This window comes from Falco cherrug, chromosome 3, assembly GCF_023634085.1.
Source record: "Falco cherrug isolate bFalChe1 chromosome 3, bFalChe1.pri, whole genome shotgun sequence".
Taxonomy (NCBI): Eukaryota; Metazoa; Chordata; class Aves; order Falconiformes; family Falconidae; genus Falco; species Falco cherrug.
Window position 1 is genome coordinate 75,056,080 of NC_073699.1, and position 144,179 is coordinate 75,200,258.

Genomic DNA, 144,179 nt, shown 5'->3' on the forward strand with positions numbered 1-144,179 from the left:
ACCTTAAGCAAGTACCTAGAGGTCAACTCCCTACCTATGGTAGTATCTACTGCAGCTATCTCATCTTTTTTTAAGGAACCAAATGTAAGGCACAAGGACAGTGTTTCGTTGGGGTGGGTAAGGATTGCTGCTTGCAAAATACATAAAGCTTCTTTTTTCATCACTGATAAGGGCAAGTCATTAAAAATGGCACCTAAAGGGAAGGCTAATGAAGACCTAGAGTACATAGTAGCCTGGGGATATAGGCAGATCTCCCAGAACAGGTTAGACAAATAACTGTGGCAACCACATTGATAGGACTGATTATCTCAGTACAGAGACTGGAATAGAAGGGTCCCTCAAGATCCAGCTTTTATACAGGTCAAGTAAGCACCATAAATTCCACCGCATCTTTTCCAGGGCTTGCTTACTGTCCTGCTGGAAAACAGGGATAATGTTCTGGAACATTCTTACTGCAATATAAACCCATTTTCTTTTGTCTCATCCACCTGGACAGAAATTTGTCCTCTCTACAGCAACCTTTTGCATACCTCACCTTATGATTACATTTCTTCCACCTTCTTTCCTTCAGCTTAAATAACCCTGACTGTTTCAGCCTTCCCTTTTCAGCTTGTTTTCTCATCTCATCATTCTTGTCTCTGTCCTTTCTGCTTACTGTAATTGACCTTCAACTTTTTTTAGTGTAGCATCCAAAGATGATTACAAGGCTCAGGACCTTACATTTTCCCAAATAAGTAAAACAATCACTTCATACATCTTGCGGTTATCATGCTGTTTGCCTTCTCTCGATGCGGTACTAGCAGCCCCATGATACCATTCCCTTATGCTATGGTTTCTGTGTCTCTCACAGCATTTCCTGCAGAAATGCCAACTTCTCTGTGTTATGTGTTTGCACAGCTGATGACAGCTGCCTAGGTATAAAACCTTCCTACTTGAAAACTAGAGAGGTTTCATATTAGATTTTTCAACTTGCTCAGATTTTTCTGAATTTTATGCTTGTCTTTAAACAGCCCCTCAGCTAAATATTTTTTATGTAAGGAGTTTATTCCCTCCAAACTGTTAATTAACATATTGAACAAAACTGGACTCAGCCTAGGTCTGTGGAGAACCCTAATTCTGTGACTGAACCATTAATAACTGCTCTTTAGTACTTTTTTATCACTATTTTACACTTTTTCTTTTAGTGAAAGATCTAAGTATAACTTCTTTGTCAGTATATTGGAATGTAGTTTATTTGACACAGTATCTTTAATACAAACTTCTTCCTAAATCACTTGAAAGAACGCTATGCAAGGCAGAACCTGTATTGCACTTAGCAGGAAAAAAAGGGTGTAAAGATAGTGTTTAAAGAATAAGTGAGAGCACTGACACACCTAGGCAATAAGAAAAGGGTACAGAACATAAAATATTTATCATTTTGCCAAGTTCATTTAATTTCCAAGTTGTAAATAGGCAGAGAATTTTAAGCTGTTCCAAAAGGTACACACAGTGGGAAGAAGTGTGTTAGTGGTATTGTGACAAGAAATAAGGAACAGGAAGGCACTGAAATGAGCAGAGGGCAGAGAAGAAGACAAAGATAAGAGGATTGAATCTCTCCTTTGTGCTAGGTGGAGCACAGGATATGCAAAGAAGCTAATTGCAGTTCTCAGATGATGGAGTTCATTCAGGACCTGCTGAAGTTAAGCAAAGCTTTACTGTAAGAAATACACTTACCAAAGGGTGCTCACCAGTGAAGGACTGTCAGAGGGCAGGGATTTTAGCTGTTTAGATTCTCACTGGTCATTGTAGGAAACTGAAGCTGGGACTGACCAAATGCTAAGGACAGTGCTCAGTGTGCCTCCTACCTCTATAAGGCTAATGAGAAGAGACATTCTGGTTCCCCATCCCAAGACAGGCTAGAACATCTCCTTGGAGATTTAAAGTCCTGTTACACACTAAGAAGCTCAAACACTCCTGGGGTCAATGAAGCACCTCTAATGGATTTTCCCACTTGAGCCTGACTCTACTTTACATAATACTGTGGAACAGCACAGCCAGGAATAATACCCTAGGAGAAGACCACACAAGAGGAGAATTCCTTCATACAAGCACAATGAAAGGTTGCAATACCTATATTAGGCATATTAAGAAAAGGTTGAGAGGTGTGAGAGGAGAAGCAGAAGGCAGAATCAAAGTACAAAACAAACTGGTTTGTTAACATCTGACTAAACCTTCTTCAGCAGCACAACCAATTATAAACAAGCACAATAAAGTTAATGAATGATCAGAGACATCAACCTGGAGTCTAGAAGGTACATTATACATAAAGCAGTCTGAAACAGTGCTTAATATAATTATTAACTGTGAATTAGTTCCCAGACCGCCTACTACCAACGCCATGCATGTTTACCCTGATTAACTCAATGATCACATGGTTACCTGTTGACAAATGCACAACAACGGATCCCTCCTCTCTGCTGTTCTGGTCTCCTTATGCAACTGCTCTCCAAGGAATTCTGATCACTGTTACTCTGAACAGGATGTTTGCAACTCTGTGACAAATGGTCATAGACAGAAACTCTAGATCATTATTTTGTTCTTCACCACTAAATTAATATTTTCCCCTAAATTCAGAGCAGTATTTTCCCTCATGATTCTTTTATGTCTCTAGACAAAGGCTTGTTCTCAAAGTCTATGGGCATTATTTGGCAGGGTTATCCATTCTCTTACTCAAACAGAAGCCTGAGCTCTCCCTTTTAGGCTTTGTCCACACCTTCCCCACTTCTTCACCTTCAGTTCTTCCCTTTCTCCAATTCCATTTTTCCCTCAGAAAACAGAGAAAACTTAAATTATCATTGAGAGCTTCCAAGAAAAAGATACACACCTCAAATACACACACACAAACTGCAAACAGCTCATCAAACACATCTGCCAGAGAACCAGCAGGAGAGAATTACCCACTTTGCTCCAAAGAATCTTTTTCTCTGTTCTGGATAAAGGGTGAGTTTCAATGCACTTTTATCAGCCTTTAAAAAAAAAACACCAACTGGTATGACTCTGAGGCTGCTCTTTGTTTCCACCTTTGGATCACAGTGTTTTAATTTATTAAACACTTAATAAATTAACATTGATATTAATATTATTATTGACCCTTAGGAGGAATGACATGTTACAGAAGGTATGTGAACCACCCCGACCCAATAAGCTGAAGAGAAATCTCATGGTTTGCCTTTATTAGCACAGGACAGGCAGGCAAGAGCAACAGCAAGTTGCAGAGAGACATAGCAGCACGAAGGCAAAACAGCTAGAATTTTTTACAAAAATTTTTCCCACTCTGAACTTATTTGAAATGTGTCCATAGCTGTTCCCCATGTAATAAAAATGAGCTTTTCTGATCATCTCTGCTACTCTTATGAAGCAATACTGGGCAATATTTCAATCCTTCTGATAACAATCTGCAGTCGTCTTCTGCAGTGGGAACATACATTCCCCAATTTCCACGAACTGCATTATTTAACACCTTTAGATTGCTAGATTGAAGTCAAAATCAGATTGCTATTCTGAGGTCTTACTAAAAACATGACTAAAGATCTTTAATTGTTTGTTTTCAGTCAGCTTCAGAAAACTGATGTGTGCTGCCTTGTTACCTGAACTTCTTATTGTCTTCCAGGTGTTGACTTTTTGTCACTGAAAGTACTCTTCTCCTTCACATGGTCCTCCTGAACTGCTGAATCTCTTGAAACAAACTCACAAGATTTTCATTTTCACATATGCATTATTCAGGTACTAACTTCATGCCCCACTAAAGATGTGTTAATTCACACTCTTTTTGTTAACGTTGTACTTAAAATACTTACTTGATGAAGACATCCTATATGAGGAATCTAGTTTTGTTTTCTGTCAGGAAAAAAAAGGGGGGTTCCTTTCTTCCCACCCCAAGGTCGAAGCTTGCAATGGCTCTCTTGTTATGTATTCTTTCATAAATTCTTTTTCCTCATCCTTGAAAACAATTCTAACCTTTTCTGTATTTCCTCCAACTGCATGGCATCTCCACTCAAATCTACAGAACAGACTATAACTCCTAATTTATTTTGTCATCAGCAAAACAGAAGCCAAAGTAGAGCAGCATGGGAAAAGCTAGAATAAATGAATAAAGTAGTTTTTTGATATATAATTTTCTATTCATTACCATTTCCCAAAATGTACCCCAGATAGGGAGAATGCAGTGAGCCTGAATCAAGCTGTAATTTGTCACACTACACATTAAAGCTCTAATAATGTGACACAAAATTTTATAAAGAGCAGAAGAAAAACTTGAAACAGAACGATGAATACAGTAAGAAATCAAAAGTTAATGGAAGAAATAAAATCTTTGAGCCCCAGAGAGTTTATTTGGGGTAGAGGGAGTGAGGTGAAAAAGGAGAATAAAAGATAAATAAAAGATTGCAAGGGGGAAGGAAAATGGTGAGCTGCTTTCATTGGGAATACTTAAATGCCTCACAAGATGAGCAGAGCATTAGGATAAGAAAACCTAAAGGGCAATATAATCCCAAAGGGGAGGACTAGTTTCAAAAGAAGGTTTATTAAAACTTAGCTTGCTTTGCATAATGTCAGGAAAAGAAATACAGTGAAACTCTAACCTTTTTTCCTTTTCAACTTCCAATTCTTTCCACTCTTTTTTTTTCTCTATGATGGCTTTCCCTACCCTGTAGCTTTACTCCTGCTTTCTGTTTATAACCTTTAGAATACTTTCATGAGCATATGCTATAATTCTCTTCCCTTTTCTTTATCTCCTTGTTCCTACAAGCTGGCTTGAATAAAGAAGTCATTATCAGCTAGCCTACAATGGGTCCAGACATCCACATTCAAGATGTTGTATAGATGATATATTGATCAGTCCTCAATGAGTAATAGCGTTCTAATGAAAAGAGCTTACAGAAGTTAATGTATCTGCTCATGCAAACCACAAATGAAGCATTCTGTGGCACAAAGGGTCTGGCCCTGTGAATTATAATTACTCCCTACAACAATAAAAGTCAGGAGTGGTTTTATTTATTTACCACAATCAATGATAGTCTGTGGGCTACACACTGAAAATTCGTTTTACAAACCAGCACCCAGACTGTTTGCTTTTTCTGTGTCCATTGGGAATTAACCCTTCAGCTGCCACTGCCGGTCCTGAGGTAGGTATCCCAACAGAAATGAAAAGACTGCATTTTGTTCCAGTGTTGTTCAGGTTAAGAAAAGCAACTACAAGCATTCAGAGAGGAGTCAACACATGTGACTGCTTCCAGTAGAGACAGCATATATTGAAGCAGGGTGAGTATGTAAAGACAAAGGCTTTCTGTCCTACATAAACTACTTGGACAGTCCCTGGTTGAAAAATTGCACCACAACACTGTGTCATACAACTTTCCACAGTCTGATGAGAGTGATTTTAATGCTTTAGAACCTCCTTTTCTGTCCTCAAAGCACTGTACAGTAGAATAAATTCAATCTATGCTAACACATACGGTATATAGCCAAGGAAAACGTAAGAAGCACCATTCCATTTGTTAATTAAATTGCAGGAAAAATAAAATTAAAATTCTGTTGACATCTGTGCTAAAGCAGAATAAACCTGTCACTGTACTTCAGTAGGAGAGCAAAGATTTTTTTTTAAAAAAACACAAGACAAAATAAAAAAACCTTAATTATGCTACTTTGTAAATAAAGTTCTACATATTATAGTACTGGTCTGTCACCCTCTCAAACGATATCTAAAGCCAGACACTAGGAAACTCAGAGAGAAAGCCAATGAAAGTGATTAAAGGTGAGGAATAGTTTCCTTTTAAAGAACAACTAAAAGTAAGGGCTGGTAAATCTGGAAAAGAGACGCTGGGGTGGAATGAGGGAATAATAGAGGTCCATAAAATCCATGTGTGCCTCAGAAGATATAAACAGAATAACTATTAACTGTTTCTCTCAATGCAACATCTAGGGGCCATCAAATATGACTAACAAATTGAAAACAAACAAATGGAGATAATTTACCACAGGAAGAACAGTGTTGATTATTGACTCAGGATGCTACAGATGTCAGATGTTCAGGTGATTTCAAGAGATGACTAATCAAATTTCATGGAAAAGAACTCCCTGAAGATCTCTTTCTCAAGAAACCCTAAACCACAAATCACTAGAAGCAGGAAAACATTCTGCAGGAAGCATCATTAAATGGTAGGTTTACATTTTGAACCTGGTTTCTGAGACTGGCCACTGTCAGCTGAGGTTGCCTATAGCCTTGGCAAGTGAGCTAGGTATACTGATTATGTTAAAATCAATCACTGAGCCATAAAATAAACAGCATTATTTTATACAACCAACCAACTCATCAAAAAGTAAATTAAAAGTTGTTCTTTTTCAATGTTTTCATTGTAACTCAGATCAACAACTGACCATGTGATTGGAACATTGTCTGATGTAAAGCCTCATTTTCTGACAGAGGGGTGTAACATTGCATTTGCTCACATGTACTCATCTGTTTTCTTTGTCCCTCCTATTTCTTACTTTCCTTAATGTTAAACTGCACGGACTCATAGTTTCGTTGGCTTGCAGCATCTACCATGCCAAAAAGACAAAGAGCTTTGTTCATGTAGCCCCAGCATGATACGCATCTAGCTTTTAATTGGTATGGGAGGCCTTTGAAGAGAAGTGAAGGCTCCAGAATTTCTGTCAAAAAAACCAAATTGCCTTCCATGAGTCCAGGGCTAAAATCTGCACTGATAGGAAAAGAAAGCTACCATCCCTTGAATCCTGAATAATCTGGGTTCTGAATTAATTATATCTTTCCAAAGCTTTACCATAAATAGGAGATGTCATCTTTTTTTTTCCTTTCTTGTCTGTTCCCTGCTGTGTGCGTACATGTGTCCTTCTTAAGTCTTGGTAAATCTCTCTTATTAAGAGTAGGATTAATATAGAAGAATTAAACTTTTAAGATCAAAAAGAAAAGACATTTAACTTTTACCAACAAGAAATTGTTACTAACAAGCATTCTTTGAGTGAAAGAAAGGCTCCCTGGGTACAAAGAACTGTTTAACTGAAAATATGAGGTTTTTTTCCTTAAATGAGTAATCTTCAAAAGGAAACATTTTATTTTTACATTTATTTCCTCTATAATCCTATTCCTTTCTGGCCTCAGTTGCTGCCTTCTTATACACAATAAAATTGTAAATGGTTGTTCTGTATTATTTCCATTTGTTATGTAGGCACTATATGAAAAGTGATCAATACGAAATTATACTTAAAAAAACAAAGACACTATTTTCCCTGTACTCTTTTTCATTATTTGGGACCATACAACATACTTTTAAACAGTTTCAGTAGTATTAGAGTGAAAAGTAATATTATTCTTCTTTGATACTTACCATCAAAAAAAAAAAAAAAGGAAAAAAAGGCTAGTTAATCCACTAATGGCATTTTCATGTTTTTAATTATTATTGGTTTTATAGATCACTTAACTGACACTGGAGACCATTTTTCATAGTCATTCAGTAAGAAATTATATATTTTATATTTAATGATAAGTAGGTGCAAAGGAATTCAACATGTAAATGCAATATAGAGAGTAGATGCAAGCTGACTTATCTTGGGTTTCTAGATATTTTCAGGATTACAAGCAAAAAAATTGTCTTTCCTCTACCTCCACAAGAATCATATAGCTGAACTGCAAACTGCCAACAGGGTCATGTTTGCAAAGAGGCACAATTTTTTTTCCCAGGTTTTTCCATAAATCCAGACAAATTTCATTGACTTCAGTGGCATTACCCTGAATTTCCTACGCAATAGTGAGGAACAAAATGAAAATTATCGCAAACAAAAATGTATCTACTTATATTTAAACATTTTAGTATAAAGTTTTAGTATTTTCAAAATTTACAATATAATTCTAAAAAAAATTCCCTTTTTTTTTATTTTTTGCATCTTTACAGCTCCATATGGCAGTAAGTTTTTCTATTTCTTCCTGTAATTCAGAAGATAATGTATATGTTACAAGGTAGGCAAAGGTGGAGGAAGCACCGCCTAGATTTCCGAAGATACGTGGTTCACTTCTTAGATACTGCTGTGAAAACAATGCCAAAATCTGGAGGAACGTTTTGTATTTTTTCTATATTTTCAAATGCAAATTTCCCTTCTGAATATAGTGTCACATAATCAGCATCATCACTGATACCAGCAAGTCAATTTAAGGGTTTAATTAGTTTTGAGAAAGAATCACATTCAAAAGGAATTGTAAAATAGGTGTAAAGTCTATGCAAGGTCTTCCATAAGAGCCTAGGTTTAATTTGAATATGGAAAGGGAGCAGAGAGTCGTTGAAAGTCAGCCTGACTTCTAGGCTTCAGGTCTAAGGTCTGCAACTGAATTACGTTAGATTTTAATCAGGAAATTAAACAAACAGCAGGAGATACTTCACCCATACCAATAATATGAGAACAGAAAAGAGATAGGACCAGTATATGGGAAGGAGGGGACTAAGATTAAAAAGACTGTAGGAAAACTATATAAATATGTTCACAATGGAGGAAATGTGAGCATAAGATTAACTTTGTTTCAGAACACCCCAGGGATGATTAATGGACAAAAGTCTAGCAGAAAGGTGAGTTTAACATTCCTCTGGTTTCTGAATACCCAATGGATGGTTAAAAAGAAGATTACACAGTTTATTTAGAATATAGAATACATTTGCTATCCAAGATTTTGCAGATGTGATATTGACAGAGGACAGAAAATATGTAGAACAAAAATTTACTTCCTATTCTAGGAAATATTTTCATTTTTCTACATTCCTTGGCCCTTCTCAAAGATCAGAAATGAAAGGTTAGAATCTTGTAGTATGACGGTTCTGCAACCTACGATTCACTAGCACTCCTAAGAACATAACAATAGCCTAAGTCATCATAGTTCCCTACTATTCCAGACAACTACTTTTTTATAATTCCATTTTTAAAATTCCCTACATCCGACTTAAAGGCAGTTTGGTCTTCCTCTTTTCTTTGTGATAGTAAGTCTGTTCCAAAACTTCACTCCTCAGATTATCTATAGGCCTACTTCTTAGGTTAAATGTCTAAATTACACCCATTTTTTCTTCATCCAGGTTTGTCCTTCAGTTTCCCTACCTCTCTGGTGTTTATTCCTACAAAGTATTTATAAAGAGCAATTTTGTTTCTTCTTATCTTAAATTTTTGATGCTACGCAAAACAGGCTCTTTTATACTCCCATTGTAAAACAAATCTTCAAATTGCTGATCATTCCAAAATATCTTCTTTACACCCATTCATTTGAATTAATCTTTCTCCCTAAATTACCAAAATTTGCTGTGTACTCTACAGGAAGTCACAACAGATGTAGATATCAGAGCTCAAATGTAGATATCTACATTCAAATGAGATGAATTCATCCCCTTATTTCTGGGGAGATGAGTCTTTTTGAGGACAGGCAAGCTGTCCCATCCCATTGCAATTCAGTAATTGTAATGACAGCAGTATATCACTGAACTTGTGCAGAGGAAGAACATCCCCTTCAAAAAGGACAGCTGAGGAATGACCCATTTAAATGCCCTCTAAGGATCTCAACTTGAGGTTGATCCCACAACTATTCAACTACATTTCTCCATTTTTTTTGTAAGAGATCTTTTGTTTCAAGACCTTCACAAGGGTGAAAATGGAGAACAATGGAAAGGGCTTTCCAGAAAATTTATTTTGGTTTTGTTTTGAGGGTTGTTGTTTTTTTCAGTAAGATGTTTAAGGGCTCAGGGATAACAGCTGAAAAAAGTAGCGGCCAAACTGGGGGCAATAAGGATCTCTGGGTGAAGAGTAAGGAATAAAGATCCAGAATGAGGGGCTACAGTAGAAATGACATTGGGAGAGTACCTTAATGCTTAATGTCTTTATCTCTTTCTCTTCATCTCCTTCCTCATCAGGGCCTTGAAACAAAACACCTGCATCCGATATTCAGCAAGGCACACCAACTCCTGGACAAGACATCTCAGGAGCTTTTAGGGAGAGCTCTTTTAGATGCTGTGCAGCCCCAGAAACATGCCTTCTGGGAAGGCTATGGAGAGATAGCTGGAAAAGTGCAGATGTTCCTGTGGTCCCAGGTGACCACGCAGGGCTGAACAGCCATATATCTGCAATCAAGAACATTGTAAAAGCATTAGTAAGAGAGTCTGGGAGTTGTGGTGGAGTGGAATAAATTCAGAGAGTATATCAAATGGGGAATCCCATGGAACAAGAGGAATTTTATATGGATGACTGGAAAGAGATATTAATTCATGAACTTCCTCTCATCTTCCCAGATCTAGGACTTCTGAGATTATGAGCGAAGGACTCCCTAGGCACAAAAGGGAAGGCAGACAGAATGAGACCTATGATGCACAGTGTGGGAGTCAGGTGTACACATCAGCATGCAGAATCACTGGGAAGGGCTGCACAGGAAAAGAGATATGCAAAGAGAAGCAGTGTGTTGCCACTGTTCTAGATGTCGGCCTTAAGATGAGATTAATTATACTTCCTAACTCCAAAGAGGAAAACTCTTCAGGAATTCGAGAGTGTTTATGACATGCTGGGATAGCAGGAAACTGGGAATTTTTCCTAGAAGATCATAAATCTAATGGCAAGGTTTTATAATCTGCGTACCAAACTTTATCTGCCACATTCCCACTCAGAAAACATCACTGACATCAATCCCTTAGCATTGGGAAGCCTTCCTTGCCTGTACTGTATTTTGTCATGTTCACTTTAATTCTATTATTCCACTTTTCAGGTTTCTCCCTTCTAGTATTTCAGTCTTTCTCTGTGCTGGGTATATCTCCTCTGTGTGTGTTTTCAAGCGGATTTCATTAACACATGCCATCAAAGGCATTAATAACAATACTATATAGCCTGGGTCCATAAACCATTCTTTCTGAGAAAGCATGAGTAATTTTGCTCTGTATTCTTCTGTCTGATAGCTTCCCTACAGTACATTTGTGGTAGTTTCCTATCTCATGGACTCCTTATTCATCTAACAGTTCTTGTACTAATGCTTTCTTTTTTATTTTACCAGTTTTTCCTTACAGCACCACACCCAGCGATTTACTTAAGACATGCGTCTACTGCATTAACATCAATTATCAAATCAGTCATCTTCTAAAGAGAGGCATCAGGTAAATCTGAAATACATTTTGGGGTTTATCTCATTTTATATTAACTTCTGGTCTTTTTTTTTTTGTCTTCCAAATGCGTTCACAAAACCTGTATGGTACTACATTCTGAGTTCCTAGTTGCACATATCACTTGCCGCTTCTTAAGCATAAGTAGTTCATTTTCTCCAATCACACTGCTCTTAAGAAGTGATAACAAATTGTAATAAGTTTCATTATTTCCTGGTCACAGCCACAACAACAAGAATACAGTGACAAGCATTACTGTTGCACTTTTTTTGTCCTGAATTTCCTTTGGGAATTTTGGAAGGCCATAAGTCTTTAGAGATGTGCTGTTTGGAGATATCTTTGACACATGAACTGGTTCAGATCTGGTGGAGTTAGATGATCCCAGAAGTCTTGGGAGACCTAGGCAAGCCATGGATTCCAAGTTATAAGCCTTCAAGGAGCCACAGACATACGACTCTGAAACACTTGAAATGCTTTCCTTCTTCTCAGTCTCAGCAGATTAATAGGAAGGTTGGAGCCAAAACTCCCAGGACCTGTAACCATTCCAGCAATATTAGTAACAAAATGTTTGGACTTTTAAAATGTTTTTTTCACATTTTCTATTTTTCACTGGAATGGTCAACTTTCATATTTTTTCTACACCAAGGTGGAAAAATAGCTGTATCACTTTAGTGTGAAAATATCTGTTGTTGCTACTATAAGCACAATAACTTTGTTCTTTGCTATACAGCAATGAATCAATGTATGGGTGATAAACCTTTCTCCACCCCTCAGGCTGATCCAGGGAGCTTAAAAAATTCATAAGGGGAAGGACCTCATGCATGGGAAGAAAAGGAATTTGACAGTTCTCTGCGGCTACCGCTTAGAACATGTAACTATGGTGAGCTTGTCTTACTAGGGGAAACCTGGGTCTTATAGGTTGCTTTCAGTGCACTTGTTAACTACCCACTTGGATTTCCCTTTGTTCTCTGAGTGCTAGAAGCTGAGCACATGAGTATGTAAGGTTTCAAGGAAGCTAGCACATCCTTTTTTTAATGGAGTCCATATGTGTAAACAAGTCACTGTGAACAAATCACTCAATTCACTGTGAGCAAATCACTCGTCTCTTCCTCTCAGGAATTTTCCTCAGGTTGCTCATTTCTATATAGCTCCTGAAAAAAACCAAAAGATAAAAATTATTCATTATAACTTAGTGACCTACAGAGCAGAAAGCATAGTGAACACCCACTGAATGTTTGAAACTTGGAATGTGGACAGCATCAGCTGGGGAAAATTTTCAGAGCATGGTAGACATCAATGAGACTAGGACAACTTACTCAAGCTAAGGATCTACCTTTTTATATGGTCTAAATAAAAGATCCTACTCCACTAGATGGCTTTTATAGAAAAGCAGCATAGCCTGGAAAAGTCAATACGAGTGTGATTTCTTCAGGAGACAAGTGAAGAACAATTTAAAGTGAGGAAAAGAGGAGAGAAAAATACATAGAAATTTTAATGAATTTTCTTATCCTCCAAGGGAAAGATAGTTGACTTTGAACATTAAATACAGCTCTGTAGTTTCCCATTTTAAATTGTTATGCCCTCTCCTTGAAATGCATTGCCAGCTAAGTAAAATGTATGTTCAAATGTTTATTTTAGTACTCCTTGTGCATAATTTTGTGCATAAATATGGTGGTTAGGCAACCACATCAGAAACAAGTACTGTGTATTTTCACATGAACACATTCAACAGTGATAAATAGCATTTTTAACAGCTACATATCTGTGCTTCCTGAATACAGTTCCATTATTATTTCATACAAATTACATTCATATAATTTCCTCTGAAAAATGAACCTAAATGTTTTTGTTTGGTTGGTTCTTTGCTTCTTTTACTACTAAGTTACTGCTGGTAAATTATAATTGCAAATTACATATCTAGTTCAGATACACTTCAGAAAATATTAGTGAAAGCAGCATCAAGTTCTTGCCTGACAATACTTAAAAAAATTGCTCTGCAAGCTTGTCTTTCACTAAAGAGGATAAGAGTGAATTAAAACCAAATAGTTCCAATGAACAAGGAAATGTCGGGGGGTGGGGCGGGGAATAAGGCTGTAACAAAATAGGAGTGAAAAAAAATGTTAAGGACAGAAAGCAAATGCGATGGGAAGTTCACAGTGTAGAGACAGCAACAGTACTTTGTTCTGATATAATACTTACTCGAAGTATAACACACATTTGTTCTCCTGTAACAAGACAAAGCAAATGCTTTCTTTGTACTCCCCTCTGGATTTTTGTCCAGACTTTAATTGTTCAGCCCTTTAACATAAGAAAATCTAGTTTGCCAAAAACATTGTTTACAAAGGACTGCCTTTTTCCACTGAAACTGAATTAAATATAGCGGATATACCCTTTTAATCACATTTACTCTCCAGACTCATGTCTCTTACTCTTTGTGCTTGCTATGCGTACACCATAAGCTACATTACCTCTACTGCCTGACCCTCTTACATGCAGAGGATGTAACTAGTAATAATCAAAGTTCAATCCTAAAATCAGGTTATCCAGAATGCCAAAATGTCCCCTGAAAAACGTTGCAGCAAATAATAGCATTGAGACAATATGTATTTTCATCTGATACTTCAGATTGTTGGTTAAGAATATGGTCTCTCTCATGTCTGCTTGAATATTTGTCCTCTTTGAGCCCATGATCATCTTTTATATCTTGAGAGTTCAAATTACCTGGGAATATCAGATCAAATTATCTTACATGCAGTGTTTCCAGCTTACATTTATGTATATAGAGATAACTGAGCTTTATTCCCTCCCACTGGCCTGGAAAGGTTCTGCGTGCCACAAGACTTGTAGCCGGTAAGAAATTCAGACTAACATCAAAACTGAGCTAAATAAGGTATCAGAGATACTCATCTTCCCTTAAGTAAGGTAAAATCCGTGTAAAATATTGGTAATATCTTACTGCAATATTTGTGAGCAACTTCAGTACTTTTCTTGTTTGAGTTATAAGTAACTGACTCCCGATCATCTGTCACACATCATCTTCTCGCCAGTCATCCTCTGCAAGGGTGGTCTTTTATGATCCTTTTCATATGCACTAACTCTTTCAAGGTCTTTTCCATCCCTATGCCTGGTATGATCAAAGTACATGTGTTTGTGCTGTGCTCCCATCTTGGCAACATAGAAATTGTCTTCTTTTGGATACAGGGAATATGCAGGTCTTCACCAGCACCATTTTTAAAAGTCCTCCATGTGTTGGTGTTTTGTTTTTTTTTGTGAGCAGCACCTATTTTTCATGATTTTTACTTACAAGAGAACAAGCTATGGAAGCACTACATTTTGCAACATACTTTTGCATGTTTTAGACTCCATCTTTTTCCAAACCTTTTGTGAATGGATGAGTGTTTGAGCGAGTGAGGCATTTCTAACGTTATTGCAATTTCTTTAGAATATCCCTGTTGTTGAACACACTCAATTTGAATTCATCTGCTGCTTCTGCAATATGAATATAAATTTGGGGCATTATCTTGTTTCTGTCATGTGAAAGAGCTTTCATACCTTTTAGATTTGCTCCATTTTCAGATGATCTCATTTCCTCACCTGATTTAAAACTACAGTGTTCAGTACGTTGCATTGGAAACTGTAGCAAAAAAATTGTTCAGTCATCAGCTTATCTGATACCACTTACGGTGTATCTACCTGTTTCTTCTGCTTTTTGAATCCTCACAGGACTTGTTTCATAGTACCTTCTGCATACACACTGAAAAGCCTAACATGTAAGTGTACACCCTGACGTGAAAATCTATTTACTGTCACAAACTGCTGACTACTATGCAGGTGGTTATTAGGGCAGGAACTCCATGAGATGCTTTGGAATTTAGGTTATCTGCCAGCATCTTTCAAATGAAAAGTATCAAATGTTGTAAATGATCAGCGAAACAGGTGGTCAACAGGTGGTCCCATTTTTGCAATTTTGAGTGATATATAGTTTGCTTTCATATGCATTGGTTCTCTCTGGGAAAGCACCAGACTTCTCCCAGAAACTGTATCACCCTTCCTTTTGCAGAGCTGATGGCTATGCTCCACCTCATCCTTTCTGCTCTCTTGGTCTCCAATGCAAGGTGCTCTGGTGAGCACTCAAACTAGCACAATGATCAGAATTTACTATAAAGAAATGCAAAGAAATGATAAATCTGTCACTGCGATATTTTTATTATATTCCACTACAGGGAAAGCTTTCTGTAAGGCTAAGACCACTGCTATCATGCATTGCTCTAAGAAATTGCTCTCAGAATGTTTTAGCATAAACAAACTCTTTTTGTTTTTTATTCCTCCGGAGGTGTCAGGTAAACTAGCACAGAAAAAGTTTTTCAAAAAATTTGGCATTGGATAAAGTTATAAGTAGCTATTTATTAAAAGAACTGCCTGTCATTGCTAATAATGAATCTTGTTCATATTTATATTTAGTAAACTTATTAATGTGTACAAATAAACAAGTAAACAGCCTTTCAGAGGGGTAGAGGACTTCCACCTGCTTGTTGATATGCTAAATCAGTCTTTCACTGCTCTTCCACACACACACAATTTTCTGTGGAATACAGTCAGAATTGTCAACTTCTTATTGACAGAAAATAAGGAAGTGGCACAGTTCAATGAAAACAATGTCTCTTAAATAATCCTCAGCTTGGGACCAGCATTCATTTGGCCCATATAAATGTGCATAGCTAGTTGTCAGGCTGGAACTGGCAGTAGATATACTTAGAAGCTTATGTCTACTCAGGTGTATTTGAGATCCCAAATTCACTAGAGTCGTGAGGTAGGACAGTCCCATCTCTGTTATAATGCAAGAACATCAATACCCCAAGAGAGCTAGGTTTTATCAAAACAGAAACTAGAACAAGGTAACTAAAAATACACAATTCAAGCTGAGGCAAAGGACAGGGCAAAGGCAAAAAGATACTTGAAGAAGAAATCTGCCTCTCACCCACAGCTCCCTTTTTCTCTATTTAGCACCTGTCAGTAATATCCTGAGTAGTACAAACCACACACACTCCCTCTGTGAGGATAACCCACCTGTGACTACTCCTGCCTGGAGTATGGCTGTAGGTCGATGTCATGTGGCAAGGTGCCCTCCCCACTTCTTTCCTCCCTCCTCCTTGTCTCATCTTCTCTCTGCAGGCACCCTGCCTCCTGCATCTCTCCTTCCCTACCCGTAAGCTGAGCATCCCAAACCTCTCCCAGCTGCAAACAGTAATTTGCAGTCACAGAGGACATGGTGCCAACACAGACATGTAAGAAGCCCTCCTGCTGTCCGTCACACTAGGACTCGGCTGGGTGTATGGCATTTTTACAATTGTCGGCCTCATCCTGAGGAGACATGAATGAAAACTGGCACCTGGGTGCAGGGGAAGAACCAGCTTCTTTTTGGTGTATCTCCCCTGGAGACCTGGTGCCTTGGAGCAGCAGGATATAAGGTGTTTTCCCTGCAAGCTACGAAACTGGTTTGGATACTTCTGGTTACAGGCCTATTCTCTGGGGGACAGGCAACTCCAATCACGTAGCCACACAACACAACAGTCTCCTGGCGACAGAAGTATTTTTCTCTTGAGCCCACCTTCTTACATTTTTTACCACAGGAGGGAGTGATTTTTCACATTTTATATTGAAGCATCTATCAAATTATACGGTTTTTAGAGTAATTTCTGTGGAAACCTATTAATCTCTATAGCAGGTTTTTATCCCTATTAAGTTCCATATGATTTTTTTTTTCTATAAGCATAGTCTTGTAGCTAGAGGTAAAATCTTCAGTTGTACTGTGCAAGATGGAAGAAGAGCAGAGATTTCAAAACATGGATAACAGAAATAGTAAGAACAACAGGAAAAAATACTATATTTAGTATTTATTTTAGTGTTACAAGAATGATTTTTTTCAAAAGCTTGGGTTCTCCCAGTTCTACAGGAGATTACAAAGACCAAGCCATTTTTTTAAATTAATTTTTAATAATGTGTAATAATCTGAGTGGCACTGGTCTGTGTGTGGAATTAGAATTCCTCTGATAGAAAAAGAAATATTTGTGCAGAGTTTTATGAGCAAAGTTGACCTGAGGCTTCCTGAGGCTGATTGAGAAATTGCAGTCAACGAAGATCCTTAACCCCTTCCCAGCTCCATTTTCAATCTACTAAAGAATAAAGTCTCTGTGGTTTAATATACAAAGAAACTGACAAAGACTTGAAAAGAGCAATAAACTTGTATATGATTATAAGAAGCTCATACTGCTTTTAAATTTAACTTAATTACTAAACTGGCTTTTCAGCACAGAAAGGTGTGAACCTTCAGTTCAGCATTTCAGAGCTTTATTTAATAGAGCACTACATTTCAAACAAAATGTTCTGAAGTCAGTTCTCTACAACCCAGGAATCTGCTGTTCATTTCCCTTTCTTGAGTTAAGAGACATGAAGCAGCAATCAGCAAGTCACAACGTTTGATACAGGCTCAAAATAAGTGTCAAAAAAGCTGGCCATTTCTGAACTGATAGTAAGGAAGGGGGAAACCTTGAAATTAACATGCCTAATACTAACAATAACCATGGAGCTAGCTGTCCTAATTCTTTCTAGAAAAGCCTGAAACAGAGGTGTTAGCAGGGGTTAAGGAGAATATTTATAAGACCTAAAGATAAAGACCCTGCTAACGTTGCTACCTGTTGCCACACATTTCCATTAACCTGCAACGACTTACCAGTAGGCCAGCTCTGTGGGTGTTAATCTCCGTAAACTTTTTCATCCAGTCAAACATGTTTTGCCAGGGCATTGTACTAACCTCAAAGCTTCCCCTGTTCCAGCACTGCTAGTGATAATTGTATTTATTAATGATTTCAGGTTACTCAAGGATACTGATTCTGCAGTGCAAAGAATGCACCTCTTCAAACAGAGCTGAAAAGGAAAGTGCAACCATCATTAGCAAGGAAAACTCCTAGCCTCTAAATGTTGCCACATATTAAAATTAAAATGCCAGAGGGAAATATGATCAGGAAGTCATAACCTATTGTACATTTAGTGACATGTTTTGCATACATTGTCATTAAAGAAAAATATTTTCAGTGCAGGGGTTTGTGAAGTCAGTAAGGTTTATCACAAAATTACTTTCTTTTTAAAATTTTATTGCAAAGTTTGCTCAAAAATTGAAAATGTGGAAATTCATTAGGAGGGTGTAAGTAGAAACGAACTCCCCCTGGTATATGCTGATGTACGTTCATTATTTAAGGGAAACAATTATGATGTTGTCCAATTTAACTTTCAGTTTTCTAAATTTCTCTTCTGTGCTTTAAATCACATTTCTCGAGGATAAGGACACTAAATATCTTCAACAGTAGAGGACTTGTAGCCTTTAGACTGGAAAATTCATGCCGTTGCAAAATTTTTAAAAATCCAACAAATTCTGTGCTTCTATAGTGCTTAACTCTGTACTAGCTGATTTAGTAATTAGAAAAATGGTGAAGTGGCAGGAAGACCAAACTGCTAGGTTCACTCTCTGCCTTTCCTAGGAAGCCTAATGAAATTGTGAGTGCCCTGGGGTAAATGGGATTTCTGTTGCTGAACTGCTGTTGGTTCAGGATATTACTGGAGATGAGGCTTTACGGGTCTGTCAGGATTAGGAAAATAAGTGATGCTTTATAATATGTTAGCCATCATGTTTTAATTAGTATGCTTTAAAGCATTACTCAGCATCTGCTGGTGTTTGCTGGTGGCAGTCCAAACTCACTGGCAGTAGCCTCTACTCAGCCATCTGTATTCATCAGTATGAATACAAGATACTAACACATCTATTTGAGAGCAAAGGTAGCAGGATCACTCAACAAATGTAAGCTTATAATTAACTCAATTCTTTCCTGTAGTTAGGGCTTAACTAAACTAGCATATGGGTGAATATGTTAAAAATACATGTCAGCATAAGGGAAAGAAATATTTCTTACTCATGAAAGAAGACAGAAGGGACATCATGACTGGCAGGAGCAATATGCATGGAAGAAGCCTGCAGTTACCACAGGCTAGTCTACCAGCAGAAGTCATTCCTGCCCTGATGGTACAGTGCAAGCTGCAAGAGGAATTGGGCTGAGTTACACCAGCAGGAGGCCCGAGTCAGGAGTGAGGTTTGAAGGGCTGGTAAGTTGCTGGTTGCTGGAAGGTTGCATGCACATGACGGTGAATCAGGATAGAAGAATTAATTTGCTGTGCAAGACTCAAAGTGGGACCAAGATGAAACAAAGGCAGACACAACAAACTTGGAAGAAGGTGTCTTTATTATTTTTCTCAGATTTTCTGTATCTTTCTGTTACTTGCCTTCCTAGCTATTTGCTGTGGTGATGCACTTCTCTCCCTCTCCAGGCTGCCCTATGACCTTGGGAGCTGCTCATTGGACCTCAATGCCCTGAGTGATGAGTCGGGATGTTAGGCGCCCCTTGACTGCACCGGTAACTCCTACTCAGATGAGGCAGAGTGGCACTGGCTGTTCTGGAGCTCCCATTGACTGGTCAAAACAGGGAAGAAGAATGGAAATAATCATTTGTTCACTGACAATCCTGGAATGTTCTTACCAATATATTGTTCCTGGAATTTTTGAGAAAGTTTCCGCCTGAGGTTGTGGTCAGGACGGAACCTTGCTGGTGACTAAAGCCAATCCTCTCACAGCCTTATATACAGCGGTCCTGAAGTGAGACCATTCGAGCTCTCCTGGACCACAGTGGGCTGCGACCAGCATCTGCCTCTGAGTGGGACGCTGCTCAGGGCTCACAAACCACTCAGTCTGCAATACTAAGGGGACCGTTGTGGAAAGTTGATGACAAAGCCTAGGCTGATAGCCCTGCTCCTCGAGGCTCAACCCTGAGATCTGTTGAGGAATGCAAAGGCATTAGACATGAGTATTTTACTGAACTCAAGGGCAAACTTTTAGTAGGTATACCTGTGCTGTAATGTATTGTAAGCTTGAAGTATTTAGGTTGATTATGTAATTTTGTAATTTAAAACAATTTATTTATTGCTGAAATCGTATGGGTTGTGAATAAATGTCTCTCTTTGTCTCTCTCCACCCTTTGGATCTAATCCATTGTCCAAGTCCAAGACTAGGAGTAGATCCAGATGCACCTAAACTCTGTAAGAGTTTAGAAAGCAAGGGGGTCTGTTCTGAACCTCGTGACTCAATCGTAGAATCCCCTTACCCTTTAGATTTCCCTAGAGCTAATCTGCCTCCCCAGTCTGAGACTAGGAATAGACCCAGCCACACCTAAACTCTGTGAGAGTTAAGAAGGCAAGGGGGTCTGTTCTGAACCTTGTGACTCAGTGGAAGGGTCTTCCTCATTCTTTACCCCGCTTTCTGTCTCTCTCCCTTTTAGACGTTGATCAGGCCTGAGACTAAGACTGGATCTGACTGCACCTAAACTCTGTGAGAGTTCAGCAAGCAAGTGGGTCTGCTCTAAACCTCATGACTCAGTGAGAGAATCTCCTTTACCTTTGATCTTTATAAACAGTTTCTGCCTCCATTTTGATTTGATTTCAACATGATTTACCTCTGTGCATTTACTCCATGTAATAAATCATAGAGTTAATCTTGCCATCAAATCTTGTGTAATCACGTCTGCACATATTCATATTAAATCTATTTCACCTAATCTCTTTGGTGGTAATTCTTAAATGACCTGACCTACCACTCCTTTCACAACACTTGCCAACACTTCTTATGTGGTCTATTATACAAATCTGTTGTACGGTAATAAAACAGTTTTTCAGCTAGTACAGAAACTGTGTAGTTTGCCTTCCTATTCATGTTTTTATTAAAATCTTGCCTGTCTTGGAAAAAGTATAAATAATGCCACTGTACTGAAGGACCCAAAATGGCAATTATTCTCTCCTTTAGTAAAGAAGCTAGAAAAAAGATGCCGGCAAAAATGAAAAGGCTTTTGTTTGGGTGGAATGACAACAGTTATAGCTGTTAATTACAACTGTTAAATATGCATCTTTGCAACGTTCAAAAACTTCCTCTCTTGAACTGGAGTTACACCACTGCATTAAGCTCATCTAACTAAAATATGCAATAAAATCTGGAAATCCCACCTCCATCCCACCCCCAGTCAGGTGTTCCTGTCACCTCCTCTGTGCTGACATTAGACAGGGGGAGAAGCAGGTGAGGGAAATGATCTAGCTCACCATGGGCATGCACCCAAGTTAGTGGTAGTGCTGACACAAGAGAAGTGGCAGAAAAGCATGGTCAGACAAAGGACAGGGTAGACTGGTATTACCTACTTTGACAGCAGAACACACTTTGGTTAGCTTAAAGCAGTTATGAATCCTCAACCTCAGGCTTTACCTAAATTGAAATTATTCATTTGATGAGGAAAAGGCATATGCTTTGTTTATATCAAGAATAGGGGTGTTAACTTTTCAACTTATAATGATTTTAATAAATGAAAAGAATAATTTTACTCAAAATTCACTAAAAGTGAGAAAGAAAAGCAATCAATATTCATTCAGAGAGGGTAAAGTGAATATTTTTTCTTAAGCAAGCAGGAAGGATGTTCTGAAATCCACATAAAGATCAACAATACCTGTGTTCACAAAACCAGAAATCACTGTTGTCATCTTTCATGCTCTCTTCTTTTATGTTGCTCTTCTCATAGACATGCAATTTCCCCACTGGATTTAAAGGACTGCTGGAAAACATTTTTAACTCATTGGCAGAGCTCTAAGCAGGAGAAACAGGCAGTACTGCAATTTCTTGCTCCTCCCTGGGAGAGAAAGGGGCCAGTGGAAAGTGCATCTGCTCCATGCTGCACAGAGCAGGGTGTTCTGCAGAAGGCACTGCAGTTTGGTAGCAGCTCAAGGGCATGAAGAAACTGCAGGGTTATGTCATCACACACAATCTTCCTTCCGTCTTCTCCTTCTCCCATGGACACCTCTCTGTCCAGCTTCTTTTTGCACAGGTTTTCTTTTTGGGGCACCCAAGTCCCTAAGACTGAAGAAGGAAAACTGCTCTCCTCCAGCAGAGGGCTGGAGCTCCCCTTGCTTCATGCTGTGTCACAGGATTGGAGTCAAAAGAGTTCAGAGGAGCCAATGAGTGTGTAAGGCATCAAGGAGAAGCCATACTAGCCAGAGTGCAGATAACAAGATGGAGGGGAAAAAACAAGAAGCTTAAGCTTGACCAGGCTATGGTGGCATCCCTATCTATTGCTATATATAAACACCATACATCCTTGTTGTGCTCTGTTGATGAAAAGGGCAGATGACCATAACACCAAGACCCTGTCATGTAATGCAAAGCAGTCAGATTATGCTGTCAGTTATTAGAGAGTGTCCAACTCACTAGCTGCCTCAATCTCTACTGCTTATTATGTGCACATCCAAATTTCAAACATCTTGAGAATTCAGACAACTTTATACAGATTTCAAAACACCTCCTTCCTCACATCATCTTGCCATTTTGATGTAAAGTAAATTTATATTAATAAGAAGGATGCAGAAGATGTAACTGGGAGGATATGGCAGCTCATACCATGACAGAGTTTGTGAAACAGAGACATCTACTGGTTAGGCTTTGGGGAAAATATTTTGTTTTGCAACTTCACAGTGCAGTGCTCTACTCCTTTTCTTTGATCTGAATCATTAATCTGTTATGATAGGCCTGTCACTAATCCATGGCCTCAGAAAATATGCACACGTGTTAAAATGAGTTTTGCCTTAAATTATTTAATGATTTACAAAGCAACGCTCAACACGTGCCACCAGGTGATTTTAAAATTCTGTATGCTTACAGTGTTTTTCAAAATCCTTAGTGAAAATTAATCATTCATCACAACACAGAATCACCAAAGCTTGTGGGAGTGCTACAAGGTTTTAGGGAAGAAGTCTGTAAAGTGGGAAAGGTGGAAATACTGTATCTGGCCACTGAATCTCATAATTTTCAGCTCAGCCCCATTACCACTGAAGTTACACAGACAAGGACTGTATCTTGCTTACCTATTAGACCTAAAGTATGATATAAGTGAGTTAAGGATCCTAAAACAGCAATGAATATTATATTCCGTGTTTACATAACAGCTACATTTTCCTGTTGGGTGAGAAGTAACGTGATGATAGGAGGAGTGGGAGGACTAGAGGTCTGAGTAAATGAAGCAAACTAGCAAAGTCTGATCACTTATTTGAACTTTCTTTGGCTTATCCATGCTCCATTTGTCTGCAGAAACAAACTGGACATTCTCATACATACATTTTTTTGAGGATTTCCCAGTATCTCTTTACTCCAATCAAGCTAGAAATATTGTCAGACATGCCTCATTAACAAGAATCTTTTGTATAAATAACCTTTTCTGCATTTTACCCAACTAGATTTAGCACACAAAAGAAAAAAAATTATTTTTAGAAGGAAAAAAAAATGCGCATGAGCCATGCATGGAGTGAAAAAAGTCAGCCAGATTCTTCAATTTAAGTAGTTCATTTCAATAAAAAAGGAACAACGTACTTCAAAAAGTTTGAAAGGCCTGATAAAAACTATGCAGTTAACAAAATGCCACCTCCATTAAACTTATGATTTTCAGTAAGCCAGTCCTGGATACATTTGAGGAAGCAATGCTCATGTGTGATAATAAAGACCATGTAAAATGATTAGAGAGGTTGTAAGACAGGTAAGTAGACAGATAGACAGACAGGTATGGAGGTAGGTTTCTACCTACCTACAGAAAATCCTTTCAGCTTTTGGATTACATTTCATTTCAGAGCCTCTTAATCCATGATGTCCCCATGTGAAAAAAATAGCTTATGCTAAAATACAGCACTACTTCAATGAATTGTATTTGTTCACCATATTATTGTGCCTGCTAGAAGGTTTCCCAGAGGATAGAAATATCATTTAGAGACTTAAGTGGGAAGAGGTTCCCTACAAAACTTTCTTCTCTCTCCAGTAATTCCACTGCTAAAAGTGAGCACCAGCTGTGGCTCACCTCTCAAACTATATGTTGTATCATGACTGATGTCACTCTTTGGGGTTAAGCTAGGGTGGTAGGAGCCAGTTCAGGTCTAATTGTTGGAATGTATGCTTAGTTCAAGTTAAACAATAGATCTCTAGGAAAAAAAAATAAGCACAGAGATGCTGAGTTGTGAAAAGAGTGTTGTTTTGGGCCCAGTCGCCTGAATAGACTTGTTAAAGCCCATGGCTGATGTATGCTAAGCAGAGCCAGGCAGTATGTGGAGAGAAAGGGAGGGCAGGCCAGTTGAGCGGGCACATCACTCTCTGAGCCAGGGCACACACTTTGATGGCTCCTTTGGAGGTATGAGTGAAAGCCAAACCTCTGTTCCTTCCTTTTTTCCATTTCTGCCATGCAAAGATAATCAGGTTTATGTAAAGTATGTGTGCTCTTTTGACAGTCTGCGATATCTCATTAATTCAATCACACCAAACACCATTGTTCCCAAAGTGTTTGAAATGCGGATAGGCATGGAGGCTTTCTTAATCCTGTCAATCAATGTTAACATTTTTCTTGCAGTTGCCATGGCCAGGGCCAGAGTTCATGAAAACACAGAATAAGAGCCAACAAAACAAGAATAAAGACTTATTTGAGATACTCTTTTTAAAGGACATCTACCATGCACAAAACATGGGAAGTAAATGTAGACAAGTTTGGACACTATGGCTCACTGAGAGGAAAAAGGGGGAAAAAGAATTTGAAAATCAAATAGGCCTATAAAAACTTGACCCAAGAGTCTCTGGGAAAAACCCGATGAATTGCTCCCTGGTAGAACAATGTTCTTTCTTTCGTGCGTTCTTCAGGAGTACAATGCTCAATATATTATAACACATGCCACTGATGTCTTTACACTGTTGTAAGCCAGCTCAGACCATCGGAATGCTGATCGCCGACAACAAGAGATTGTGCGGCGGTAATTCTCTCTTTCTCCCGCTCAGCTACAAACAAGCACTGGGAAAATTATTCATGCATATAGGCCAACAAAGCAGAGATGGGAGATTTGCGATGTCATGCAGCGAGATCATGTGACAAACATTAAAATAAAACCCCCAAGCCTTCACCCTTTGAGACTTTGTAAAATAACAAATTTATCCCTATGAATGTAGTAGCCAGCATGTCTTATCACGCTGGTGGAAATCACAGCCATTTTAGTATCGCTGTACTGATTAATGAGACCGCAGTGCACATGCTAAACAAAGAAACATAACAATTACATAATTATGCAATTGCTAAAGCTATGAGACAAACCTCTTCGCTGGGATTTTCTGCAGCTCTGCTGATTCCTAACAGGCCTCAAGTACGTTTATATATACTTCTTAATTAACTTGAAAAAAAGGTATGCCATTAAGCCCTACAGGTGTATCCAAAGACAGATTTTTGCCTAGGTACATACAGAACTTTTGGACATGCATATAGGTGTTCTGTTTTGCACTTCAAATAAAATTTTACTTGCAGTTTAAAAACCCCAACAAAAAACAGCAACTTGTGTGAGGCTGGAGTTGTACCTAGAACAGCTGGTGTCTTAGCTGTGCAAATGAAATAAATGGCAACTCCTTGGAAGTTTTCATACATATCGCTTCAAGGTTTGTTCTTCAGGATCTCTGCAGGGAAGAAAGCAAGTCCTTTTGGCACTGGCAATTAAAGAGTGCTCTGCTACCATTGTGGCAGATGTCCACTGATCTAGAAACGTACAACCATACAGATCAATAAAGTCTGACATGATACACAGCGCTTTGGTGGGATGGCACAGCAAAACAGCCTGTTCGCCGAGAACAGACCCAGTACACTAGAGTGAGTCTGACACTGGTACATGTAAGCAGGTAAGGAGAAAAATGAAATTTGTACTTTAGTGTTAGTGAAATGGGACTGGAATACTGTGTACACATCTAATGACTGTGCTTTTTAAAGGATGTTGAAAACTTTTGGGCTGTGTTGGTGTCCTGTCTCGTAAGAAGGTAATGCCTGCTTCTACCACCCATTCCACATTGGTCACTCCTTAACTATTCAGCTGCTTGGTATTTGTAACAACTCTTCCACCTTAACAAGCCAAGGTAAGGCATCTGACCCCAGAGGTCATACCTATTAGGCTTCCCAAAAGTACCCTGGGTACTGAACCTAGAGGAGATAAACTCAATTCTCTATGCTTTTCATTCCCGCAATCTGTTCTTCCTTCTCTCCCCCATGAGGTACCATTTTCTCCCTCCTCACACATGGTCAATGTCCTCCAGGTGAGGCTGTTATAACCATAGTACTCCCTGAACTGGGCTATCAGCACCATGGAGTTGCAGAAGTTAACTGAAGAGAGGAAGGAGTGGTAAGAGAACAGACAACAGAAAGGAAGGCAAAAAGAAATTCTCTGTGTCTCTTTCCATTCTTGTTCCAATCAGGACAAAATTAAGGTCTGTACCGCACATTTTCCAGAGATGTTTCAGACAAACTAATGGTCACATGGCTCACAGGTATATATATAGTATATAGTTTGAGAAAACCTTTCCAATGAAACATCAGGTTTTGCATAAGGCTAGATCTTACAGAATCAGCTAATTTATTTAATAAAGGAGAATAAAGTTATATTGGGCCAAAGGTTATTTGGAGCTAGTGTTATCCTATAACATCTGCAAGATCAAACTAACCCACTTAATGGACGGGAGGTCTTCTACTGTGATAACTGCTGCATAAAAATATTTTTTTTAGGCAGAAGAAAACAGAAAACAAGTTAGTGAAATTCATGACTACATATCTACTCAGGACGTGTAGCTATGGTTCAGCTGATGAAAACATTTTCAGCTGCAGTGTATTCAGTACCTTTTCTCTCCTAGCTGAAGCTCCCTGGTGCTTTACTTATTATCAAACATTGTCAGGATAAGCTGGTACTTAATATGTACCAACACCTGAAATCAACAGCTAAGAAATTAAATGTACAAAAGATGTACTAGATAGAAATGGATAAGTAAAGGTGTTCTGCAGAATGGATGATTATATATTGATGAAATTTTTATGGTTTACCTTATACTCAATTCCAGCAGATAGATCTCATTTCTGGAAATATCTTCAGCTGAAGAAAACCATGAATCTGCTATGCTATATTCTACATTGCCAGCCTCCTTTTTTTTTCCTCCCCTGCTCCCCTGCCCTGCATCAGCATCACTTACTCCCCGTTTTCTGTTTGATACCTATTGCTTTCCTCAGTGCCTTGTGTACAATATGAGGGTAGGAAGCCTTGGTCACTCCACTGTTCTTTCCCTGCTGCCTCTAGCTGCAATCCAGCTCCATTTTAGAGTAATCATTTACAAGGCAAATGGTAAAGAGGAGGACTGGAATTAACTCTAACAGCCTTCTAATGTCGTTGATACTCCTATTTAACTATTTGACAATTCACCTGGAATTACAATTGATCCATCTTGGTCACGTCCCAGGGATGACTCTCACCTCTTGAGAACTTTGTCGGACCATGAGCCTACATAAATTTGCTATCATGCTTTCAGTGATAAAGCTTCACAACTAATTTACTAAAAAGGTGAGGAAATCAATATTTAGAATGCCAGACTGGTGAGATTATTACACTTCCCACGTGTCACAATAATCCTTTTAACAGCATTCCCAGTATTTATTGACATTCATAGACACTAGGCCCCATCACTGTGTATTTCCCAGTTGTTATGTGGGATGGGAGGGACAAAGAATACTAGCTAAGTATTTCTCTTTAAGGAGGGAAGAGCTACCTTATTTCATGAGGAAGACCTGCAAACATCAGTAGCCTCCTTGAAGTGACTGCACCCATTGCTGCCCTGTTTAGGACACAGCAGCCTCCTCCTCTTAGAAAGCCTGTGTTGTTCCACTATGTGCTGCAGACAGAGCTATGGGAGCTGTGGAGCTCTGGGAGCTCAGCAAGAGTCGAGTACTGTCACATTTGCCTGTCAACAGTCATCTACTAATCCAGGTGTAGCACCTTTAAACAAATATTAACTCTAGATGAGTAGTAACTCTTATGAAACCACAGGCAAATTCAGGCTGGAAGGACATATCAGCTATGAGATCAGATGAAAGTTGCTCAGGGCTTTATCCAGTCTTGAAAAACTTGACTTCACAACCTCTCTAGGCAACTTCGTCCACTACTGGGCTGTCCTCATAGTGAAAGAGTTCCTTGTTTCTAATCAGACCCACTCTTGTTTAATCTTATGGCTTTGTCTATTTTTGTCCTGCCATGCACCACTGAGAAGAGTTTGGGTTTGTCTTCTCAATAAGCTTCTCATGGGTAGTAGAAGGTTTCTGTTATGTCTCTCAAAACCATCTCTTCTCCAGTCTGAAGACACCCTACTCAATCAGCTTGTCCTCACAGGGCAAGTGCTGCAGACCCTGACCATCTTGGTACTCCTCTGCTGAAACTGATCCAGCAGACAGATATCCTTTTTCCAATGGGAGCCCCAAAAGTAGTATGGTATTCTAGACATCATCTAATGAGTGCTGAGTTTTGAGGGATAAGCACTTCCCTCCATCTATTGGCTATTGACGTGTTGACAATAGCTGATGATGCTGTTGGTTATCAGTGCCATCAGGGCATGGCTGGCTCCTGTCCAGCCTGCTGTCCACCAGGACCCCAGGCACTTCTCCATAGAGCTGCTCCCCCACCATTCAGGCCCCAGCCTGTACTGTTGCAAGGGGCTCCTCCTTCCCCAGCACAGGGCCTAATATTTGTCCCTGTTGTATTTCACAAGGTTCTTTTTTGCCCCTTCCTCCAGTCTGCCTGGATATCTCTGAATGGCAGTCCTGTCCTTGAGCATAGGGAGTGGTCCTCACAATTTGGTGTCACTTGCAAATTTGGTAAGACTTCCATCCATCATCTCCTCCAAGTCATTGCTAAAGATGTTCAGGTGCTGGTAGAGACCCTGGCAGTACCCCGGTGGTTACCAGCCTGAAGGCAAAGCCTGACCCATTAACCACTGTCTTCTTAGTCTGGACATTCTACCCTTATTTTCATTCATCCACTTTTTCCAGCCATCATGGTTAAGTCTGGGTGATAATTTGCAGATCTTTATAATGCAAAGCAATTACAGACAGACCTCAAAATTATGGAAACACTAAGCTTTTTTCCCTCATGATTTTTCTCATCTTTTTCAGAGAGTGAGAACACACATAAAGGAATTTGCTTGTGCACTTCTATGAAACTATAAATTCCCCTGAAAAAGTGTCCTTGCACCTGCCTCTATGTTCCTCTAAGTTCAGCCAAAAAAGAAAAAAAGAGAAAAAAAAAAAGAAAAAAGTAAAGAGATAAAAACTTTAGAGAGGCTTAATTACACTTTGTTATAACATATTCATGGTTTCCAGATGAGCACTCTCAGAACTAATTTTAACACCTTATTAGAATATATATTTCAACCCAAATTAACCAAAAGCATTAATCTTAAACACATATACATAAATCCAGACCATAATTCTTTTAAATTTTTCCCTTTTTTAAATTTTAAATTTTAAATTTAACACCGGTTTTAATACAAATACGGTTTAATACAAAATGCAGTAAGACATGGTACACTTTTCCATTTGCAAAGCAAAAATATTCCATAATTCAGAAGTATTTGAAATATTTTACCTGTATTTTTTTATTACAAGATGCAAACATACCTTAGAATACAACCCTGCCTTCAAATGGGGATGAAATGCACACATTCACATCTCTAAATGTGAACATAAGAAAGTATGAGCACTTGAAGGGGGGGGCGGGGGGGGCAGGCGAAGCTTCATGGATCTTTTCCTGAAAGCCTAAATAGACCAAAAGACACCAAATACTTTCTCTAATCCCTTCTTTTCCTCTTCTCTCCAACTCAAAGCAGTTTCTCTCTCCACTCCAGCCTAAGCCTGCAGGACAGGCACACATCAATCTTTTTCTCCTTCATCACTCCTCCCAAATCTCACAAATCTTGCCACTAAACTACCAGCTCTAGATGAATTTTTTTAGAACCAAAGCACACTATCCCTTCAGCTAATCACACCTTCTCCACTTGAGTCTTCCTTATTTCTGCTTTTCTGAGAAGTAGATTAGATAACAATTTAATTCCAAGTCATTGTCATATATGCAAAACAGCTGTGGCAGTTTAAAGTATTGCCATCACACATCAGTGACTCTAGTCCCAGTCACTGCAAATTGAGATGAGCTAGGTAAAAATCCTGGTGCTGAACCGTACTTGTTCTGTGAGTTGTGATGTCTCAGCTGGGGACAATAGAAAGCGGGAAGATATGGTAACTTTCTCAAATGCGACCACAGCTTTATAATGATCCGAAGTTCATGGATATGGCAGACAAGTTCTGGTAAGTATGGCTGGAGCAACTTAAGATGCTGTAGAAGTAACTACAGGGCAAAAGGATACAAACAGGCAGTGAGGTCAGTAATAGTTTAAGATATTATCCCAATTGATGAGTTTTAATCAGCTGAGGACTGTAATGCATTTACCACCATGCAAGGAAAAGACAGGCAGCTGGGCATGGACATCCCTGATCCACTTTTAAATACCTCACAGCACAGCGTTATTTTCATAAACAGCTGGCAAAAAAAAAAATAAAATTTGGAAATTTATTGTGATCCTGGAGTTTTTCTGGTATTAAAATCACATTCATATAAACACATTGGCTTTGTGTTCTGCTGTTTGTGTGTTAGGACTCTTTTTTCTGTAAGGCCGTGTATGTTTTCTCCACACTGGTATTGTCTCCTCTCTGTCAGGAGTACTTTGACAAATAAACTGTTCCCCTGAAAAAACAGAGAGCCAAAGACCACTATGCAGAACTAGGTAGGTCATCCTGGGGATGCTCACTGGAAAGAAATGTATATGTATCTTTGAATGTCTTGTATTGGATTTTTTAATACTTAGAGGTACTTAAAACCACAGATGTTTTTACAGCACACAGAAGTCTCTCTTCTAAAGACACTTCAGGGTTTGGAGAATAGCTATATTGAAAGATGGCAACTGAGACATATCTGTCTGATTTTCATAAGATTTAGAAAACAAGCTTGGCAAGGCTCTGTAAATGCCACAAACGGTACAGCACCTACTGGAGTAGTTCTCTCTCCCTGTGACATAAGAAGCTCCCCACACTCCTGATAACAACTAATGGGAAATTGCACTCTGAAGGGCAATAAATCCATCCATTAAAAGGGTAAAGAGAGCTCAGACTTTGAAAACTAGGAATACTGCAGAATGCTCTGTCAGTCTTGTGTTGGACAGGATTTGGTTTGCTTTTATGGCACCACATAAAAAAGTAATAGGTTATAAAGCTTTCAGGGCCCTAGCATAGGTGACAGAGTCTTTATACCCCCTGTGCACAATTGGATGAGAAACAGATGTCATAGCGCTTTCCTACACACTCTCTATGTCAAAGGCTGTAAGAGGAGCAGAGGGACAAGCTATGTGCCCTCTGCTCTATAAAGTTAATGTGTTTGTTGAGGCCACAGCCTGTTTACAGGTGTAAGACCACAACTGGACACAGTTCTGATTTCCAACAGCACATTCTAGCCCTTCGCAAGCATTGAAATTATAGGCACATTTTTTTTTCTAGCTGAAAACTGTTTATTGGGAAAGTGTGACTTCATATGCAGTTAATGTGCTTGCAGTCTGACAGAGGTTTCAATCTTCATCTAGTAACTCTTTCACCGGAGAGCAGACTGAAGATTTTACTAACTTCTATTCTTCGGCTATTGCCAGGAAACATAAATTCATGCTGGAAGAGATGTGTTAAATAGCTGCAGGCAGTCACAAAAATGTATGAATAAAAATATTTTCAAGCTTGGATTCTATAAGCAAACAACTGACCAGGACCTTTTCTCTATTTTTAGAAGGAATACATGGAGGAAAATAAAAGCTTTGTCCACCATGGTATGACCCTTCAGTTGTCAAAAGGTGTTTACCTGCTCCATATAAAACTTGTGCAGCACCTAGAATGCAATGCTTCCGCAGCCCTCACTGTGCTTCTTTCCATGTGCAGTACAAGGAAACATGAACATGTGCAAAATGTTAAATAAGTAAAAATGCCCCAGAAAATTAATGGGAATCAGAGGGAACAGAGTTCTTGATCCACATGAATGTGCAGGGTGAAAGTGTAGATAAAATTGGAGTAGCAAGCAAAACTGAGCCCTGTTGTTAAATAGCACTTGATTCCATTAGACTGTGTCGGATTGTTAAAAATGCTAACATTATGTGTGACTATTCATTTTCATCACCTGCTCTTGATTAATCCAGTTCTAAATGGCATCTGTGGACCCTGCCATCTCATACTACTTAATTAAATTAGCAACACATTTGTCTCCCCCGTTTTCCTATCAAAGGGTTGTGCTCAGGAGAAATAAAACCTTTGTTCACCGCAACTCCGTATAATTTACACTCCTTTTTCCCTTTTTCCTCCAGCTCCTGGCTCAGATGCTAAATTGTAACTGGTAATAGGGAGCTATTAGGTTTAGTGAAGCATGTCAAAGAAGTCAGTAGAAAACCAGACCTGAAAGGAGGCCTCAGATCTCATAAAACAACAGGGTCAAGATTCTAGATTCAGGATTATGTTGTACGAAGATTCATCCATTTTGCAGTAAAAAAGCATATGACCTTTAATACATATTTGGGCAGAAATATAGGAGAAAGTCTGAAAGACAAGAGAAGGAGAGGGAAGGATGCTGAAACAGGTAGAAAGCTTTTTTTTTAGATTATTTTCTCAAGAAGGTAAAGAATATAATTGTCAATAATAAACACACATATATGAATAATGAGGCACAGTGCATTGTGTCTCCAGGGTAAGGGATTAATATCACTGATGCTGCTAGAAAACAGTACTAAAAAGTACTATCATACTGGCAATATATGGTCATTAAATGTATTCTGTGAAAACAAAGCATCCACTGTACAACTAACCACAGTCTCCACTTGTGAACTAATATGTTCCTATATGTAGCTTCCTCCAAACTTTGTTCTTCAACCCAAAGATGTTAAACCCTTTCATCCCCTTAAGTCCCCAGGACAACCTGTGGTATGTGTTACATTTCAATCAAACCAGGATAACCTAAATACCAGCAGCTGGCTCTTAGGTTCTTCTTTTCTTTCCAGTTTTACAGTGATGGAAGAGTTTGAGATACAGAGGACCTGTTCTGGGTTGTAACTGAACTGTAGAGGGCAGGCTGACAGAAGTGTGCTGCAGGTTTTCTGCCTTGCTTTTCAAGTAGTCATCTCTTCAGTATAAGTCCCTTCCAGTTCTGAGATGGGAACCTAAGGATTTGCAGATCTTTCTTCACCCTTCCTTGCCCTCCTGTGAGTAACCCTCTGCAGCAGAGGATGGGGAACCTGACACTGCTGAGAACAGGTTACCTTCCTCTCTCTGTGCCATGGTTCCCCATTTGGAAATTATTCCTCCAAGAAGTGTAGTGATGAATTCACTCATTGATGAAGCACCCACAATAGTGAAAATGCAGGATAGCCTGTGAAAATAATGATACGCTGAGAAATATGAGACAGGAATATCCAGTCCTGCAAGACATGATATCCTCAGCCCTGCATTTAGTATCAGGTCTCCCCATATACACACAGGTCAGTGAGAGGCCTGATAAAGACATATCCAGAAAGCATTTACTTAGGGAAGTATCAGTGCCAGCCACTTGTGAGACACCGAAGACAGACATCTGCTTCAGCAGCTCAGGCTTCTTCCATCTGCAATTATACTGTAGAGAGATGGCACAAAGCCAGAATACCCAATAATCATGATTGAGGTACTCAGGTGGGATGCAGGATCTGCATTTTCAAAGTCTCTGTGCTTTTATCAATTTGGGACAGGGGTGTGAACTTGCCTCCTTTGAGTATCCCTCAGCTCTGGCTTCTTTAGTCTCTTCTGCACATCTTTGTATAAAGGAAATATTTGCCGGGCCAGAAGAGGAACAAGCGGCTTCCATAGCATGCTGTCTTAGAAAATGAGGCTCACACCCTTCCTGAAGCAGGCACTCATTTTAGCCCTTGACATCACGTCAGTGGTCAGTTTGTTCTTCTCCATATGCCTTGAGCACACCCGATGGGTGGCACAGTCAAAGAGCTGTTCCCCTAAATAGTTGGAGAATCCTATTTCAGGCTTGAACGAGGGTCTTGGCAGAACCAAAACCTGGATAGTTCTGCACGTGCCAGCCTGTGAAAATACCAGTGCTGAGCAGAGAGCTAAAGTGTCTCAGTGAAAACTGAGTGCCTAAAGTGTTAGGCACAAATGCATCAGAAACAGGTAGGGATATTCCTCATCAGAGAATGGCTTCTTTTGGAGGAGACTTTGGAAAAAACCTGAAAAACAGTTTTAAGTTCCCTAACCATCATCTGCTCTACCCACTGAATAAAGCAAAAGCCTACAGTATTCAAGTAATTCAAGCTATTCATTTAATCTTATAGTAATCTTACAGTGATCATCTAATTAACTGTATCATAATTTAAAGGCACAGATTATTTAATTATTTCAGTGCAACTTTGGTCTTGGCACTTCCTATTTTCTGAGTGCTTGATTTTTAACATTAATAATTTTGTGTGTGTGTGTGATGTTTGCTGTGTGCATAGTTACAAGTATTACAATTATGTCAATAAAAATACTGAAGAAAAATTTAGAGCCTTTGTCTGAACAGAGATGTGAAGCATCTTAAAACTTCTATTTTTAAAAATGTAGTTGAGTTACTCTTTTTTGCAAAAGTGAATTTGGTGGTGTTGCAAGTATGTTTTCCATTTAAATCTTCTCATATCAAGGTGACATGCACAATCAATCTTCCTGGTGACATTGTAGCAAAGCAGAAATTATTGACGCTGAGTAGCCACAGGATCATAAATAAGGAAATAGAAAATGATACTTAACTGATAAAGTACTTTATTTTCCATTTTGGAAGCTTTATAATTGCTTCATAAAAAGACAAATAAAGTTTATGAATGCATATGAATGGATTCATAGAAATACAGGATAAAAAAAAAACCCAAAACATTAGCCGACTTTTCATGTGGTCTTTGTTTTTCACAGAAATCCCAAAAGGCCTTTCATGTATACTTTCTCTCCCCTGCATATTAAGGATAGATTTCAATTATTTGGCTAACCCATTTTTTATTTAAGTCACTTCTTTGTCAGTTTATCCTTTATTATGCAAATTTTTGATGCAAAATAAAAGTGCCACATGTTCATCCTGTTTTGAGCTCTACCAAACACTTGGTAGAGATTAAAGCTCCCACTCAGGAAATCATTCCTATTGGGACATTTTTATATTAATGTTAAAAATGTGTATATGTGTTGTTTTCAATAGGGTTGAATATAAACACATGCTCAAGTGCTTTCTTTAAATGGGACCTAGTGTGTTAATACAATCCTAACTCTATCACTTTGATTTGATCTTGAAAATGAAGAACATTAAAAATGAGGAGAGCATCTTTATAACCAAAACTAATATTTATAAGGAACAATCTTGGCCAGGTAAGCTATAAAAGGGTGTCCTCTGACATTATCAGGCATTATTTCCATCAAGTCAATGAACACATCAGCTGGGGCAGTTTGAACAACCCTGTCCCTCAGCAAGCTGCTAGTGCCTCTCGGCTGAAAGAGGTAGCTGAGCATATGAACAGTGCTGGTCTTTTTCAGAGTAATTTTTATCAGTGCAGTGCTGCCTGATGTATGCATCTTACCTCCTATCCTGAATTGTCACCATCTATTCAAACCTAGCTTAATAGGAAAACAACATAAGCTTATAGACCAGACTGATTTCTAGTTAAGACAGAAATTCAAATACATGTGTGTGTATCTCCTATAGAACACAGTATCCTGAGCAGTAAAATCTGAAATAATTACATGTAAAAGGCTCTGTGAAGTCTTCCCCCTCTGTTTCAACTTAAAAGATGATAGGAAACAAGTGGTCAGTTTTGCTGCTCCCTTGTGGATACGCTGTGGCAGAAGTTATTTCCATTTTTATATCTTCCGTCCAAAGAGCATTTCTTCATTAGATCAACAGAAGGAATTTTTTAAAATTAATAAGTTTATCAGTCCAAATCTAGCATTATAGGTTGGTAGAGTACAGACTGAAATATGAAATTTTATGAGTTCAGGAATAACCTTAATTAGAAAGATTTCATAGGCTCATAAACCATCAGGAAGCTGTATCACGTAGATCTTATCTGTTGTATAATAAATCAAATAGCTTCCCATCAGTTTATATCTTCTATGTAAGTGCCTTTTGTGATGTTTCATTTCATATATTCTTGCATTGATTTGAAAATTAAGAGACAGTGATTGATTTTTAGCTTGTATTCATCAGGCAGAGTTAAAATCTTACAAAATCAAAATTAATTAAAATGTATCATTACTTTTTTTCTGAAAATAGCAGGCCTGAGGAATTTGAACACCAACACAGGCAAGCAATTGCAAAACCCTAATGCAAAATACTCTGGTCATGACAGAGACAGTTATAAAATGAAGCTGTAAATCAGAGACAAGGAAAAGGTACAGAAGAGTAAAAGCTAAAAACTGTTTTAATAAGTCATGATTTGTTAGAAAAAATAGAGTATACTGTGCACTATTGTCAACTGCACTATTGATTATTTTATTTTAATTTTGTGATGGAGAAAGAATTATTTTAGTGAAAGATCTATTTTAGGAAGCAGAAATACAGTAGCTTAATAAAAATGTATATTTAGTAGATGTGCATAACTGTAAGCAGGTTGTGGGGCAGATATATACAGGTAACTGAAAAGAATATTTTCCTGTGGAAGGTTATTTGAAGTATCCAAAGATTCTCTAAAGCAAAGGGTATTTGCCAGCCATTTGTCTGCTGGAAAATATGGAGAACTGTCATGTTTAGCTTTAACAAGCTATTTCTGGGTAATACAACTTTACTAGCAAAGATAACTCAGCAAATGCTATTAAATGCAGTTCCTGTGCCATGTTCTTAGATGGTATAAATCATTATAGTTCTACTACTACAATAAGACAGTACCTCAATGAACAGCTAGGGCTAGTGGTATGCACAGAATGCAGTTTTATTGGTTATTACTGGTCTTGTGAGCCTGTGCTGCCTCACATAAACAAGAAAACTATTAGCTACTTCTTGGCAGGAGGTTCATGAAAAGCAGGGATGTAGCTGTGCGCAGCCCTACCCCTGACTGTCTGAGATGATGCAGTGCATGAAGCAGCACTGGTATTGCATCCACAGCCACATTGGCCTCCCCAAGAAATCAACAACTGCATGAGATTAAAATACTGCATGCTGTGATGTGATATTGTATGTATGTAGTATTTTCCAGCATTGAACTTCCCAGTTTTTAATGTATTCTGTATTTTCCATCAAATGTAGTTTTATCATCTATTCTCTTGCAACTTGTAAAGATCTTCAAGATTTTCTTAGGGTGTAGTTTGTTGATTGTTGCTTTGCTGTGTGGCACATTTTAATTGCTGTTATGCACTATTCAAATATTCACAGCTGGTCTCAAGTAGGCTTAAGAAAGGGCTCAGAAAACGGCTTCCTCCTTAACGGTCTTCACAGGCTGAGTCCCACAGTTATCACTGATTTTCTGCTCTTCAGCATACTCTAAAGAATACTTGTGAGATGCTACATATTTTCCATGCCTTAAGCATGCTTAGCTCTCCCTCTCTCAGCAGATGTGATCTCAGTCACACACTCAAAAGTCATAATAACCAATCTGCAGGAGCAGTAGTCCCCCATGTCTCCTTCTCATCCAGATCAGAGCCTGGTTTCCTGAGCACCCATAACAGAGATCTGCCCATCATATGCACCCTTTCCAACTGCCCGCACAAGTATCTTCTCACATACTGTGGGGGAAGGAGAGAAGGGAGGAGAGAAAGGGAAGGGAGAGAGGGAAGTGGACTGCCCCCAGCTTTCATCTCAAAATGGAGATAGGACATGGCCTTGGAGTGCACCTTGGGTTTGCAGGTAAGACACAGTCAGTATGTAACAGTGTCTATGAAGACCTGACCTTGAACAAAGAATCATTAAATACATTGATTTGGACAGGAACCCTGGACTTGTCCAACCTCCTGGCCAAAGCACAAGCAGATAACCTAAACTGCGTTCAAGGGAGAATGTAATACATTAAGCTACTTCTGTGTCATTGGATGCTTCAGGTCTTGTCACTGTTTCTGGGTATTCAAGCAGCAATTTCTTTTACCTTTAGATTATAGCGGATATTTTTCTCCCAGGTGTAGGGGAGGTCTGTTCACAGCTGCAGCAATACATGCTTTTCAAAATTTTGGTTTAGAATGACCTTATTTTCTCTGAGGATGGAGACAGAAAAAACATTTCATTTTGCTCAAATCTAGGCAGCTCATTGCATTATCAGAAAAAGGAAAAAGTATGCATCAGACTGATGCTGATCCCATTCTTGATTCCACATTTTTAGAGAGCAAACTCAACACATAGGGCTTTGATCTCGACAGTTATTGATGATGATATCCTAATCAACTTCTGAAGCAACCATTTTCCAAACAGGCTGAATCATTTAAATACCTCAATTACACTTTCACAAACAGGATTCATATCCTGTAATGCTATCCAAATCATCTTGAACAGGCTATGATCTTCTTGCTTTTGATAGGTGAAGCAAAATTTCCTGAAAATTTGTTTTGTTTCTGTTCATGAAAATACCTTTATTTGCAATATAACATGAAAATGCTCAAATTGCATGAATCTGAAAAAAATAATTTCAAGATTTCATACATAGGATTTGTGGGTGAACTTTTGTTTGGGATCCGTTTGTGCTAGGCACAATAAACATAAAGAGTAGCAAAGCACCCTTGTTCTGAGAAGTTTATCCTCTAAATAAGCAAGAAAGTAGAAACAGCAGAAAATACCATGTATATTCCATTATATCTTTGGGGCATGGAAGGAGGGAGGTCAAAGAAAAAACTAGGTGGTTACCTGGGGATACATGAAACAAATAAAGAAGAAGAAATATTGAATTTGAGGGAGCTGAAACAGAGGAGAAGGGCAAAAGAAACAGGTAAGAATAAACAATGGCTGCAGAGGCTATGAAGGAAGAAAAAAGTCAGACAAAGTAGAGACCCAAGAATATGTTGAGACTGTAAATAGTCTCTGAATACAGAAAGGCTCAGGCTTTGGCTGTATCTGCAGCTGGTCCCATTGACTATTGCTTCTGACTCTGTTTTTTACCTGAAGGCCAAATGGTGAGGGGTGGAGAACACAGAAGGAAAATATTAGTCTCAATGTGTTCGCCCTAACCTAACACCATGGTGATGAAATACTGGAACGAACGAGAAAAGGAAAAAATACCTAGGATCCAAAACCAGACGAAGAGCAATCAACCCCCCACAGTTCCTACTTGGATAAATAGAGCTAAATTTTCAGAAGTAGCTGTAAGTATTCATGTGTGGTTCTTTTCTGTCCTCTATGTAAAAAATCCACTGTTAATCCTCAGACTATATTTGCATAAATGAGTTAGGAAGATCATGGTCTACATACATCTTGAATAAAAATGCAGTTTGTATATAGGTTACATAGCTTTCTGAATATGCACCAATTTGGATAAGATAAATTGCACACACACAGTTTTAGATACTGCTTAGAGGCACCCTTGAAAGGCACCCTTGATTCAAAAGCTATTAGCTACTCATCTTAAATCTCACAAGTCATGCAGGATTAGTCCTAGTATTATTAATGCAGAGAACAAAGTGATTGGAGATTCAAAAGTCATTTTAGATGAATTTAGTAAATTTTATAGCAATCTTTTCACATCAAAGGGTTAAGAGGATAATGGTTATGAATATACTCCTTGATGTTTAAAGGATCCTTCAATTCCACCTGAGGACAGTATAGGTCTGGAATAATCTATTACCCATAATCAGATGGAACATGCAATTTATTTTGGGTGAAATTCTCCTCATCTGCATAATTGGTCTTTATATACAGTAACTTTAGGGGAGGGAAATTCATCTTTCCAACTTGGAGTCAAGATGCATCATATAGCCCTTTACAAAAATTCCAATTCCTCAGCTAAATTCAACAAACTACTAATTGTGAGGGGAGGGAAGGGAAGCAAAGGGAAGAGAAGGGAAGGCAAGGCAAGGGGAATGAATATGGGGAAGGGGAATAGATGAGAAAAGGGATGGGGAAGGGGGAGGAAGGAGAGAGGAGGGGAGAAAAAAAGGGTTTCTGTCATGACTCATGTGCATCCATCAACATCTAAGACATCTCACACAATACCAGTGCATTTGCCCTTAAATGTTACCTATAAAGGTAGTGTAGATGTTAAAAAAATGTTAGTACATGACCTTTGTTCTATTTGTTCTTGCTGGAATACTGAGAAACCTCTAGATTCTTTGCTTTTAAATCATTATGATTTTAAAAGATACATTTATGTATTTATATAATGTGTGTTTGCATGTAACTGTCTCCAAGTTTTTAAACTAATAGAGCACTTGCACATTTCATAATGCCTATTTTAGCCATGTAAGTATAAGACATTTGTATTGATGTATTGAGTTTTGTGATACATCTGCATAACTACAGTGTAATTATACTGTAATTACACTGTAGCTCAAGTTCTGGACTAATCATTAATATATCTATGTATATAATTTCCACTCATGAGTAGAACTGGAAAAATCTCCCTTCCTCTGTCTTACTTAATCTTGGATAATCACATTAAAATTGTAATTTTTTTATTGGTTTTGACACAAGAATTTCTCACAAAATCCTAAAATCAGAGTTTTAGGTACCAGGCTGAGTAATGCATATTTTGAGTTTCCTTCCACTACTTTGTTATGCTTCTGTCTTGCAGTTTCCATACTTACCTGTGCTTCCTTGTGTAACCAATGTATACTTCATTTCCAAGCTAACTTCTGCCTCTGTTAATTGACATTGAAAGTAGGCAACCTATATGTTTCTTCAGTAGGAAAAAGTGTAATTTGTTTTCTTTCTCTCCTTTTATCTTGGTACTTTGGAGATTGACACTATGTTTTTATACCTTGCTCACTTATATGTGTGCCATGACATATGAAAGTGAGTAATTCTAGTATAAAAGTCTAAAACTTATGCAGCTCCAGATAGCTTCCTCAGGACTGAGCAGTGAGTGATGACTTCTGGGAACATTATCTGAAAATAATTATCCACCCTTATCTAGAAATAAGTTTATAAATAACAAAATAAAAGAACTCAAAGGCATTTGTATCCTGGCTTTCAAGGATAAAGGATATGCCCGTAATGGAGAGAAGTGACAATGCCGGAACTCTGCATTTTTGTTCTCCAGCCAGCACAGCAAGCAAGCACATGTGGCCATGTGGATTGTGTTCAGGACTCCAAAGCAGCCTCTTTTTGAACCACTTTTGTGGTAAATATATATATGATTAATTTCCAAATCAGGTATTTTAATTGCAAGGGAAGAAACAGGATGCTGAATTGTAATATCTAAATGGACATGCACACTACAAGTTTTTCAGGAATTCCTGATGTGTTTCATCTGTGATGGTTTAAGCCAATCTCAGCACTGCCGTGGTCCTGACATGGTCAAGCATGAAAAAGCACATCTGCTTCACTCATTTTTGTAACTTTATTGTGGTTTCTTTGTGTTTTGTTTTGTTTTGTTTGCTACAACATACTGATATTAATTTTCTTACGTGGGTTTCCATAATTTTTAGCAATACATATGTTTATTAAATTAATAGTATTTGTCCTAGAATTTATTGTAAAAAGACATATGCATATGGAAAATACCAATCTATACTTTCCACTATCCAATCTTTCAATTTTTAGATCTGTTGAAATGTTATAGTATTCAAAAAATATTTTCAAAGGTCTTGTGTCCCAAAAGGAAGCCTAAAAACTGCAGAAACTTTCTATTTGTGTTACTTTTCAACATTTTTTTCCATTAGAATTGGGATGATGAGGCAACAATGTCAGTAGCTCCTTACACAAACTATGCTAGAAGTGACACTTCTTAGTTGGTGTTCCACCACTTCTCCAAATATTCACTGCAGCTGGTTAGAGAACAAGAAATTAATTCCTTTGAAGCATAAGAATATTTCACATCTAGTTAAAAAAAAAAAAAATCCATCTGCTGGGAGCTTCTGCTATAGCCCAAATCTCAACAAATTACCTCATTATGTTTGTGTCTAACAGGAGTAAAACTATGACTACTTATGCAGCTGTTGGGAATTAGTGACCATGCTACGTGGCAAAAATGAGACTTGCAATGCAACAACATTGTAACTACGGTGTAGCTGGGCTCTAATTAATGAATCCAGAGTCTCCAACTGGAAAGCGTACAGGAGGATACAGAATACAGTCAGTTTATTAAAAATCCACAGAAGTCACTGTCACTACCAGCCCAGCAGCCCATTTTGCTTTCTGTTTAAAAGGGGGGTTATTTTTCAGCTTTATGAAATGTCTTCCCAGGATTTTGTTGTGCTTTGGGCTGTGGTGATTAGAGAAATAATCATCTTGTAAAGTGCTGGAGATATGGAGGATATTTAAATAATGTTTTCCTTCTTTGTGTACCTCTGCAGAAGGCTGAGGGACCAAACAGCTGAGGGAAACATTTTACAATCTTTTCAAATTTACAGAGTAAATTCAACAGTGTTGCTGTGAATGTTATCACTGAGGTTTTTATTCATGTCTGATTCTTTATCAAATTAGCTCTTCTGTAAGTAAATATATCTTTCTCAGTGGCACTCCTACAAAATCAGCCTGTGTCCTGAAAGTAACAAAACTGATGGAGTATGTTCTAGCTATGCAAACCGATTAGCCTACACGGCTGCTACACAATCTCATAAAATAAGTGGTCTCCAGTTTAAAACAACCACATATAGAATCTAGGCTATATAATTTTCTTTGCAACATTTTGGATCACGTACTCCAACTATACACTCTTACATAATTTTGTGGAAATTTGCATCATCAATCTTGTATGCTGCAGTGGAAATTTGTGGAGTAGCTGAAAGCATATTTGAAGACAAAACAATGCAGTTAAAAGAATATTCTTACTGTTAAAAGAGTTAAAAGTATTCTTACTGACACTATCTAATTTATTCTTTGCATTCTTTCTACAGCTAGTTTATGTAGAAACTGAATTAAGATGTGAAGAAAATAAACCCAGCACTTATATAATTTAATAGTAATAATATATATTTTTTCAAATTAATGAGTACATAACCCATACATAATCCATGCATTGTGACAATACCATCAAACACAGAACAGTTATATGTAGATTATATATAGATACACATAAATATATATATAGACACACATATTTTATTAATAGCTAGGTATACTGATGTGTATTATATATGTATATTTTTGTTTTGGGGTAGAAAAGAAAGCAACAAAATCCAAAATTTAATCCATTATGGCTTTAGTTTTTACAGATCCCTACTGTATTATGCACATATGCACAGAGCTTTTTGGCAACAACACAAGCTTAGATTTTCCTTCTAAATTCTGAACAGTGCTTTTAACTGGAAATGTTCTCTTACAACAGAGTACAGCCTCTCTATTCAAACTAAACATTTTGATTGGTTTGTTGATACTACAAATAACTACTGTGACATTTGTATATTATGCTATTACTTGAGATTTTCCAATTTCAGTGTTGCTTTTACAATTACAATGTATTATGAAAACCATATGAAGCCAGCTTTTTTTTAAAAAAAAAAATAAACAGTCATCATGGCATGCACATGATATTACCTCTACAGATAAAATAAATAATTTCATGCACTGTACTTTCATGACATGGGTCTTCTAACTTCATTGACTTTAGGACCCAAGGGAAGCCCAGGCACAATTGTCAATAGACCTCCTTGAAATAAAAACATCATTTTTCCTTCCGCCCATTGCAAGGAAGACTGAAACTGCCACTGATAATTAATCCACTGAGAGAAATCAATATTGCAACTGGTTGGAGATGAAACAACCCATAGCAAAATAAACTTTTGCCATGACAGTGCAGCGGTTCTTCTAAGCATATTCTGTCTGTGGGCAGATGTGGAATCTTAATAAACGGTTGCAAAAAACTAGAAGTCAGTTGTATCAAACAGTTGGGTTTTGTGCCATAAAATACAGCTATTGTTCTTGTATGTGCTGACTCGTTTTTCAAGATATAGTAATGGCCCTGTATTTATAAACACTGAAAATGCTGTGAAAGAAAGAGAAAGGAGACAGGACAGCTTGCAAACAGCCAATAGTGGGAATTGGTTATATTAAAAGAAATCAGTGTTGTACTGCATTCTGCTTATGCTGTTTCTGGAATTACACTCCAACACAGGAAGTTAGATTTTGGCATGAAACTCAAGAATTGGAATGAACAGGTCAACATTTACAGACTTACATTCATTTTAACACCAATGTCAAGGCTGAAATATTTACTAAAGAAAAGAGTTTAGGAATGGATGAGAATTTAAAAGAATGGAAGAGTGGCTGTTTTAATACAGACCCTTGACTGATTTCAAGCCACTTAGATAAAATCCATTAAAACAATAACAACCTCTATGGCACTAGAGGTGGAAATCAAACCTATAGCTGCTTTGGGAGTCGCATTTAGCAGGAAATACCAAGACAATCAATGACAAGAGTTCACTGACACTTGGTTGTCTCCCAGCAGCCATCCTCCAGAAGCCCCCCCAGTGGGCCTTCAGAAGTGCACACCCTTTAGGGCCCAGTGGCTATCGTTTGATCCTGTGGTCTCAGCACAGATGGCCAGTGAACACAGAATGATTCATATTCCTTTATACAAAAAGTTCTTGCATTTTATCCCCTGTATTAACCTAACAGGTTGATTTAGTTAATGTATAACTTCTACAAAGGCGGTCAGAGAAGGTTTATCTGCTACTTTTTTTGACAACTTTTATCAACAGTAAAAGATACATACCTTATTTCAATTTATAAACATGGTTTGGGAAATTTAGGATGTTCCACAAGTCTTTAACTTCCTTTACCAGCCGCCTTCTCTTCATCGTGTCTGGTCTACATTGTTTGCAGTAATAATTTTATCTGTTTAACCATTTGTTAAATAAAGGAATTGGGGTACTTCTAACTGGATTGCAAATTAATTTGGGAGAACTAAATAAGGCACATACCTTGGACTAAAAATATTATTTTAACAGCTTTTTACTCTTATTTGCAACTTGTGAATATAATGCTAATGCACCCAAATATCATTCATTATTTTATCCTCTCTGAAACACTTTGGACTTTTGTTTTGTTTCAGTTTGGGTTTGGGTTTGGGTTTTTTTGTTTATTTGTTCTGCTTGGCATTTTTTGTCTTTTTTTTGACCACCACTTATTGCTGGCTTGGACAATCTACTTGTCTGTGTTGAACCTAGACAGGTCTTTTATATCCTTTGATATAAGAGGTCATCCTCTTCCAGCTCAATGATTATGTTGCCATAAAATTTCAAAACAGTTATCTCCCACTGTCTGCAGGTTGTTTGATGAAGAAAAACATTATTTATAACCTCTAAAAATTCAACCAACAGCATTCTGTCAGACTTAACATATGTCTTCATACCTACATACACATAAATATGCAGCATGCAAACATATATGTGCACACGTATATGTTGTAATTTCATTTAAGTCTGTCAATCTAACATTTCCAGTAGGAGAAAAATGTTGCTTTCCCCTTTTCTCAAGCAACTGTTAAAGAAAGAATTGACCATGATTATCCATATATTTAATGCCAATAAACAATCTGTATAAAATTTCTCCTTCCTCATAAATTCCATAAGAAAACTGTAGGAAGAGTACAACATCATTGCACTCCTCAGCAGCTGGACAGCAAATGCCCCCTAAAGATCACGGAATCAGAGAATCATTTAGGTTGGAAAAGATCTTTAAGATCATTGAGTCCAACCATTAACATAGCACTGCCAAGTCCACCGCTAAATCATGTCCCTAAGCACAAAATGTACACATCTTTCAAATACCTTCAGGGATGGTGATTCCACCATGTCCCTGGGCAGCCTGTTCCAATGCTTGATAACACTTTCAGTGAAGAAATTTTTCCTAAAACCCAATCTAAACTTCCCCTGGTGCAACTTGAGGCCATTTCCTCTCATCCTATTGCTTGTTACATGTGGGAAGAAACTGACACCCACCATGCTACAACCTCCTTTCAGGAAATACTTATTTACACCAGCATATTAAAGAGTGGCATATAGACAGGTGGGGTTTTTTTCTGTGCATTTTACTGTGATTTGTATCAAAGTAAGGATTTATTCCACCCTGTAGATATTTAATTATCTTTGATGAGGGCTCCATAATGTCATTCTGTAGCATAGTAAAGATAATGACTTATTCTGCAATTGGTTTACACAGAGATGATGTACCTGCTCAGGGCAATGCCTGCTTCTCATGACTGAAGAGACGCTAAACATAAAACAGGCATAAACTAGACATAACTGGTTTGCAGTAACTTCAGCTCCCCACAAAAAGTTGTGCCTGAAGAAGGCCGAAGAGATCAGGATAGCACTGAACTGGTGGCACCCTGTCTCTGCAGACACACTCCAAGCACAAGAAATTCACTTTAAAGCCTCTGCTATCCTCATCCTAAATGTTTCTTGGCTGCCTTGCACAAGGAGCTGCACAGGTTGCCCAAGACAGCCACACGCTCAGGGTACCCAGCTCCATATCTCCTTTCAGCAGCAGAGAGAGATTCCCGTCTCCATGCTGCAGCAGGTTCTAAGAAAATGAGAATGGAGTCAAAAATGACTGGCCAAAATAAGGCAAGAGTGTTACAAAAAGTGGAATATTTTTTTTCCCCCAAGAAGGATCAGGTAATATGAGTTCACTTCCCAATGAGACCTGTACTACAAGCACTGCCCAGCTAGCATTAGTGGTCAGAAAGTACTTTCATGAGCTATTTGGAGGTCAGAATTATCCCTTTTCTTTGTACAAGCCTCTTGCCATAGGGTGTTCCATTCTCTTATCAGTTCAGGAAGAGATTTTTCTCCAGTCAGTATCATGTAAGAACAGTCCTTAAAACAGGCTGTGCAACAGGCTGGAAAACAAAGTATCAGTGATGAAGGCTTCTCTCATTTGATTGTCACTGAAGTTTTAGTTTCATGTCAACATCACATTCTGATATGGGCTAAAACTAACTTTTCAATCTTCCCCATGTTTATTGTTGCAAGATTTTTGATCTCTGGGGAGAATACAGATGAGGTTTTCATGTGTGGAAGAGTGAAATAACTTCTTTGCATATAGAAGTTACTATTTCTGCAAACTGCTCCAATCGAGTCCTGAAACTTGAGGCTGTTATGGAAGTTTCTTCTGGCAGATATGACCCCCACATGGAGCGATTAGTCAATGACTGACAGAACAATCGTCTTCAAGCTCCACACCAACATATACTCCAACACACACAGATGCATGCTCTAATTTTATTTTAAGATATAGTTCAATGCACTGAAACAGGATGCTTGTATTAGAATTTTATGCAAAGCTTTGGTACCAATTGCCTATGAGAATTGCATATGAGTTGGCTACTGTTTTTTACAAACAAACTTTGAAACCGGCTGGTTACATGAAAGTACAATAATTTCAAGAGTAAAAAGAGCCTGAACAGACAAATAAGTACAAATCAACACATTAATGACATCAAAAATTTATCTGCTTGGCACACAGAGTTGGCTGTGCCACAGGATACAAAACATTAATAGGATGTTATTAGCAGAAATCTCCTCAAGGAGTTTTCCAGATTCCATTTCTTTTTTTAAAAAAATACTTATGCCTAAAACAGAATATATTGATGTGAAGGCTACAGAACAAAACCAACCCTGAATGAATGCATCTCTAATAATTTTTATTCTGTCCATCAGAAACTGCTATTTCCATTTATAGCAGAATAGGCATCACAGAAAGGACCAATGAGACACAGGAGGTTCCATTGCACAAGATCTCTGCACTGAATTATCTTTCACATTCCATTCTCCCCTTACAGTCTTAAAATAATGACAGTAACAATAATAATATATCAATTTTTTTATAAAGTTGACATTAAAAATAATGCCTATACCACTAGTTTCAATGCAATTGCTGTCAGAAGAACAAGCTGAAGTATGTCAGAGGAGAAACCTGGAGCATCTAAGAACCTCTGTGTGTGTGTGTATATGTGTACATGTATATTTGCCTATATACTCCTGTGCTCTTGCATTTCATAGTCACCAAATATTTAAACTTGTTTTCACAATACCTCTGTGAGTCAGATATTGTTCTACACAGTTTTTACAGGAACAAACCAAAATGCAGCAAAGCAGGGAAGTCACCTTCAAGGAGATAACAGGGTGCAGAACTGTGAGTCTTGCAATTCCCATACTTCTATTAAAAGCAACATTTTAGTAATGGCAAGACAGACAGAAAAGTTCCTCTAGAGATGATTTTGTTGTATGTTTTTTAACCTCTCCTGTCCCCTCGTGAGAAACTGCAGTTTGGGGTTAGGTTCTATAGCAGCTCACAGCCACAGCACTCATGGAAACAGAATAATGATGTTTGTTATCCATAGATAGCCTGAGTCTGGGGATAATTCATTACTTTAGTTTTAACTTCTCTGCTTGAGAAAGGCTAGTGGTAAAGATATTACCAACCTCACAGCAAATGGTTCTGTCTGTTATAACTGAGTTTCAGAAATTAGGCTTGTGATTCCCCCCTGCTCCCCTGTCTCAGGTAGAGGGCAGTTTTCCCCAGAGGGGACACCAGATTGAAACCAGTATGGAATCTCCCTCAGGAGAAGAGCGTGTGCTCCTTTCTGAACACAAGTTACCTTTCTGCTATTGATCCTGCTGCCACATACCACTCGATTGTTCCAGCTGCCCCCTTTATTTACCACTTGTCAGCTTTTCTGATTCCAGGTATAATTTCCTTGATAAATATTCATTATGCCCCATGAGTTCTGTTCTCCATCTTACAAGCATGGTATGAAAAGACTTTTGTCTTGAGCTGCAGACACTACTGGGGCTTTCAAGATTACTAGTCCCTTAAAGGGAGATCACTTGTCTACAGGGCTGGCCCTAAGGATGGCCAAACTGAATACTTGCCTGAGGGGTCAGATTTTGGAGGAAAGGGATGGCTCGCACAAGCTGCTGCACGCAGAGCACTTGCTGTCAGTGTTTCTGTCTGTTTAAATTAATCACCATTGGGCATCCAAGAGGAGCAGAGGCTCCCAGGTTTTGAGCCTTGGTTAAAACATTTTGAGCTCATTGTCCCCTAGGAAGTAGGAAGCCTGACTTGGCCCTGAAGCACAGCAGATATGGCCACAAGTCAATGAAGGAGGTACACGCTGACAGGCAGTTAGTCACAGGCAGCCCAGGCAAAGGTTGTAGTGAGACAGCTATGGGACGAGTATGAAAGAGACAGGAATCAAGCCTCTAACCCACAGGGCAGGCCCCATTTGTCCAACACGGAGGCACAGACAAAGGTGGGATCATGCTCAGCGCTGATGCTGAGAAGCTGCAGTGGGATGCCTGGGTGGGACTCTTTTCCCTCTCTGAGCACAGGGGCTGCTCGATCTGCCTTGTTTCTGACCTGAAGTACATCTGCTTACCCACCACATTCCCAATTCCACATGCTGACCTGTGGAGGTCTGATGAGAAGGACTGATTTCAAAATAGATGGCCTGTGTGGTTGATTTATTTCTGTTAAAGCAGACTACCAGATCCTGTGAAGCTGTCTCAATTACCTTTATGGAAAGGCTGTTATTCTTCTCCTACAAGTAGTAGTCATGTTTGAGTGGCCCGATTTGTGCAGATTTGGCCTGCCTTGTCCACTTAAAAGATCATTAATCACCGCTCCAGTTTATAAATCAAGGAGGCCAAGTTGCTGAGAGCAATTGAGAGGCTGAGGCTCCACAGAAGTACTTAGCCAATTCCCAGACCCAGGCTTAGCATTTCTTTCCCTCCACCTCTAGTAGTCAGACAATTTATCATCCTTCTCCCATTGAGGCAGAATGAGCCTGACAGAGCAATGCCTGAAAGGTAATCAATATGATCAAGTTGAGAGGGAGAGAGCATCATAATATTTTTTTTCCCTAAGTCTTTTAAATAAACACAATCCATACACTTTAAGATATGGTAGTGTGAATTTCTATAAGAGTGCAAAACAAAACCAAGATGCAGCAACAAGGGAAAAACGATACTGCAGATACCCTTTTTGCAGTAGCGATCTGTGAAGAAGAATAAAAGTGTCAGGCAAGGAATAGGACTATTATGACTGTGGATTATCAGTTTTGGGTACTACAGTCACACAAGATCACTTTTCTTTTACACCAGTGTCAACTGCAATTGGCAGGCCAGAAGTCAGAAGGAGGTCTGCTCCTACTAAATAAACATCAGCCTGTACTGTGCTTGCATGAGGACTAATGAGGTTACAATAGAAAATGGATCTGCTCTGTAATAAGGCAGAGTAAGGGAACTCGAACAGGAGGTTTATTTCCCTATTCTATGATAAGTTGCTTTTACATATTTTGAGCACAGCCCTATTTTGGAGAGAGAAAACATAAATTGTTCATTGTACAGAAGAAAGCATGAGTGACAGCTGTAAGTGGAATAGACAGTTTCCATTACCCCCTCACATTTGCTGAAGAATAATTTGCAAAGGCTGGGTAAATTGTGTTTTAAGAAGTGTAATGACGTGTAATAATTTCCTGTCAGCATGTCAGTTACAAGCAGAGTGAGTTTGATAATTTTTGGATAGGAGATGGAAAGAATTGAGGACGGTGGGGGAGGGAAGATAGAGAGAAGAAATAGGAAGGTCTTTTAGGATCGCTGGCTTCGGAAACTAATGAAAGCATAATTGTAAAAAAAAAAACAGGTGGAGTGCTAGATAAAAGCAAGAGCTGTGCAGCAACCCGCCCAGATACTAATTCCCATTTGCTTTCCCATTAATCTTGCATAAAGATTCCAGGTCACAGGTCCAGCTACAGGGAGTATTAAGCAATTTAGTAGGATGGGAAATGGCTCAGAAATCAGAAAATGGATGATCAGGAAAATTTCCTTTTCTTCTCCTGTGAAAGGCATCTGTATCATAATGCAGACAAAACATTTCTACTCTCATGTCTCTGAGCAGGGGAAAAAAAAAGAAACAAATCTGGAAAGAAAAAAAAAAAGAAAGAGCTGGAATGTATTTAACTGCCTACTTTTGTCTTTGAGAATGCACAGTGTGGTAGAGATCAGTAAATGCCATGGCTTATAGATCAACCTAAGATGAATGAGCCAGTTATTTTCACACACTGTTTCACTCCTTCTTCTCATTTTTATCTTAAAGAGAATATTGTCTGAGATTTATTATTTATTAATTTTGTTATTTTATCATGCTGGCAATTCTGTCAGGAGGATAATATTTACTTTAATCCAGCCATGGCTGAATCAAAATTCCACTCTCTATTATACACATATGCACCTACAGTTAAGTCTACTGACCTCACAGGGTTTATTACTGATTTGCATTGCTGGAAAAGTAAAGAGAATTTGACCCTCAACATGTAAATGTTACATTATCCAGCCCACCTACTTGATAGACCAGGATTTCCCTCCTTCAGTACATATTGTTTTCCAGACCAATTTCTAAGTCTTTAGCAGGATTGATGTTTGTTTTGTTTTTTTCATTTTTGGTGAAGGAAGGGATGTAAAAGATATCTTTTTCCTTAGAGTAACTACTTAAGTATTGAATACAAGTGACAATGTTTTCCTAACAATCTATTTCTCTTCTTACTGCTGTCTTAATGGTGGTCTTGAACAACTTCCACTGCTCACTGAAATGTGAGCTTTTAGAGGATAGAGTACATTTAGCTTAAATATGCCTTAGAAAGAAGTCCTCTGTAGATCGGATGTTGAATTCACTGGTTGAAATAGGACATCTACCTCTGGATATGCAGCAAGGTAAGCAAGTATTTGGTTTTAAGATATGCCACTTTGTAAAACAGATGTTAAAAAGCTCTGGGTTTGATGGGTTTGGTTTGGGCTTTTTCCTCCTTAAAACATTAACACCTTTTATTTCCACATAGGTTTGAATGGAGATTTCACATTAATTCCTTTTTTTTTTTTTAAGTTTAAGAACATGCAGGGGTTCATATCTTGGGACTGAGTGTGGAACCACTCAGCACATTGCTATATGCTGACTGAAAGGAAGGAACTGACATATCTTAATTGCATGACAGTGCATTTGTCACCACTAATTTTGAAACTGATTGCATTGGAATAGCTATGTTATGGATGCACACACATGCCAGACAGCTGGAAGAGTGTGATAAGTCTTGTTTGTCTTCAAGGTGCACCACTGAAGAAGTCTTCTCAGACTGTGGCTTCCCTTTCCCTTCCCCATATTCAACAAGTATCGTCTTGAAAAACTAAAAAGAACTTTTTAAAGTTTGGAGACAGCACAGACACAAAATAATTCACATTGTCCTATTATTACACAACATAGCAAATAAAAACATTACAAATGTGACAGCATAAGTGTTATCTCTTGAGGTAATTTCAATGAGGAACAGCTTTTACATGAGGGCTGTTCTGGGAAGTTCTTTAGGAATCAGCATTTCATACCCAATCTTACAGATTTCTATCAATAACCATTTGGTTATTCAACCCAAATTTCCTTTAAAGTGACACAATACAAAGCTACATGTACTGTTGTTAGGAGTAAGACATAGAATTAAACCTTCAGAATGGTGTATCACATTCTACTGAGGAACGATTCTTAGAAGCATCTTGGGAGTCTGGATTGAGAAACAACCAAATATGAACTACCAATAAAATGCAATGGTAAACAACATATAAATGGGGCAGTGTGGGTGGGGGGGGGGGTGGTGGGGGTGGGGGTGGGTAGGGTGGGGTGCACACAGAGAGGGCACCTAAAGAAGCCAGGAGGCTACTTCTGTAAACAGCTTCACCAAAGCTCAATCACCACACACTGTTTTCCTTTTTGAGAGGATGTTGAAAAATGGAGAGGGTACAGAAAGCAGCCATAGAAATGATCCACATGCTGTAGAAATTGCATATGGTGAGACGTTAAAGGAAATCAGGCTGTTTAGGTAATCAAAAGAAGAGCAGAGCAAAAAGGAGAGGGGAGGGGAGGGGAGGGGAGGGGAGGGGAGGGGAGGGGAGGGGAGGGGAGGGGAGGGGAGGGGAGGGGAGGCTCAAGGTGACTTAATTATATTTGTCTAAGTATGCTTCCAGAGAAACAGTACTGTGCACTAAAGTGCTGTCTCATCCGGTAAAGAAAGCATAAAAAGAATCAATGACTAGAAGCTGAAAAAGACAGAAAAAATCATATTAGTACTAAAGTATTAATACTAAGGTACATGCTTTCACAGCAACACTAACTACCAAGGGATGTGGTGGGTTCTTTGTTACTTAATATAGCCAAAGCATTGTCTGGGAGTCTGCCTGGAAGATATGCTTTCATCAAACATAAATCATTGAACTCAGGAAATAAAGATATATGATCTAATGGCTCTTTCTAGTCCTTAGATCCCATGTATTTATAAAATATGGTATAGATTAAAATTTAACTAATAGCTTTGAGAGTTTCTTTGGTTTCTGTTAATTTATTGGCTGTTTTTAAATACTTAGTAGGTATCACAACCTGTCTTTTTTTTCCCTAAGACACTGGCGTCAATTCAGAATTATTTCTCTCGACTTCCAAGAATAATTTTACAGGCAGCTATAGACATACTATTCACATATGCTCATACTGGACTGAGAAGCCGTACAGTAAATGAGCTGATAAAGTACATATTTCTTGTTAGGATTTATCCCTAAGTTGCATTTAAAAAGAGTTTGAAGAAATTGTATGTGTTTTGTAGTTTATGCCCTTTCAGAGATTATAGAATTACTTCCAAACAAGGATAAGAAAAGCTCCAAACATTATTTATAAGCCATGATCTTCTTTACTTAGGACTTGGTGGAGAATAGTTCTTCAAGAGTCTTTTTTTCTTTTCCAAAGAGAGATGAATGGGCCTTCCTTTAATCAATATGAAGATAAGCATATCATCAAGCATTGGAACAGGCTGCCCAGGGAAGTGGTGGAATCGCCATCCCTGGAGGTACTTGAAAAACACATAGATGCTGTGCTTAAGGACATGGTTTAGTGGTGGACTTGGCAGTGCTGGCTTAATGGTTGGACTTGATGGTCTTAAAGGTCTTTTCCAACCTAAATGATTCTACGATTCTATAAACAAACAACCTGATATTTAAATGTGTAAAGTCTCCACTGCTGTAGTATGTAATCATTATTTAATTCAGCAAACTACACCTTCATGGCTCCAAAGTAGCCATCATTGCCAATTAGGTCAATAAAACTACATTGTTAAGTATTCTTGAAGGAAAACTAATATAAATGTGATCCATAAAAAAACCCAAATAATCGCTATTTCCATTTAAAAGGTAAAAAGGAATCAAAATACAAATCCAAACCACAGATACACAAAACAGCTAGCAAGCTGCTAGTGTTTTCTGTCATTCCTCAATTTCCCTGCTTTGAATTTTGGTATTATTATTGTTGTAGCTCTCATTAAGTTTGTGGCTATAATTAGAATTTAACATGTGACAGGCACTCCTCAGATACAAAGGGAGGTGGAGACTCTGTCTGGAAATGCATATTAATGACTATTGTGTTTCATATTGTTTTCATTTTTAAGAATATCTAAACAATTAAACTTTAAAATGTTTTCACTTAAATGTGGTGGAAGTAATCACTGTTTGCAGAAGAGAGATCAAACACAGACCAGGCTTACAAATCTCTCTTCCCCATCAAGAACAGTTCTGCCACACATGGAAATAAGGAGCGTGCAGTCTTGACAGATAAACTGATCCTTGCCTTTGTTATGGAGTGAGCTAGGACACATGGTGTGCACTGGTCTGTGAATTGCTCTAGACTGACAGGAAACTGAGCAGATGCTCATCAGGACTTTTACCAGTACTTTCAGCCCCTCATGGGGGCTTGAGGCATGACCACAGTCCAAGCAAGGGTCTTTCCTGATGCAAAGAGGTTATGAGTGAGGGAGGTTAAACCCTCTGCAGGCATTGCCTTGTCCCATAGACATGAGGCTACCAGCAGTGGAGCTGGAGTTTTAGAACTCCAGGCCCTCTGCTTTGAGGGTTTATACCTTCCCTCCAGCACCAGCATAATGCCTTCTACAGCCACGCCAATCTGGAAATTGCCATTTCTCTTTTGACACATGCAACCTCAACTTGGACAACCAGTCTGGGGTAGATAAGTCTACCAGAAATATGGAGTGGTTGAAGTCTGCTGTGCCTCTCTGGAGACACTTTGCTTCTGTACAGTCCTCAGCAACTGTGTGTCTCAGTGTCATATGGACCTTCACTCAGCATGAATTTTCCAGCTGTGGAAACACAACTGACAGGAATCACATGCCCCTCACATTGATCTTATAACTGTTGGAAGGGTGATATATCCCAGGAGAATGGTTGACATCACGACTAGCTGCCCTGCTGATTTTGTGGCACCGATTTTTTCTACATCTACCTTTCTCCCTCTCTAATATCTGTGAGATTACCACAGAACTAGGAGGTTTCTTTGTGGAGGGTAACGTTCAAAGGTCAGGCACAAGAGGACACAAGAAGGTACCTCATAAACTTAACAGTAAAATCCCCAGTATCTGTGTGACACCTCTTGTATTTCCACACTCCTTCTTCTGCCATCTCCCCTTCAAACTGGAGTCCCTGATATGCCCTCCATTCCTCTGCCATGCCTTTCAGCACCTGATAACCTAGATGAATCTTCAGTTATGCAACAGGCCATTGTCATAAAATAAAACGCAGACCATTTTGGCCATATCAGCCAGTGGAGGTCGCTATGGGAGGAGTAGGGTGGGATGCTATGGGAAAATAGCACAACTAGAACCAGACAACTAGAACTCCCTAGAAGTGCCTGTGACAGAAGGGAAGTGTGACAATCAGATCTTGACAGCATTTAGCTTCACACAGTACCCCTGCATCCCTGCTCAGCTTTCCAAAGGAACTGCACCCCAACAGCAAAGCATGCAGCTGTGGGTGAAAGCCTAGGTTAAACTCACTGCTGGATATGTTCATGTAGATAGTGAGACCTCTGAAAACCATGTTTTCCTCCTCTGCTGTGCAGTTGCTGCACGCTGTGCTGTTCCCTGGGAATTTCCAGCTGAGTGCCAGCATGGCGGGGTAGTGAGATTGCTTTGACCGTTGCAGGATGCCTCTCGTGACGTGCAGTTACCTGCACCCAAGTTCACTCCTTGGATGACTGCAAATGCAGAAATTGCTGGCCTCAGCTGCCCACAGCTGCACTACTTCTGTTTTAAAGACTTCATGTAAAGCTAGATTTTTCCTCTGAATTTGAGAGACTATACCAAAAGTACTATGAAGTCCTGAGCTGCAGGCACTTTGGCCACGTTATGAGTATGGACGTGGTCTCTAAATGCAGTGAAAATTATGAAAGCTCTATTATTCATGATGACACTGATTATCTGCCCCCATACCTCACTGACAAATTCAGGCACTGCTTTCAGATGAGATATCATACTTTGTCCACAGACAGCCCTAGAGGTAGAAATTAATTATTAAATACTAGTTGATGATAATTACATGATAACTTTATTGACCAAAATCAGAAAGGAATGTGTGATGTGTTCTAAATCTGCTCTATAAAATGACTCCTCTAAAAAAATAGAAAGTCTATTCTGAAACAAAAAATTAGTTCTTATATAAACCATCTTTAGAAACTTCTTTGTCAAAAACACTAGCACCATGCTCTAAAAGCATAAAATAGAAGCACACTTTTTAATACAAGTATTTTCCTTGTCTGGATTAAAGGACATCTAGATCATAAAGCAGAACAGTAATTCAAATTCAGTACTGAAGATTCATTCAAACTGAGTGTCCCTGCATAAATTCATATTTAGATTTAGTTTTGTATATTCTTGTGTTATTAATATCTTTTCAGAAAGGGTGCCTGACTTCTAGTCTTCACACTGAGTGGTCTTAAATGAAGCTCCCAAAAATCAGATAGCATTTACCAAAAAAGTCAAGCTTCTTCCATTATATTACATTATTATTTATGTTGATTACTTTCCTGTAGCTTTAGAAGATAAAATATTTAATGAAGTACTACTACTACTTCTTTTATTACTACTTCTTTTATATTTTTACTTCTTTTTGGATATCATTGCATTAACAGAATTTCCAGCTCCAAGGGGAACCAAGAGAGAATTTAGGGGAAAAACAACAAGTTTGACAGCTGCATATTGTCTTTCTCAGAGTGTTTTCATTTATATCAGTGGGCTACTACCTGCACTTAAATAAACAGACTGGAGGTATGGCAGGAAAAAAACCCACCATAAACATAGAGGAGGGTTAGTGACAGATGTATGAGAACATTTTTAACATATATGTCAGAAATCAGACTTATAACAGAGAAACAAGGTGTTTCAGAATCCAAGCAAAATGCTGCCCTAGCATTTTAACAAAGCTTTAATCTTATCATCATCCAAAAAAGTAAATTCTCCTGAAGAATAGGCTTAAAGACTGAAATTAGAATCACAGATAGATCCAGATGCTCTACATCTTTACGAAAGTAGATGCAAGTGACAATTAGAGGTATGGCTAAACAGTTTAGTCCGGTGTTTTCCCAAATCTTGGGATGTATTGTTTCTGCACGGTCAGTGTGGATCAGTCCCTGTTCAGCTACAGGATCCCAGTTGTCCTTGCTGCATAACTCTTACTCTGTGCCCAGATTCGAGCTGAGCACTAGACATTTCCTTCCAGAGGAAACTCAGCAGTGTTGAAAGGACAATTTGCTATGGGATCCACTCCTTTCAGACAGACTTAGGGCACACAATATCAGCCATGACACCTATTGAATCAACTCAAACTAGTATCACTTTCAGAAAAGGGCATGATTCTGGTGTGAGATCAAGGACTCATGCTCATGGCATAATATGATACTGTATTCATGAATTTTCCACTGCCAAGGCCTCAGAATTAGAGTGGTGGCCCTTGTGTCTGTTACAAGTACAAAAGCCACAGTGAAGGATGGAAGCATGATACAATAATGTGAATCTCATCAGTCATCTTTCTTCCCCTGCAGTTCTACAATCCACAAAGACTGAAGCACCTCATGACCTGTAAGACTTACAGACATACAATCACTGCAAAGGCTTTGGAGAATTCTACATGATCATAACTGTGCCAGGCTTCCTTATCCCAAACTGGCTGCCCACCAGCTGGTGGATTTTCAGGCTCAAGTGGCTGGTGGTAACAGAAGAGGGCCTCAAATGTTGCTCTCTCATCCCCCAGTTCTGGGTCTCCTACTGGTCATCTCAGAATACAAACTGGCCGCACTAACACATGGTCACCCCTGTACTCCTCTCAACAAAGGGATGATTACTCAAAGTCCTAGCCTGGACGACATCCCTGGCTAATACCACAGACCTTTAATATGGGCTCATACCTTTTACAATTTCCCCTTATATGCTGAAGACCAGCTCCCCCAGGATGGTGAAATCTCTGCACGCAGTGGACTTACATAGCACTGCGGCTATGCCTGCTCTGTGTAAACAGCAGAGGCAGGGACAGCAGAAATGGCAAGCAACTGGTAGACTCGGAAGACAGCACATTGCCTCAAACAAGGCTGCCAGCATGTTTTACCCATGGTTTCCTAATCTGAAGCCTCTCCATATGGTCATACGTGATGTACAAAGTAGGACACACTAGAGAGACTTGTGCGTGAATAAAGGCAATGGCATAGAGGACAGACAGAGAGACAGGCCATGGTGACAACTGATACATTTTGAGGACATAACCAGTCCACCTCTAGCCAGTGTCTGCCCTGAACAACAATGACGTGAACAGCATCCCAATCCAGCTGGCCTAGAAGTCAGAAGTTACCCCCGTGACCTGTGTCACATGCTTGTATAGATATATCTTCATCTTACCTTTGAACTGATAGCCCCAAGCACAAATGAAAGAGCCTCAGTACCTCTTTCACTAGTTCTTTAAGAGGACATGAAAAGAAATCACATGCCTTAACATGAGAGATATTGGAAGAAGGTTGAGGGGGATGCAGAATAAGAACTGTCTATTTTTATTCTGGAAGTGGGCCATCCATCCATTTCTCCAGGAAAGTAATGCTTGCTACAAGTGTAATCACTGTAACTGAATCATTATGTTGTCTGGGTTTTTCTTTTCTCTCTTACTGCCTTGTTCAATACTCTGCCTTTGACAGTATATCTTTTCAAAGTCTGTTTCACTGAATAGCCTTTAGACAGTTCTGGTACTTTTTAAATACCAGATTGAAAACCGGCTCAGATAACAGATAGAAATCATATATAATGGCAAGAGAACAGAATTAGTGGAAGCTTTATAACAAAAAAGGTATTTAGAAGAGAAACGATTAATCAGTATTGGTTGAAATCTCCTGTAATGATGAATAATTCAATATATAACTGGTAAGAGTATCACTATGCTGTATTGCTCTACATTTGGTTCAACTGAGAAAATCACTATGTAAATAGGAAGAGCACAGAAGCACTCCAAGGCCCCTGTAACAATTGGAAATTCTTTATTTAAATGATGGAATTAACATCAGCCTGAGGCTTTCCTGTGAATTTCTGATGTAAAGCTTCAATTTGCATATCTGTGAGTATGTATGATATAGATTATCACATATAAATAATGATCTGCATAGTTCTCTGAATTTTTCCTATATGGATCTATGAGTAAGTAGTAATGTACTGCCTATTTGGGTTTTCTCTCTGTGTAAAGAAGTATTAACTGCCTAGCATACAAGAGTAATTAAAATGAGTGGTGTGTAATAAATGGGTGGGAGGCAGTCTCTGCACAGTGCTACTGGAGCACAGCTGTGAGGGAGGAGCAATGCTCCTGTCCATATTGGGAGTGTTTGCCCCACAGATCTCCCTTCCCTGATTTCCCCTATCCCTGTAATTGCCTATTAGTACATTGTGGGGTGAGGAAGAGAACAGCTGTGGCTGTTGCATTGCCTCTCTGAAGCCATAAGCAACAGCAAGTAGGAACTCAGCAAAGCTCAACTGCACGTATGGCAGCACAGGAAACATCAAGAAAAGCCTGTGAACTAACCAACAAGCAGTAGTCCACCCCTCCCAGCAACTAACAGCAAATGTCACTGTCACCTGCAGCCTGCCTGAGATGAGAAGAAAGCCATCACAGCTGGGTAACTAGCTCTACTGCTGACTAGGGATCCTCCAAAGATAGGGGCTAGGTACCATCTTGCTCCTTTGGCATCATCTGACACATGTAACGGGAGTGGGACAAGGCAGAAAACTGCCTCAAAATACAGACTACATAATCCTTGACCATGCACTAGCAATCTGCTTTGATCCTTTGGCTGGAGTGGCAACATTACACTAGTGAGGAATTAACATTGAGATGGAAGATAGTGATTTCCCAACATATGAGAGACAGACTTGATCTTTACCCCACTCTCATCTAGGGTTTGAACTGGTGGCAACATCTGCCGTCTCCCAGCTATCCATGTTCCCCTTTAGTTATGTGGTACCTCAATTTATTTGTGTAATCCTGCACTGATAGGGGGAGTCATATATAAATGAGAAGATATAGCATAGAAGACAACAGAATCTATCATTTCTTCCTGTAATTATGATGTTGTATGACATTATATCAGGCAGACCTGGAAAGAGAACATTGATATCTAAACTGGCAGCAGCACACTCACTTTGCCCATCTTGGAAAAGAAACACCAGGAGCGTGATAATTGCAAAAAATTATGCTGCAGCTTGGTGTCACTTTTCATAAACTGGACTGATGTTTCTCGTCCTTTGCTCTATGAACTGCCACCACTCTAAAGGAAAACAACCTATGAAGCAACTGTCAAGAAGATAATTAATAATAGTCCCTCAATTGACACACATTTGGTTTTAAGTGAAAAACAGAAGCAGCATGACACAAGGTGGGGTTTTTTCCCAAATACCAACAGATTGAGTTGCTGCATTAAAAATGGTTGTGTGAATCAGCCCCCTGAGCTGGAAGCCAGGGATGAGGAGGAGCAGAATGAAGTCCCCACAGTCCAGGAGGAAATGGTTACTCATCTGCTTCTCCACTTAGATGTGCACAAGTCTATGTGGTCAGATGGGATCCACCTGAGGGTACTGATGGAGCTGGCAGAGCTGGCAAAGGAGCTTGCCAAGCTGCTTTTCATCCTTTCTCAGTCCTGGAAAACTGAAAAGGTCCCAAAAGACTGGAGGTTAGCCAGTGTGATGCCCATCTACATGAAGGGCAGGAAGGAGGATCTGGGAAGCTACAGGTCTGTCAGCCTGACCTTGGTGCTGGGGAAAGTTATGGAGTAAATCATCCTGAGCACCATCACTCAGCATGTGTAGGATGACTGGGGGATCAGGCCCAGCCCGCATGGGTTTATGAAAGTTAAGTCCTGCTTGACAAACATGATCTCCTTCTATGACATGGTGACACGCTTAGTGGATGAGGGAAAGGCTGTGGATGTTGTCTACCTGGACCTTACTAAAGTGTTTGACACCATCTCCCACAGCATTCTCTTGGAGACACTGGCTGTTCATGTCTTGGATGGGTGTACTCTACACTGGGTAAAGAGCTGGCTGGGCAGCCAAGCCCAACACATGTAAATGGAGTTACATCCACCAAGGGCAACCAGTGACAAGTGGTGTTCCCTAGGGCACAGTACTGAGGACAGTTCTGTTTAATACCTTTATCAATGATCTGGACAAGGGGATCAAGTGCACCCTCAGTAAGATTGCTGATGACACCAAGTTGATGGGGGAGTGTTGATCTTCTTGAGAGCAGGAAGGCTCTGCACAGGGATCTGGACAGGCTGGACTGATGGGCCAATGCCAGTTGTATGAGGTTCCACAAGGAGAAGTGCTGGATCCTGCGCTTGGGTCACAACAACCCCACGCAACACTACAGGCCTGGGGAAGAGCGGCTGCAAAGCTGCCTGGTGGGAAAGGACCTGGGGATGCTGGCTGACAGCCAGCTGAACATGGGCCAGCAGTGTGCCCAGGTGTCCAGGAAGGCCAATAGTATCCTGGCTTGTATCCAAAACAGTGTGGCCAGCAGGACTAGGGAAGTGATTGTCCCTCTATACTCAGCACTGGTGGGGCCACGCTTCAAATACTGTGTTCAGTTTTGGGCCCCTCACTACAAGGGGGACACTGAGGTGCTGGAGAGCGTCCAGAGAAGGGAAACAAGGCTGGTGAAGGGTCTAGAGAGCAAGTATTATGAGGAGCAGCTGAAGGAACTTGGGTTGTTTAGCCTGGAGAGGAGGAGACTCAGGTGGGACCTTATTGTTCTCTACAGCTACCTGAAAGGAGGTTGTAGGCTGGTGAGGGTAGGTCTCTTCTCCAGATAACTAGCAACAGGACATGAGGAAATGGCCACAAGTTGCACCAGGGCAGGTTTAGATTGAATATTAGGAAAAAATTTCTTCACTGAAAGGGTGCTGAAGCATTGGAACAGGCTGCCCAGGGAAGTGGTGGAATCACCATCCCTGGAGGTACTTAAAAAAACAGATGCAGTGCTTAGGGACATGGTTTAGTGATGGACTTGGCAGTCCTGGGTTAAGAGTTGAACTTGATGATCTCAAAGGTATTTTCCAACCTAAATGATTCTGTGATTCTAAGAAGATACTGAAGAAGGCTGGAATGAGTATCTGTAAAATAACGAATGTCCCGGATAAGGTAACTAGGGAACCATGATTCATTATTACTCCTGACAAAATAACTAGGAATATCAAAAGCAATAATCTTGTTGAAAGCCTGAAACAAACAGAATTATTTTTTTTTTACAATGTACAACTAAATCCTGGAAGTTAATGGAAGATGTATTTATTAAACCCAAGATCTATAACACATGATTCTCTCGATGTGACACCTGGATCATAAACAAGTTAAACAGTGAATGGTAGAAGATCATAGGTTAAGTCAAGGGGAGTATCGCTATATATTTTTCTTCTCCTCAGTACAAGTTCCAGTTTTTTGCCACTGCACAAGTGAGGTTGGACAGACCTTTGACTTGACCCAGACATTATGGATCACCAACCATGACTGGCACCTTTTACTGGTAACCATAGCACCCCCACCCCAGTTTAGAAGCCAGATGAGTGCTTTTGCCTTTAACTTGGTTCTGGAGTCCAAGCTGTACTATTTAAAATACTGCTGTTACCTGTACAAGACAGCTTGAAGCTTGTCAAAAGTACATCGTAAAGGGTTTGCAGCTATGTCTTTGATGGCAATATAGAAACGCTATGGGCAAAAAGTGGGTATGTGTTAGGGGATTTCATCCCCTTTGCAGGATGCTAGGAAACTTTCTGTCCCCTTCTCATGTGCCATTCCCCCAAATCAGCAGCTTGTAATAAGATCTACTAATTAGAGAGCTCTGTGCATCTCACCTCAGCATAAGTAAAACAAACTTCTGATGAAACAAAGTGCTGATAAGGGGTAATGGGGATGATGGGTTGTGCTCAAGAGAGGGACAGAGACTATGAACAGCACACCAAAAACAACACTGGGAACTGTGAATACATTTTTAAGAAAATAGTTCGGCTCTGCATTAAAATGACAGTAAATGATGTTCACTGGAAAAATGGCATTGTTTCCCCTCCTTTCCCCAAAAATCTTAAAAGAACATTCAGACAATATGATATATACATCTAAATGATATTAAGGCTGGAGCTTATCAAATGTTTTTTCATACATATTGGCAATTATTAATTCAGTTGTTTTATTACTGACACAGTTTTCTTCAGAAGTATAAATAATTACTAAGTTTTCACAAAAATTTCCATGGTATTGTCTGTCCCCTTTTTGCTGTGTATCTGGGTGACAGCCACACCCAAAGAGCTTCCAAGATGACAGCAAAAATATTTCAAGGATGAATATTTATACCTTTACCTATTTATAGAAGGTAGGGACTCATAGAAATTTTCATTATACTTTTTTCTTTCCACAAATACTTTTGCACACATTGCTATGTACCTGCAAAATAAAACACTTAACTGCCTCAGTTTTCACCTGAATACTAAAGTCCATTTTGAAATATTAAAAAAATTTGCAAACACATTCAAACAAGAATAAGCAAGGAAATCAATGCAGGTTCACAGTGAGTTAAGGGGTTGTGGTCCCCTATATTAGCACTACCCAAATGCACAGCTTTGCAGTACCTCACCCAGACTGCCAGGCTGTGAATGTGACCATGGAGGATGGAGATGCAGGAAGGAGTCCTGGAATGAGAAACAGATGAAAAACAGAAGTTAAATGCTTAGTTGCAAGGCTTTGTTCTTGACAAAGTGGCTGGGAGGTCAGCCAAAAGAAATGAAGGGAAAGAAACAAGCAGCATGCTGGAGGAGGTTTGTATTTGGTAAAGAGGAAATGTGTCAATACAAGGGTTTGGAGGTGACTGGGCAGAAGAAGTGTAAGTGAAATAGCTTATTTTGAAGTGACAGCATTTTTGGTAGATTTAAGGCAATAAGGTAAGTGTTGCTAGAAGGTTTCTAATAAGCAATTTAAAAAGTCCCAAGTGCCTGCACAAAAGTTGTGTAACAAAGGGTATCAAGGGGATTCAAAGATGTTAAACAGGGAGGAAAACAAGCAGCACTATATATTGGAAGAAGTCATAAGAAGGGAGAAGTAGAGGAAGCATTTGAACACAGCAGTTTTAGGTTTTCTCTTCCTAGGTTATTCAGTTTACTGAGTCACACCTATGGCAGCGAACACAGATCAGAGCAGAACAGGTAATTCCAGAGTCACCAAGAGAAAATTAAGACAGAGATAAAAAAGGAAGTATAGTTAGAAGAAAAGAGGGGTTAGGTATAGTAATTTTTTTATTTTTAAGTTTTGGGCATTTTTCTTAAGACAAAAAGGTTACGGAAGTAGCCACAACTTAGCTTTACCAAGGCTTGATGTTGTGACTAAAAGTTGTCAGAACTAGGAAGCTGAAGAAAGTTAAGGATGTGAAAGTCAGGGTAGTAGCTGCTAAACAACTGTACGATGAGGTAAAAAGGCATAATCATGAAAAACTATCAGGAATTTCTAGAGGGCAGAGAGATATATCATTCCATGATAGAGGAGAGAAATAGCCAGAATACTAAATAATGCAGCACATAATGTGATTAATGGGGCAAATATTTTTAACAGGTTTGAGTTAGTAATTGAAACCTTGCAAAAGGCTGCACACAAGAAACAAGATTATTTGAAGTCACCCTTGTTTCATGTTCTAATTTCATGCAAGGACCAGAAATGATACAGTTGTGCAACATCCAATAAAGTTTTTTATTACATAAGAGATAAAAAATGAAGCGGTTTTTCTGCCTGAAGTTTGTGAAGCAGCTGTTTACAATGCATTCTGAGGTTGTGAGAGGTTTCCTGGGATAAATCAAAGCTAGTCACATGCTATGTGGTATTTCCACTGTGTCCTTGATTATCTAAGAGCACAGCAAGTAATCAAGAGTATCTTTCCGGCTCAGCAGAAGCTATTTCCACTCACTTTCTCAGAAAAAGAGGCTCCACTTCAGCTGAAGTCTCTGTTGTAGCTGTAAAAATTGAAGGCTTTCTATTTTCCCCCAGGGGCTATGTGTCTTGTGTCCATCAGTAACCTAGCACATTATTATCTACAGAAGTTTTTACAGGTTATGGAAACCTGTTTTTCTTTTTTCCCTTCACTTGTAAAACACAGGATTTTATATTACTGTACACAGATTGAGTATTTTCCGCTGCTAAAATCCCTTTATAAACATACACTACTGTACACTACTGTCAACTGGCTGTGGGTGCAGCTATCAGTGCTGGAGGTGGCAGCTCTGCAGTGAGTTGGGAGGCACCTGAGGAAAAGCAGCTCTTTACTGGTGGAGTAGTACCGTGCTTCTGGTGCCTTTCCTGCCCAGGCAGCTGTTCCCCAGTTCAGATGGAGTGAGGGACCTCCTTGCCAACGCTGCACACCGGCTCCACTGCAGGAGATGGAAGAAATGCAGCTCCCACTCTCAGGCAGCTTTATTCCTTAGTCCTGAACTTCTGCAGCATCAGATTTGTATCACTTGAAGTTGTTCTTCTTCTTCCTCCTCAGTCTTCCCTGTTCCATTATACCCAGGATACCTGTGAGTTTATCTCTTCTGTTGGAACTGGAAAAGGCATCCAATGCCAGACTGCAAACATCCAGAATTAACTAGCTAGAAACACAGAGTAACTGCAAAATATTCCCAGAAACCTGCTCCTTCACCTTGATTTTCCAATGATCAGCAGTGCTAACTCTCCAGCCATATTGAATTTCCTCTCCTATTTTTTCCCATGTATTGAGAAAGACATGTATTCAAAATATCAGTTTATATACACCATCATAAATGTAGTTATTTGAAATTTTATGTAGATCAAGTTAACATTTCAGGAAGAAGCATTACATGAGATAGTACCTCCTAATATTTAATAAACAAAGAAAAAAAAAGAAACAAATTAAGTTTTCCCATGAAAGCTACTTAATATAAACAGTGCCATCTACTGGCACTATTTAAATGAGGCAATGTTCATAGGCATAGAGGTTCAATAAAGTTTTATTATGCCCTGTTAAAGGCACATTTTAACTGTAAGCTGTTTCACACCTTCAGTTTTATTTATTCATGGTGTTTCCTTTACAGAATAAAAAGGCAGTCAAGCACAATGGTGTAGACAGATTTTGTTGTGTGAACATGGGGGAAAATGCAGTCTTATTAATTCACATTTTTATATTCAAAGTGTGTCTTTGTTGTTTGGGGATTTCTGTGTCTTTTTTTTTAACATTAATACATTTTTGAAAAAATAGTTTTGGAGAAACTAAATTAGAAATATATTTTCTAAAATACTGTGGGTGAGACTTTTTAAAATACCTGTTTGCCACTTCACCTTGTGCCAAATGTATTTGTATAGCCGTCAAGCAGCTTCAAAAATCCAACCATCACATCTCAGGTTTAGAAGCATATTACTAATAAAATATTAGTGTATACCTGCTTGGTCCTGCAAATTTTCTACAAAAGCATGTGAATCAAGCTTTCCTGACTCCTAAAATGCTACTTAAATACCTTTCAAAAATACCACCTCTTCCATAAGCAGGATAAAAAGAAAGTTGTTGGCAATTGCAGTGAGATGTTGCCAGAGTGTCCTAGGTCCTAGGGCTGTGCCAAAAATGAGAAGAACAGTGAGAAGAACTAGCAGGGATGAGGATGCAGGAAAGCAGGAGATAGTGTGCTACCTGGCTAAACACTTTTCTGTCTAAAACCAAAGTTAAAAGTAACATTGTCCTTTAGTAGCTCAATGACTACTTACTGAAGTAGTCTACTTTACCATTATTAGCAATATTTGCACTTCAGGCTGTGTTGGAGAAGTAACAAAAAAATAAAAAAAAATCTTAGAAAGACCTCATTCACTGCAGGGACAACAGAGATTTTTATTATTCTAAGACACTGGAGTTCAATTTCTGATTTCCAACATATTCACAGCAAAAGATACTTTACTGTCTTCACCAAAGAAATTACCATTCAGATTATGGCTCAATCACAGTGGCTCTTTTTACTTCTTTAGTAAGTGGCCTTCTTTAGAGGCCACTACATGACAAAATGTACCAGACCAGTTCCTGCAAGCTCTTTTCTAGTGACAACAGCTACTCCGTTTTGCTTTTCTTATAATGTTGTTTCCTGTCTGACTCTGTTTGACTTCCTGAACTTTGCTGCGCAGTGCCTATGAACTGAGGCAGTTTCCAGCTGAACCTCACAATCCAAATTAAGCCCTCCTTTTTTAATTACCCACTTCACTATTATCCTCATAGTATTTACTTCCTCTTTACTGTCCATTCTCTTACCAGTCAGGTTAGCAAAAATTCAAGGCTACTTCTCCAGGTACCTAGCAGGCAAACATCTCAAACTTTGCATTTGTGCTTTCACCAATCCTGATGATACTCATTATCTTCCCAAACGTTTGCCCTTTAGGTCTAGGAAATAGAATTCCAACAAAGGTCTTTGAACATCTTCCTCCATCTAACACAACCTTCTCTGAGCCACTCAAGAAGGACTCTTATTCTTATAGTGAAATAACAGAAAAAGGATTCTTCCCCATCCTCTTCAGAATGACTTTCACACCCATGCCAACCCCTCACAGCATTATGCTTGGACAAACTTTGCACGAGACTGTTTTCTAGAGCCACTCTGATGGCCAGTCTCTTCATATTTCCTATGAAAAAACCCCATCTTTCAGAGTAAACTGAGGTTCCTGCGAAACTCTGGCCTTCTTGCTTCCTTTTTGCTTTCCACCTCTCTTATTCTTCAGCTGCTAGCCCCTGCTGTTACCATTTATTCAATCTCTTCTTTCTTGCTGCTCAGTATCCTGTCTCTAGCTGTTGCACCTCATCACTCGTTCCACAGAACAAACTCCTTCCACAGAATTCCTTCACAGACTGGTATTTTCCTCTGCCTTGTCATCATTTTCATATACGTCTAGAGGTCTCCTTTTCATATGGGGATCTGCCAATCATCCCATCTGCAAGTCCAGTTATATTCATGCTCTTTCCTTTCATCTCATCTGTCATTCTCAAACACATTTCTGTATTCTACCTTCATTTCTAGCTGCATTTCAGGCTCTCACACATTTTTTCCCTCTGAACATTATGAGATGACCCTTCATGCATATGTAAATTCTGTCAGAAAGTCACTGAAGGGTAACATACACCTTACAGCTTCTGCATCCAGTCATCCTCATGGTTTCTGCCATATTTTGGTCTTCTCCACTGGTGCCCAAGCTGCTACTGTTTTTCTTCCTTACCCTAGGTTTAAAATCAAACCATCTGCACACGAGGGTCCTCTCCAAAATCCTTCTTGTACTGGGCTCTTACTAGCCTCTAGTTGCTTTGATTCTGACACCTTTTTACCTACATTAGTCTACCACTTCATTTAGGGCTAACTGTGATCAAAGGCCATGATCAAATACTTCCTCTTTGTGCTGTTTGAACTAAGCCATATGGCTTTGCAACACAGCTTATCTAGTCTTGTTTGAACTGGTTGTGTACTTCCACACACAGCAATCACTTCCACTTATAGTAAGAAATACATGTGGATTTTCTGATGCACTTATGCCAAAGCTCACATTACAGTTACCTCAGGCAGAGAAGCTATCTTGTGTTTTGGAAGTCTGATCCAGCATTTCACATTTCCCCTCTCATTCAACAGTAAATGCCTGGCAGGAGGTGGGCATGCCTTGTTTTTGGGGTGTTGGTCTGGTGGGGTTTTTTCTTTTTAAAATTTAAAACATCAAAGCAGAGCTCAAGCAGGAGCAAAAGTACAGGTTGATGATGCTGATAATTTGAAAAAAATATACTGACAGTCTAAAATCTTCCTAATGCAGCTGCTAGTAATGATAAATACAGGAGAGGACTTAAAACCATACAATGGCCCTCTCAGCCCAGCCAGAATGAACTACTGACTGCAGACCTCCTCTGACATGGCCAATAATTTTCACTAAATATAGTTCACTACTGTCTGGACATTACTGATTCCCTCATCACCTCTTTTTATTCTCAAAATAAAAATGTGAACCAAAATCTAAATTTGAACTTAACTCTCCAGAGGTATAAGGTAAAAAAAGTGTCTTTTGCTCTACTTTAAAATGCCTACAAGCACTTCAGTTGCAATATGAAAACCCTTTCAGGAAAAAACAACCCATATTATGTTACCCAACACCATAATGTATGATAATAATTTGTAGGAAGGTCATATCTGCAAAAAATCAAAAGTGAGAAACAGAAATGAAACTACATCCCTTGATGAACTTCAAGTGTTTTTACATCTGGAACTAAGACTCTTAAATCACTGAATCAGAAATCATTGCCAAGCTACCTGCAGACCCCATGGTCTTTTCTTAGTTTTGGTTCTATAATATTATTTTCTATCTGAATACCAAAGTGTTATATGTTATACTTCACTTCTCCTGGAGTTTCATTTTACAATAACATACATATTATTCGGCTAATCTTTACCATTTCTATAATGAAAACATAATATTCAGAAACACTAATGTGCTGATGCAGCTTCCAGAACTCTAATAGCATGAACACTAATATATTGTATTGCTACAGCTAAAACTTGGACTAAAGAATCAAAATAAAATGTTTATAAATGCCATATATTAGACTGCCTGGTTTGTTATAAGGTAATAAACAGAAAAGCTTGCATCTAGTCATTCGTGGTTGTTAAATAAGATTCTTTGTGACTTGCAAAAAACTAGAACACAATGAAGAATTATCAGTGCATTCTCCACGGAAGTCATCTACATGTGTTTATTTAATAAACAGAAGATGGCTTTATTATACACATTTGATTTCCATATGCAATCGTCTCCTTATCTGTCACTTGTATCTAAGTAGGGTGCTTTATACAAATCTGAAAATGAAAAATTCAGAGCAGGGCACAGGAAACTCATTTAATGTCGAGTGCAGTCAAAATCAAGATTTCTTTATTTGTAGTAACAACGCTGTTAAATCAGAAAATTACTCTCCTTTTCTGCATGTCCTTCTTCTTTTACAATTCAGTTGTTTGATCATAAATTGTCGAGTGCAATGACTTGTCTCCTCCACTTTCCACACTGGTCGAGACAGATTAAAAACTCCGGCATACCACCAACCAGTCTCAGCATACCATTAGCATATATATGAGATTTGAGACATTTTCTAATATTCTCCAGCAGAACTCATCTGTCAGCCAGGTGATGAATTATAAAAACTCTTAGCTTGTTTAGAAAAGAGGGGGAGAGTGAGAGAGAGAGAGAGAGAGAGAGAAGAGGAAAACACAATCCCACCTTCCTTTTTCATTTTACCCATCCATCCTTGCAGTTAGTCATATAAATAAACACTAACCTCAATAAAAGAGATATAACGTGAAAGATTTTAATACACGAACAACAAAGCACAATTAAAAGCTAATGGAAGTGGACAGAATTACGGAGTGGTCCCTGATTTACATATATAATTTTAAAATACATTTTTCCCCACCTGATATTAACAAAGAATCATAAGGTGCATTACGACATCCACAGAAATATCATGAGCTGGTAAACCAGCACAAAGACTGTTTAGAAAATACTGGAATAATAAAAATGTCGAATTCATGCAGTTCACAGAGGGCTGGTTCTTCTGTAATCATTCATGAGTTCAACTAGTTTTCACGCACATTCTAAAAATTTCATAGATTCCACTAAAAAAATACTCTTTATTTGCATTTCATTAACCTGTTTGGGGTTTTTTCTGACTAGAAGGTGGAAAGTGAAAAATGGTATCCTGTGACTTAAATGAACAAACCTATGTGAACTATGAGTAGGAAACAGCAAATAATTACTATCCTTTCAAATATGTCAGTATGTAATAACAGTTTATGAATATATTTGAAAACTATTAAATCACTACATGAATGTTGTAAGGGTTAATATTATCATAATAATTTACACAATCATTAACTCCCAACACCATTTGTAGTATCTGATAATAAATAAAAAAATATATTTCCCATGGACTCCTAGAATTAAAGCTGGGGAAATATTGAAAAATATATACATACATTTTTTCATAGGAAAGAATTCTCAGGAACAAAGCTTATCACAAGGTCTAAGAAAATCTGGCAAATTTAATTACAGTTAAAAAATGGAGAAAGGAAATTTTTTTAAATGTCATTTTATTTCATGCTAAAATTTTTAACACATTAATTTCAGAGTGTGCCAAAAGGGTTTGTTTCTATTTTTTGGGGGGAGGGGTGGGCAGGGGGTGGGGCAGATCTTATTCAACTTTAGTTTTTAAAATGGTATTTTTGTTTAAAAATTAACCTACCTGGGGAAAAAGGGGAGAAAAGCATTCAGAATAAACCAAAGCAACTGAAAATTAAATAAACCACTTATTTTTCATGTGAGTTGTACTAAAAACATAATATGATCATAGTATCTAACAGTGCAAGTATGACAAAGGCCACTTAAAGGTCTACTTAATTAGAAGTTTTGTTAATAAATGTTTAAGTGAACCAATGCATATACTAACTTGCTTTTTACCCTTAAGTACCTTTAAGTTTTTAGGGCACTACACATCCAGCTGGTATCCACCCTGGAATAAAGGCATAATTATATTTTAGGTTGGAATGTGTATATAAAAAGTGACAAATTTATTTTGGTAGGTAATTTGATAGAAGGTTGGGATACAACAACATCAACAATAGTATGGTATTTGTATTAATATACAAGATGTTTATCAGAGGATAAAGTTTAGGCCAAAGACAGAAGACATCTGAGCATACACGGACTAATAAAATAATGTATATAAATTATCTGAAGTATAATTTAGCATGTTCAAAAAATAGCTATTTGGAACTGATATTGAGCACCAAGTAATCTTTTTTCTTTTTTGCTAAGCTAAGAAGCTTGTAAGAACACAAGCCAGCAGTTCGTGAGCTGTTTATCCCATTGGAGCATTTGTTCCAATTTTTAGTGGTAACTAGAGTTAATTCATACCTGGTTTGTTTCCATTGTGTAGATGTACACGATAGCATTAATAACACTTGTGTTTAGAAAGATGAATCAATTTAAGGAACAGATGTTTAACTAGTCCTTTCTCTACCTAATACATCAGCTTTTCTCAGTGCTTCACTTTGGAAATTACAAAATTATTTCTTTAAATTTAGATTCATATGAATACTTCCTCCACCAAATACTTCCACTTGCCATGAAAGAAAAGCAATAGGATGCTACTAGGCGCATTAATATTAATTAATTAATTAATTAATACTTTAAAACATAAAGGTATATATACAAACTATGCCCCAATAACAGCACAATAAGAGGTGCAGTGCATGATGTTACTGAATTGCCACAGTTCATTGAAGTCACAGAAAAGTAACTGTGATGTCGACATCCAGCTGTTTCAATTTTCACTGAACATATTCAGTGAATACTACCACAAGAAACATTACACAGAGGTACCTCCTTCTGATATTCATTTAGTTTTGGGGTTAAATCTAAGGCCTTTTAAGATTCTGAAAAAATTTCCTAAAACACTAAAGAAGAGTGTTCTAGGCCTAAAAAAGATGGCACTGGAAATAAAAACAGATGTTCTTGCAAGACTGCAAAGCCAATGTTGTAGATTTAACTGATCCGGATAAGTTGCAAGCTGAAATTTTCAGAGATTTGCAAGCAAAATTTAGCAGTAAAAATCTGGTTAATATTAAAAGCAGAGATGCTCTTTCAACATAATCCTAAATGGATTTGTTGTATCTCATTTTCTTAAGCAGCTTCAGTGAAGAAATGGAATGAGAAAAAGCAGCATGCCTTTACTGTTTTCACTAAGAAAAAGATGTAGGAAAAAAAACAACACCAAGCAAGCCTGTAGGTCTAAATCAAGTCCTAGAATGCTCATATTTATACTTGACTATAATTAGCAATAGAATATTCAGTATGATGAAACCAAATAAGAATCTAAACTGACTTAAATTTTTAAACTCAGGCCCATCTGCTGGTCAAAGTTGAAACAAACATCTCACGTTTACTTTTAAGGAAGTTTGACTCTGGCTGTGAATCAGGAGTTAGAGCTGAGGACTTTCTTCTCCTAAGACATCACATAAAAGTCTATACAAAACAGAAACTACATTCTGCTTTCAATGTATATAATATGTACTTAGTAGCTTATCCTTTAACAGAGAAGTTTAACTGAGTCAAGAAAATGGTGAATTTGTCATTGATTTGTTCTGCTATTCCCAGCTGTACAAAGCAAGAAGTGGACAATAAAGCAGAGGCAGTTTTATTCTGTGATATAACATTAAGCAAGATTATTGGCTGAAGAAACCTTTTATCAATGCAAAATTCTGGGAGGAAAAAATATCACAGAAACGATGTTATTGGCACATTGATAAATGACATGCCTACTTAACTGGGATCACTGCCAAGGGACAGATCTAGTTTCATGCAGGGTTTCAGTCCCCTTTAACAGCACCAGCAGATAAAGCAGCCAGCAGTTTATTTTGTGGTGCTTGCAGGTCTCTCTCTATGTGGAACGGTAGGATAAATGTCCTTTAGTCATGCCATTATTGATCATTCTGGCATTAGTCTTTCCAAGTCAAAGTCATCTTAATATAGATTTTATACATATTGCAATTGATTTTAAGATTTTAAGTATTTACCTGGACACTGTTTAAAATAATTTAAATAAGATCAATGTACTGGAAATTAATATGTCATAATAAAGATATTTGTTAAATATGGATAGATGTGTTTCAAATATGCCTACATCAACGCAAAAACAATACCAGATACTTCCATTTCTACAACACTGTTTTTTCCGCATGTTAACAATAACTCACACTTTTATCTGAGCTTCTCATTAATGCCCTGAACCCAAGACCATGTTCTAAAACTGGCCAGATTCAATGACACAGAGGAAACCTTACAAAACGTGGTTCTCTGCCTAGGTATTTTTCTATTTAGGAAGATCATTGATCCAGCTCCTCTCTAAACTATGCCATTTCCCATCTGGAACAGCTTAGAGAAGGAAGAATGCATATTTAAGACCAGTTGTCTTTATAAGAAATTTACGATGTTAGTGGAAAACAGGGAGAGACTGCATTCACAGTCAAAGTCTCTTTAAAGCTGCTTTTTCATAGTGAATTATCAAAAAATAACCAATTCAGCAGAATTTGCTGAATCAAATTCTCCTTTCATTGTAAGCTCTTTTGCTGTTTGTTATGATCTCTTCCATTTTTCCATTTTATCTCCTCTTTCCTTCTTTGTTTTTTTGTTTTCTTTGGCCACTTAATAAACAGTCCTTTACACAACAAATGGATCCCCCAGCTTCCCCTCCCAGGTGAATACTGTAACCGCTAGGCTGTAAAATTTCTCTCTCTCAAACTACTCTATGCACAGCGGTGCAGTTTTAATAGGAAGGGAGAAAAGTGATTCCAGCTCAGCCCCTCAGCAGACAACGTAGGAGATACTGATTTGAAGTCTTTAAGGCAGTCAGAGCTGGCTCAGACTTCTCAGTAATGCCAGCAAAATTGAATTTTGCCTTCTGAACACTACTGTGGGAGTAGGACACTCCTGCCATGGGTAAGGAAAGTGCAGGGAGGAGGAGTGGTGCCAGAACTGAGGAGCAGCGAGAAGCAAAAAGCTCCTCTCCTATCTGCACTGATGAGAGACATAGCAGCACTGACCAATGTCCTGGTTTTTGGGGGACAGAGTTAATTTTCTTCTTAGTAGCTGGTACAGTGCTGTGTTTTGGATTTAGTATGAGAATAATGTTGATAACACACTGAAGTTTTAGTTGTTGTGAAATAGTGCTTACTCTAAATCAAGGACTTTTCAGTTTCCCGTGCTCTGCCAGTGAGGAGGTGCACAAGAAGCTGGGAGGCAGCAGAGCCAGGACAGCTGACCTGAACTAGCCAAAGCAATATCCCATATCCCATATCCCATAGAATGTCATGGTCAGTATATAAACCGGGGGGAGTTGGCCAGGAGCCACTGATTGCTGCTTGGAGACTGGCTGGGCATCAGTCAGCAGGTGGTGAGCAATTGTATTGTGCATCACTTGTTTGGTTTTTTTTTTTTTCCCTTGGGTTTTATTCCTCTCTCTCTCTCTCTCTCTCTCCTTTTCATTACAAATATTATCGGTTTTGGTATTATTGTTATATTTTAATTTATTTCAGTTATTAAACTGTTCTTACCTCAACCCATGACTTTTACATCTTCTCTTTTTTTGATTCTCCTCCCCGCCTGAACCAGGAGAGGGTGGGGGGAGTGAGTGAGCAGCTGCATGGTACTTAGTTGCTGGCTGGAGTTAAGCCATGACACTGGGTATGGATCCCCTCCAGAAGCAGTGGCGGCCACACATGTGCTAACCCTTTCTGTAGCAGCAGCAACAGCAGCCAACCAAGTTACAGTCATATTGCTGCTCTAGACAGCTGCTTGCTTTGCCTCTTTCTAGAGATAGCCCCATCAGCAATGAAGGCCTTTCAATCTGACCTGCTGATGACTTGAGCATGTTTAGAAATTACTTTGCGAGCTATGCACTTCTCCAGCCAAATTGCCAAAGAAGTTATTAGCTGCCCCTGTGTCTGCAGAAGAGCCACATCCCAGCAGTCACTATCCAGTACAGTCTCCAAACATCTCCTGGACTCTGATTTTTAAAGGATGTGGATTTTGATGGAACACCTATTTTCTGGCTTTCAGATGGTCTAAACTGCTCTGATTGATCAAGCCTGGGAAAATCCTGGATGAGTAAAAGAAGCCAAGATGCTTGTAAGCCAAGAAGCCAAGACATTATGCAGCACATGAGCCACAGTTCGCAATCTCAGGTTTGGATCACAGGCTTAAATTCATTTCAGGTCTCTTTAGGTGTATAAGTCCATTCATGTATGGACAGCAGAATGTTTTATGTAAACCTCATCAGTCACAGTGTTCGCATTAAACAGCAGACCAATAGGAACTTTTCATGTACAGGCCTAATATGTACACTTTATATAGCAGGAACAGCATGTCAGAAGATGCTTGCAAAACAAAGTACATTCCTGTATAAACTTTCTCTGATAAATCTTTCTGACCACACACACCAAACATGTGTGTTCAACAAACCATGACTTAGGTTAAGATAATGGGGAGACTGGAGGGGAAACAATTGGAACTATATAACCTCCAAAACCATAACGTGACCCACCCTAATTTACGTGCAGATTAAATGTGCAGTGTGAAAGCTGTAAGAAAAACCAAATCCTGCTCTTGCCTGCTCCCTGCTTAACATAAAATTAACACTTTGTAAAATATTTCCAAATGTAAAATATTTCCAAAAGTCAAATTTTGAGAAAAGGCTGCTGCATTTTGTACATACCATTGTACCCAAAAGACTGCACATCATCCTGCACTAAAAGTTACAGGAATACCAATACTTCTAAACAAGCTATAAATTGAGTTGATTTGATACTCAGCTTGCCTTTAGTAACAGGCAGTTTGCTATTTTGGCACAGTTCTCTGTTACAACAAGAAAAAAAAGGTACAAAGATACAAAGGTAACAGTTAATTATCCAAATTTCTTTATATTTTGTTCCATCAGATGTGTTTAATCAGAACTATGGAAATGCTTCAGACTTATTAAGAATCTTCTTAGATTAAAATCTTTTTAGATAAAAATAGGATTTTTTACAATATGTTTAATCTTTTAAAGTTATATGAACTACTTCAGTATTTTCAAAACATACTGATAACTAGTCATGGAAAAGTAATCGCTATTAAAAAAAATAATTTGTCATTTCTGGCTAGACCTTGAAGCAACCTCCAGCTAGGACAGGACTCTGTAACCTTCCGATTTCAGGAAAGAGTATCCCTGTATTTCAAATGGAGCAGAGCCTGGGGAGTGAAGAAATTGCTGGAGAACAAAAACATCAGGCTAAAAGCAGTAAATCAAGAGCTGACCCCAGGAAGAGGTAAACCAAGTAGGACTGGAAACTGGGGCTAAAACTCTTAGAGTTGGGCAGACGTGCGCAGTGGAAAGCAGAGTAGTACAGCAGGAGAACAGAGAGGAGCATCCAGCAGAGAAGGTAACCTCTGTATTTCTTGGTTCTACTAGACTGGAGAATTCTAGGAAAAAAAGTTTTCCATTATAAACTGAGGATTCATGGATGTCCACTAAAGACATGTTTGTAAAAGACCTACATTGCTCAACTCTAATAGCGTATGAGACTTCTTTAATCCAGAAGGGACTGTATCCTCAGAATTCACAACAATATTTTACAGTAAGCTGGTTCTGGATTTCAGTTGCTAAATTCTGCCATTTGCTATCCTTGCTGGCTTATTTTCCTGTGAAGAAAGATGAGTTTAAATGGTCTCAACTACCTATGTTTAATTGAGGACTTTAGTCAGGATAGCTATGGAGTTCTCACACTAAGAGTTTTCATGCCTACATATGGTCAAAAAAGCAATTCTGGCTGAATATGGAAAATATTCTAGGAAAAGTTCTAATTCTAACTCATGGAATTTGACATATGTGCATTTTTTAGGTTAAAACTGTGCTTTAAGATGCAGATCATACGAATTCCATCTGAACTGAGATGAAGACTCGGTGACCCTCTGCCAAAAAAGTCTGCTCTCCAGCACTGTGTCCAGGGATGCTTACAATCAATTCTTATCTCCATTTCAGATGACAGAGTTTCCTAAGCACTGAGACAGTCATGCAAATGTATTACCCTTCTCTAAGCTGACACATCTTAATCTGCGATGGAACTGAGAGATGGTTGAAGACACATGTAACTGGCTCTGTTCCATCATGCACATATAGACCTTTCCTAATACACTCGGACAATGACAAATTCAGCCCAGCCCAGTGCTCAAAAGCACAGTCATAGACATGGTAAAATACCCTTCTTTTCCAGCAACAGCCTACCAGGCAGCTTACTCAGCTAAAAGCTAACAGACCAAACTGCTGGATACTCCTGCAGCCTGTAGGAGTTGAAAACCATAGCTTTTGCCTTCCTGGAAAAGACCCTTAGCTTTGAAATACTGATAAGGCTTAGGAATGGTCCAGCTTTCATCCTGCCTGAGGAGGTGGGACAACTGTCAGGAAGGAAAAGATGATCTGAACAACTTACTATACAACTTCAGCTCAGGCACCCAAATTACAGGGGCAGCAATACTCCATATGCCGTTGCCCTGTGTAGCACAACATCCAGGTTTGAGTATCCTTCACCCTTTGAGTTCTTATCTAGTTTACATGTCTTTAAATATCCTTGTTAGGACTGCTGCCTGTGTTTATTCAGGTGCTGTGTGTCCAACATGGGTCATCTGATCCAGATCAGGATTCCAGCCTGCTATGGTCTAAGCGCACTGTAACAGCAGAAAAATGCTGGTAAGCACCATAGAAACCCTAAAAAACCCCAGATGGTATATTTCAAATATGAATTTGAAAAACTATAAAACACACCTGACAGTTGTGAAAGGGGGGATTAACATTATTTAGTGATTACAGTTGTTGCTAGTTCATTCCCAACATAGTAGTTGATTACTTCATTCTTATATGTAACCTTTTCAGAAATCATCAGAAAAAGCTTACCACATGCTTGGAATATTAATGCCATTCAGAAGGGTAGAAATTTCTTTCTTAGCTAGAGAATATATAAAGCGAACGTCTCTCAAGGCTACCAAAGACCTCAGATTCCTTCAGGTCTATTTGCTACTAGTAAATGCAAAAGAGGAAGAAATAATTGCATTAGTAAAGAAAATTTTGATAAACATAAATTAAGGAGTTACATTTCCTTGGACAACATCTGAAGTTAGCCATTTCACTCAATCTGCTTCTTCATAATGCACTCGAAAATGGTGAGCATAGTGGGAAGAGTGCTTCAGTGACCACTGTAGTAGTCATTGTTTGCCCTTGGCAAGACCCTGTTCATTACCCAATATCACAATTTAGCTGTAGAAGTTATTACTAAATAAAGTTACTAAGACCTTTACAAACCTAATAGCAGTGAACTTGAATTATATATGTAATTAGTCATGAAAATAAATTAAATATATTCTCTCCAAAGGTACATTAGTGTTCTACCCTTTATATCAGCTTTCTAATATATTATATATAAACAAATGTAGAAGTCAGTGAAACTACACCTCATTGGAATCAGGTCTACTAGTTTTACTCCCAGTAAAATTTAAGAAAATTGTGTAGGATGGCCAGATTGATGATATTTGCAAAGTCCTGTCCTACGCTGTCACAGACAATCTTATAGGATCAGGGATATGGCCTGAAGAAAGAATATGTTTCTTTGCACCATGCATCTATCAAATCGATATGTATCAACTTATCTTTTTTCTATCATAATAAATTAAGTAACAAAAGCAAATTTCTGCTGGCAAGTGAAACAGAAGACTGGCACTAGACTATACATGGTTACAATCTGACCCTCCCTCACTCCTCAAATGTGAAACTTTCTTACAAAAAATGTTCTGTGACTATGGAAATGTATCTGCATTCTACCCTCTCCTAACCCATTAAGGTGACTGATAGACTTTAGATTACAGTGACTTGAAAAAAATTACTTTTTTAGTATTAAAAAAAAAAAAAAGACTTTCAGAGAAAAGAAAAGAAAAAGACCCACCTTTTCAGTAAAAATGGAAGGCAACAGAAGCTTTGGAACAAGTGCTTGCCAATAGAAGGATTTCATGCTTTTGTTAATTAAAGGAACAAAGAAAAAACAGTGCAGTAGGCTGTATCCCACATAACAGCTTCTACTAATAAAAAGTAATAGACAATTTCCTGCATTCAATTCTTTTGAATACTATTATACAAGGTAATAGAGTTTTGGAAATAGAAGTCCTAGCAGCCTGTCAGAAAGAGCTTTCTTCCACTTTTTTTTATTAAATGACTAAGTGCAGCAGTCTGTGTCCTATCTCTCCCTCTTGCATCTATTGGATTGTATTATTTTACATTTTGATTGAAATGATGTCACCAGCAGATAAAAGCCTGGCCCAGGCATTGTAATTGAATCAGCCTGAGTTGTTTATTCTAGTGATCTACAGCAATGCTTTCCTTGTCCTAACACAGAATATATAAAAGATCCCCTCTTGTTTAACATACTGCTGATTAGATCTATTTTTTTAGAAGAAGGAGGAATCGAACTGGGGGGTCGAGAGTAAGAACTGGAGTTTGGGGGGGAAATTGGAAAAAACAGATGAGAAGAGACACCATCTGCGAAACTTTCCATGTGTGACTGAAAGTTTAAATAAATAAATTTCACATGGCATCAGAGCCAGATGCAAACAGATTTGATTGACAACATTTAAATGACAGTTAATGGGAACTTGTACAATTTTTGGAAGGTTTTGCATGCTCATTTCCTAAATCAGAGACTTAATCAAGTTTTTATTTAAAACTAATGCTTATTGTGGAAGAAAAAATATTTAAAATGGCAATTATTTTTTTAACTGCTATTAAAAATACAGTATGTTGGATAATTAAATAATTGTTAGTGACATGTTCCATTTTCAGCCATAACATTTTACATTTAATAGACTAAAACAACATTCAATTTGAATGCATTAAATATATCTTGTAATTGGTATTACTGAGAGTTACCTTTTAAAAAATATAACACTAAGAGGCAAAAAAAGAGGTAGAAGAACCTTTCATTTGGTAAGTTCTGACTAAATTTACCTTCTTTTGTAATTATTTTGGAAGAAAGTTTGTCTTTTATGCTAAATACTGTTTCTTTTTTTTGTCCTTCCCCCAGAAGCCCCAGTGAAATGAAGGGGAAAAAAATGCACTAATTTACATGATGTGGACACTTTAACACAAAACTTGTTCAACAGCATTTGGGAGGGGGGACACTGGTTGTGGTGGGTTTTTTGTTTGTTGGGGTTTTTGTGCTTCTGGGTCTTTTTTCAAAATCAAGTACAGTCATACAACATTTAGTACTAGTACCAACATGAAAATAAGCCAAGCCTATCAGGCAATTTGCTGAGATGTATTTTACTAGAAACCTACACTTTGAATTGTTGGCCTCAAATTTGGAGCTGGGAGCTCCAGTTTGTTATCTGGGATTTCTGTATGAGGAGTAAACAAAGATGTAATTTGAGATTTTTTTTAATGCATAAATAAATTATTTGAGCAAAAATAAAAAATTACTTTACAAACAACTATAATTAAAATATTGTCAGGGAACTGGCTATTAAATAAAATAATGAAAACCTTAATTTTGGAAAAAAAATTAATCCACATTTTTAAAATAAATTTTAAATAAAAACTGTAACAGGACTATTTTCCACAAATGAAATTTAAAGCCAGGAAAAAGGTTTTTTTAAAGTAGAATAGAAATATAACATCTACCAGTCTCTCTATATATACCTTAATTTTACTGTTATTCCCTGAGTATTCACTACGACGTATAAATAAAAAATACATTTCCCATACCGCTTACAGTCTATTTAGTACTCCTAATAGCTGCATTAAAAAATTCACTCATAATTGCTGATATCTAACAAACAGCCCTTTGAGACCCTCATATTTTTGTAATTCGTTTATTGTCCTGGAGATATCATTTGAAAGCATTTATAAAATATACTTTTTAATATTTCTAGTCAATGATGAACTCATAGCTGGCAAGCTATAAGATGCATTATCAACATTTATAAATGTGTGTGTTTGGAGTGTATTTTAATGAATGTATTTTGACTGAAGTTAACCCTTCAATATGCATTTATTAGTTCAAGTTGGATAATACACTTTTAGGTTATCTTAGTTTTCAACACTGTTATCCACTTTGAAAGTAATTATTTCATAAAACTAAACTGAAATAAAGAAAAAATTCATTCAGATCTGTCATTAAGAATTATAAACCAAACTCACTACTTTATTTATATAGCAATAACGTGCATCACAGTTGGCCTTGTAACATAGGGACAAACTGTTCTGTGGCCATGCGGAGAGACCCAGGCTCATGACACCACCAACCCATATTCAGTCCTCAGAGCCGCTTAAATATAATTTGCATCACAGAGGTTACACATTTAGTCTCTGGGGGGGGGGGGGGGGGGGGGGGGGAAGAAAAAAAAAGAAGGCAATGTTGATTTAGCCTCCAATACTCTCCAGCAGCTGCCTCAGGGAATAGCACTTGCAGGAACATCCCAATATGCCATGCTTTTTCTCACCATCACATTATTTCTTGTTAAAGCATAAGTAGCCAGTACAGGCAAATTGATTTCAATGAAGGAAAACCATTGTGAACATGAACGCTAGTATCCAATCACCCTCAACACAGACAGGTTTATTTATAATACAAAGATGCAGAATTAACTTTTTAACAGCAATTTTCATGATTTTGGGAGTTTTCACTGTGAATTCCTGTGATGCTTGGATGTCTGGAGTACATCCTAATACCATCAATAGGATTCCCTATTTTAATTGGAGTTGGTTCAGACACTGCCAGCAGAAAGGTGTGAAGAAAAAGAAAGAAAAGCTTATATTTCCATTTATTATTTGTAGACAGTCTCTTATGAGAGTCTTTTCCTGTGAGATTTGCAGCCGCAAGCATATTTGATATGCCCATTTTGGACTTTTGCAAGCTTATCAAAAACAAACTAAACTTTTAAACTATATTAAAGTTTGCACAAAGAAACATAAGCTGGCAAAACTTAATGCCAACAGGTGAAAACAGTGACAAGAAAACAGGCACATGGAAACAGGTAACAACAGCCAAATAGCAGTGCATGTGTCAAAAATGCAGCAAAACCAAGCCTTTAAACATGAGATGGATGATGCATGGGTGCTTGCTTGATTTAAATGACACTTGAAAAGACACTCAGATGTTAGTACTAATGATGTTTAAGATGGAAAAGGCCTGATGGACCCTAGACCCTGCGTTCCGCCAGTGTTTCAAGCATGTGAAAATCATCTATATAATCAACAAGATCTCGTAAAAGAGTAATCTGTTGGGGTTTATGGGTAGGAATGACAATACTGAGGTTCAGAACAGCAAGGGTTTCAGATTAAGTAGTGTGCTTTTAAATCCTGAAAAAATGCTTTAATTCCTTTCTGAAACTCACTCATTCAGGAACTTGAAACCAGTGTGCAGCCTGTATTGGTGGACATGTTACTAGTATTTCAAGTCTGTCTTTAATCACAGAACCAGGCTTGAATAAAAAGAGCAGCAAGATGCTGAAATTTCCAGTATATCCTATCTCTAACCAAGGTATGGAATACAGAAAACTGGGTTTTGATGATAAGAAATGGCAGTTTCCTTGATCAATTCTCTTGTTTTGGATATAAACAATATCTCACAACCTAAATCCAACTCCTAAAGCAACTCAAAAAAGACACCAGATTTTTTAAAATGTTGTGTCCCAGCAGACTCCTTTGAAGTCAATTATTTAGAAAGCTAATTGAGGAATCCAGTATACTATCCTTCCTATGAAAATTCTGATGCAGACAATTTAAATAACTGCCAAGATATCCAAGTACTTATAGATCCTACTGCTTTTTCTCAGAACTGATACTTTAGCTGTTTTTTGTCTTTTCTTTTATAAATAATTAGTCCTAGCAGCTATGCAGCTCCTTCATAATATCAAAACAACCCCCAAAAAATTTGCTACAATCTTACCATTAAGGAACGGTAAGAATGTCAGTAAAAATATAGATGCTTGTGTCAGTCTTTAAGGAGTTATTATACACTAAAACAAATGTAGAGATATGAATAATTCTTTGGCCATCTATATATGGATATACACACATATATGCACATACATATCAGAAAAGCATAGGGTGCAGTTTCCTTCTATATTATTTATGAAAAAAGCTAAAGATTAATTAATTGCTCTGTATAAAATGTGACTGCTTAATAAAATATATTGCAGCTGAGAGAAAAGATCTTTGTGTAGCATATTTTTTTATCCAAAGTGTGAATATAAAAACAAAAGTTTACATGTCATCCTATTCCATCTTTGCATGTACTTGCTCTTTATCTCTAAAGCAGCATACGTTCCATATGAGAGAGGGGGTTGCCATGGTATCTGCACTTTAAAAAATTGAATAGCAGATCTAAAAGAAGCATAAAATCGATTTAACAAGTTGTCATGTAAGTTACCCTGGCCCATAAGGATGAAGTCTATGCACATTTTTGTATATAAAAACATTTATTAAAAAATAATAATAATTGCAGTTTTTTAGTCACAGAGCTAAACATGCTGCTTGTCATTAGGTTTGTCTCATCAACTTACAAATCATTTGGGTGTGCAGATAGAAAATATACATATTTTTAAACATTTTTTTCCTTTTTTCTCAAAAAATACAACAAAACACAGTCGTAAATAAATAACTCTAAACAGTGATCCTAATACAGAAGATAAAATGCTGACATATAATAGGAGACAAAAATGAACCTTACTTAAAAATTCATTGCTTTATGAAGTTCTTATTCTAAAGAAAAGAGGTTTCAATAATCACCTTGAAAATGGGAATATTTCTTTTTTTTACTCCTCTGAAGAGAAGGCTTGATGACTATAATTTGGGACTTCTTACAGTCATAGGCACAAAATAGTAATTCACATTTCTAGTGCCCAGTCTGCAGGGGAGGACAGATAGTTCTTGCAACTATAGTGATGTGGTTTCACAGGCAAATTAAACAAACTGTGGTTTTCCTCTTTTTTTTTTTTTTTTTTTTTCTTTTCCTTAAAGAAGAGAGAGAAATATGAATAGAAGAGCAGGATGGGTGGAAGATGACAGTTCGTTTCAAAACTATATCCTCTCAACTTCCCTGCAGGATAGGTTACCAACAACTCATTGAGTAAACCCCAGACAGAATCATTACCCCTTCAGAAACACCCTCCTTGGCAGAGTATAGCCTTTGGGAAAAGGTCAATGTTACCTAGCAACTACTAAGAGCCAGTGCCTTTTTATAAATTAACCCCTTCATATGAGGTTTCGGTAGCATCTCACATCAAAAAAGGACTTCTGATTTTCTGCACAAAACACACTAAAAATTGAATAGTGAGTTTTCGTGGGTTCAGCTGTTGAAAGTTGCCTGATGAAATCACAGCTGAACCTAGAAATTCTTTTAAGGATTGGATTTGTTCAGTGGAATACATAATCCTAACTGTGTTCAAACAGATTTATGCTGATCTCCTGTAAAACCATACAAAATCAAAGGTTGCTTCATGAAGAGTTTCCAGAAGTTTGTATGCCAAGTTTCCACCTCCATGTCTTGGCTGCAGTTAGGTTGCAGAATAGGAGAGTCATAAAACAAAGATGAGGTGGATGCACAAGGCGAAGTCCACAAAGAAGCCACAGACACTGCTCCCTCTTTGCGGATTGAGTGTGCAGTCTTGCTCTCCACCATTTTGCAAGTCTATATTGAAATAGGAGGTGAACATGACTGGATGTGACTAAGGGAAGATCTTTGGCTCAAGAATCCTGAATAGCTGACAATCGGGGTATCATGGCACACAGGAAAAATGCCAGAGCTGTCAAGCAGGGGAAAAGTGAGTCTGTGTTAGGGAATGAAGGCAGAGACTGTATTAAGAGCCACTAAGGAGATGATAAACTCTCCACCTGATATTTTATCACATCCTAGGACTCAGTCATGGCCCTTGTTTGTTTAGGTTTGCTCTATCTCAATGAAACATCTCGATGTTAACAAACTACCCCACCCCACCCCACCCCCCTTTATACACAGTTTACCTAACAACTGGCACATGTAACCTGAGGAACTGGGAGTCTTTCAGACACGTCCCTCTATGCCATGACACACTTGAAGAAGCATCAAAAAGCTCCAAGAGATCCAATGGCTGGACCACAGAACCACCATTACTGCAGGCTGTATCGCAAAGCACAAATATGCTGCTTTTTAGACACAGCAGCTATCTGCATACCTCCTCTGCTATTTTGAGAGAGATTAAGATGAGACAGAAACATTTTGTTGAAGTTGGGGGAGAAGCTGAGTTACCATTTTTGCTTCTTACCACTTGATGAGTAGCAAACGTTTACTTAGTCATAGTCTTGTAACAACAAGTTCATGCCTTCCATACTTGAATGTGGAAAATGAGGAAAGTATAATTAACATCCACCCTTCAGAATACCGCCATACTTACACAACATCTAAACTGTTCTATTGGATTTAAATCCAATGTCTTAAACCAAAAGCTACCAGCCTCTCTCTGCCTGCAGTCTGTAACCTTATGGTACAAAAATAAAATATTGTCCAGCTGTTCTCTAGACATCAGTAAAACTCACTTGACTTTTAAACATAGTTCTACCTCAGTGAGAAAAATGTCTAGTTGGCTAAATAAAAAGATCTTTTAATGACATGAGTTCAGGACAACAAGTTCATCTCTACATTTCAGAGTGTTCTGCAAAAGTACATATGTAAGATTAAAATATATTTCAGACAGAAAAGCCAATTGTATCAATTATGCACACTCTACTTTACACTCAATGCCCTTTCCCAGGAAAAGGCAGCTGAACAGCAGTGTCCATACCCATTTTGCAAGGTTGTAAATAGGTGGCTTGACAGCAGATGCACACTTGCCATCCATTCAGCAAATACACTGCTGCAGACTAGACATTGTGCATTCTGCTACTTGCCCACCAAATGGGTAAGCAGGTCAAACAGATGGGGGCATACACAGACAAGGAGGGTCTCTGAAGTGCAGGAAAGAAAAAATTGCAAGACACCAAACTTTAGGAAGCCACATTCCACCAGAGCTACAGTTTATGGAACAAATTAATAGAATTATATTTCTTTTCTTTTCTTTTTTTTTAAGGAAATCTAGAAACATTACCGAAAACCATGACTTCAAGAATACATCCTAAACCCAACCACTCCCCCTAAAACATGGCAAACTCATGATAAAATTTGTAAAAGATGACAACCCCTACTGACATGGCATGAAAGGAATGCAATATTCTAGAAAAGGAAGTGTCTTTGACTTAAATGGCTTTTCATATTTAATTTTCCATATTATTATTAATATAACATTTTCTTTGCATTTTGTATTACTTTGGAATCAGCTATCCATAATACCCTCATCTTTCGACCAAGTCAGAACAATTTATTTTGTATCCAGTAAGTCATTAAGTATTTCAAATTACTCCATCCAACACACTTTACACACAAAAGGTTTGTCAGCAAAGAACTGCCCATTTGACTAGTGCATTATGTCCCTCTTCCAGTCCCTTAGTCTTTACTACTTCTTAATAAATTAATTAATTTTAGGTCATCTGCATTCCTCATCACCATCCTGCTTCTTTTGCAGGAAGAAAACGTATGGAGTACCAGTGGAACAGCCATAACTAATGTCAGGATTTTCTTCTTAAGAGGTTTGATAAATTGTCTAAATATATATGTGTACTTTGAGTTACAGGACTCATTAAAAAATAATCCTTTTTTAAGGCTGAGAACCATAATTAGATCAGGATTCGTGTCTGTCAAGTTGCCTTTTTTATATCACTAGATTAGGAGTTTAATACATTATACATGATAGACCCCAGGCCTTCTCCAGAGCCACTTTGGTTTGGATCCACAAAAGAGGTAAGGGTAGAATTTATTTCTACTAATCTTTGAGACCTACAGAGTAGTCACCAACATCTGAATTACTAATTTTTTTATAGCCAGTGGATGAAAAGGCACTTCTGGGATACAGCTCACCTTGTCAGAATGTAGATACCTCAGTTGGGTAGGAGGAGGGCAGCCCTGGTGCACTCACTGGCTGTAAAGGGGCTCCAGATGACTCACCCATGTATGGAAGGCCAAATCTGAAGTTAGGTGGAACCAGCCACATCCCAAGAGCTCAGAAGATACGCCTACCTGCAGGTCACTCTATGGACGTTATCTGTAACTGCTTTTGTCTTGAGACAAAAGCTCCATGTCTACCTTGTAAGCCTAGCAGGCCCCAAATATGATGTTATCTTTTACATACTTCATATACTAGTTGGGTTCCAGTTTGGTAAGCCTCCGAACATACCAGATCAAGCCTACACAAAAGGCATCAACTGAAGTACAGCACAGGTCCTAATCCTACTGCTTTTTCAAAAGGAAGCATAAAGATATTTCCTGAAGATAAAATTCAGTTAACCTTTTTAAAATGCCTGTCTTAGAGAAACAGAGCATATATACATTGAAATATTTACATAAATATACATACATACACACACACACATACTTATATATGTATGTGATGTAAGCCAGTAAATGAACATTACGGGCACAGAACCAAAAATCAGAAACAGCAGAGTGACGCTGACAAATCTAAGTGATTTGGGGAGTGTTTAAATACTATTTGGATACATGTCTTCCAGTCTTCAGTAGAAATACGAGCACAAAAGAATTTGACATTTTCGTTAACTTTAATTTTTTTGAGGTAATTTATCCTTAAATATCTTAGTTGCTCTAAATTTGCAATATGCTTTGGGTTTTGCCCTCCTACCTACTCCCCTATAGTTTTGGTTTGCACTGCTCTTTATTTTCTCACTCTCCCACCTCAATGTTGTGACTTCTCTCCTATTCTGTGTCCTTCCCCTTTGCAGACCGGACAAACAGAAATGACAAGAAAATTTTGAGAATAGAAAATAACAATTAAAAATATGTATCACATGTGATTCCTTTAAATGACTTCTTGTGAAAATGCTGATTACGCATAATAAGCTCTTTGTGTAGAGGTATAACATGTCATGAATGTCTCCTACAGTGGAAAGGAACAAAAGATTACTGAGCTGCTAAAATACCATTGTGAACATTGTGAACCTGCTGTTTTGTTCTGAGAGCTTACATCCTAATTATAGCATTTTTCTCTTTTCTTTATTTAAGAGTCTTTTTTTATCACAGTGTGGACTGGACATAAACATTCCTTTGGATCCTATGTGTAAATAATGAAAACATAAAAACTATGGATTTTTCCCCTATCAAGCAGGTTAATAGTTTAATTGTATACAGTTATTCTTACGTTAAAAGCTGCATACCTGGCAAGCTTTATCGGGTAACAGGGACTTTTAAATGTGCCAATGTTTCTACAGAAGTAACGTGGGTCAATTGCAAAAGGGATAACCATAATGATTAAATCATTAAAATTTTGCCTATGCTTCACAGAGCATAGAGAAAATTAACTTCCCACCAACCTCATTTTTCTGCTGAACATGAAATAATGATTTTCTGCCAGTATAATTACAAAGCTAACATCTGATAGAGTCAGCATCCAGGGGGGATTATCACATGCATGAGTATTAGACCTCATTACCAGCTTGACTGCAAAATTATTACATCTTGTAATTGGATGGTGAGATTTATATACAGATTGGCTGGGTTCTCTGTAAGATTGTAATTACAAGCTTCGTTGGTTCGCTACTTATCACACGGTGCAGGAGGAGGCAAAAACAAGCAGAGGAAAGACCATTTCATTAAGCCATAACCCTATCAAGGGAGGAGCACTGTAACATCCCTGTATTTATTAGGCCAAACAGAGCTGTTTGCAGAAGGGGAGGCCATTTATTACCGCCTGACAAATGGGATTTCATTTATTTAACCTCGGTGATCTATTTCAGTAAAATGTACAAACGAGCCATCCATTTTATGATTCCGGAGTCAACGCCTCAATTATCTAAAGGCTAACTGACTGTTAAAGCACCCATCTGCTAGGATGAATTCATTGATTTAATTTGCTTCATGTTACTGAATGATTCTTAGCAGACAGGGAGGGGAAGGAAGGGGAAGGAAGGGAAGGGGCGGCGGGCGGTTTAGGAGAATGCATCAGAGTGATTCAGCACGCTGGTGTCTGTCTGCATGTGTGTGTGCGCGCGCGCGCCTGTTTTTTTAATCCTTCAGCACAATAGAAGAAGGCGATCAATAGCAGCTTAAATTTTATGAGACAAGGAGTTAAGTTGTTCAGCTCAAGCCAAAACACCTTTGTTCTACCATAACAAGTAATCTCTGTGGTGGAATTAATATTGACAAGCTGGCTTCTTTGTAGCTAATTTTGTGGGTGCCTGAGCCAATCAGGAGCCTTGCAGTAATAGAGTTGTTATTAGAGTTCATTATAAAAGCTGTGGATCAATGGCTACACTGGGAGGGAGAGGACAAGCTGCAGCAGAATGCATATGTATGCTCAAGGAAATTGAATCCTTTTAATGTCCTTGTAATAATTTATTCTATAGTTCTCTTTGACTTAAAAAAAAATCTTTCAAAAATAAAATTAAAAATGTTCCCTTGTGAGGCTTTTTAATTTTATCATAACACTGAAACTGATAGGAAGAGAAGCAGGATTTTAGGCATGGGGAAATTCAGGGGGACCTTGTTACCCAGCTCTGAGTTTTATCAGAGTTGGATTTTGTCTGGAAAATGCCACCACTCCCATTTTATCCAAATCACACAGGCTGGTTTGTTGAAAGCTTAAACTACTGTGAACATAGCATTGATGTCTTTTAAGCCACCCCTTTTCTCCTGCCTCCCTAAACCATCTGTCTCATTAAATCTGATTTTTATTTTTTTTTCTTTGATGGGGTGTCATTTCGTAGAAAGCATCTTTACGTTCAAGACAAAGTCACAAATAGCGTGCTAAAGCTCTTCTCCCATGTTTCTAGGGAGGAATGACCTGTATGCTGTAAGTGAGTTAGCACTTTCAGCAAGCTGACAAGGAGTTCACAGAACACAGCTCTTTGTAAAAGGTTGCCACTTTCAGCTGTAAAAGGGCCCTCCTTGATGTAAGTGTTCCCAGAGTAATAATCCATTTCTCTTGTGGCAGGCTCTAGCTCATGCTATAATCTTTTCCACAAGCTCCAAATCAGTACAAGAAAGCTGTTTACTGGACAATTTTCCCTGCATCTCAAAGTCAAATGATACTGCATTAAAATGTGAGAACATCACACTCTAAGAAAGGCAGGAGGATCAAAGGGAACCCTCACAGGGAGCGAGTTGAGACAAATTAGCGTCTTTTGGTCATGGTTTCCTAGATATAAAAATATGGCATTTCAGGGCCATAAGTTGTTTGCTTTGCTGCTTTGCTTCCTCCCCTTTATTTCACTATAAAACCCCAGCCATTTATTTTTTCCATCTCCCTATGTTTGTCTCTGCCAAAAAAATTGAATCACTTCCAATTGATGCAATTAAACAGGGTAAGTCCCTTGTGTAGACACTGTTGTTTCAATTCCAAAGGATATCATTAAGTCAATATAAGAGACTTTTCCACAAAAATAAGACCATCAAATATGAGCACTGTTCTGTCTGGTTTATTTTCTTTTAATTACCACATTTTTCCCAAGGATTGACAAAACAAGAATTTCAATTTTCTCATTTCTTTTCCCTTTTTTCTCCAGACATCTGTCTTAAAACTTAGATTCCTGCTATTTAGTGCAGTAACAGAAAACATTCTGGGAGAGAAAACCTGGGAATCAAAGAAAACTTGCCCTCACTATTTCCATCCTCTTTTTCTCCCACTCTCCCCTTCCAGCTGGAAGAAAGTAGCTGCATGATATCTGGAACCAGCCACAGGAGATGTTGAAAGTAAGGAAAAAGGTCAAAATACCGACAATGTAGCAAGCCAAAGAACTTAGGGAAAATAATTTTGTGTTATTCAGAAAGTTTTGAATCTGACAATTTATTTCTTTTTCGATAACAAGCTTAAATTTCAGAGTTTGAACTGAATACCTTGATTGGAAATTTGTTTTGAAAAAGACCTAAGGGGGAAGTCTCACATATCTCTTTTTTCCCCAGTTCAATTAAATAACTTTTCCAGCCACCCTCTGTTGGCTTTCCCTTTTCTTCATGACACTTTATTTCTAATAGTGGAAGAATGTCAACAGAAACGTATCTGTTTTTTATGTCTTTTCATGCTGTTCTCTGGCATTCATGTCCCTCCCAAGATCCTTCTGAGGGGTGAGCCTTAGCCTTGATGATTTTATTGTTCTTAGGTGTTCCTTATTTGTCCAGTATGGAAAGCCTTTGAGGAAAGGGAAAAAGAGGGCAATGAAAAATGCTGTGTCTCAGAGGCCAAAAGGAGTTTCCATAGAATTAAAATTATCGCCAAATGAGCAAGATCCTGCAACAATGATGAGAACAAATAGCAAAAGACTTTTCAGCCACATAAAGTCAAGTCAACTCACAATGACATTGACACAGAGATTAAGGGCAATCTGGATATGGCGCCAAAATTAAAATATTACCATCCTTACCAAAAATGGAGATAAAATACCATTGTTAAAGGTAAAGGGAAAGACAGCTACTGGAAAGGCAAAGCAGAAATTCCCCTACCAAATTATTACTTATTTGATATACATTACTTCTGGTAAACCATCCTTGAATATTTTTAGGGTAAGTGCTCTGTGGTCAGGCCAGCCATGAACTACACAGAGCTGACCTATGGGAAGCCCAGTACAGCAATTATAAAATTAGTATTATGATTTCTCCCATGCATCTGCCCTCACCAACTTTTCAGGCCCCCAGCCAGACCTTCACAGTGTTGGCCTGAAGTTCCTTAGGACACTAAATTTCTTCTTGCAACAACTTTTGGGCCACTCCATGCCAGTGTAATACAAACACAGAAATAATAACAAATTATCTTTAGTTTTACATTCTTCTTCCACCAGATTTCACTCCTTTGACCAGTTATTAGTCACTGGTTTTTATTCTCCTACTTTACACCATTTAAAGTTTGGAAATCATTATGTTCTTTTTCTGCTTGATGAAGCACACAAGATCTCTTTTGCCATGAATCCCTGATCACTCACTTTGAAAGTTACTTGTATATCTCATTGCAATCCATTGTCATTTCTAGTAACATATCCACAGGTGAAATCCCTCCAGCACTGAAGATCAGCCTCTAATTATCCTTGGTTTCAATGGAGAGAGTTTCACATCACAGATCTGACGCTCTGTCACAGCACTTGATTTTCCTGATGTCATTCCAATAATATCACTGGGTCACCCCAGATTTATACTACCCTAAAAGCAAAGAACAATCAGACCACCATGTTAAGCTGCTCATTCATAGAAGAGGTGTTTTCTTTGCCACAGGTTTATCCTTATGCTGATAGAATGTTGTATCTGGTAAGCTCTACTGTCATGAGAAGAAAGGCAGTAACAATTAAGCTGCTGTTCTGACTGAATATCCCATAATACTACTGCAACTTTAGAACAACATACATTTGTGTCCCCAAATGCAAATTCAATTTCTTTCGTTAGAGTTTATGTCTGTTTTCTGAAAATATTTTGAACAGCATTAGCTGGGGGGGAGGGGTGGGGGGAAGCTATTCATTAGAACACACATTTTTGAGCCTTATTGCTCACAATTAACCCACTTAATAAACCATTGAATATAACTGGATGCTACATATGCAGCTACAGTAAAAGGCTTCTACTTTTCAAGTTTTAAAGCTACTTGTCCTTTCTCCTTATACTTTAAAACAGGCCTGAGGCAGGAATGTACTGCAGTATAAATACATGCCTCAAAGCATGCTATTCTTTAGTAAAATGTGTGTTGTAATGAGATAACACTGCACTTCTAGTAGTTCACCATATCCTGAAGGTCTACAGTTATCTCATTATGAAGTCTGTTCAGTCATGTCTTATTGACTAATTCAGTGGAGTTTTTTTATTTACAAATTCACTATGACTCAACTGTCCATAGACAAACCAATAGAAGAGATGTTCAGTGCCAGTAGGTTGGTGTTGAAAGGCTGACTACAAATTTCACTACAAGTACCAACATTTCCACTAACTTTCATGAGAATAGCATATATGCCAACATATTTTTGAAAGAACTGTTTTTCTCTTTTATAAACGAATACTCTATCTAATCTACATGCATTAAGATCTAAAGCATTTCACAAAGTGAATATGTCTACAACTCACAAAAGACATTCGTGAGAAAAAAAAGAATCAAACAATGCAGTCATGGTAACCTGTAATTAAAGATCAGATTCAAAAGGTGTTGACAAAACTGGTATCTATCATACACACGTTCCTCTCATATTTTTAGAAATAAATTCTGAAGTTGTATCTAAAACCAGAGTTGTCTTTTCAGTAAGTGTGGGTGGAAGGCTTATTTAAAGCAGAACAGAGAACAGCAAGAGCTGGGCCCAAGAGGCACCAAATGGAGATATGTGTTGATAGCTCTAAGGAAACTTACCGAAAAGGCATGTTTATTGAATGGAATTAGGAAGGCATCAAACTGCGAAAGCGTGCAGGGTACAAGATTGTCTCTCTACAACTCTGTAAAAGCATAGATAGCAAAAAAAAACATGACTGTGTGAGAGTCATAGAACAGCCCAGGTTGGAAGGGACTTCGAAAGATCACCTGGTCCAACCTTTCGTGGAAAAGGAAACTTAGATGACTGACTTGCTAGCACCCTGCCCAGCTGCATCTTGAAAACATCCAGTGATCCCTGGAGAAGTTGTTCCAGTGATTGACTGTTCTCTGAAAAAGTTCTTTCTTATATGAAGATGAAACCTCTCCTGGTACAACTTGTACCTGTGCCCCTTGTCCTCTCCATGAGGCTACTTGTGAAAAGAGAGCCTCCATCCTCTTTGTAGCCACCCTTTAAGAACTGGAATAATGTGATGAGGACCCCTGTGAGCCCTTCCTTCTCCAGGGTCAGAAGGCCTCACCCCTTCAGTTTTTCCTCATAGGACAGGCTCTCTAGCCCTTTGGTCATCTTCATGGCCCTCCTTTGGTGATGAGATTAAATATTTTTCTTATCACTTACTATGCCTCATAACTACAGAAAACAGATACAATGTTTGGGAAGGACAGTGGTAGTTCAAGAGCCACTACTGTCCTAGCTGGTAACTCCACACCTGCATGGTAATGACTTTGCTAATGGACAGGAAAATCTCCCTAAATAGGACAAGAAAGCAATCAGGTCAGGATTAGATTTGCTCTGATAACCAAGTGATTTAAGAGCCCAGCTCCATTTTCACCAAAAGAACTAGAATTTCGGTTCGGCATTCAAGCACTACCACGTCTTGTCAGTCATCAGCCCCCCCCTACCCACCCATATGCATGCTTCAGGCTTTTCTTTAATTATTCTGGGTGAGGAAAAGACTTTGTAGATGTGGTCTGGCACACTCACAAAACTACCTGGCTGTTGAACAAGAAAAGTACTGCTCTGGATCTAGCTATTATTAAGAATGTGTTTTCTATACGCTAGTAAAACATAAGGATTATTTAATTTATTAAGGATGCTTTCCTTCACCTGATTATGAGGACATGATCAACACACTGATTTTAATATAAAAGTGATATTAAACATCTACTAGCACTTTGGTAGAAAACTTATATTCTTGGTTGTGCATGTAAAAATAGTATTTGAAATAAAGCCTGTAAGACTGGTAATGAATACTGAAGAGTTCTTAGAAGTGACTTCATATGAAGACCTCATATCACAAGATTAATAAGAGACTAGAATATTTTGTATAACATATAAAGGCCTCTTTTTCTTATTTGCACAAAACCAAAATAAGCAAATGTCAGGAAAACACAAGGACATAAGGGAAGTTTTTGAGTAAAAACTGGTAAACTCAGGTTTCTGCTGCTTTTGCCATCAACTACAGTTCTGTACGTTTTTTGAAACAATAGGGGGTCATTAAGGATGATGAAAACAGCACAGAACTAACAAAGGGCTTGCTCATCAGGAGTATCTTCCTTCATTTTCCTTGCTTTATTTTGTTCAGTGCAATTTTTTGTCAATATCCTTTCTCTGCTGACAGTAAATGCCAAAATTAAAATAGAGTCATCATGCTAACAGTCTTTGAGATCAAGAAAAAGATAAATCCAAACTACCATTGTTTCTCATTTTGACAAAAACATATCCAACACACTTTTTTTTAAGTCGGATGTTTCTAAACAGTAAGTTCCTCAAAGGCATTTTCTACTATTTCTTGTTTGCATACTAGCCCTGACAACTGTGATCTCAAAGAAACTATCGCGGTTCATCCACAGTCAGAAGCCCTTAGGACTTCTGAAATGCCATGTTTTCCTGAAGATTAACACGCTCTCAAAAAAAAAAAAGGGGGGGGGGGGAGGGGGGAAGGTGAGGAGAAGGATAATGTTAGTGAGAAATTCTGCCAAAAAAAATTATTTGGAAGGCATGCTTAGAATCAAGGTTAGTACTTGAGCAACACCTGTCTCCTCCCCAGCTTTCCACAAACCATAGTGGAGTGTCAAAACTTAGTATATCTACTTGTTCAGCTTCTTTGATCTAAGATTCACCAAGAAACAAAGCAGTATTCTTTGGTTTGTTCCTCTGCTGTCTATGATTTCCTGGGTCTCATTCAAGCACTGGGCTGGCCCAGGACTATTTAACTTCCAAAAGTCAGACAGGCAAAAAAAAAAGGAGCGTATTTTGGCCATCTGGCCTCTGTAGTACCATGGATCACTGATGGGAACCAAACCGAGTATTCTGTCACTGATACCTGCTTTAAGTATGAGAGCCTATCTCCTCCTGGAAGTACGATTTGTATCCTGTTAACAAAACCACCAGTTTCAGCCAAACAAAATTAAATTACAATATTGGAAAGAACCTAGTCCTGGCTGAATAAAGTAATTGCTATAATTTTATTACTTAATTATAGTAGTTATTTGGGGGGAAGTGCACGGGAACCTATTGTTTCTAGCTCTCAGATAAACACTTAAGCCAGCAGCCAACAGTGCTGTGCTCCCCTGTAGAATAACAATGATGAAACCTATTGAGCATAGCAGAGCAGCTTCAACAAGAGACCCGGGAGCACTCACCTTGGAATATCCTGCATCTCACCAGTGAAGGTGCTCTCCTAGTACATGCAATTTATACCTCTTTTCCACTCCTTTACCAGTTCCTATGCAGAAGGAATATATAAGCCCAGCTATGCAGGGTCCAAAACCCATGGGCTGCAAAGAAAGAAGGTTTTTCACCCCTCAACCTTGGTAGAAGAGCACCTTCCTTCCACTAAAAGTATCTACCAAACCCTTTGCTTTGCATTTCCTGTCTGTGAGTCACTTCTGTGATGGACTGAACATTTCTAGGAAAATAAATAAATAAAAAATAAAATTATATCATACAATTTGTTCTCTCCCACATCTACAATGAATGAGGCCAATCCGTAGAGACAGGAGCCTTGCTCACTAAAGACAGACCTCATGAGGTTTTGCTTCTTTTCAAAGCCATTCTTACCCACTTCATTTTGTGAGAACATGACAGTGAAAAAAAACCAAGTAACAAAGCATGCCAAATGGATGTCTAGGAAGAAGGGTGCATAATAGTATGACCCTGCACTCCTGTGAGGCCAGGACCGAGGCCAGCTGAACTTGAGGACTCTCATGGTGTTAGCTCCCCATCCTTAGCATGCAAACCGAGCATCTGCTCCAGCAAAAATAGCTGCCAGGCCTGGAGGGGAAAATGCATATCTGCCCTAACTCCCTACCTTGCTCCTTTACAGGAAAGCTCCCTGTTCCCTCTGCACCACATACACCCAGCTCCCCTCAGGGCTGGCTCAACCCACATCTGAAAAGAAGGCATCTCCCTAGGGAGTCTTCACGTGGCTCTGGTCTTGAGGAGGCCCCAGATGCTTCCCACCTGGGAAGGAGTGGTCCCACACTACACCAGGCACCAGAATGTTTCACTACAGCTCTGAAAATAACATTTGATATATAACACACATATGGTATGACTTTCCCTCTTATGCTGCAGAACATTGTCAAATAAAGCCAGTGGAATTACAGTGGTGTAAAGCCTGCATAAGTCAGGTAAGAATAAGACCCCTTTCTGTCCTCTACAGCCTGATCATATGAGAAACTAAATATTTCCCACTAGGTGCTTAGTGCCTTCTGCTCACATCTATTTGATTTCAGTGACAAGTCAGCTAGCAGAGGTAATCTCTTACAACCTACTACTCTGATGCAATATGCTGCTTTCATTCAGGAAATCTGAACTGAGTTTAGAAATTCCCAGGTCCCTCTGACAGTCAATAACTTACCATTTTAGTGCAATGAGCACATTAGCCTTGAACAGCTTGAGACTGCATTCTCCATTGATCAGATAAACAATTTGTGAGATATTTTATTACAAAATGATGCACCAATTTAGCCATCTTTTCATCAATGATGTGCTTAAATTGGATGTGAAATGCCAAGAAAGTTGCCTCCCCAGGGTGCCATCAGTGAGAAATGTAAAACAGAGGCTTTCAGTTAATATGGTTCATGTAGCAGAGTTTTATCTTTCAGTCAAATCAAATTTAAGTCAGCTGGTAATACACGTTTGACCTCCCATTATCTAAAGCTATAAATTGCATTGTAGTGATTTGTTAATCTGGCCTTAAATCATCTAGCAACCTTTATACCTTTTTTTATGAATCATGGGGGTTTCCTTCTTCATTTTCTTATAAGTCCATAAAGTACAGTTGATTACATCTCTGGCTTCTTGTACCTACTTCACTCATTCAAGAACCCTTATTTCTGTTGAATATAAAATGCAGTATTATTTCTAAATTCATTTAAGTATAGAAAGCTATACTCTTGATATAACTGCTTTATTCCAGAGGATATAGGGTATCACAGATCTCTTCACAGCCCACTTTAAGACTGCATGTCTGAATCACAAAAGAAATGGAAAATTAATCAAAAAGCATTTGTGATATTTTATCAAAAAGTATCTAAGCCTGTCTTGTCATATTTACCAAGAAAAACTTAATTAACAGAACAGAGGTCCTAATTTAATTCACAACCACCTCACGTTGAACTTCTACCATAGTGTGGCTACAAAATTTCAGGAATGAAACGAACTATCATTATTTGATATATGATCTACAGTAAACAGGTAACATTGTTCACTTCCCTTGCCACCACTTTTGAAAAAAGAAAGATACGGAAAACTATGCAATATAAAGTATATGTGTAACTATGGAAAATAAAGTATCTTCATGATAATTCCAGAAGAAAAAGTTCAGAAGTCAAAAGTCATGAGACCATGAGAAACATCTTGTTTTACATGAAAAGCTAAGTCTCAATTATTTACTATCACTAGATTTTTTAAAAATTCCTTTGGCTTAACATCCCTGTGACAGTGAGTTTTTCCAGCTTTAAAAAAACTGTTGCCAGGACTGTTGAATGCAGCCCACGGTGTCAGCACAGGAGGCCCTGGCAGAAGACCCAGAAAAGTCACGGTCCTGTGTGTTGGGCATTGTGAACAGGCCTAGGGAGAGATGCACCGTAATGACTGACATGGGAGTAAGAGCAGAGACTCATCAAACTCATTTAATGGTGTGGCTACAAAGCATGCATTAGATGGGTCCACCTTCAGTCCTTGCTGAACTAAACAGATGCAAGCTGCTCATATGTAAGAAGTTAATTAGCAATAACTTGAGACGTTTAGTCCCTTTGCTTGCAAAAGGAAAAAAATAATCTTTGCTTACTAGCAATGCAGTTTTTCCAGACTTCTGAGATTTCTCAGATAGACTTTTCTCTTTTCTTGACTCACAGGCAAAAGACCCCCCCTTCCTCAGGTCACACTCTCTCTGCTGCGTAAGTTTTAAAGGGATAGCTACTGTTAACCAAAGCACAGATGGTAAAGCAAATACAAGAATAGCGTTCAAACTTCATGATATTTCAGCTCTTAGGGTAATTTTTATTAAGTCAAGCTTTATTCTTTACCCTTGTGGGATGTCTCCAAAGGTTTAAAATCAATTTCTCATACATTACCACCGTCTTCTGCTTTAGCTATCATCTCTGTTACTGCCTGTGTGGATCCCTCTTGCAAAGGAGCTCATGACACCAATATCAAATGAACACACTGACACCACAAGAGACCTTGTACTCACGCTTAAGCTTGCGTTCACACTTCTGGACCATTCAAGTAACTAACCCACTACTCAAGTCTAGTTCATCTTCCCTTTCACTTCTCCCACTGCATGCAGAAGCCTTTAGGATGGAATGCCAGAGAAAAGCCCTTTCACAAAATCTACCTCTAAAAACCAGGGCTGTCAGTTGAACAGACAGAAACTCAAGCAACTGATCTTGCAATTGAAGATCAAGAATCAATAGTGATAGTTACTCCAAAGAGTTATATTTCAAAGCGTTATTCCCAGTAATAACTCATATTAACAATCCTTTGTCTTGTATCTTTAACTATAGTTCTCAATGTTTAGCACAAAAATCAAACACATAAAAAAAAAAATCAAACTAGGAAAATATGTTCTGTCTTGCCTTTGCTTTTTGATACAGCTCTATTGTGTTCTCTTTTCAATGCATCTCCCCTCTCTGTGTCATCAAGACTACCCAAGAACTAGCTGTAAAGGTGGCAATACATGATATCATATATAGAATAATTTTCTGGGTTATAACCCATTCATAGCTTATCAACAGTTTTGCTGAAACATATGTGCAACACTTATAAGTATCTAATTTGGAATTTTAATTACTCACAGATGAACAATTAGCAGAAAACAGTTGTTACACATTATTTGTAAATAGATCTGGGCGGGATGGAATCCAGGTGTTGTGTTTAGCATTCATAATAGTTTGACATTTGTTGAGTGGCTGTGCAGTGGGGCTAACATCAAGCACTAAATAAGAAATTATTTCTGTGAATGAAATGAAAGCATCATGAATTTGTTTTAAAAAGCCCATAAGAATAAAGAAAACATGGAAATATTGAGGTCTTTTAATTTGTCTTTTTGGATTACCACATTCACTGTTTTAAAATTCTTCCTAGTGCTAAGAAGAATGAAAACGTTCTTACATTTCTAAATGAAAGCTGAGAGGATAAGATAATCACTTGTCTCGTGGAATTAAGGCTTTAAATAAGGTCATTGCTAAACTGCTACTAAATAATATTCCAGTGGTATTATCAATTAATGATCAGTCATGCCTCAGTATAAGCTACAAAACTCAGATCAGGTAAATACTGAAAGCTCAGTTCTCAAACATGTGCAGCTGCTGGGTCCCAATTTATTGTGTGAATGTTCTTTTTGACCTCAGTCACACTCAGTCTAGAGCCAAACACCCTATTTCAGGAGAAAGGGACATGCCACCAACATGCACCCATAGGTCCTAACACAACAGCACTACTCATTTTAAAACTTCTCCACCAAAGCACTTGAAAGATATGGTCCTGGAAAGCAGCCTATAACACCGGTATTTATTTAAAAATTAAAATAACTTTTATAGCAAAGATACTGCTCTTTTACATTTGAGAAATTAAACTCAACTTTTTTAAAGTATAAACCTTCTACCTAACATCACTCTTTCACAAGATGGTAAGTTATCTCAACTCCCAGATATACTTAGAAAACTGAAGATCCATTGCCAGGAAATGCACACATAGCCAAACTAAAAGTGAAGCCATAATCATGACTTTATTTTCACAAATGAGACAGAAAATAACTCTATAGAAGACAGTGGAAGTATTTAACAATAAAAAAAAAAAAAGAAAAGAGCTTCTCACTCTCAGGTTGACACCAGTAATTAACATCTTTGCCTTTTTATTTGAAAATATTTTTGTATTTGTGTGTATGGAGAAACATTCAGTAAGAGTAAAGAGATCTTTTAAAGTTATCTGTAGTTTAGGTTTCAAATGCAGCAGAAGCAATCTGGCAGATTTATTATAGGTCAGTAGTTAGAACAGATTTTTTTTAAAAACTCTAGAAGTGTTATAAAACTATTATATTTTCTGTGATGTTCTCAAAATTCAGAACAGCCTATTTATGAAAGCCTTGCAGGTTTGGGATGTGGTTTTTTTCCTTATTAGATTTAGCATTTATTATAACCAAAATTGATCGTATTTTTATCTACATAGTCTGGTTTTGCTGTGTGCTTGCAAATTTCATGACTCTCAACTAAACGATTTGAATTCTCTATTCATACACCCAAGACTACAATCACTAGAGCTATTTGAAAAATTATATCACAGGCAAGAGCGGACAAGAATTCATTCTTTTGTAGGCTATGAAAGAGGAAGACATTTATTGTCATTCTTGTAAGAGAGGGAGGTTGTGACAATAAAAGGTAAATGACACCCACAGATTTCAACTGCATTGTCAAAAGCTGGGTTTCTTTTTATAAAAACACAAAAAGTGTCACACATTCTTACCATTCCACAGCTGCTGCTTATATTCACAAATTAAGCCACACATTTAGAATTTGTTTGGCACCAAATCAAATTAGAAAAATTACACCTACTTGTAAACAAACTAAAACATGGGTATTTAAAACTGCAAAGACTAAGTGTTCACATGATCTTAATTATGTTAAGTCATATACATGGACATGCAGAATCAGACTGAGTAGCATCTTTCCAAATAATTCAACTAATATCAGTGATCTAACGTATCAGGCAATGTAGCTCCTAATGTCACTCAAGGCATCAGTATCTCACCCATAGCTCTTTCTGTTTAGATAGATAAAACCCAAACAAGCATTATCCCTGCCCAGCACATAGAGACATGACCATATATTAAGTGACACCTATAGGAAGGTTCTCTATAATCATCTCCTGGAAAAGGTAATTGCGACCTTTGCTTTGGTGTGGCCTCTCACCTCCAACACCTGTAGCAGCCTTCTATACCCAGCAGGGATGAAGCTCACTGGTTACAGACTTACTTTCTGCTTGTGCCATGCAACTCTGCCTGCCTCCCAAACAATCAGACACACCTAAAAATCACCATCTTTTACTTCCACCCATCAGGAGAATGCTGCCAAGAAATGACATGAATGTTCACAGTCCCTTCCAATGTCTCCAAAATATCTATCTCGGCCACAGCTGCAGATAATAGACAGAGAGGACGGGCTGATGAGAGAATGTAACAGAGCTGGCATGGGTTATCATCCTTGCCACCCACCCCAGCCCAGATTTCAAGCATGGAACATGGCCTCCAGTTGTCCCCATTCTCAATGAAGCATCTCAGAAGGAACTGGAAAACACCGTCTTCCATTGGAGACAAGGAGGGGTCTCCCTCTTGATACACAGTCATGCAATACTTTTTCCCACATCATAATCACTTTAAAAGATCTGAGGTGTAAAACTATCAGAGAGACTTTTTTGATCATTTTCCCTGGAAAATGTGCGTTCATCGACATCCTTTTTCAGATAAATATATCAATACAGATTATTTTCATCAGCAAGGATTTCTCCTGCACTAAATGAAAGCATGATTCAATGACAGCCAAAGAGTCCGTCCCAGCACTGCTTGCAAGGGAGGAGCTCACCCATAATGTGGGATTACTTACAAAGGATATACGTGTTCTCACTTTGGAACTGATCTGTACTAACCATGATAAAAACAGAAAAACAAAAAAAAATCGTAAATTTAATTCCCCAGTGAAAGGGAAATGATGTGGCTTTAAATGTCTGCTGCCTGAAAATTCAGACAGCTTTCTGAGCAGAAAGAAATTTAGAAATACTATTGGATGTTATTTTAAAATTTTGTCTTTTTGTTGTTAAAAAATCGATGTTGCATAGCTCTGTTAACCAAAATGCATGCCATTCTACTTCATAGTACTATGCCAGACATAAATATTAATCACTTTAGAAGTCAGTAATTTTAAGACTACTTGAACACTGCTTATGTATATGGGTAGGCAGGGAACAATAAAAGAATTTGGAGAACAAAAATTCACAAGCAGCTACACCATTGTCTACCTTCTAATACCACTGTACCCCAAACCCTCCCACCACCCAAACAGCTCAGCTATCATATTAACATATGACCAAATCCATTAGGAAAACAATTTTAGCAGAAAAATTGAATGATAACTGGGAACTGTGTAAAAGCATTTCAGTACAAGTCTGAAAAGCTTCTGCCTGAAGCAATTAAGATGCCTTTACCAGTTAAAACTACCCTAACAGGTACGACAGCAGCTATGAAAGTATTGCTTGCTGATTAAAGAAACAAGAAGCTGATGATAAATATAAATCACAGTGTAGGAATTGTAGGAAATTGATAAGGGAAGGGAAGCAAAACAACTCAATCTATCATTATGCCAGAGCTAAGGACAATTTAAAGGCTTATTTCTCCATAATTAAAACAGAAAGGAGTCATACAATGGTGCCTGCAGAAAATTATAGCTCAATATCTGGAAAAAGGACAGATGATATCACTGTATAATGGTAAATAAATGCTCTCTATAACAGCATACTTAAGCAAGATATTAAGAAAACAACTGATAAAACTATACGTTATGTGTGTTGAATTGTTGGGGAAGCTCCAAAGGATGGGGAAAAAAAACCAGCAAAGAACCAAGTTCTGATGATACCTTAAAAAAGTCAATAGAAACCAGAAAATATATAACCATTGTTGGCTGGACTCTTAAGAAAGGAATAGAACTGGAGTTATAAAATGAATGTTAGTGAGTATGGGTCTATAGAAAATAAAACATTTTAATAACTCCATGTGTCTTTTTAAAAAAAAATATATATTGATTGATAAAAATAATAAGGTTAATGAAATACATGTTGCCAAGATGATATACTTTGACACTGGTGTGATTGCTTCCAGGTTAACTGGGGCCTGGTTGTGTGTCCAACTGGATAAGCTGGTTCTTCCGAGAAAGAGCACCAAAATATATGAAGGCCTGGTAGACACATCTTGCAAGTAAATTAATCCAGACCCACTGCAGCTCCACAGTAATCTTTTGCTTTGCTTTGAAACTAAATGTGAAGCTCCAGAGGTGCTTGTCATCTCATCCCCAGATCTTTTAACTGCCTGCAGCTGCTGCAAACCTACAGCTGACAAGAGCAGAAGATGGGGGAGCAATTTTTTCTCTCTCTCAAGAAGAAAACAGGAGAAATTACCAAGGCTACTAAGCTCTGCCTTCTTCCTCCTTTTCTCCCTCTGACACACGTCTGGAAGTGAGAGAAACAGAAGAAAAGAAGAAAGAAAGAAAAAAAAAAAAAAGAAAAGCCAATCAGCACTTACTTTTTCCAGCCAGATCTGAAGAAAGCTTGAGGCTTCTGACATCATTAAGAAACATACTGCATTAGAGCAGCAGCAGCAGGAATGCTGGTGATGCTGCACCACCATGTATCATTGCTGCTATTGCCAACTTCACCGTCCCGCTGCCAAATCTTCCCGAGTCACTGCAGGAAAGAAGGGAAGAGAAAAGAAAGGGCAATACTGCAAGGGCATGGTTTCCAAAACAACTTTTCTCAGATTTTTTGCTTGCAATATTTCCTGTGATGTAGTCTAGCCAGAGGCTGACCTCCACATCACATTAAGTCTAATAACTGCTAGAACTGTCCTCCTCCCTCATTTTTCTGACTGTATCATCACACTTTTGCATCTTCCCACTAACTAACACATTATTTTGCCCTTCTTATTAGACATCACCCTGTTGCCCTGCTCTAGATGTGTGAGTTTACTTTGCTGTCAAGCTCCCCTCCGCTTGGTTTCCCAACCCCTGCAGCCCCAAGCAGGCATGCACACACACACACCCATCTGCCAAGCACCTGTCATTTCCTCATTGCTATTCCCTGCCAATAAGAAAAACCCCTTCACAAAATCCTGCTCTGTAGCCTACCTTCAAGCATATTTCTCTCATGATGCCTACAGATAATAAGGAGTCCCCAGTGGTAAGGCAAGGAGTGGTTTAAGATTATGGAGGCGGTTAGCAGAGATAGAAAGTCAACAGGCAGAAGTCATTACATGAGGATACCCTCTTTCAAGAACAAAGTGGCTTTAATATACTGTAGCCACATTAGGCACAGGTTTAATAAACATAGCTAACTAATTTTCCCCAAGTGCCCATGTGAACATGGCCTCTGTTTGCATTACTGTGCTCACGCTTGTCAACATACTCCCAGAACGTTTACCTGTTGCAGCCTTCAGCTGCATTTGTTCTGAAATACTGCCTGTGAACTTTGTCTTTTCTTACATGTCCCTACAGTGTCTAGGGCAAGGTAACTCTGATCTTTTACTGAGGTTCTTAAATACTACCTCGATATAAGTGGCTAACAGAAAAAAAACAGTAATAAAGCTACATTTTTAAGGAGCAACAAAGCTCACCTTTAAGCTTCGTTTAAATCCTGCAAGGACTATAGGCTGTATGACTCTTCCACTACATACTACTTTGCAGGCAAAATGAGTTTTAGTCAGTAGATGTTTACTCTTCCTTTAGCCACTGAGATACTGGACAAGTACAGTTTAAATCTAAATTTTGTTCATTGGTTGTAGCTCGTCTCTATTTCTAACATAATAGAACGTAAATCTGATCACACAGCTTGGATAATATCATTGTTCACTTCATAGCCATGGCTCACCGTCACACTGGACAAGATCACACAGGGGATAAGGTCACGGAAACTCTGTGTGTCTTCTACCCTGTGATGTTATCAGGTACTCAACCCTAAAGCAATAGAAACACACTGATAAAAAGAGGGGAAAGGGAACTGTGATAATAAATCAACTCAACTGCAGAGAAAGTGCCAGGGAAAACAATATTGATTTTTTTTTTTTACAAGTCAGTGCACAGATTTGTCAGACAAAAGAATAGAGATGTCAAAATCCAAAGAATCAAACACACTAATATTAAGAGAAAAACAACCCCACTACCTACAAAATGCTAGAATGTGTGCATAGCGATGTTTATCAGGAAGAGGAATGGTATTTTATCATACTCAGAAAACTTAAAGGAAATATTTATACAATCTGTATTTAGCAGCTACTGTTTGCCCCTCACACTGATGTTACAGTAAAACGTCTTAGTAGGGTCAGGCAGAAGGGGAGTCAGAGTCCACTGCAAAAGGAAAGCACCTCTGGCCCAGTGAACAAAAGAAGCTTCACTCCTCACCTAAGGGAGGTGACTCACTGGTCATCACCAGTGACCATGCAGTTACCTCCCCAGGTGGTAGCAAAGTATCTTGTTTCTCTTCAGTGACTTAGAGGAGCTTTCTTTACGAAATGGCCATGTTATGGTCCTGGAAAATAGGGGATTGGTCAGGGTAGGTCAAGCAGACAAGACCATACTGGAGAAAGAAGATATTTAAATTCTATTCCACTATATTAAGTATCAAAATTATATAAGCAATTATAATAAATACACTAGGTGACGTCATAAACTTTGATTCTCTCACCGAGGATCATAAGAAAATAGTTGTATAAAATGCCAAGTATGAGAATAGAAATAACTAGTAGCTCAGAACAGTGACTCAACTACTATCTAACACTTATCTTTAATGAATTCAGAGAAGCTAAGGTCAGAAGGACAATTCCTTCAATTATTGTGCCCCATGTAACAGAAGTCCTTAACTTCCATGAAGTTCCTTTTATTTGTATTCCAAATGTAATCCAAAACCTCTTTGGATTAATCAGTTATTTTAGAAATACATTCAGCATTGATTTGAAGACTTCATAAGGTATAGAAATCATAAGTTCCACTGGTAATCTGTGCTAACGTTTCAGCACCCTCACTGTTAAAAATTAGAACTAATTTCTTTTTAAATTTTGTATTCCTTTAACTTCCTGCCATTAACCTTTTCTCTCTTAAATTACAGAGCACACAATTATCTCAACATGAAGATATTTGGGCATTATAATCACATTCAAATCTTCTTTTTATAAAAATTGGTAGACTGAATTCCTTAAGGCTCTAATTATAATTCACATTCCTTAGCACACAAGTTATTTTTGTGACAATTTCTCTCAACCCTTCCAATATTTTGTAATTCTAGCACTGCAAGGGGTTGTTACCCACGTGGATGCAGGTTGCACCCATGACTAACCAGAGACACACGGGTGTCGCTTCCACAGTTCACAAAACTTTAGCTCATTTCTTGCTGCTGCCAGTAGGGTACCAGGCATGCAGATGGCTATATGCTATTGCACATGTACAATGTATGAACCAATACTGAACCACAAATCAAGCCACTGTAAAAACACTACTCTTTGCTCTAAACTTGGCATGCTGTTTTCATTTGCTTGGCTTTATTTCCATGCTTTTATTTCCATTAAATGAGAAGCAATGCTGAAAAAGGAAAAAATAAACTTCCTGTTTCATCTTCACAGGATGGTCACAAGAATCTTGTTTCAAGATGAAAGTATACTGCCAGCAACAGACTAATTCTGGACATCATTGTAAAAGGCAAATAGTAGTCTTAATTTTAAACCCCCATCCTTCAGCTCTTGCCAAGATGCTAAAAGAATTAATGATCTTTCAAATATTCTTGATTTTTATTTGTACTTTCTTTTCTGTGATGGGATATATTTTTCCCCCTCTTTTAAGTCTCTGAAATGGTTATTCCAAATGCAGAAATGCAATGCACAGAAATAATTAAAAAAATATTTTACACCCAGGTATTCAAAATTCTCTCTCTGAATACTCAGCAAATCCATTCAAATAGCAGCTATAATGAATTCAGTAAATCCTCTTCTTCTGACAGTAGTTCCCCTTTTGCAAGCTTCCCAAATTTAAAACATATCCATGCCATGAGCCACACGGCTAAACATGCCTGTGCCTGAGGTTCCCTTCTCATAGGGACACTTACAGTTACTAAAGAAAAGCGTAGTGCATCACAGCCAGCGTTACAGATGAAACTTTCAGCACAGTGGAGCAGCTCCCTGTGCTGTGAGTTCTTCACATAGTGTGGTGTCAACAGTCCCACCACTGAATTGGAACCTCTTCATGATGGGGACACAGCATGCACTTTGAAACACAGGCTGATTAAACTTCCACTATTTGAGAAGGCTTACAGCTAATTTCGTTTGCTTGGCACAGTGTGAAAACAACTGCCTTTCCAGGACCTCTTCGTGAAAAAGCACTTCAGTGATAAACAAAATTTCAGAAGCAGAATCTGGGTCTTTCCTTTTTGTTTTCTTTTTCAAGCCAAGTAAAATCATGTTAAAATGAGGACTATTAAGGCAGCCATCCTTCAGCAGCTTAAAGGCTCTGAAATCAACTAGAACCTTTAGGAAAAAAGGGTGATAGTGCTGAATGCACTATGGGCAGAAGAAATACAAGCCACTGGACTGGCAGAGCAAGACTTTTCTGAAAAAACACCTATATCCAATAGATGATAACACACAGTAAATAACAAGCCTTGCCAGAAACTATGCTTTTCCCAAAATACACTGGTTTGTTCTTGTTCATGAGGCCTGACAAACATAAAAACATTGTTTCTGTATGAGTTATTCACTACCTGGACTTCTGAATTCAAGTCCACAGTTCAAGCCTATGGAGTCTTGGAGAAATTCCACCCAGAGCTCTCACACTGGATTCATTGTACTTATCTACATATTCCTATGAAAACATGTAGAGCTAAAAAAACCATCTCATGGAACCATACTTCTTAGACCTAAATAAAAGTCCTATCTACAATGTTAGCAAGAACTCATCCTTCCTATTACCCTTTTGTTAGAAATCTCTTTCCCACCCTACCATCAAATGATTAAACTACACACCTGCCTTTCTTCTACATTCCCACAAAACATCAAAAGAATTCTCTCTGAACAAAAACCAAAAACCAAAAAGTTCCCTGATTATTCTTAAAGAGGTAGAAAAGCCTCAGCCATGTCGGTCTACTTCAAGCTTTTTGTATGACAAGCTCATACCACTTGTCTTACTAGAAACAAGTTCAAACCAAATCTGTTTTGAAACTGCTTGGGAAATAAAATCACAGCATCCTGATTTCATAGTTTTGATGCTTTATTTTTCCATTTCAAGTGTGTGATTCACTTGGGCAGTGTATAGTGGGCAGCTATACAGAATACTGCACTGGGGACTGAATCTTTATTCTCTTCTTGAATCAGGCTGCTTTGTATTCTGTGAGCTCAGATTCAGGAGGAAAACTGAGTGCCTATTCCTTTACAGCTCCAACTTGTCCATTCCTTCCCTCCTTCAGAGTCTCCTGCCTTGCTCACTTTTCCCTACCAATATGACAACAGTATTCAACACTGAATGGCAGATGACAAAAACATTCATTACAAATTTATTTTTCTCAGCCTGTGCAGCTATTTGTCTGTTTTAAAGCTAAATTATTCCTATGAAAATGTAAGACAAACACAACATGCCCGCTGGCATTTTTCCTTTGCACCAGCACATCTTATGAGCCTAACAAGGCTCATCCATCATCTGCACTAACCATGGACTGAGGTGAAAGGTCAGGAGTCAGGGTTTGGAGAAAGTCAACTGTAAGGGGACAGAAGGCATGCTGATAGGGAAAAGACTGTATCACTGTCATCTACCAGCAGCAGTGATTGACAAAGACGATATTGTTTGGTAATACATGAAAATTATTCATTTCTTTCATACTTTCCCTTTGTTCTCCACAGTTGTAAGATGCAATAGTTACTGATGAATGTCTGTGAGAGACTTTTGTGACTTCTGCCATGTGTACGGTGCACAGCATCTGCTCTTCCTTTAGCAGTGACCTCTTAGTGAGACACTCACAATTTTAGGTTCCAGATTCAGTCATTTTGCCGTACACAGATGAGATTTCTTTTTTCCTCCAGAGGATTCAACAACTGGGTGAAAGAAAATAGATGGTCTTGCCACTGTCAGACATTCCTGATAGCACCAGCCTGGACATTATTCTCTGCAGGGATGTTCTCTTTTTTTTTAAAAAAAAAAAAAATCACCACTTTAGACTGTCTTAAATTGCACCAACTTTACAAAGTATCTCTCTCTGAGCAGGGCTTCTTTTTCACTCCCAACTATCCAAACCAGAAACTCGCAACAGTTTTCCAATTTCTAAAACAATTGCTCTCCACTATTGTGAATCTTTTAACCATAAGAAATATAGTTAAGAAAAATAAGTAAATAAACCAATAAAAACATATTCTTTTTTTTTCCATTTCATTTATTCAGAAAATTAAGGAGCAAAAGAATAATATCTACAAGGAGTTATTTTAAGAGGAGCAAGATGCCTCAGCAGTGTCTGCTAAACAAAAGCAGGTCATTTTCCCTGAAAAATGTTCTATATTGTAAAAGCAGTAGACTAATATAAAAAAAAGTTCCCAAGTGACATGACCTTCCCTTCACAGTCCAAAAAGCAAATGATGGGGACACTGATCTCAGAGGGATGTTTTAGGCAAACATCCACAAAAAATATATAGAAATAGGGTATCCTGCATCTAAAGGCAATAGTCTCTACTTAAACAACTGATGTAAGGTAAAGGCAGAAATAGAACCAGGGTCTGTGACTGCCTTTGAGGACCCAAGGGAGAAGTCTAAAATTGTAATGTAAGAAGAAAGCAGTCCTTAAAGAATAGTAATCAGAGAATTTAAGCCCTGAAGGGATCCTTCAACCACTCAGTCTGACTTACTGAAACATGCGCTATCTGTCTTTCAGCTACCCTATGCTCAACTGAAAAACTTCAACTTGCCTAAAGTGACGTTTGCCCAACAACTGCAGAAACATTTGCCCTAGGTCTTGCCGAGATGTGTCAGGTGAAGAACCCCCATTCACCCCCCAGTACAGTTCAGGCTTGCCCACTCTCGCTGCGTGGTGGCAGCTCCCAGGCAGTCACTCTCATCCTGCCTTTCCAGCCAACAGCTAGCATTTTTTTCACCTCAGAAATACTTACACACAGTCATCAAGTTACTACCTTTTGTTTTTCTTTCTCTCAGCTGAACAGCTGGAGGTTTGAAAAGGCCCTTTGAAAGCCTTTACATCATTTTTGCAGCTCATTTACACACTGGCCTTGCTTTTAAAATATGACTGCAGCCAGACTGCGGGGAACAGAGTAGCATTTAGCTTCTCAGTATCTGTCTCACTCACTTGGTTTACAGAGGTAAAAATCACCTACTCATTGATCATCTGTGCTCATAGCTAAGGATCACATTAGCCATATTCTCAGCGTATCACCAAATTCAGTGTTCATAAAAGAAAAAAATGCTACAAAAATGCTGTTAGTGTTCCAGTATGCCACAGTTTATAGCTAAAAATTATGTCACCTATAATATGAATGTCAAAAGTCTCACATTCCTTCTTCAAAATCCCAGCCCACAATTAACTGGAGATAAAAAACTGAGGTGAAGCTGTGCATAGCAGAGTGCATTAGTCTTTCTTTCAGTCATAGCCCTTCAATGTCATACATACGTGTCTATTTCCATGAGAAGATAAATATTTGATCTTTCAAAATGTTACATCCTGGTGTATTCTATTATTGTTTCAAGTAGGACTTATTGTAGTAGGACTAACCATACAGTTTTGAGAATGGTCAAATCACCAGAAAGTCATTAATCTGGGATATATACCAGGAAAACTGTGTATGAAATTTAAGAGTGTAACTTCAGGATTTTAACCTTCTGTGGGTCATTCTTTTTCTGTGCCCAGCTCCAGAAGACTTAAGGCCATCAGCCAGACAATGTAACTCCCAGAAGGCAGCAGAGGAAAGGTTCATATGAAAAAGCACTTGACTGCTGAAGGAGCCACTCCGTACAACTATTAATCCCCAAGAAGGACAATATAGCTTATACTAAGAGTGAATTATGGGCAATTGAGGGTGCTACCCATTTCTTTATTGAATGCTGAATGACCCAACACTGCAACCTGCTGCAAGGAAGCAATGACGCTCCTTTCCTCCTTTGCCAGTTTCTTTACACTGAAGGTCTGGGATTTTAGCATCATTGTCAGACTGCCTTTTCTTAACGATTTTCTGGTTCTTGTTTTGATAGGTAAGTTAAGTCAAGGCTATTTTAATAAGAATTCTTGACTATAAGACATGGGGGCAGGGGGAACACCTACCACCCATTTAGAAATATCTTTATTTGCAATTGTATAATACATTTAAGTGAGTGTTTTGGACCATTAAAATCAGTATCAGTCTCACCTGTCAATTCAAATGCCCCTGGGCTGAGAATAACCCAGAACCCAGATCCTCTTCTTCTGAGAAAGGGTCTTTATTGCTCAGGAGGCATAGCAAAAGTCAATGTCAGCATAAGGGTGGGGATTTTTTTTACCCTTGTTGTTAAATTCAGCATAGTTGCAGGAGCTGAACAGGCCTGCTCAGAGCACACCTAGCCATTTCTGACTCCTCAGGGAGCTTAAAGCTGCCCACCGAGTAAGATCTTAGACTGCTCAGACCAAATGTTTAAAATAAGGGCAGAAATACTAATTTAGGAAATACCTAAAAGTTTCCTCCTCCTTTTATCTAAAAAAGTTATTTCCTTTTATTATAAAACAGAAATTCCAGGCTCGTTCACACCATTTAATGCTAATTCCTACCAGACTTGATTTTCTTAGCTGTCCTTCTCACTACATAAGTAAAATTTCCTGTTAAAAAGCTTAGAGTCTTCAGTTTCTCTACTCTCAATTGCCTATTCACCTCCAGTTGTACTGTCAGATTATCCAGATGACTCAAGATGTTTCAATCACACTGTTTTAGCACTTCTGAAATACCTGGCTAGTCACTTATCTATCTATCAAATATACTCTTTGGTGTTTTAAATATGTCCTTTCATGAAGCATACAGGTAACTGGGCTTAATTATGTATTTAATGAATAGGTACTTTTGGGGAAACAATAACTTGAAATAGTCTATTTGTCAGTAGAGTTAATAGAATCCATGTATAAAAGTGGGTTTATCATGTAATTTTATTCATATAAGTAATATAAAGAAAGATGCTTTCCCCAATTCAGTTTTAGATTTGCAATATTTTGTTTGGTAACAGAAAAATCATACTTTTAAGGTGTTAGCCAAGTTGTACTTTTGCCTCTTTCTGGTATCACAATGACTCCCTATTTAGGCAGTTGACTTCCCAGCAAGCACAGAACACACTTTTCAGCTCCAAAGATCCACTTAGAGTGGGAATTGCTGGGGTTTTGAGCCCAAATCGCTGTCAAGTCTTATATTATGCCAAGTATTGCTGATGTGGTTCAGAGACTAAAGCCACAACAAGAAGTTGGTCCTTGCTCCCAAGAGGTTACAATCTAAGACTCGGCAGCAGAAAACAGAGGATATAAAGAAAAATACAGGGAGACAATGAAATATTGGTCTGTGTGATGTATCAGAGTTAAGCCATACAAACAGTTTCTGGTGGACTGTGTAACATAATTGTTCTTTCTGGAAAGGTAGATGTGAACCAAGTAAAAGAAACACTTGCTTCCATCAAAGATCTCCAGTGTTCAAACTGAATGCGAGTTCTGTATCCTTCACCATTTCAAAGGAGACAATGAGGTCACTGGTTTGTTGCAAATTTACTTTCAAACGATTCAATTTGTTTCTGCATTGTTACTTCTGATTGCTATTCCAAGAGTTTAAAATTTCACAAATCTGCAGGTGCAAAGATCCTGTGTCAAACTACTATTACATTACATTGTCAAAGTGTAGAGGAATGAAGCTGGGTTAGTTAGCATTGATAATATACAACTGTGGGCTGGCTTCAGGGGTGGCGCGTTGGCCGATGTAGATAAGGTGCAGCTGTGGCTGGTTCTGCTAAGGGGCTGGGCAGCCAAGGAAGAAGCAGAGAGAGGAAGAAGCAAGAGAAGAGAGAACACATGCCCTGGATGAGGAGAGACTAGGAGAAGACAGCAGAGAGATTGGCATGAAGAGTATGAGATGGTAAAAGACCTTGATGCATCTGGCTAGTTTGGAGAGTGCCGCGACATCAGAGTACTTAAAATATACTGAAATAGCAGTTGCCAAACATCTGATGGCTAAATGGAATTTAGCAATCTGATTCAGAAGAACTTTTCCGTTTCCCTGAAGTGCACCCCACATATTTCGAAGTTCTTTTCCAAGCTGTATTCTCCCTCAATATTTTTCAATATTTCTAAATCTCCATTGTGATTTGGAAATTAATGTCTATGTAACTCCTCTGGGCATCTTGTGATGTTTTAGTACTGTCTCTGGTTAGTAGTTACCTGGTTGTGTTTTGCAATGAAAAATAAAATCAGCAAAGGCCAACAGGATAAAAAGATACATCAGTTAAATGAAATTATATAGCATTAACTAAATATATTTTTGTTTCAGTGTTTGATTACTCTCTTCAGTTGACAGACACAGTCAGTAGGATCACTTCGTATGTAAAGCTGTCTCTATGCAAGTGTCAGTCACACACTTCACCGGGTTCAGATATTCTGTTCTAAAATTTTGATAAGGTTTAACTTAGACTTCTTTATGCTACACTTCATATCTGACATGCCATTCAATGCTCCACCTTTTCTAATAACTAAAAACCCCAACAAACTAACATTGCTATATTTATGGCAACAATGAAACAGAATCATAGAACATCTCAAGTTGGAAGGGACCCATAAGGGTCTACACTGATGTAGATATTTCTGCAGATTTGGGGTTTGTATCTACAGTCTTCTTTGGCAAGGAACATCCTGGATTTCTGGATCTGTTACAGGATGCATTACATAGCTTTAAATATTCTGTATCTGATCCTATAATATTCTAAATATTTTTAAATACTCTTATCTGGTAATAAAATCATGCATAATAAAACAGTATCAAACCCTACTTTGGTCTACTCTATCTCTCTATTATACAATATTAAATATTAAACAATTTAGATAAAAGATGGAAAAGAGTACTCTGCTTACCATAACTTAGCATTAATATTTCATTAAAGTCCAGCTGTGACATATTATTAAATAGTGACAGGTTTTTTACAGAAAAAAATTTCTTATCACTGCATTTTTAAATGACAACACTAACAATTATTTTTTTTGTATGAAACGTGACTTTTGAAAGCAAAAGAGTTATAGGAGTCTGTATGTCTCAGGATTTTTATGAACTGTGCAAGACTAAACCAGTCAACATGATATTGTCAATATTTCTTGATTCTTGACAGTTTCCAAAGAATTTTTTATTTATTGGAAAATCAGAGTTGCACTGAATGACATTCACTTCTATTTTTCAAGCAGACCTTTTTTTTCCTTTTTTTTTATAGAGATGTAAAACTTCAAATGCAAAACTTTGATCCAGAAACAATGAATGAGTGGTCATTTTGCCTAGTGATCCGAACGAGAGAAATGCAGGAAGCCAATCATTCATTCAAATGTGGTTTTTTTTTTTCAAATATATGAAAATAAACAAACAAATAAATTCAGCTATCAAGTTTTTATTTCTCTCCAGATTGTTGAACACCCCATTCCTGCTTCCCCTAGTTGGAGTTACTGCAATCATCTTTTCCACAGGCCTTTAGTAAGTGTACACAGCACATGTATTGATGGTTTAGCCTTCCAAAGTCATAGTTTTTTGTTTTTGTTTTTTTTTTGGACATACACAATCTGTAGCCTGTTACTACCTGTATTTATATCACCATGAGTTCTTTCCATTCTATACTTGTTAGTATTAAGGTTTATTAATTTATTAGCATACATTACTTACTATAAATACATAATAAATATATGTAATACTAAGGTTATTAATGTTCTGTTTAAATGCTTTGTGTCTAGTTAGTTGCATATGCTTCGGCCAGTGTGACTAGCATTTAATTGTTGTGTTACGATCCCAGGTTAGGGACTATTCAAAACATGAGCATTTTATTAAGTTGTAGCTGAAATTTTATCTCATTTAAAGTACATCATAGTTTATATGTACTTTTTTCATCCTGAAGCTGATTCTTACTAACTTTAGCCTGACAGTTAATAATGTAGAAATTGCTTGCATTACTTTTCATGTATTGTGGAGGAAAGGCAGGTGACCCCCGGACCCTGTACTATTTCGCTGAGATAACTGCACACAGTGAAAGAGAAATAGCTGGTTCACCCACACACATAACATGCAGCAGATACACACACAAAAAGAGAGGAATAGGCGAGACAGGTAAGCACATCATACAGGTACAACACAGACAAAGATGAGATTAGTGATTATATGCTTATCATCCCTGGATGGTTCACATCCTTACAGTTATGCCTCTGGTGATCAGAAGCTTTTGCAAAGAATGTGATGAACTATTTGTCTTACTTGGTGGGAACAAAAGGGATTCTTAGGACATCTTGTGAAATCAGAAAATGAGGATCTGGGTAACCATATGGAACACAACAAAATAAAATATTTCAAGTTCTGGGTCAGAGATTTTTTTTTCCCTTTAGGACAAAATATTTACCTGTTTCTGCTGTCACTGTCCACTGCCCTAGCCATAAACTCTCGACTCACTCTGTCAGGCGCTGTTCACACACATATATATGTAAAAGCTCAAAGACTGTGAAGAAGTACAGTAGGACACTAAATTAAAAAAAAAAAAAAAAACAAAAAACACACGAAACAAAATAAAAAGACAAGAAAAGAGAAGTTGGAAAGATTATGATAAGAGTAACTAATTCATGTTGTCACTTCATACAAAGAAGATGGAAAGCATTTGTTAGTACACAAATGAACTGAACGGGTTAGGTAGTGACATTTTTCATCCTGTTTCCTCTGCTTATTCAAATGGAGAAAAAAAAGATCAATTTCCATGAAGATAAAAGCACAAATATTGGGGGGGGGCGCACATTACCATAGCACTGTAATCACATACCATTTACTTTCCATATAACTTATAGACAAAGTGGAAAATTAACACAATGTGGAAAATTAGGCTTAGCTATTTTTGCTCTCCACAACCATATTAAAGAAAGCCACAGTAGTTTGTTTACTTATATGCTCATTAATAGCAGACATTGATCAGCCTAATTGCAAGTGCACATTTACACATCACTGCTGAAGTTATTTATCTCTGCTATTCACCTTTCCCATGAAATTATTAACTCACAATTGTTTTCAACATCATTTTATTAGGGCTTCCATAAAATTCTGGTATTTAGAAAGAATGCTGCTTGACATTTCCTATGTAATTGTTTTCCGCAGAAAGCAGTAATTAAAGATCAACTCCACAAAACTAAAAATGTACTATAATCCTACATCATAATGTTGACTTGTGATGGAGTATACTTTTATATTGCCCAAGAAATATTTTTGTATACAAACATAGGAGCATTTATCACTTTCATAATTCATCATCACATCACTATATATCTAGTGCTCAGCTTTTGTAAAATATGGAATTAATCAGCACCCTTAATTGATTGTCAAAGGAGAGAATTTCATTTCTTCACTCTAATTCTATTTACGTGTAAGTCAGAACATATTGCAGACAGCAAGGAAACTGCTGCCCTTGTCATTTATTGAGAAATAGAGACAAGTTCACAGGTAAGCTTAACAAAGTCTGTCACTTTGGTTTACTCCCTGGTTTGCTGGAATGGCTCTAATCCCGTAGCCGACTTCAAACACACACACGTAATAATTCATTGCCAAGCTCCAGTGTGGAAAAAACCAAACTGTTCCCTTGAGAGACAGAGATACATAAAAGACAATATGATTATGAACCACGTCACACTATAATCCTCTGCCTAAGACAGTCCTTCAGCACTGTCCCTGCCCTTTCACAAACTCCAAAATACCTTGTAAAAACAGAATATCCCCTTGACGGCATAATGTAAAATCCCAGTCTGTTAAGCTGCAAAGCAGCCTTCTGATAAGTTTACCGTTTACAATTTGTTACCGAAACAAACAAACAACAAACGAAAAGGAATAACCGTGTCAAATGGTAAAGCAGAGCAGCCTGTGGACTGGTAGAGACTGCAGACCTGGTCAACATCTGCAGGGAGCCAAGCTGAAATTTTGCAACCAGGAAGATATCATGGTAGCAATACAGGGGAATGGTCTGGGAACTCACAGCTGCCAGCTATTAAAGAAGCATCAAGAAATGCAACTTCAAAGTGAAAAATATGAAATCTCTGCAAAGGAGGTCATAAGATGCCAGTGAGTATTCTAAAGGAGGTACACACATGTGCCTGCAATATCTGAAGCTGCACAGTATCACTAGCCAGGAAGCGGCAAAAGAGGCCTTTGTGTTACCCGACCCTGACAATTACGTATTTTGGGGTTTCACTTCAATATTGCTTCCAGTCCATTTACCACTATAAACATTACCTCACAGCTCCCAGAATCCCTGAAGTCCAAGACAGACACACCTTCACCTCCCCAGACCATCTCTCTGCCAGTGCAGACTTTTAAACCTAACAGCAGACCACTAGTACCTCACATCCATGCTCTTTGAAGTTTCTGCCATGGTGAGACCCTGCCTCCAGTGAAAGAGATCATTCCTATCTCTGTGGGCATTCTCCTCTTGTGTAACTGCCTGCAAACAATGGTGTCCTTGTCTAAACCAAGCAGGAGGCAAGGGGTGTGGAAGGTATCAACCGGGATGGCTCTCTTCAAGCAGCACAGATTTCAAGCCTTGCTACACACTCCATGAAGGACCATCTGTGGGAACCAGTGCTGTCTGAAGAGCTTGTTGTAGCTGTGCAGGGATCAGTGTTTTCCACACCACTGATGAACTTCTTTGGGACAGCACTCTCCTAAAGATTAACGTTACACTGAAAACAAAGGTAATGTATCTGCAGTCCCCAGACTGCCCAAATAATTGCCAGAGGATTATGTGATAGGTGTTATCTCGTAACCCCTTTAAGATGACTCTCTAGAGCGGCAAGCTATACATGCATATACCTCCTGGCATTTTGTTGCCCTTTATCAACTACTGTCTGGTCATAAAGCTATATAATTAAGAGAGAGAAAAGGGCAATTAAAATTGTCCAGTCTATTTTCTGCATGTTTGGGTAATTTTAACAATGTTATTCTGCAAATAACATAAACCTCAAGTTACACAAATTTCTCAGGATATAATTTCTTACGAAAGACAGATTTTTAAAAAGTTTCCAAATTTAAGTTGTTTATGAATCTTCATTAGTTGAATCATTTTGCTGATTGCTAATAGAATTCCTGCAGAATAGGCTTCTTCCTTGAAATTTATAAATTATCACTTAAATTTCTTTCAATCCTTTACTTGAATTCTTTTCCCATTTCAATTTTTCTTTTCTTGCCTTATTTTTTTCCTGGCTTTCTACATTATTATTTAGTTCATTCCTACATTGCCATTCAAACAAACATAAATATATCATTTCAGACTTTTGAGCAGATCTTCCTGAAGTCCTTTTCCTCGTTCAGAACATCCAGTTTATTGAACACTGAGACTTACCAACTACCTGTGAAGTCACTAACATAACAGGTGAAAGTCTGCTGTTAAACAGACAAGTGCTGTTACAGACATCTTAGGTACCTGAGACATGAGCATGGCAGATACAGCCCAGGGACTGGAAGGGATCTGTACCTGTCTGGAGACCAACTGGAAGTCAGCTGTTGAAGGCATCAGAACTGGCAATGAAGTCTCATATTTGGGCAGCTGGCTCCTACCCAATACTTCTTAAAATGAAGCATCACCAGTTAGCAGCCTAACTTCACAGTGCAACAATGGGACAGGCAGTGACACCCTGATCCTTCAAACACAAAATGTAAGTTGCTAAGGGAACACTGTATTAAATACCTAGAAGGATTAAAATGAGCTATGACACTATTTTTGAATGGGAAATTTGTAATTCTGGATACATATCAAGGGAGGAGTGCTTTTATCAGAAAGGCAAGAACTGAATGTTTTAGAAACCTAAGTAATAGCATGGACAAAAACACCAGGCTGGACTTCAAATGGAAACTGCACATATAACTCCTAGGTGGCCCATGAAATCCCCTAGCTCCTTCCCTGTTGAGTGGTCACTTGCTAAAACAATGGTTAAGAAAGACCAAGGGAAGCTGGGTAGCTGTGGCACTATGTCTCTACTAGTACTTGTTGCCAGACAGAAAATAAATATAGCTGGATGTAAGCACAGTGCTGTGTTTACATGGGTTGAGATACAAGCTGGCTACTAGAAACATAAACATAGATAGACCCAGACTACATCTGACTGTACACAAGTGCTCATAGATCACTGCCTTCTCTGGTCTGCCACATAAAACATTCATGTGAGTGACTGCACAAGTCAAATGTGTTCAACAGTGAAAATCTCCATCTCAAGACTACTATTTACCGTAGCCCATATAATTTTAATTAAAGAACAAATCAATGAGCAGGCACACACAGCTCAGCCAGTGGATCACAGAAGACAGCGAACCCAAGCAGATGACAGTGAGAGACTGCGGGGGGTAACTCCTGGGCCCGCACAATTGCAGCCAAAAAGCAGTATGTAGATAGATCCTAATATATTATCCAGGCTGTTTCAAACCTCTCTCTGTGTTAGTTCAATAGTCAATACTGGAGGTAAAATATGTAAGAAATTGAATTATTTCTTAAAACACTGTATGACTATTTTAAAGTCCAAACAACCTGTCAGACAAATAAAATTCACATCTGAAACTGAGGCAGCGATTTTTGAGCTACATACAAATTGAACACAATTACTCAGTCAGAGCAAGTCTACTACCGATACACAAAAGACATTATTTTGTTAAATATTTAACTTTCCCTTCCCTTCAGTTATAGAACCGAAAAATCACAGCCTCCCATACCACTTCCCTATATTCTCCTAGGGAAACACTAGCAAAACAAAGGAAAGAAGTGAAATTCCCTGCCGATTCAGTGTGCCATAATTTATAACCTTCTTAATGAGTTACAATAGCCAATGCCTGAACAAGATACAGTGGTACCTGCATTTTGTCTGTCTTCGTTCATTTCTTCAAGCGCCAGCTAGAAAGCAGACAGAACTAAAAATACTGCGTCAGCTCTGCACCACTGGAGAAATCTACTACCAAGGAAAAATTATCCACCAGGATTTTTATTTTTTTTTACTAGACTTACAACTGCTTCGTTCTTCAGGAGCAACATGAAGCCACTGGACCACATCAGTTTATCATACCACAACATCCCAAATACATTTAACAATAAAAATAGAGCAAGAAAAAAATTAATCCTTCTAATTTCCATCTACCCCAAAAAAAAGCCCAGAACCAATAGATCATCAGTCCTTAAGACATTACAAAGGAAAGTCAAAAAAGTTAAACCCAGTGCTTTTACTTTCCTGTCAAGTTAACACTGAAACTTTGATACAGTATTTATTTTCTCTTCATCTGATTTCCTGCAAGTGCCTACATTACAGAAGGAAAGATTTGGAATATATATTCAACAAAAAATAATTCCTCAGGAAAATGGCTTATACCAGATGTCTGTAAGCTGTTAGCCACATGTTGCCAATTCAAGCTTTTGCTGTCGTAGCACACAGTTCCTCCAGGTATCATTTGTTCCTTCTAGTATCACCAACTAATCTGATTGAAAGACCAGACAGTAGGCTCCAAATTCCCAGATGGGCACTGCCTGTAGCTGCTAATAATTTTCACACCAGGGAAACATTAAAAGCTCTTCTTGTGTTAAGAGTGTTTTATTTTATTTTTTAAAAGGTACCTCAGATCCACATCTTTCCACATACTCATTCAAACCACTTGCAAACATTCTTGCACATTTTCACAGTCTGTTGCCAAAATATCTAAGACCAACAGCATCAAACTACTTCCCCATCTTTTTGATTTTCAGACTCGCACTTTTTTTGCTAGTCTGAAGGCTGAGGAAATTGCAAGGTGCTAAAACAATCAGATAAAACAAAACAGACCATTACCTCCTCTTACTGGCATATTCTGTTATCCTTATGCAACTTTCATATTTGAATAATGATAGAGCTGGCTGTCTTCTAGCCATCACTATTATAAAGCCAGTACCTACAAGCACTTAGAACAGGGGTCCTCAAACTACGGCCCGCGGGCTGGATACGGCCCCCAGGGTCCTCAATCTGGCCCCCGGTATTTACAGACACCCCCCTGCCGCCCCCCCCCCCCCCCCCCCCCGCCAGGAGTTGGGGGGGGAAACCAAGCAGCCACAGATGGCTGCCTGCCACTCCATCCGTGCGCCGGCCTCCTGTTTAAACAGTTTGAGGACCCCTGACTTAGAATAGAAGTTAAAGAAAAAGATAAATATGAAATATTTTGAAGAGGCATAAACCTCCAACCAAAGAGGGACCCTGAGCTGAAACAGCACACTGCAAATGAACTTTCTCATGCATTCAGATCCCTAAACTCCAAACGTTTTCACTAAAGCATACACACTTCTCAGCTACATACAGTATCTAAACATAATACACCTACAGAAGATTTTCTATTTTTAAGTTTCTTTACTGAATTAATTTATTTATTAAAATTGAAATCTTAACATAAAAAGCATACATTTTTTCTTCAAAAAACTCTCTTTTTTTCTTTGCTGTATTGCAGGACTGGAATATTTGATACTTCTAATCTGTCTCCATGGAACTGATGTCAAAGTGTAGCGCAGTCTAATTTTAAAAAAGAGAAAATATAGAAAACCTCCCTTCCCAAACTTCAGCAGCTGAGCACCGAGGACCATCATAAGGAGGCAAAATGTTAGAGGTTATTCTTCTCTTGCTATCTCTGAAAATACATGTAAAATGTGTTATCTTTCCTATTAATGCAAAGTGAAATTCCGTTTTGCATGCTGTCCCACACAGATCTGCAAAACAGTAACTGATTGCTTGATAGGGACAATGGCAATCAGAAGCATCAGCTATGTTGTTATACAACATGGGAGTTATCTTGTATCTTAGAAAGCTGCATTTGTTTGAATTGAAGGCATATTCATTGACTTGGAGGCCTGTCAGGAATTACATCATACCTAAAGAAACTCAGTAAGATCAAAGATGATTTCCTACAGTCCATTTAAATTTCCAGCTACCCTACACTTTAATGCTTTTTGTTCAAAGCCAAAACTTCACAGATAAGTTTGGAACTGCTTCTCCAAATCCTTTCAGTCTACATTTTTCCACACTTCTATATTTCCATGCACAGACAGAAAGCAAGTAATATTTCTGTAGTATTTCCAATTCACCCAGAAACTGACAACACCTAACTTTAAAACATTTCTATTCCTCCACTATTTGCAGTTCCAAGACTTGCCTTTGCTGTTTGCAACCAAACTCGCCAATGCTTTCAGAATGGTTGTTCTTCAAAGAACTCGTCCTCCAGGCTCCAGCATGGTCAGTCCTCACATGTAGGAAGTCACGCAAAGGTGGCAGGAGGCCCACACAGATAAACAAGGAGTTCCTGAGTAAACTTATACATAAAAAGGAAGCATGCAAAGAGAGGGATGCAGTGTCAGGTCATCCAGGAGAAACATACAGATACTGTCAGAGTGCACAAGGACGGGATTAGGAAAGCCAAAGCCCACCTGAAGTCAAATCTAGTGAGGGACATGAAAGGCAATAAGAGGGGCTTTCACAGGCCTACCAAAAGCAAAACGAGTAATAGGTGAAAAAAGTGGGCCTGACACTGAATGGACGTGGGAAAAGGCCAAGCTGCTTCGCCTCGGTCTTCACTCACAAGACTTGCCTTCAGGAATCCCAGACCCCTGAGACCAGTGGGAAAATCTGGACTAAAGAAGAGTTACTTATGGTGGGGGAGGATGAAGTTAGGGAAACTGGACATACACAAGTCCATGGGTCCTCATGAGGTGCACTCACAAGTACTGAGGCTAATGTCACTGTGAGGATGATGATAAAAAATGGGAGGCAGCAGACAGATGTGCTGCCACCCAAAGAGACCTCAGAAGGCTGCAGAAATAGGCAGAGAGGAACATCATGAAGTTCAACAAAGAAACACAAAGTCCTGCCACTAGGGATCAATAATGCCATGCACCAGTACACACTAGGGGGCCAACCGGCAGGAAAGTAGCTCTGCAGAAAAGGACCTAGGAGTCCTGGTGGACAACAAGCTGACCACGAATGTGCCAAGCAATGTGCCCTCATGGCAAAGGGTTTGCATTAAAAACAGCACCATCAGCAGGTTGAGGGAGTTGATCCTTTGCCTCTGGCCAGCACTTGTGACAACACATCAGTTGTCTTGTGTCAAAGTTTGGACTCCTCAGTACAAGAAAGATGTGGATTTACTGGAGTAAGTCCAATGAAGGGCGATGAAGACTGGAGCATCTTCTCATAAAAGAAGTGCTTAAGAAAGCTGGAACTGTTCAGCATATGGAAGAGAAGGCTCATGGGGATCTTATTAATGTTCTAAAAAGGGGGAGATGAAAATGATGGAGTCAGACTCAAGTCACATTCAGTGTCAGGGCAAGAGGCAACGGACACAAACTGAAATAAAAGGAATTCCATTTAAATATCAGAAAAAACTTTACTCTGACTGAACAGCGTTCCAGTGATGGAACACTGGAACAGGCTGCCCATAGATACTGTGGACTCTCCATCCTCATAAATACTCAAAATCTGACTAGACACATCCTGAGCAACCTGCTTTAGCTGACTGCTTTGTGCATGACAATTGGACTAGATAATCGCCTTGGGTCCTTCCAAACTCAGCAATACTCTGATTCCAGAAAGGACTGCCAATCATGTATCATCAATACCTCAGAAGTAAAGGCTAGGAACATCAGCATTTGATTTAAGGTGTTTGAAAATGCATTTCAGTGACCACACAAGACAGATGTCAACAGTGGATAAGTAATCTCTGAAATAATTTTTCAAAGGGGCAAAAAAATTTAGCACTCTGTCACTCAAAATAACATTAAATAATTAAAGATCTGAATAAAAATGGAACTTAAATAGTAATTATTTAGTGACTTAAATAGTCACTAAGAATCATCAAGTATAACAATTTTCTGTGTTACACAGGTTGATGCTTTTCAATATTTTGTAAATGATCTGGAATTAAATAAAAACTGATTAATTATCAGATTTGTAGATGCCCCAAGGTCTGCAGAATTTTAAGTAAGGTAGAGAGGGCAATGGAGCAGAGTGACATGAAAAGTAATTTAGTAAGTTCAAGCCCATTCTTACAGCATATAATTTAATACACTCAAATGTATGGTCATGGATATAGAAGCAAGAAATATCAGTTGTATCACTTGACTAAAGGACTGCATTCAGGAAAACAGTGACTTCGCCCATTATGACTCCTAAAGAATTGTCAGCTGAACACAAACTCCCAGCCTGGCTCTGCCACACAAAAGGCTACTGTGAATGTATGTAAACAGAATAGCAGTATGTAATACCAAGATATACTTCACCTCTTCAGGTCATTGATAAGAACTACAAAGATACTGTAATTCTAGTCTCAAAAATAACATATAAATTATTATATATACTTACACAGAGGAAGTGCAAAAGTGATTTAGACTGAGCTAAGCCTTACATGAAATGAATTCAGAAGTTCCATCATTTTGGTTTACCAAGAGACCAAGGAGTGATTTAAATAGAATAAATTAGTATATTAATTGAAAAAAACCATCAGGTGTTTAAAAGGCTCTTAAATCTAGTGGAGATGAGTAAAAGCAGAACCCGTAATTCATAGCTAACACTAAACAAATTCAAATAAAATTAAGTAATCATTTTTTACCAATGAGATAGAATAATGAACCATCTCATATTTTTGAAATTTAGGGTGTCTACCCTTCTGAAAAAGTATAAGAGATTATGAGTTGTTAAGCTCTATGCATGTAACAATCTAGGGTTTGCGCTACCTTGCCAGCTTGAACTAAATGATCTAATGGTCCTTTCTAACACAAAACCAATTACTTTGTGGAAGTGTTGAGTGAGTCATATTTAATCAAAGGGCAATGTATCCTTGTCAAAACTTGGGTTCATTTTAAAGTCACCTGTGTGACATGGGTTAAATCTGGGGAAAAAAGCAGATAATCAGTATCCCCGTGTTCCAGTAGCCACATTTTAAGACATATCTTCTGACAGAAGCTGAACACTGAACCCAGCCATCTATTGTAAGATAAAAGATCCTCTATATTTATTCTACCCTTCCTGTTTGCTCACACAGAATGTGCTAATATGTTTTACGGTTTTACTGCTCTGAAGAATAGATTCATGACTTGTTTCCAATCAGAACCATGTCATTTTACCAAAGATACAATGTTAGTTTTATTAACCAGTACTATAAATCTCATGAAATAAGTGTGTTCAATTCATAGGTGTCTTATTCTAATTTAGCTGATTTAACTATGTTTCAGTGAAAGTACCTATACATGCTATTCCCTTTACCCTCTACTCTGTCTCCACTACAAGAAAGTGTCTGTACAGAGGTGGACGCTGCTTTACACTGCACTGAGTTCTGCAGCATGCAGATGGCCACAGTCCCTTCCCCTCTGGCATGTAAGGGCTCAGGGCACGTAGTAAGGCTCAGCTCTTCATTCTGCAAACGAGCGGGGAGCAGCTGATCACTATGAGACATAGAGCAGGGATGAGTGAACAATGGATTTGTGCCTGGAGAATGAACCTGACCAAACAAAATTAAGAAGTCAGCTTGACAGCAACGGATAGGAACACATTTGTTTTCCCCTCAACAATGCGGAAAAGCAAAACTACTTTCATTTTGGGGCAAAACAAAATATTTCATTTTCTCTGACAAGAAACATTTTATTTTTACCACAGGTGTTGCAAAAGCATCAAAGCAATGGAATAAAGAACTAGAGTTAGGCACAAAACCAAGGAGGTTGCTCTTTTTTTGTACAGAAACCCCAGGTTTACAACAACTACCTCATTACATGCACGAGCCCACTTAACCACTCTCCACCTGAGGAAATCTGAACTAACCGCTCCTTGCAGAATGCCTGCAACACCAAGCCCTTGGTAATTCTGCTGGGATGCTCCGTAACTTTTCCTGTTTAAGTTATTCCAGTCTGAAATATTCATTGGGACAAGAGGAAAACTTTCTGTATCTTGAGGTTTGCGGCTCTTCAGAATCACAGAGCCTCATAAAAGTATGTTTTCCTTAACATACAAGATCTAACTGATTGGCTATAGCTTACAGGAGTTTCTACACCATCCAACAGCTATTCCCAAAAACATTTTGCAAAGGCAGTTTAAGGTATTTTACTTGTCTCTTCCTTTCCCAAGAAAAAAACTAAATAACCTCCTATATAACATTGAGATTTCCTGTGATATTATCACAGAGTGGTAAATCATTGTTCCATCTCATTTTAGGAAAAGGGCTGTAGAGGCCACGGGACTTGTTTCTAACCATTAGGTCCCTTCCCATCCCAATAACACTCTACCCACTTTAGCTGTTTTCTAACACTTTTCCTGAGCAAAATGGCTGGTTGAGTGACCACTAATTCATCTCCTACTGAATGCAGAGAAGAAAACATCTACTTCTCGGCAGCACATGTTGATATATCAGGAATGCTATTTTTTCCCATACAATATTTCAAACAATTTCTTTTTCTTCACTACAGAATCATTCAGCTGTGTAAGATCATAGCACAGCATTGTTTTTATGAATTATGGGTCTCTCCTGAAGACCAAAATGCTGAAGTTTTCAATTTGCTCTGCCTTTATACACCTGCAGTTGGAACATAACGTTCTGACTGCAGACATACACGTTTTCAGTTCTCTGAGGGGAAAAAAAAAAAGTAGCAGGCAGCAAATCCAGCTTTGCTTTGTCCATCTGTAGCTGAAGTACACTGTTGATTAGCCCTCACATTCCTCTTCAGGAGGGGGTTTACTATCTTCACAACCCTACGGTGGCATAGCTGTACCCACACTTCGCTGCAAACAGCCTAATCTCCCACTAGAAGCTATTATTAAAGTAGACAAGGGCTAGCACAAATGGATTTTATTTTATGGTGACCTTTTTAGTGACAACATGTTCAGGGAGGGCTTTCTCAGAGGAGTGAAAGAACAGATGGGCAGCCAAGGCTAACAACTCTGTTTGCTTTACTGCATGGGATCTTTTTTCCCCTGTGCTCTCCAGATGGATTTTCCTCCTTTCTATTTTGCCTGTAATTTTCGCACATTTTTAAGGCATTATTTATACACGTATTATTACGGCACAAGCCCTAATAGTATCAACATCACTGTTCACATGAAATCCATTTACAGAACATTTGGCTTTTCCAAGGAACGGTGTTACACAAGACAGTGTACACCTTTCCTTGGTTCACTTCAGCTTAGAGCTCCAGCTCTTTTCAAAGCCTCCTTTGTATCCTGCAGCGAAGCATTTGTAGAGTTTTGCCCTAAATGAAAAGGTTCTGTATACAGGTCTTAGTGCTCACTGAAGGATTAACTTCTATCATTCCTCATTGTGAAATGCATTGGGTGCCAATGATAACTAATACAGCAGTCCGAAGAAATAATGTTCTCCAAGCAGATTGCTGAAAACATACAGGTGTTAGTACACCTTCTCCTTCCCATAGGACATTTGCCAGACCTCTATCATTGCATCAAGAAAAATTAAAAAAAAAAACAAAACCAAACACACAATTCTGGGCATCAAGCACCACTTGCAGAATCTCTATAACTGTTATACTGCAAATATTCCCCTCTTTACATATATAGTTATTAAACACTATGAATTCAGAAAACATTTTATCATGTGTGGGGTTTTTTCACCCTTACAGAAAACAGTAACTGTACCCACTCCATGCATTGCTTCCCCTAGGCCCTCCAGAGCAACAGGCAAATCATACTCTGCTGCAAGACACAAGTCATGAAAGACTTGAGCGAAGTCATCTGTTTGTACATGCTAAAAACTTCCTTTTTTTACCTCCAGGATGAAACCCTCAAACATTTCTTCAAATTGCCTCATTCTTCCAGCAGTTAACCTCTGCTGGTAAAAAGGATTTGCCATTGTTCTATTATTATAAATATATTTTCATGCTGAGTCTTTTATGTATTTTCACATTGGTTTTGTCCACCCTTACTTTTATTTATCACATTACTTTAGGTTATTATGTTCAGAAGCCTTTGCCCTGAAGTGTATCCATCTTCTTTTGGTCACCTCTACCTTCTGTTTTAATGCTTGGCCTTGGCCTCGAGTGCTAGTGCTCAACTCAACCTAAAAAAAAAATAAATATCCCATTTGATATCAGATTAATATTATAAAGTTATCCATTGCCTTTATCAGGAATTATTTTAATCTGGAAGTGGTGTTATCACACCTGGATATGTTCTGAGGTGTTGTAAACTCTTGCAAAGTAATACAACTACACTGAAAGTCTTGTCTCTTCCCAAACTGCTTGCACTTTTTTTTGCCTTCCAGAACGTGCCACATGATGATCATTTCCACATGCTTTCTAGGGATACCAACACGGTTATGTATGTTTTCTTGCATTTTTACAGTATTTTAGATCCTAGTCATGACTGCAGAGTCAGAGGGCAGCATCTGCACTCCACACAATATATGTCTAAACCCACTTCTTTACAGTAAAAAATCACTTTTGCCAAGTGTTAATCCTGGACTGCACAGTAGCCTCTTCTGTGATACTTTGGTTCCACATATTGCCCATAAACTGATCACAAAGCAAGGAAATAGTAAAAAAATTAAAAAAAAAAAAAAAAAAAAAGAGAGAGGGAGAGAGAAAATGGTTCTTCAGCCACACTGCACACAAAAAGAAGTCCATAACTTTTAATTTTCTTGTATTTTCTATTCAAAAATAACACTCAGATACATCATCCCCATCTCCTTTTTTTTCTTCCAAATGCTTTTGCTCATTTTGTAATTTTTTTTTAATTTGAAAAACTAGCATTCCACGCTATATTCACAATGATTGTACACGATGGATTTGCAAAGTGGCATAATGAAGTTCTGATTTGTTCTCTGTTCTTTTCACAATAATTCATAATATTCCATCTGATTTTTGACTGCCACTGAGCACTGCTCTCCTATTTCCATAGGGTTATCTATTACCTCTCAGAATGAGATTTAGGACTGTAATAGCCACATCACAACTATCCAAGAATATGTAAAATTAGGACCTTCCCCCCCCCCCCCCCTTAAGGGCATCATTATCTATTAATCTACATTGAATTTAATCAGCTGTTTTACCATAGCATTCTTGGATTGCTTTGCAGCTCTTCATCATTGGTTGATGGTATCATCAGCAAACTTTGTTGCTTCAGTATTCATTCTTTTACTGATCATTTATGAACATATTGAAAAGCACATTGCAGCACAGAATAGTAGACTTCATTGGCAAATTCCTTCCACTGTGACAAAAAAAATGTGTTACCCATGCCCCCCCCTTCCCCTAGTTTATAATCCACTATTAATTCACATTAGAACCTTCCTGTTGTCCCCTGGTGTCTTAGTTCTTACAGGATTTTGATAAGAAATCTTGATAAAACTTTTTTACAAATTTATTTATTGAATCCAGAGAACACTGACAGACCTGAATTTATTTTTTTTTAAAAGAAAATACAAAGGCTTATCCTAAGTATATGTTTTGTACTCGTCCATCTAATATTGATATTGTTCAGAAAATTTGTTTCAGCTTACGTGACACCAAATTTACTGACATGTAGTTCCCCAGATGTTCCCTGTAGATAGTGTTTTAAAAACTGGCATCACCTTAGCCATCTTTGGTACCAAGATAGATTTAAAGATTGGTCATGGGTACCAGTAATTCAGCTATTTCATCTCCAGGTTTCTTTATAGCTTTTGAGCAAATGTCATATCTCTCTGGAGATTTATTCTTGTCCTTTTCGTCCATTTGCTCAGAGACCTCATCCATCAATGACTAGATTTGAGAAAGATCCTCCAACATTTTTCCCTATCGAAAAGGATCACCGTCTGGAAAAATGTCACCAAGTTCTTCTTGAATGTACATACATATTAAAAAAAAAATAATCAAATATATCATCTCCTCTTTCATATGTTTATCACCTTTTGGACTTAGAGGTCTCCAGCAGGCTTACTTTTTGAACACACCAGGAAAAGTGATTTGTTATTCATTTTTATGCTTCTTGCAAGCTATTTCTTCAATTATTTTCTGAATGCTTTCCCCCCACCACTTTATTTTTTTAACTGCCTTTCTGTTCTCGTTTAGCTGCAATTTCAACATTTTTAAGGAATTCATCACATTTTTAGAAACCTATTTCCTCATGGCATATTTACTCATGTTCTTTACCCATAGCATCCTTCTTTTGCTAATCAAAGACCTCCCCCCACAACATACACAAGCAATATGCATTTGCTCTGAGTTGTGAGTATATTTTGGGGAAATTTTAAATTACAATTATCCCACCTGGAAAAGTTTTCCTTCTGCCTATACATTTAGGCCCTTTTTAATAAAGCTCATCGCATTCAGTTTGCAATTTTACCTTGACAATTTAAATTAAAATTTAAGCTTCATTTACCATATAGCATAAGTCTTACTTTAGAATAATTTAATTGAACACCCTAACCAGGGACTTTGCTGATTTCCTATTGTCTTTCTCTCTTTATTTCCCCTCCAAGGCACTGCAATTATAAGGTGAAACACTGTTTATACTTCCTCTCATGTTCTCTACACATTTCAGTACTAACAAGGCTCTCATTTACCCCATTCTTACCACAAAGAAGTATTCTTCATACATTTTACTTTTCATATGAAGTCCTATTTGGAAATCAGGGTACACGAACATGATAGAGGTTTGCCTCTTTCACTCTCAGGTTAGCACTGCATATCTTGCACATGCACAGAAGTTACAGCTGGCTCTTGCAAGAGTTTCTTCCAGAGTCCCAGTTATTCACAGTGGCTAGCACTATCCTCCTAAAACAGGCTCACAGCCTCCCACCTTGGAGGAAAAAAAGCACTCAAGTCACATAGATATTCAGCAAGCATCTACCAGAGACCATCAAATAAGGCAACTAGAATTTTTTTTTTAACATCTAAATTTTTTTGCCAGGCAAATCTGGGAAATTTTTTCCCCTCTCATTAACACCTTAAGGTCCACAAGCACTTCATTCACCTGGCCCTATTCTCTGTTCATTCTCTGATCCTCTGTTAAACTCTTACACTCCTGTTACCTCCACCAGCTATACTCACCAGTTCAGTACTCTCTACAGGTCTTTGTATCTATCAACCAATTAGCAATCACTAAATAGAAGTATTTTGGGGTGCTCCTGGCAGCAAAGAGCAAAAGAAAAAAGTGGTAATTTGCAAATACAGCACAACAAAGTGGCAGAAGCCCAACCTAGAAGCTGCAGATACCTGGGAAACAACTACAGTTATTTTTAAGACTATCCTTGATTCTGATGTTCTAAGTTTCAAGATTATTGTGAAAAATTGAAAGGGGTTCTGAACTGTGATTTGTAGTGATGGAAAACCTGCTTTACAGCAAGCAACCAGAAAAAAACCCCAAACACCTGTCCTGGCTGTATCCCCTCCCAATTTCCCGTGCCCCCTTCAGTTCTCTTGCTGGCAGGACCCAAGGAACCTAAAAGTCCTTGATTTAGTATAAACATCACCTAGCAACAACTAAAAGCATCAGTGTCCTATCAACATTGTTCTTACACCAAATCCAAAACACAGCACTGCACCAACTACTAAGAAGAAAATTAATGCTATCCCAGCTGAAACCAGGACAATAACTCTAAGGACTAGACAAACTTGTGAATATGAAATAGAACCGAGAAGTAGGTTTTATGCCCCTAGAAAATAAAAGCGAAAAATAAGGGTGGCAAGAAGGAAGAAAATGGATACTACCTCCAAAATAAGACAACTAGGATACCAGGCACTGGAAACTGAAGGGGAACCAAGTCAGTACACAGAAACACTGAAAGAAATCAGAACAGACATTCAAAGTCACAGGTAGAATTTTAAATGGCACACAGAGAAAAGGTCTGGAGATTCACAGCATCATGTGGAGAGGCAGGTCCGTGTGACCGCAGCTTCCTTGTTACTAACTGTTAGTCTGGTCATGCAAGGGGATCAAAAAACCAAAATGAAATCATGCCTGTTAGGTGCAACTGACAGGTGGACCTGCAACTGAGAAGCATCACAAGTAACCTGGAAAACAACTACAAAGCCCTAAAATGAATACTGCCCAATTCCTAATGGAAAAAAATAATCAAGGACTAAATACTTTAGGGAACACTTGCAAACAAGTAGATATCTGTATGAACTTCAAGTCTCCAGAAAAGGAGTAAAAAGCCTAATAAGAGAACAAACTAACCCATAGCTAAATGATGAGTGGCATAAGGAAGGTTCTGTAACGTTTGACTGTTGAGATGCATTTATTGGATTTTTCAAGAGAGAAATTTGACTTGAATGCCCAAGGCAATAGCTACCTGAAATCAAAACCTACAACTGATAAGAACAGTTCTAAACTGAGAAAGAACAGTTCTAAACTAGTGGAGAGACAAAATACAGGGTAAATGAGAATTCAGACGTGGTTTAAAAGAACCCACGGCAGCAGGAGAACATATGGTAAATAAAAAGAATTAAGACTGTGAACAGCGATCAGGTAACAGAAGATGACACATCTGAATCTGTTCTATATAAGCACCAGAGTAAGAAACAACCCTGATGTTTAAACAACTCTCGGGAGCTTTCCGAGTACAATGGAAGATCTTGAAATACATTTTTAGGATGTGAAAATGAATGTTAAGGAGAAAACAGAACCTTGATAACACAGAATTCAGAACTGGAGTATAGATATAGAAGGACAGATACCATTCAAGAAAAATAATTCTAAAGATGAGAGCCGTGCAATATGCAACAAGCTATAAGGCATTATGAAGGAATGTAGGTTTTTTCTCATAAAAGTCAATTTTTAAAAAAAAATAGTTTCTGCTGGAATCAAAGTTTGTAAAAGATCCATGGTCAGATATAAACAGGGATAAAGATCGCTGTAGCATCACTGGAAAGAGAAATACTTTTAGCTATTATGACAATATCTACTGTGACAGGAGATAAACTTCCTAACAAAGATTAGAACTGACTATAGACAATAATAAGAGCTAATGACACAGGTGGAGCAACCCACTGTTGGATGTTACAGCCAACAAGCCTGCGTAACAAATAGCCAGAGCTAACAAGAATTTACATTATTTAAATCTGATTTTGTCATGTAATGAAGATTGAAATAGTTTATCATCAAAAGCTGAGTTGGCATAAATTAAATCAAAGGGCTAAACCAATAATTTCATAACTCAGTTATCAACTTCAAAGGGGTAAACTTCAGTAAACCTAAGGAGCTCTTCAGGGAACTCAAATGAACTGAGGAATTCAGAAACTGGAATGTCTTTAACTCAAAGACAGTAGAATAACTAAGAATCTGTATTCCAGACATCTCTAGGGGACTCTAGATCTGATTAAATTAAGAACCATCACAAAGCAGGCTACTAGCTACAAGCAAAGAGCCAAAAAACACAGCAAGGATTATCAGGGTCATCTAACCTCAACAACAAGATGGAAATTGAATGGGACTCGCCAAGTTTTTTCCTGGCATAGTACAGCAAAGCAAAGCCAAAAAAAAACCAAAACAAAACACACAAAGAACAAAAAGAAGGAGGGAAAAAAAAAAGTCAGATCGTGATTTGGTTAGTTTGAACAAGGACCAGTGACAGTCTAAATTCAGCCAGAAGCCGAATTAGTATTTTGCATCTGTTTTCAAACAGATTTTAATGACTATCAAAATCAGCATGGATAACAATAGGAATACAGAACAGAAATTAAAATGAATGAGGTAAAAGTACCAAAAATTCAAGGCACTATGTACTCTTAAATGGGAGAGAGTAAAACTTCTTCACAGCAATACCAAATAAATATAGTAAGGAGAAGATCACAACCTCCCCTCTCGCTTCCTCATCAGAAGACAATGTTGCTGACAATGCACAAGAAAAGGCTGGAAAAAGCCTCAAAAGATTGAGCTTTGACCTGTAAGGCAGCACATTTTCTCAGGTCCTTGCCTTTGCATGAAGATAGCTCTGGCAGCTTTTTTGCCATTCCATAAACTCACACGAATGGGACATGCCAGCCCACAGTAGCTGTGGTTTTCCATAACCACATGGAAATAAAGGTGTGCTATTCGTGGGGATTTTGAGAATTCAGCAACTTTCAGAAGCACTTTTTGCTCAAAACATATGCTTTAATCTATGCGTGCTTTAAACCTAATTCATGCTGCTGAGAAATTAATTCTCTACAATCTACACTATCACTTAGCAGTAATCTTCAGGCAGCTCTTTAAAGTAGCACACCCCTATCAACAATAATAAAAGAACCAAAAGTCTGAAACCATCAACAAGAATATGTCTTAACCTAAAGACAGCACAAACTGAGGAAATCTTCAAGAATTTCAGAAGGCCCCATCCCCTAAACACTCCATTCCATCAGCGGTTGAATAAAGTGCCAAGAGACCTAAAAACCGGTGGCATCTGACAATACACTCAAGGCACAATTAACCAGAGGCTTAAGCAGCAGAAGCAAGTGAAGAAGTTTCCTCAGTGATGAAAACAGTTTCCAGAGGACAGGAAGAAAGACAGGAAAAAAAAATCTCCTCTTTCCACTTTGTTAGGCCATGGTAGGCAGATCCATTCTTAGGAAGCCTCTAAGCTCAGGACACCCAAGTTTCAACCTTTCATGTAGGTCCTGGAACCGGTATGATACCATATAAAGTAGCCAAATTTAAGCTAACCTTGGTATTTTCATCCAAGTAGCAATTACAGATCCATGTTGTAATGCTGACGTTGGCATATTCTGCAGCACAGTGAACAGGCTGTGCGACAGCATGGTCCTCATCTCATATGAAGTGGATCTCCAAGTACCTCTTTTGCATATCTGAACAGCAATTTATGCAATTTTTACTATTTCTAAGAAAAAGTAAGCTATTTGACTTCCTTTTTTGCTGCAGAACTCCAGCAAGACGTGGCACCCCCTTGCAAGCCTGAAAATCTGTGTTAAGAATTCATGAAGTAGGTACCCTGATGAAAAATTCTGGTTTTTAACAGAGGTCTTAATTAGGGGCATAAACTAGCTTGTAAATAAAATTTCAAATGCTTGCATATACAGTCTATGTAATGAGCTCAGATTTCATGCCTTATTGCACAAATAACACTTATTATGTTAAAATAGTACAATAAGACTTCTTTTGGAAAGTATACCTATCAGACAGTGAAGAAATTGAAGCTACAGGCAACAAACACCAGCACAAATGCTTTGCAAATACCATCAACACCATGTTTCCAAGTATTATCACTTTTCCTGATTTGGAAAATGATCCCACTAAACTCATGCATTGGTTCTTTCTATTTTAATCATATTCAAAGTGTTGTGAACAGAAGTTGCTGAGTGTCATGATTGCTTGTAAAATTTCTTCAAATACTAATTATATTTTATAAAAGTATATATATCAGTATCTTGCATTGTATACAGGCTATATCATTCCTGTTTAGTTGAATTTAACAAATACTTCATTTTCTTAACACATCTTGATCAGTTTTACAATATGCAAGACAATAGAGCAGTCTCCAAGAACCTGGTATTGCACTATTTCTTTTGGCTACATTCCCAATGAAATCAACAGGAATTTTTGATTAAGAGTGCTGGTTATGATTACAATAAAAGCATAGCACGGAACATTCACTGAAGGTAAAATATGCTTCTATCTTCATTCTCTGGAAATGAGTTCTTTAATTTTATATTGCAACGTGAGCTCTGCTAAACAAGTTCTGGTACTCCATAGCTCCTTGTTCTTATTCTGTACTAGAACTCAAAATTCTCACAAAACCTGCTCAGTAAGTACAACCAATATTTATGAAATGTTTCATTAACTAATACTTCTCTTACAAAGTAGCCCACAGAAAGCTTTAAATTTCAACACATGTAATACACAGCAGGGAAAAAATGTCACATATTTGATTTTTATGCATGATGGATGTGTTACAAATGACTTAGAATGAATTTTTATTTTACATCTTGATACTGTCAAGAAGACAAAACCAGACAAAACAGCACATCGGTCAGTAATAAATATTTATTTGAGCTGTATTTTATCCTCAAAGAGAGAATACCCTTTTCTGCAGTCTGTGTTTCAGAGAGACTTTTATATCTGTGTCATCAGTTTGGAATAACAGAAAAAGTACATTTTCTGATCTCACTTAGAGAGGTCACTCCAGCCCTGGATCCAGAAACTGAGGGTGGCCTGCTGACAAGTGGAAGACCTGCATACCCACCTGTCTCGCCCTCAGCCACACATCCATGCCATCCATTTTGTTCAAGTGCTAGCACAGCTGTAATGCAAGTCAGGTCAGGACCCGATTTCACCTTTTTTCTTCCCAGGTTACTTTTCCCTCGGGTCACTACACAGATACAGCTCGCAGTACTACTACGTGAAAACTTGCCAGCACAAGGGACGGGACAGAAATGTATGCAAGAGAAGGCCGAGGTGAAGGAGACAAGACCACATCTAGCATCAGTAGCATGTACTTCAGTCATCTAAGAGTGATTATAGACGCTTCTCACTCTAATATATTCCACGACACTTTTCACAACCACACCATTAGATTCCTGTCTCAGTAATTACTGCATTAATAGCTACTTAATCTTTAGTTCACGCAATCAAAAAAGTTACTAGATTCTTGTCACACACAAAGCGGTTTTGTACTGCCAAAGACAAAAAAGCAATTTCAGCATTTCTTTCAAAGCACAAGTCATTCAGTAACTGAAGGCTACAATGACACGTGCTGGACTCACACACAGCATATTCACCGCTGCTCTGCAGCAACAGAATGATCTCTGGAAGACCTTCCTGACCTGTGTGTGCAACTACAGCCTGCTGACCAAACGAACCAGCTCCAGGTGCTGAGCCCCTTGGCATCAGAACTGAGACACAAAGAAGTGGCTTTCTGAGTATGCATGTGCACACACATATAGCAAAATAACAGTTATGTAACTGCTGCATTTCTACAGTACCTCTGTATTTGCCTTACACATGTATTTAAGTAATTATGTTCCCCTTATTAATACAATTTTATTATCTTAAAAGATCTTTGTTGCATGCATATCTGTACATACACAAGATGTGTATATATATGCCATGTATCTATACAGCATGTCTGCACATATACATAGTCCTGTGTGTTTCTCCAAAATGTTACCCAAACATCCCATAATTTAGCAGAGAATGGAAATCTTATCCAAAGTTTTTAAACCTCCAGTATGATTCCGTTGGGAAAAAATAGCTGTAAAATCAATTTTGATTTGTAATACCATAAAAATAAGACCTTTATCTGATTTACTTTCCATAGAGCATAACTTACGGCCTAGAAAAAAATTACTACTTTAATGACCTCTACATTTGATATGTTTTTAACTGAACAGATCACCAGTTTAAGAATAGAATTAGAATTATTCTGTTATTTGCCCTAAACCTAGTATGGGAGTGAATTTATAAAGTTACATGTTTTGCCCAGCTTCAAGGATGTAAGCTAAACCAACAGCCCAAGTAAGGCCTATAATTCAGTAACTATCTTTAGACTAGCAATTATCATAAGCAAAACCTGCCATGAGACACCTTACTTAAAGCCATGCACATGTAAGCTCAGAAACGGGCTGCATAAAAAAGGCTTGAGAATTTACTCGAACATCAGCATCCCCTTTCACCCCCACTGAGACAATTAGTTTATTTGGCTTCCTCAGATAGAAACAGAAAAAGCCAGCATAAAACCTTGCCACACACACCAGTTTAAAAACCTCTGGTGTGGCAGCTGTGTATCTTAAGACTCAGGAGAGCAGGCTTCACAGAATTTAATTACAGGTGTGAAACTGGAATAACTTTGTAGGACAGGAAACTGTGTCACTCCCCTGTGACAGAACAGCAGAAGACAAAATTACTTCAAATACCAACACAAATTTCACTTCAGTTGCCAACACAGAGTTCATATGCTACAACACCATGAGCAGCCGACCATTCCAGGTCTGGCTGCAGAGGCCATTGATTTTAGCAGGTAATTCTGCAGTTACCCTGGGAGGGAGTAGCTCAAGCCCTGCCACTTTGGCAATATTTACCTTATCATAACTTCTCTAAACTGTATGTTCCTCATTGAAGGCTGAGATTCCAATCTCTTTCTCACTGGACCACACTGAACTAGCTACTTCTTGCAGCTGATCATTTTAGTGAAGGCTGATAACAAAAAACACATTAATGACATCTGCCTCCTAGGTGTTATTTGTCCAAAGTAACCAAACTTGTCCCCTCCACAGAGTGACAGTTTCCTTGACTTCCTCTTAATGCTAGAGGTATGCAGAAAATTATTTCTTGCTACTCATGCAACTTTTTTTCTATTTTGTGCCATTTATCTTCCTGGGTTTGCCGTGCTTCTCAGAGTAACCTGATTTTTCCGCTTCCTCTCTGTGTCCTTCTTTCACCTAAGGTAAATGAAGAACTCCTGATTTTACAAAGCTATCTCACTATGTTTCTTACTTTTCATGCAAAATGGAAAATTATGTATGTCCTTACTACTGATGTATTCAAGGAAACTCTGCCCCTCTTTGGCTCCTTTATCTCCCAGATGAGTTTCCTGCAAAATTTTATCTTCCAGATGTTTGAGGTTACTGAAGTCTGCTTCCCTAAAATCCACCATTTCTGTTTTGCCAGTAGTCCTCCTAGGCTACCACTTCCTGATCACTGTTGCCTGTCTTATTTTCTGCCTTAAGTCTCAGTTCACTCCCCAAATCAAAAATCAATCAAATCTAGAATACTCTCAACTCTAGTTGTATTTTCCCCCCACAATTTGGATCGGAAACATCACCAGTGCATTTCAAAGACCTGTTCAATAATCTGTTCCCTGCTGTATTACTTTCCCAACAGAAATTCAGACAGTTATAGCGTTCTATTACCACTGAATCCTGAATCTGGATGATTCTACAAATCACTAATGAAAATCCCCATCCAGCTGATCACCTGGTTCAGTGGCTTGTCATTAACTCTCATTTATGATAGTGTTCTTGGGTCCCCCATTCCACCCACCTGCCTGCCAACCCCCTTGCCATCAGTGAGGTTCCCATCCCCCAGAAACTTTAGTTTAAAGCCCCCATCACCAGCTTGGCAAGCCTATGACTGAAGATGGTCTTTCCTTTCTCTGACAGTGCTTCCTCCTAGGAGCAGTAGCGGTGAATCTTACCACCTATTGCCTACATATGCTTTCCTTTTCTGCTCTGAGTGGTGGGTCTTCATTTGCTGCTAGGATGGCAAATTTTTTTCTGATTTCAACTTCCTCATTTAGCATACTATTGATTTTCTTACCACCAATGCTTGTCAGCCTGACCATTTTCTCCTGCCAATCACCTGTTTGTTTTCCAAGAGATTTCCTAAGGATACACTTTCTACAAAGCACTTCCTCTCCTTACCAATCTTCACTGGAAAGAAAATGCAGTATATTTCTTCAGAAATAGAGTGGAGTTGGTGGCCTCTTTCTGAAGGAGCCTCTGCTACACACAAAACAAGGGCTGGGAGCCAATAAAATGCTGGTCCACCATTCAACACATTTATAATTTTCTTGATAAAGTGATACTTGTTAACTCTCCCTAAACTCCATTTTTCTACCACTATTTTTAAAGCCCTCACATAAGGTCATATCTTGTTTGCTAGGCTAGCAGCAGAAACAACTGGATTCAGCCTTCAGCAGTTTCATATCTGGTTAGACTATTTATCATTAGACCTTTGAATATGATCAAAGCTTTAATCTCATCTAACAAGACTGAGTACACCCAGGAAGCCTTACTAAACAGCCCAAGAATAAACATGGCATAAACAAAGAAAGAAAGACAGAAAACCCCAACAACAACAAAAAAACCTCAACACCCACATATTTCTTTTTTAATCAAGACACTTCTTTTCTGTCCTGTGTTTCTCACTCTCCTAGTTGTTTGCCTGATGATCTTTTCAAACCTTTCTAACCAAACTGGAGTCTTACTACCATTAGACAGCCATTAGAAAATGGCTTCAGGTTCCAGCAGAGGGTTTAACCTTGAAAGGTACTAGCAAAAGAACCCAATGTGGCATTTTGGGCAATGGACGTTTTGGTTCTGTATTAAATCATTAAGTTTTGAATCAATGACCCCCTGGAGAGACCACTTTGGCTATGAGACTATCAACTGGTTATACTGTGTCTACTTAAATTACCTTTGAGAAGATTATGCACTACATTTTCCAAGGACCGTAATTGGTCCTTACAGCCAACTGCAGCATCTCTGAAATTATTTGCTCATGTTAGGCTCAAGGAATAAAAAGCCTGATAAAAAGCACATTTCAGATCACATTTACTCAGAGAAAGCGATTAATCAACCGTGATGCATATGAGCTACTGGTATCCCTATGTAGGAGGTAGATAGAAGTCCGATGATTTTGAGTCTCAACATAGCCTTGGAAACCCCTTTTTCGTTGCACTAATAGGCATACCAATCAATCACTAATAGCTCCTAGTTCTTAAAACAATTATTTAAACTATAAGCTTAAAATCCAAGTTTTTTGCTTTTATCAGGAAGTCTCTAATCATGCTAAGTATATATATATTTTTTTTTCTTTTAAATATATATCTGTTTTCTAAGATTTTTCCATTTCTTTTAGGCTTTATGTATGTTGACTGCCATAAATAAATACTTGACCACCACTCGTGGTCAAACCCATGTTATTTTTCAGACAGCCATCTCAGATACCCTAGGATAACATATGTTGGCTTAGTTTGGGCACTTACACATTATTTTAGGTTCACAGATAGCTGCATTTGAATTTTTATAACTTGAGTTCTGTGCTGCCATAGCCATGCTTATCAGTTACTTAAAATAATCAGATCCCATTCACATCTACATAACCTGCAACCATAGAGTCTTTCAAAGAATGTGTGTGTACACTTACTGTAAGCCATGAAAAGCAAACTTGTCAGCCCTTCCCCAACTTCAGCAAAAACCCAGCAATCAGCTTTTCCCCACTGTCTGTTATGTCTCAAACTTCAGTAGTGCCACGTCTCTGCCTGATCACAACATCATCACTCTGCAGATTTTCCAGCTGGTCAAGAGTCTGACTACCAAGATTGTTGACTCTAAGGATCCAAATGCAGACTGCATCTTAGTCACAGAAATTTCTCATGCTCCTAAAAAAATACAATACTCCTCTAGACTTAGCCAACACTCAGTGGCACATATATTTCTCTTTTTATAAAGCTCAGATTTGCTGTATAACCCATTGATCTTTTTAGCCTTTTTGTTTGTTTCAAGACCATCCAAGCCCACGCATGCAAGAATCTGTTTTGAAACCCAGGGAGGCCAACACAGCTGGTTTGACCCTGTCAGTGCCAAGTCACACTCAAATGGATTTCCTTCTCCATGCACAAAACCAGTTATTTTTAAAAACTGTAAAACTGCACACATCTGGGAGTGCTTACAGTACTAGTAGTCCCTATACAGTATATGCTGTCATCACTAGTAGAAATGCCCCCTTCCTTGACCACAGTCCAAAAGAACGCAACTTTTTTTTGAAGCAGCTCTAGCTTATTTGGGCTTAATTTCAGATTTTTACCCATACATTTATCACAGGTTATTAATAATGTTCAGTTCCGGAAGTTTCTACTACGCAACACAAAGCCATCGTACAATGCTATAAATACAGACATGTATGCCACACCATATTCTTTATTATCCTACCTCTTTCAGCTGTTGCTGAAGAAACAAACTACAAATAGGAGTCAGGGATAGTGAACACCCATGCTTCTTGATAATTTTCTTCAATAACCTCCAACAACTCCTTCTTCTCTGATGGGGGTACCTGGTCAGATGGCTACTGAATGATTAGGCGTTCTTCAGAAAACAGCTTATGCTAGGCCCATCTGTTAAATCTATCTTGTCTTTTTTGTTCCTTTAAACATACTACCAATGTCCTAAAACAAAAGTTTCTCATTTCCCTTTCTGCCTTTTTTTTTTCCCTAGTCCCACTTTTACTAGATCCATGGTTTATGCTATGC